Source organism: Borostomias antarcticus, assembly GCF_949987555.1.
Source record: "Borostomias antarcticus genome assembly, chromosome: 15".
NCBI lineage: Eukaryota > Metazoa > Chordata > Actinopteri > Stomiiformes > Stomiidae > Borostomias > Borostomias antarcticus.
In genome coordinates this window covers 16,236,590-16,374,089 of record NC_140248.1, presented here as the reverse complement: position 1 = coordinate 16,374,089, position 137,500 = coordinate 16,236,590, and the positions used below count along the sequence as shown (strand labels likewise).

Sequence of the window (137,500 nt, the reverse complement as noted above, 5' to 3'; positions counted from 1 at the left end):
TGGCTTTCAAATAAAATCCTGAGGGAGGGTAATTCACAATGGAATACAAACAAAACAGCAACCCTTCTTTTTCAGTGTGTCCTCAATGTAAACTATTTGTCACTAGAACAAAGACAACAGTTTTGTCTGAGAGGAGCAAAGTGACATCAGCTCCTGGACCGTGACCTCCGTCGTCACTGAGCCAGATCTGACAAGCAGGCAGGGCGCATCCAGGGGCCCTGTCTCCACCGCCCGGCCCCTGTCTCCTCCACCCGGGACCCTGTCTCCACCGTCCGGGACCCTGTCTCCTCCGCCCGGGCCCTGTCTCCTCCGCCCGGGCCCTGTCTCCACCGTCCGGGACCCTGTCTCCTCCATCTGGGGCCCTGTCTCCTCCACCCGGGACCCTGTCTCCACCGTCTGGGGCCCTGTCTCCACTGTCCGGTCCCTGTCTCCACGTAAGAATGTACATACAGAATGTACTGTATCTATCTATTACCATATCATTTTGGTCCGGAGGTGATTAGACGACTGATGAGGACCCGAGATACCCCCCCCACCCCCACCCCCGAGTCTCCACATCCCTGTCTGGATGCCATTCCCGCCATTCCCGCCGTTGCCCCCGGCAACCCCGTTAACGAGCCTCCACGTGCGACTGAGGCGGCTGATGTGGTCAGGGGGCGGAGCCGACGCTCGTCCGGGGGCCGCGGCGAGGGGCGGTGCTTATCTCTGGACACTGGAGACTGGAGGCGGAGCGTTAATGAGCAGCCGGTACACATCGATGAACCAATGACTGTCCCCGACCGCGGTGACTAATGGCATGTCTGATCTCCGCTACAGGAAGCAGCTTCGGGCACAGATGTTCAGACAGCGTCGCTCGCCGCGCCTCCAGCAGACTGTCCACCAGGGGGCGTCTTCTAGAGGGAACACACTGCGGCGCTGAGGGCCATCTGAGGTGTTTCATCTTAAGACAGGTGAGGCCGGTCAGTAACGGACTGTGACTGTGTGGCGTGGAGGCGGCGGTAGCTGTGCATGTGCCTGAGGGGCAGTGGGTAATCCAGTAAGCCTTCCCACCACTGCTGGTGGTCTCCAGGAGGGCGGGCGACCGAGGGGCGAGCCAGAGAGGCTGCCAGGCAGCCATGCTTAATCATCTCCACAGCTTCCTCTCAGAGCAGTTTAACAACATCTCACATTCACTCCATCTCCCGCCTCTGCGCACAGGGGGCTACGACATCCTGGAGTGAAACAAACACTGTGTCAGATAATGCCCCAAAACTGAACACGGGCAAAACACATTGCAGTGATTTTAGCTGCGGCAGGCTTTCTTCAGCTATGGGGGTGGAGAAAGAGAGAGGGGGGAGGGGGAGGGGGGGGGTGTTTATTGACGTTCATGAGATTGTATTGCCATATGCAACATGTACTACAGATGTCTTTATTGTCCGCAAGGGAAATTCATTTTGCTTCAGACAAAAAAAAAACATCACAGTACATCACATCACAATAAAAATCACAATAAAAAGGCAACAGTCTCTAAAAATAATTTTGTGCAGATGTGCTTGTGCATTGTGTGCATGTGTGTGTCCGCATAGGGGGGGGGGGGGGGTGTAGGGAAGGGAGGATTATGTTTGATCAGGAGCCTTACAGGTACAATGCATTTACAGGTAATATCCATTTTTTGTTTACAATCCTTGGTCCTGCTCCTCTCCACAGTTGAATCCCTGACTAAACAATGTCATATGAATGTACTGTAAGTACAGTACAGTATATAACAAAATATTTTGCCTTGCTTAAAATATCCTCCCTAGACACTGCGAGGCAGCATTTCCCCCATCGTGAAGCAGCCTGAGAGGAAGGAGAATGGAGAGAGCGCTGCGGACCGAACAGAGCTCCCCTTGGGCTGCTGCCTCCCAGGCCACGCCCTCCCGCACTGCCTCGCCAGCGTGATGGATAGCGCCGGCTCAGAGGCCTGCGCCAACCAGGCCGGTTTGATCTCTACAGAAGCACAGCCGTTCTCCCAGCATTGCCTGGTGCCGACTTGACCGAGCACCGTGCTTCTCTCGCTGGTTGACTCTGCTGAAGGTAATCCTCTCCGGCTTAGGGTGTTCAGTAAATGTTCAGCAGGATGTGGATGTCTACCTATCTCACCCACCTACTGCACATCAAAATGGGCTTCCAAGCCATAGCTTTGTTTCAGGTGCTTTCATTGAGGGGAAGGATTTGTAAAAAGTGTTGGTCTTTTTTTTGCCAGGGATGATTGCTGGGATATCTGAGTTGCATTAATGAAGGTGAGAAGTGTTCCTGTAACCAACCACGTCTGTGACAGAGAGCCACCACCAGGGGGCCAGGACTGTGAACTGACCAGGGTGGCTTCAATCTTCACTAAAGGAACACAGAGACATGTATTAAAGGAGTAGTAAAGGCAAAATGCATGTTTAGCCCTGTTTTAAGGTTACTTATGATCATATACAATGGTTCAGATCAAAACGTTGACAAAACTAGCACTTTACCTCCTCGGTGAGCTTCTTGTCTTTGAAATCGAGAGTTTAGCATGTTTTTGAAAGATTTTTCAAGGTGCCCACCCACATCCATTGTATGACCAAAACAGTGGTAGAGCAATTATCAGAGTTTCTCAAAAGTGCTAGTTTTTTGTCAACGTTTTGATTGGAACCATTGTATATGATCATAAGTAACCTTAAAACAGGGCTAAACATGCATTTTCCCTTTACTACTCCTTTAACCTATTTATACAGGTAAGCCAATTAAGACAGCATTGAGACGGAAGTGATGGTCAACCTGCCAATTATTCTCTCTTTGTGATACATCTACCTTTGTATGGTCACCCAACAGGTTTTGACACTAGGGTTGATCCCTTCAGACACTGGCAGCCAGTCAACCTCTCCAGGGCTGGTGTCAGTGTGTCTGCTCTGCTGAGTTCAAAGGTTCCTAAATATTCTGTAGACCTACAGAAGCAGCTTTCCATTGATTCCATGTGCAATCTATATTGACACAGTGTATATTGAACAGTAGACAATGGAAAAAGACATGGTGGAGGGACTGGCTGCCAAACAGGCCAGTAATACTGTCTGCACCAAGTGGCTTTGAAGCATGTGTTTGAATGTCACAGCCTAATCCAGACCCCGCATTGAAAAAGAGATTACTCCACATTAGGGTACATCAGCATTCCCGGAAACTGAAGCCCATTCAGCTCTCTGGCAGTTAAAAGAGCGTTTCACTCCAGAGTTTGGGAAAGAATCACAGTCTGAAATGGAGCAACCTGAAGCAGTTTTTTTCCCCAGAAGACACTGAAATTCTCTGTCTCCCTTCACTTTTCCAATACTTAATGTATCATATTGCCTTGTATCAAAATGCCAGGATGTATTTTCTCCTTGAACAATGGTACAAAACCTAGTACCTCTACAGAGAACTGAGAATCATAATCTCTGGTTCGGGAGTCTGGTGTCAGAGCCAGCACCTGTATTAAGGATGAGCGCCCTTATCTGCCCCCACCAGCCCTCCGTGTGATTCTGTGAGGGAGCTGGAGAAGGCCTGTGATATTTTGGGGAGACGGGCGTTTCGAAGAGAGAGAAACGGCTGTGAAGAGCCTTGTTTGCTGGGCTTAGGGATAAGACATGCCCATGGAAAGGGAGGATTAACAGGATTTAAATCCAACATGGTGGGTGTGTGTTCATACATAATTTACAGCTTCTATACAGTTTCTATCTGAGTCACTGCTCTGAAAACTTAACCTGAAAGTGCTTCAAAGCTGAGACCACGATGACACAGAGAATTCTCCACAGAGACTGTGAGGCCATTCACAGCAAGCAGGGTTACCTTGGGGTCAGAGGTTAACAGATACTCTAGTTTGAACACAAGGCATTGTCTCAAGTTCAGCAGAATATGTTCTTTTGAAGTTTTTGTGATAAGGATGAAACTGTTGTGTCAAAGGTCTTCCTCTTGTCAGTGAATGCAAACTAATGTTGAGGTCCGGGTCTGGTAAACGTCCATGTTGACATGGGCATTGTCACTGTTCTGTACTGTCTGGGAAGTGATCTGAAGGGCTCGGTTCTGACATCCATATCAGCTGCTAGAACAATGAAACGGCTCAAACGAGAAGATAACCCTGACAACATGGATTCTGTGTCTGTGTGTCAACTTTAGGATCAGAGACGACCAGAATATGGGATCAGAGACATGAGTCAGCTCCATTCAGCATACTGTCACTAAGCTCATCAGCACATTCAGATGCGTGCTACGTAGTCGGACACACTCGTGGGGTAACCGTGGTAACAGTATCTGCTTTCAGTGGGTCACATGATCCTGCTCTGTGGTGTTCCTAACAGGCAAGGTAATTAATTACTGCAACATCACTCACATTAACAAAGGGTCACACACACACACACACACACACACACACACACACACACACACACACACACACACACACAGTAATCACTGTTGAGGAAGCATAGAGGAGGACATAGTACCCTCTGCCTTTGTTATGGATGCTCTACCGCTGGTGATCTGATATAGTCCACTGAGGGAGTGTATAACTGGTGAGCTACTGTACAATGAACAGAGGGATGATGTCCTTTTCCACCCACATGGCATTTTCAGAGCCAGTCTGGAGCTGGTGCCTAATATCCAACCGTGTTTTTCTGTGTGTTCGTGTTTCAACAGCAAAAGATGTCGGTAACAGCCTCATCCTGGATATCGGCCCTGAAAACTGGTTCCAACTGTGGCCCTAGCTGCTTTGCTAGCCTATCAGGGGCCCAGAGATTATCGTGAGCTGTGTCCTCAACTGTTGAAATTTTGTAATAATTTGATATAATAAGTTATAATAACAGTTATAACCAGGGGTTAAAATGGGCCAGGGCTATCTGGGGCTCAGCCCCGGCACATAGGTTCCCAAACGTCATCAGCCGGAGCTCAACCCCGGCACATATATCATCAACATTTCATTTATTTTTCTTGGTCTTTATCATTAAAATAATGCAACCATTTGGTGTCCACCATTAAAATAAATCACAATTCATTGTAGTTACTGTTTTTTCAAGTTAAAAAATGATCTTGCGTCATTACTTTCACTGGCCTGGGTACTTTTCACTTTCGATCCACTTGTCAGTCAGTCAGTTGTCAGTAAGTGCTGTGAACTCATGGCATGGGATAGGGAGCCCGATCATTTTATGAGTGAGTATACCTTGGATTTCGTCTGATATATTCCGATAAAACAATGTTTTCTCTAACAACACTGAGATTATATTCTGCCAGGAATTGCTGGCAAGCTATCAAGTTAGCTAACGGTAGCTAGCTACATTATCTAGATAGGCATATAGTTTACCGTTAGCATGATGGCTAAATTATTCAATGTTTTGCTCCTACTCGGGCAATGCGGAATTTAATTATTTCCTTTTATTTCTTAAGTTACATTATTTTAGCTATAACAGAAATTAAACAGGGTAGCGTTAAAATTAGAAAACTTACAGATGCTTAAGGAATGTAGAAGTTATTGTTTTAGCTAATTAAATTAGACAGGTTAGAACCACAGACAGCATGAAGCCAGGTTAGAACCACAGACAGCATGGAGCCAGGTTAGAACCACAGACAGCATGAAGCCAGGCTAGAACCACAGACAGCATGAAGCCAGGCTAGAACCACAGACAGCATGAAGCCAGGTCAGAACCACAGACAGCATGAAGCCAGGCTAGAACCACAGACAGCATGAAGCCAGGCTAGAACCACAGACAGCATGAAGCCAGGTCAGAACCACAGACAGCATGAAGCCAGGTCAGAACCACAGACAGCATGAAGCCAGGCTAGAACCACAGACAGCATGAAGCCAGGCTAGAACCACAGACAGCATGAAGCCAGGCTAGAACCACAGACAGAATGCAGAGCCTCCACCGCCGTCCTTCTCTGGGAGCTCTGGTTCAGTAAATGAGGTCCTGAACGTCAGACTGGGCCTGCCACAGCCTATTTGGGTTGAGGTTGTTAACATAACATCCTAACCCCCGCCTGACTGTACTCCCCCGAGTATGAGGACATACAGTATAGCCTAGCTAGCAGATCTAGTTAGCAGCTTCATCAAATTTGCCCTCAAATCAAGGAAATCCCTCACAGCGTCCAAACTAAATCATAGCCTTAAAAATGGTTTATCAGGTCATGTGTATTTTTTTTCTCTCCTAAATTGAATAATTGTCCTTCATTTCACATTCCGCATTTCTGATCTAATTATCTATCAATCGGAAGATGTCTGGAGGAAAGACAGCACTCTCTCAAGACAATACAACTTCACTGTCTCGACCAGAGAACTGAAGTGTCATGCTCGATTACCCGTCATCTCTCTCTCCCTCTCGCTCTCGCTCTCTCTCCCTCCCTCTCTCCCTCCCTCTCTCTCTCCCTCTCTCTCTCCCTCCCTCTCGCTCTCTCTCTCCCTCTCTCCCTCCCTCTCTCCCTCCCTCTCTCCCTCTCTCTCTCCCCCTCTCTCTCTCTCCCTCCCTCCCTCTCTCTCTCTCCCTCTCTCTCTCGTCCTACTCATGTCAGTCCCACGCTGCTTGAGGTGTGTCTAGGGCAGCGTCTGGGTCCAGATGAGTCAGGCATCACGGAGGCCAGCTTGAGTCTGATGTCCCCCCCGCCCCCGGGACCCTGGTCTGTCTATAATGGGCTCCGAATGCTCCGCAGCCTCCCACAGGCTAACGCTGCTGGCCGTCTCCATGGAAACAGGCCGGCGGTATGGCTGCTGTGTCCCTGGCGCTGTTAGATGCAGCTCATCTCTCCAGGTTGCGGTCACATGTTGATGTGGCGCAGATACGGGGCTGGGCGGCAGGAAGCAGCAGACGCCCGCTGAAATGTCTGGGCAGGCTGCTGCATCATGGGAGCCACGCCCTGCTGTTTGTTCATCCACGTCTCTCTCTCTCTCTCTCTCTCTCTCCTCCTCTCATTTCCTGTACTAGTAAGATGCCATTAAATGTGTGTGTGAGTGTATGTGTGTGTGTGTGTGTGTGTGTGTGTGTGTGTGTGTGTGTGTGTGTGTGTGTGAGAGAGAGACAGTGTGTGCGTGTACTGTATGTATGTGAGTGTGTGTGGGTTTGTGTGGTGTCTTTGTGTGCATGCATGTGTGTGTCGTAGTGCTGTTCTAGTGCTGTGTGTGTGTGTATGTGTGTTTGCGTGTGTGTGTGTGTGAGAGTGTGTGTGTGGGTTTGTGTGTGGTGTTTTTGTGTGCATGTGTGTGTCATAGTGCTGTTATAGTGCTGTGTGTGTGTGTGTGTGTGGTTGCATGTGTGTGTGGGTTTGTGTATGGTGATTTTGTGTGCATGCGTGTGTGGGTATGTCTGCAGTGGGGCTGTGTGCGCGTGTGTGTGTGCGCACTGTGTGTGTTCCTGCCTGTGTGTGTGTGTGTGTGTGTGTGTGCAGTGGGGCTGTGTCTGGGGGAGTGGAGCCAGCGGGGGTCCAGAGTGTAAAGAGCGTGCTCAGCGTATTACACATGGCTATCGTCACGGATGCCGAGTCCATCACTGCAGAGGAAATCACCATGACAACCGCCTCCACCGCATACCTTGCAAAACGTCCCCTTGCCAGAGGAGTAGGCAGTCGGAGAGAACACTGGTACCATCGCAGAGAACACTGGTACCATGGCAGAGAACACTGGTACTACCACAGAGAACACTGGTACCATCGCAGAGAACACTGGTACCATGGCAGATAACACTGGTACCATCGCAGAGAACACTGGTACCATCACAGAGAATACTGGCACCACCACAGAGAAAACACTGGTACCACCACAGAGAATAAGGTTTCCATGCCTTGTAGTGGCTATTTTCTACTAATATGCAGGCTTGAATTGTTCTACTGCCGTGTGTATCTTCCATCAACTGCCATTCCCTTTCCAAACCGGATGTGTCCCTATGCAAGAAAGGACAATACGAGTATGACCGTTTGCTAGAAGGCCGACTACTGTACATAGATTTAATTGAGTGCTAATTTGCATGTTTATTGTCTCTTTGTTCGATAATTGGTTTAAAAGACATATGACAAACCTCAGCCCAGGACCTTGACTCAATAATGAGCTCTCTAAATCCATTTAGGGATACAATGCAGTGCACTCATCACATCTTTGAAAGATTAGACTATTCAAAGACAAGAAGGAAGAGATACTGTATTCCCCATAGAGCTGGATAACAAAACTATTCTGCCATAAGTCACGAATAAGACCCATAGTATGCCAGGATAAGGGTCATCTTAATCAAGGTCATACCCAAAAAAGCCCACTTCCAGCGGGCGGACAGACAACCAGAGAGCCACTCTACCACACAAGACGCAGTAACTGAGAGGATCGGGCACAAAATGGCAGCCGGTAAAAGCCTCTCTCCTCTCTAAAGGTTCCCCGCGGAGATGCCGAGAGGATGAAGAAATCTACTCCTGCTTTTAAACGTGGGGGATAATTATTCCCCCCCATGCTCTGAATATTAATCAGACCCCAATTTGCTGTCTTTTGAGGAACCCCGTTGGTGGTCCGTTAACCTGCCCCTTTTCTCTGTGGGTCTGGAAGCCCAGGCAGCTGATGGGAAAATGGGGGACTATTAGCGCACGCTGACAGCAAAGATACAGGCTGTCTTCACAAAGAGACGGGCTGTCTTCACAGACAGACGAGCTGTCTTCACAAAGGGACGGGCTGTCTTCACAAAGCAAAACGGAAGTGTCGCAGTCTGCGCCTAACAACAAACAGAGCTTAACAGGATTAATTAATACAACGATCTCCTCTCAAACTCTGACTCTCGTCTGTCCTCTGGCTCACCGTGTCCATGTGTCCATGGATCCGGTTTCTCATAGCTACGGACCTGGGAGTGATGAACATACTTACAGATGTTGAATCACACACTCAAATACTGTACACTCTCTATAACACACCCCACACACACACGCACGCACACACGCACACACACACACACAGACGCATGCACCCGCACACATGCACGAGTACACGCACGCACGCACGCACACACACAGGATGTGGTGACTGACAGACCAGTCCACACCAGCTGGGCTCTCTTTGTGCCTGGGATGTGGTTTCCTAGCAACCGGTCGCACCAGCTGTCGGGAGAGGAGTGGGAAGAGGAGGTGTAGAATCAGGGAGGGGCTGGCGCTGCATCAAGACTCCTCCGCCGTGTCACCACATCCTGGTCTGCAGGCTCCCCGCCCGGCCGCACAAAGAGCCAGGAGCACGCCGACCTGAGCCGGCGCTTCGGCGAGGTGACGACTCACATCACAATGAAGCTCACAATGATCGCCACGCCTCCAGAGACACGCTGACACCGATGGCAAAAAAATGACTGCACATCGGAGGTTTGTGTACGTGCGTGCCTGTGTGTGTGTGTGTGTGTACGTGCGTGCCTGTGTGTGTGTGTGTGCGTGCCTGTGTGTGTGCACATGCCTATGTGTGCATGCGTGCAAATGTGTGTGTGTGCATGCATGCATGTGTGTGTGAGTGTGTGTGTGTGAGTGCGTGCATGTGTGTATATGTGTGTGCATGTGCGTGTGTGTGTGTGTGTGCGTGCGTGTTTGTGTGTGTATGTGTGGGCGCGTGTGTGTGAGTGCGTACGTGCTTGCGTGTGTGTGTGTGCGTGTGCATGCGTATGTGTGTGTGTGTGCGTGCGCTCCATGGTACAGTGTGTGGAATCTGAAAGGCATGTGGGCCTCAAAGCGCCCAGGGTGATCCTGAGATCAAAGGCAGGAGTGTGGGGTCGACAGGGAAACCGCACATCGAATACCACACACAATACCGCTCGCAGTGGCACGGCCATGTCGACATCATTAACATCTCTGTGTTCTATCCTCATTAAAAAGGTATCGCTTGGCTGGAACAGCCAACATTTCCTAGACAGAGAAGCCATCAGGCCAACAGCCTTCCAGCAGCTGGTGAACTTTTGACGTCTCGTTTGGGGAATCTCCTCCAGCGTGTGGGAGCGCTTGGTTCGTCTCTAAGGTTGGGCAGAGGAGATTTTAACTGTAGGGTGTTTCCAACGCGGGTTTGGTGAGGGGCTCCAGTGGACCTGGGGTGGAGCAGCTTGGGCTAGGTCAGTGGAGGGGTCAAACTAAGATTGCGGATCTCCTACATGCACACACACACACACACACACGCACATACACAAACATGCACATACACAAACACGCACATACACAAACGCGCACACACACACACACACACATACACACACAAAGACATACCGTACCGGAGGTCAAAAGACAGTGGTGAGGGCCTATGGTTACCCTCTACTGTTGGGCGTGGGGCTCTCCTGGTCTAATGATCAGCTACTGGTTTATTGGTGTCTCAAGCTCCCATTGTTAGTGCTACACTACACTGCACTCCTGAACATGAGAGAAACATCTGCCTGGGCCAAAAAAATCATAAATCATAAAATGGCATTTCGGTGGGGGGGGGAGGTTGTACCGTACAGAACTTAATCTAGGTACTCTTGGGCTACAGCCCCAGATACAGCAGGAGGGGGGCGGGGTATTTAGTTCATCCAGCCCCCCCGTCTCCAGAGATCAGCAGCTCTCCACGGACCCTCAGGGACTGTGAGGTGAGTGTTCTGAGAATATTCATGGGGAAATAGAGAGAGAGAGAGAGAGAGAGAGTGCTCAAAAGTGCCTTTCCCCTTCAGTCGACTCCGTTCCCTTCCTCCTCTTTCAAATCCCACAGAGCCGTGGGGGTCTGCGCGGCCCACGCGGGCGGCCAGGGGGATTTCCTGTGTGAGTGTGGTGCGCCGCGGCCCCCAGGGGCGCGCGTGATGACTGGTGCCCCAGAGGCGCGCGTGATGACTGGTGCAATCAGACCGGTCCAGACGCACAGGATTAGAGGGCCTTTCACCGTATCAAAGAGGCCCTGAGGACCAGCTGCAGTCTGTCAGCCTGGCATGGCCTGCCCCTCCCCTTCACTGTCAGAAGACTGGAGCACAGGAAGTACCTCAGTGGGCGGGGCTGAGCTGGGCGGGGTGGGGCGGGGCTGAGCTGGGCGGGGCAGGGCGGGGCCGGCAGAGGTGGGGAGAGGAGGACTATAGGGTGAGAGGGACTATGAAGCTTATCGATTAAACATCTAACGCATCCATTTTCCCCCTGGTCTGGGGGTTGACTGGACCTCCTAAAGTGTCTCCATGAGGCCAGAGGGACCAGAGGTGAGGCGCTAAACTCTCAGACGGTCCCCTCAGAGCCACAACCTCCGCCATCCGCCCCCCCTGCACTGAGGCCCATAAAGCTGCTCTAACCGCCCTCGACCACAGCTGGCTCTTTGTCTCCACAGCAGCTAATTGGCTGCTTTCCATCCTGCCAGAATGCACATTACTGCTCCTCGCTGACCCGAACCCAACAGGGAGCGAGGCCTACAAGCCATCAAAATGTTGTGGTAATAATTGAGTACACAGATAATATGGCGGTGAAGTACCTAACGGTTGTAAATTGTCTATTTCTTCATGAATAGCACTGACAGGCTCTCTGACGTACGCTGTTGCTCCATAGTAATTTGGCATACGAGTATCCTTGTTCGTCAAGGTCCAGCCGTTTACTGTCTCAAGTGGAATGGGGAGGTGAAGACGGGAGCGAGGTTTGGAGAGTCCAGAACCGTAGAACCATTGCTCTCCTTTAATCCCACTTAACAGGCAGTGTTCTGCTGGACCGTGTAGGGGTGGTCGAGGTCCAGTCTATTTTCTGAGACAGAGCAGAAGGGGAAACTCTGAAAGAACCTTAGTGTAACTGGTGAACGTGGCCGTGTCTAGTGACCAGACGCACACCTGTGAGTCAAAGCACCAAAAGGACTAAATCTTCTGACTGACTGACTGATTGGCTGACTGACTGACTGACTGACTGACCGACTGACCGACTGACCGACTGACTGGTTGACTGACTGACTGACTGACTGACTGACTGACTGACTGACCGACTGACTGACTGACTGGTTGACTGACTGACTGACTGGTTGACTGACTGACTGACTGACTGACTGACTGACTGACTGGTTGACTGACTGACTGACTGACTGACTGGTTGACTGACTGACTGACTGACTGACTGACTGACTGACTGGTTGACTGACTGACTGACTGACTGACTGGTTGACTGGTTGACTGGTTGATTGGCTGACTGACTGACTGACTGACTGACTGACTGACTGACTGACTGGCTGGCTGGCTGGCTGACTGCCTGACTGACTGACTGACTGACTGACTGGCTGGCTGACTGGGTGACTGTCTGACTGTCTGACTGTCTGACTGACTGACTGACTGACTGGCTGGCTGGCTGGCTGTCTGCCTGATCCATTGATCCATGTGAGAATTCCAGATGTTTGTGATGTGGGTCCAGGTCCGCTAGCTTCATCTGAACCTCCTGCACCATTTCTGAAAGATTTCTCCCCACTTCAGCCAGCAGCCAGGAGGGAGCTTGTGTGTGTCTGTGTGTGTGTCTGTGTGTGTCTCTGTGTGTGTCTGTGTGTGTGTCTGTGTGTGTGTCTGTGTGTGTGTCTCTGTGTGTGTCTGTGTGTCTGTGTGTGTGTCTCTGTGTGTGTCTGTGTGTGTGTCTTTGTGTCTGTGTGTGTCTGTGTGTGTGTGTCTGTGTGTGTCTCTGTGTCTGTGTGTGTGTCTGTGTGTCTGTGTGTCTGTGTGTGTCTGTGTGTGTCTGTGTGTGTCTGTGTGTGTGTCTCTGTGTGTGTCTGTGTCTGTGTGTCTGTGTGTGTGTGTCTGTGTGTGTGTGTGTGTGTGTGTGTGTGTGTGTGTCTCTGTGTGTGTCTCTGTGTGTCTGTGTGTGTGTGTCTGTGTGTGTGTCTGTGTCTCTTTGTGTGTCTCTGTGTGTGTGTCTGTGTGTGTGTCTCTGTGTGTGTCTGTGTGTGTATCTCTGTGTGTGTCTCTGTGTGTGTCTGTGTGTGTATCTCTGTGTGTGTCTCTGTGTGTGGCCACCAGCTGATGACTGGCTCGCTGCCCTAAGATTGGTGGTGGTTGTTGTTGTTGCTATTGTTGTTAATGTTATGTTCTCATATTACCCAAAATGCATCAGCAAAGCACTACAATGAAATGGACAGGCTTAAAATGCTGCTTGACCATTAGCCATATAATAGAGACAGAAACGCCTGTGGGGACAGAGACGTTTTAAAGGGGTCGAGGGGCGTGGAGTTCATCCCTTGTACAGTACATTTAGAGGACCGTCAGCGATAATGACGTCTACAAAACTCCCCGGTTTTGCCCGAGGGAATCGTTCCATGACAAAGGTAACAACTGAGGAGGAGAATGGGTAGTAGCCTGAGAGAGTGAAACCCAACAGTAATGACCTCACAGAATGAGAGACGTGGTGTTCCAGAGATCTGAGAGTTAGCAGTACATCTGAGCCACAGGGACCACACTGTGTCATCCACCTAGGGTAAGGGAACAACAAACAATTGACTATTTTCTCATGTACAGTATGTCTATTCTGAGCCACTGTTGGCTAGCCTCCATTCTCTTTCCAGCGAATGCTTTACATGATCATTTCCATGGGTGTCAGAGTAGATAATGTTCTTCCTCTTGGCCCTGTGAACAACGGTCTCTGTGGGTGGATGTGTAGCCGGGCGCTTTTTTCCTGACTCCTGACCACAGTGGCTGCCTGTTATCTCGATTTGCTTTGATCTGCCTCTTGTTCTGAGAAGGGAAGCTGGAACAGCTATGGCTCGCATGCTTTTAAAGGGCTTGTACTGACTGAGGGGATAGTCATGTGTACGACCCCGGTCTGACCTGGGCCTGACGTGCGGTCGGCGTCTGGCAGGTGTGCTGGTAGAGTTGAAGTGTGTCACGGTGTTATGCCTGACGAAGGTCAAAGGATTGAACCTTTGCCACATTAGAAACGGTTTATTCGCAAGCTCAGTCAGCGTGCGGTCACCTTCATTTTGTGACTTCTCACCTACGCAGCCTGGCTACCAGCCCACTGGGGCGGGTAGGCCAAAGACCCGTTGGCTCTGGGGCGCCACCTACCTGCTTGCCGTCCAGCGTGTAGATCTTCTTGACCACACCGCTCTCCAGCTTGATGGCGTCCGTGATGTCGGTGAGCACCTGCTCGAAGGAGTGCGCCGTCTTCTTGTTGAGCAGGACACGCACGGCCTTGCGGGGCTTCACGCCGCTGCGCATCACCGTCACCAGCTTGGGCCGCACGAACTCCTTGCCCTCCCGGGTCTCGCCGGTCGCCTTGCTGGCCAGGGACTGCATGTTCTTCTGGCTGGCCGAGGCCTTCACGTTCACCGACCAGTTGGGGTTGACGTTCTTCGTGTAGTCGACCTTCTTGTAGTAGTTCTCCGACGCGCAGACGTAGCTCTCCCCTGGGAGGACAGAGACAGAGGAGGTGAGAATGCTGTCAGGAACATGAGCTCTCCCAACTTTGTTTGGCATCCGAGGACCACAATAGTCCTGGGCTGCTTTCCAACTCCCTGGGGAGAGATTTACATCAACAGGAACCCGCGCTATCTGAGACATCAGGGCTGCAGGGAGAAATAACCTCTGGAACTCAACACATCCAGCTCAAATGCCAGATCGTATTCAAAACATCACTGAGGAGAAAAATATGTCACATATGTAAACAATGCAATCTGATACTAGAGGCATGATTACATACAGATCTGTCGTTTATCTCGACCAGATCAGACTCCATTACAACTCTACCAGATCTGATATTGTGTTGACGAACTAGCAGTCCCTAGGTTTGCAGCTTAAATTGGACAGTGAATGCTTTAGTCATACTTCAGTCAGTAATTGCTTTAGAATCTCCATTAATGTAATACTCCCCTATCAACAAGCAGCAGGAGGAGACTGCACCTTTACAGATATGACTCAGAGCCACGGAATGTAGCAATCAGATACTGAAAGTGGATGGATGGCTCTGTCTCTGTCTCTCTCTCTCTCTCTCTCTCTCTCTCTAACACACTCACAGAGACACAAACACCCATACTACTGTAATGTCACCAGTACTGCACCATGGGAGTTCAATACTGTACAGCAAGGGTAAGAGCATCATTCCCCCTCAACTAGCTGTTCTTTGGGGTCACCTAAACCAGTGTTTTTCCTGGCTCAGAATGGGTCTATGGGCGGTGATGCGCACACTATTTTTTTCTTTCATCTTTTTTATGCCGAGTAGCCTACCAGCATATATAGACCTATATTCTTTGCTGTCGTTCTGACTGAGCTCACTTTTAACAATCGCGGGAAATCTCCGGACATGACACAAAATGGATATGAAGACAAAATGTTTAAGATAACTAGGGATGCACCAATCACAAAATTCTGGGCCGATGCTGATGTTTAAAATAACAATCCGGCCGATGGCCGATGTTTATTTTATTTTTATTCCCCCTTTTGTGCCAGGGAAACAAATAAATTAAGTGTTTGGTTCCAAAGCGCCAATTTTTATTTCACTTTAATTTGAAAGCAAACTACACGTGCGTTTGCGGCGTTACGTCACAGATCTTCTCCGAATCTGCAGCTGGGTAGGCTACGTTTTGCAACAACAAAAGCCCTAATTGTTGCGACATAACATCGGCCACTTCCATTGGTGAATGTCATTTTATTTGCCGATGGGCCGATGGCAGTCAACAAGGCCAACATCGGCCGATGCCGATGTTCGGCCGATGCATCGGTGCATCCCTACTGATAACCTGTCTATTAATGATCTTGATTACTAGTGGTCCAAACCATGGACAATGCAAGAAAGAGGGATGGGCTGCACTTGAAACAAGCTACAGTATCAAACACATTTGTAGAGGATTTGAATTGCTATTTGTATTCTCAATTTTTAGCATCTTGGCACTGGTGATTTTCCTTTGGCTCTGGCTAAACTCTCTTCGGGGGGCACCAAAAATTCCTCTATGCAGGAAAAACCCTGACCTAAACCAGTGTCAGGTAACTAAGAGCAGCTGGGCTATCATGTGTCTCTGGGTCACTAATCACCTGTGTAGGTGGAGCCAGTGTAACAACCTGCAGACCTGAGGCTATACGGTCACCTACACAGACCCTAACACTAACCCTACACTGTCACCTACAGAGACCCTACTGTCACCTACAGAGACCCTAACACTAACCCTACACTGTCACCTACAGAGACCCTACTGTCACCTACAGAGACCCTAACGCTAACCCTACACTGTCACCTACAGAGACCCTACTGTCACCTACAGAGACCCTACTGTCACCTACAGAGACCCTACTGTCACCTACAGAGACCCTACAGAGACCCAACCCAACCCAACGCTGTCAGGACCTACAGGACCGCTCAGGACCTCGAAACTGTCGAGCGTGTCGCTGGACGGAGCATAAACCGGGCTTTTAGTTAACCCACAGATAAGGAACAGGCAGGGAGGCTGCTGGGAGAGGTCTAACTAGAGCACATGACCTCATATGGAGGCTGAGGAGAGCTGGGAGACAGAGGGAGGAGAGGAGACTGATGAAGCCTGTCTGGGGGCGAGGGCGCGCCTGAGGGAAAGACAGATCGACTGGGCCCACAGGAGACAAGGTCCATCATCTGTAATATCTAATATATCTATATGGTAATATCTGATGATGAGATCTAGGGGGAGAGAGCAATGACACAGACACTCCACAGAGGACACACACGCGCACGCCACATGCACAGTCGCACACACACGCGCACACACACACACTCCACAGAGTAGCGATACTGCATCTCCATATAGTTGATGTTAAGTGTCAGGAGGGCTACTCATCATAATCTCTGCATGCTGTATTCTTCCAGACTGTCCACATTTAAGACGTTGTTACCGACAATTGTGACAGCTGGGTGAGAGGTAATGTTTCTGTCCGTCTGTCTATCCGTCCGCCTGTCTGTCCACCCATAGGTCCACATGTCCGTATGTCCCTACACCTGTCAGCAGGATTACGCAAAAACTATTGCACCGATTTTCACGAAACTCGGTGGAGCGGTGTAGCATGGACCACCTTAGAACCCACAAAAATTTGGAGTGGATCAGAATTACAGGGCAGGTCCACAAGCAGCCTGGGGTTAGGGTTAGTGGTCAGAGATAGATGGGGTTAGGGTTAGGGTTAGGGTTAGTGATGAGTGTCTAAGCCTAGGGTTAGGGTTAGTGATGAGTGTCTAAGCCTAGGGTTAGGGTTAGTGGTCAGAGATACAGTAGATGGGGTTAGGGTTAGTGGTCAGAGATACAGTAGATGGGGTTAGGTTAGGGTTGGTCAGCTCCCCTGGATAGCCAGGGGTCCTAAGGCTTGCCGGCCTGAAGCGGTGCTGTGGCAGCTGGCTCCGGATGATGTCATCTAAGCCTTCCTTCTGCAGTCTGGGCCTCCCCCATATGCCCTGCCCCGTGTGTCAGAAAAAGGTGCCGCCATGTCCCTCAAATCCTCTCCTTCACTGTCATCTGTTTATTTTAGAATGCCCCTCCATCTCCCCTCTAATTCTCTCTTCTTGTCTTTCCCACTCCCTCCCCATTTCCACCTGTCTCTCCTCCCTCCTCCATAGCTCTCCCCAGACTCTCCTGCTCTTGCCCAGGGGGGGAGGGAGAGGAGGAGGCAGGGAGGCAGGGAGGACGAGGGGAGGCAGGGAGACCCAGAGGACATCCATCAACCCAACCAACCCGGCCAGCAGAGTTCCAGAGAAGACAGAGGACAGTTGGGGAGGATAATACCGAACAGAGTGGAGTTAATTATCATAAGAGCATCAGAATGAGCCAACACACACACACACACACACACACACACACACACACACACACACACACACACACACACAGTCTCTCTCTCTTTGTATCTCTCTCTCTCACACAAACACACGAACATGCAATCTTTCTCTCTCTCTCTCTCTCTCTCTCTCTCTCTCTCTCTTTCCCACACACACACACAGTCTCTATCACACTCACACACAGTCTCTTATCACACACACACACACACACACACACACACACACACACACACACACACACAGTCTCGTATCACACACACACACACACACACACACACACACACACACACACACACACACACACACACTCCTTCTACCATCCTGCCACAGCCCCCCTCTCTTTCCTAACCAGCTCACATGGAAAAGATGATCAAGCTCATCCTGATCAGTTTCATTTGCATTATCCCCGCCCACTTTTCCCCAACGGCCCCCTCCCCCCCAGAGGGCCCAGACATCTAACATGCCCCCCTTCCCCACCCACAAAAGCTGCCACACACAGATGAATTAGCATGATGTTGTTCTTTCAGATTACAGGAGAAAAGACATGAGCAGGGAAGTGTTAAAACTAGGAGGCAGAGGGAGGGAGGGAGAGAGGGAGGGAGAGGGAGGGAGGGAGACGGGGGAGGGAGGGAGAGGGGGGGGGGAGGAAGGGAGGGACGGAGAGAGGGAGTGGGAAGGGAGGGAGGGAAGAAGGGAGAGGGAGGGAAGGAGGGAGAGCTTCCGGAGTCATCAATGCCAATTAGCCAGGGGCGTTGAGTGTAATTGAAAAACCCCTCCGCCTCCGGGACAGATGGCGTTGAGGGGGAGAGTTAACGCTGTCGTGGCGGGGCGTGGCTGAATTCCCAGGTTACACCAGCCCAGATGAAGAGTTAAGTAATTGCATCAGGGTGGAGGGTAAGGTTACCACGGCTCTCTCGGTCTCTCACTCACTGCGGTCTCTTAACGACAGCGAGGCTGGCGAGAGAATGCAAAGGTAAGACAGTTGGAGCAGAAAACGGAATGTACATTCAACTGCCCAAAGAACGACCCCCAACGACCCCTGCTCCCCCCCCCCCACATGGCTTTACCCCCCCTCACTGCTCACCCGCCCCCCCCCCCCCCCCCCCTCCTTCAGGAAGTAGCAGCAGCAGCAGGTGATCGGCCAGCTGGGGAGCGCTCGGCTGACCACATACAGTAGACACATGAGAAAGCTTCCATACAATCCGGCGATGCGGTCCACACCTCCTAATGATAGCCACCACTCAGGTCCATTTACTACACTTGGCAGTTGGACAAGGCGGAGCTGGGGGCAGTCTCCGTCGCTCTCTGTCTCTCTCTCTCTCTCTCTCTCTCTCTCTCCCTCTCCTTCTCTCTCTCTCTCTCTCTCCCTCTCCTTCTCTCTCTCTGAGGAGATGGTTGTCTGGAGGCTGTGACGGGGGTGGGTGTGAAGTGTCTGCCCGGGTCACAGTGATGACTGAAGCCATCAAAGCCAGGTGGGAGGGGGGGGGGGGGGGGTTCTCTAATGAGTGGCCGAGACCACACGAGGTAATCGGCCCACCACCTGTCTGCTCATCAAACATGGCCGAGCTCCAGGCCGCCTGATCGGCCCTCAGGGACCACGTGTTCCGTTCCGGCCCCGTTTCCTGCTTCCTGGCTGCAGACGCGGTGCCTGTGGCTCTGGGATCCCTGCATGCTGCCGGCCCAGCACTCACCGGCGCAACGCTCTCTACTTCTTTGGGAGAGTTGGGCGTCCCAGAGAGTGTCTGGCATGGGAGGGACTCGGAGAGAGCTCCTAACGGCGCTGACCAATCAGAGTGGGGAGAACGCATTTGATGTTGAAAACACCGTGAGAGTCCACCCTGTCAGTGAAGATGATGCTGAATACACGATGACAACAGCGATCATCATCATCAACAACAACAACAACAACATTATCATCAACAGCAGCAGCAGGCTAGCACCAGAGATGGGCAGCAGCTCAGTGCCGTCTGGGGGTGCAGGGTGAACGTGGCGGGCGTGAGTTATTGAGGCGAAGCAGCATGACTTGTGCTCGCGAACAGGAGTCCATCTCTGTACATGCAGAGATTACAGACGGCTAGACGAAACTGCGCCTTCCAGGTTCTGACAACTGAAGGAGGCCAAGCGCAAACATGTCATGCTGCTTCGTCACTCATGTATGTCTGTTGGTTTGTTAGTTAATTAGTTAGTTAGTAAACTAGTCAGTCAGTTAGTTAGTTAGTTTAGTTAGCCTGTTAGTCTCAGTGTTGTTTTGTTTTGGTCTGTTCTTGTTGTCTGTCTGTCTCTTTCTCTGACTATGTAAAGTGTCCTTGGGTCTTGTGAAAGGCGCTATATAAATGTAATTTATTATCATATTAATTATAATTATAATTATAATTACAATAATAATAAGTATTATTATTATTATTATTATTACTATTGTTGCTGTAAAATTTTTGTTGTTGATATTATTATTACATTATTATTATTATTATTATTATTATTAATAATAATACTACTACTACTACTACTACTACTACTACTACTACTACTAATAATAATAATAATAATAATAATAATAATAATAATAATAATGTAATAATAATGATAATAATAATGATAATAACAATAATGAACCCTGGCTGGCCAGGAGTTTGGCCCCCCGCTGTGAGCTCACCTTCCTCCAGCTCGTCCATGGAGGTGAGCTTGCGCACGCCGTCGATGGAGAAGATGAAGCGCACGCCTTGCGGCAGGTTGATGTGGTCGGACAGCGAGCGCGTGAGGTCGGCCAGCAGGGCGTCGAAGGTGCGGAAGCGCTCCACCGCCACGGCGTACACGATGCCCTTGAAGTAGCGGTCGCCGTTGCGGTAGAAGCGCACCTTCTTGGCCTTCTTCTCGTTGCTGAGCGCCTGCAGCGTGCGCGTCCGGTAGAAGCTGCAGTGGGCGCTGTGCGTGGGGCTGGGCAGCCCGTTCGGGCGGCCTCCCCGCGGGGTGCGGGACGCCTTGTCGCGCTCATCAAAGTGGCCGAAGTCCAGCTCCATGGTGACGTGAGGTCAGGGGGGGGAGGGGTCCTTAGTAGAATGTGTGCTGGCCGAGGTCTGCCGTCGGGAGAAAACCACACAGTTAGACAATGATAATGATTAGCTACTGTATGGAAACGTTATATACAGTATTCTAGGTGTACAACAGATAAGAATTCCTGCCTTTCATCAAGCAGATATCATTATTATAATACGGTGTTCATAACGGTCCACACCGTCTTGGTACTGAGTAGGGATGCACGATATATCGACAATCATATTGGTATCGGCCGATGCTAGTCATTTTTTTATATGTGCAAAACTATTCTAACTAACTTCTATTTATATTTCTGTCTCGCTGCTGTTGTGTGTGTTGTTTTTGAGAGGAAAGAATGCAGTTAATCTATGATTTATCAGCTTCTCCAAATGTTTTGGAAATAGTGTTTTTCAGTACATATAACATTTAATTATCATAGAAAATTCTTTTTAACAGATCAGATCGACATCGGTGAATATCGGTTATCGGCCATAATAGCAATGTTAATATCTGTTATCGGTATCGGCAAAAATGGTCATATCGGATCACTGGTACGGAGCAAGAGCTCAACATCTCATTCCCCTCCTCTGCAGTTCACTATGATCCAAGAATGGGCCTGGGATCTCAGCCAGTAATCTGCCCCCCCATGCCACCCCAGGCCTGGTCTCTCCAGAGGGTGTTGTGTTTCTGCTCAGGCCCGGCCAATCAATTACAGACCCCCGGTATTGATCTGCACAGCCTCTCATACAGCAGAACCCAGACCCGGAGGTGTTTGTGTGTGTGTGTGTGTGTGTGTGTGTGTGTGTGTGTGTGTGTGTGTGTGTGTGTGTGTGTGTGTGTGTGTGTGTGTGCGTGCGCATGCATGCATGCGTGTGGTCAAGGCTTCTCTGTGTCGGTTATCTGTGTGTGAGAGCAACTGGAGAGCGTCGGCCATGACAGAAACTCAAGCCTCATTGGGAAAGTACCTGAGTGAAGCAGGGATCAATATTTCATGGCGACTGAACCCTGTGAACCATGTGGTGCGTGACCTATGTAGCCTCCACAACCTTGAAATAACCAAACTGTATACAGTAACTGTATAACTGGGTCCAATCTGAACATACATATTAAATGGCTACCGCATGTGGAGTGCGTTGTCCTACATGTGTGGAGCCTGTGGCGGCTCTGCCCTACATTCTGCCACCCGTGCCCTTGAGAGAGGGGACACGTGGCCACTGATGGACCGTCATGAAGAAAGCCCAGTGGATGTGTGATCATTTGGAGGAACACGTCTCTTCAGAGTGAATGCTGCTGCTGTTTAGTCTTCAGACCGGTGGTGGGGGGGGGGGGGGGGGGGGGGGGGGGGGGGGGCTCACAGGCTGTTAAAGTAGACGCTTGTCCTGAGCTGAGGAGAGGGGATTTGTGGGTAGATGAAGCGTGATACTGCATAGCTTCCCACTATCTTTTAGCCATGGAAATATATTACTGTTTGGAATTTGCATTCAAAGCCTCTATTCAAATCTGTTCTGACTAACAGTCTCTCAAAGGAACAATGAGATTCGCTGTAAAATTACATCTCTGCTAGCTTAGGATTCCAAATACAGTCATATTGAGCCAATTGGCCCTGTAAGGTTTGAAGACACCTTCACATATAGGTAAGCTGCATGGTGATCCTCTGAATAGGATCCCAGACAGCGCTGAGCTGAATCAGGAATGATTCCTCACTGTTTTTGAGGGCCTGGTACTCCTCTCTGGTTCTGAGGGCCTGGTACCCCTCTCTAGTTCTGAGGGCCTGGTACCCTTCTCTAGTTCTGAGGGCCTGGTACCCCTCTCTGGTTCTGAGGGCCTGGTACCCCTCTCTAGTTCTGAGGGCCTGGTACCCCTCACTGGTTCTGAGGGCCTGGTACCTCTCTCTGGTTCTGAGGGCCTGGTACCCCTTTCTGGTTCCGAGGGCCTGGTACCCCTCTCTGGTTCTGAGGGCCTGGTACCCCTCTCTAGTTCTGAGGGCCTGGTACCCCCTCACTGGTTCTGAGGGCCTGGTTCCCCCTCACTGGTTCTGTGGGCCTCTCCGTGTGTGGGAGTGCAGTTACTCTCACAGGTCATTCTACCAATGCCAGTTGTGCATCATGGGGGGTCAGTAAACGCCAGGGATCCAAGCCGGGTAGAGAGGCCTCGTTCCCCCATGGTGCTTAGCTGGACTCCACCAGAGCTAGAGAGAGCACAGGACCACCAACGCCAAACTATCCGCTAACATCTGTTCCTTTTGGCTGTAACCCTTTTTCATCCCCTCAAATAGACCTTTTTGTCCCGTCCGCTGAAGGACGGGAGAGCGGAGGGGAGGGTGGGAGGGGGGCGGCCCGGCCAGAGAGAGGTCTCGTCCTGCCCTGTGTGCCAACTGGAACTTTGAAAAAGGCAGTTTGAATAATGAAGGGATTAGCCGCTAAATGGGCAGGGAGCTGCCATTAGCGTGACACTGCGATTGGCCCGCCAGCAACCTCTCAGATCCCAGGTGGGGCTGTGAGGGTGTCTGCAGGGGGATGGGGGGGGGGGGGGGCTGTGTGGGGGGGCTGCAGGGGGACAGGGGGGGCTGTCTGGAGGTCTGCAGAGGGACTTAGGGCACAGTGAAGCCCACAGGGGCCATGCGCCAAGCCCTGTGGCCCGCCAAGGTCCCTCTTCCTGGTGAGACCGGAAGCCTGGTCATCACTGCGAACGCTCGCTCCGGCCGCGTGCGTTCCAAACTCGAGCGTGGGATGATGACGCAAGGCCGCCCGCCCGCCGAGTGGACGAAGAAACCCACGGGAGCGTCTTGCGGTCCAGCTACAGCTAACGCCCCACTTCTAATGAGTCTCATCAGCCCCCTGGGTGTGATCTCGTCAGAGGGAGCAGAGTGAGCTCTTCTGAGGGATGGAGGGGTGTGAGGAAGGAAGGATGGAGGGGTGTGAGGAAGGAAGGATGGAGGGGTGTGAGGAAGGGAGGATGGAGGGGTGTGAGGAGGGTGGGATGGAGGGGTGTGAGGAGGGAGGGATGGAGGGGTGTGAGGAAGCGAGCAGCGGTGATGATGACATCAGTCTGGCTGCTGCCTGGCAGAACAAAGAGCAGCTCTACGGCAACGGTAGAACCGGGCGCTACGGCAACGGTAGAGCCGGGCGCTCCAACCACACGCTCAGCCACAGCCACACTCTATTGTGATCTACTCGACTCTACTGTGCTCTTCTCTACTCTACTACGCTCTGCTCTACTCTACTGCGCTCTGCTCTACTGTGCTCTGCTCTACTGTGCTCTGCTCTACTCTACTGTGCTCTGCTCGACTCTACTGTGCTCTTCTCTACTCTACTGTGCTCTGCTCTACTGTGCTCTGCTCTACTGTGCTCTTCTGTACTCTACTGTGCTCTGCGCTACTGTGCTCTGCTCTACTGTGCTCTGCTCTACTGTGCTCTACTGCACTCTGCTCGATTCTACTGCGCTCTGCTAGACTCTACTGTGCTCTGCTAGACTCTACTGTGCTCTGCTAGACTCTACTGTGCTCTGCTCTGCTCTACTGTGCTCTGCTCTGCTCTACTGTGCTCTGCTCTACTGTGCTCTGCTCTACTCTACTGTGCTCTGCTCTACTGTGCTCTGCTCTACTGTGCTCTGCTCTACTCTACTGCGCTCTGCTCTACTCTACTGTGCTCTGCTCTGCTCTACTCTACTGTGCTCTGCTCTACTGTGCTCTGCTCTGCTCTACTCTACTGTGCTCTGCTCTGCTCTACTGTGCTTTGCTCTACTGCGCTCTGCTGTACTGTGCTGTCATACTCTGCTATGTTACTGTGAACGTGAAAGGTTCCTCTCCTACAGTACATCTGTCTCACAGCGCCGACACCCTGGTCTGGTAGACCCTGCCTGCTAGGAGACCCTGCCTCGTAGGAGATCCTGCCTGCTAGGAGACCCTGCCTGCTAGAATACCCTGTCTGGTAGACACTCCCTGGTAGACCCTGCCTGCTAGGAGACCCTGCCTGGTAGACCCTATCTGGTAGACCCTGCCTGGTAGACCCTATCTGGTAGACCCTGTCTGCTAGGAGACCCTATCTGGTAGACCCTATCTGGTAGACCCTATCTGGTAGACCCTGCCTGGTAGACCCTATCTGGTAGACCCTATCTGGTAGACCCTGTCTGCTAGGAGACCCTATCTGGTAGACCCTGTCTGCTAGGAGACCCTACCTGGTAGACCCTACCTGGTAGACCCTATCTGGTAGACCCTATCTGGTAGACCCTGTCTGGTAGACCGTATCTGCTGCAATTTACATACTGTCCCCTGAGACCGCCCAATATCAGCTGTAGGCATGGCCCCGCTCTGCTCCCTCTGCTGATGGTCTCTTCAATTTCCTCCCAACCCCCCCCCCCCCCCTCACTCAGCTGCCCAAAATGTCCTCCCTTAAACCGTTCTGGGCTGAGTTTCCCAGAGGCATCGTAGCGCTACGTTCAACGTAAGCTATGGCGTTCATCATAGCGCTACGATGAACGTAGCGCTACGATGAACGTAGCGCTACGATGCCTCTGGGAAACTCAGCCCTGGTCAATAAACACTCGTCAATAACCCAATCCTTTATCAGACCTATTGTTCAATAACAAAGCATTTTCCAGTGCCCCACCCCCAGTCAATGCACGAATGCACAAGCATACCATACACACACACACACACACACACACACACACTATGATTAGATATAGGACGGTCGTGTGCTGTTAAACCGTCGCTATGGCCACTGCAGCATACTCTGCAGCATACAGCATACTCTGCTATGTTACTGTGAACGTGAAAGGTTAGCAGCAACAGAGGAGGAGCCTCTCCTACAGTTCATCTGTCTCACAGCGCCGACACCCTGGTCTGATAGACCCTGCCTGCTAGGAGACCCTGCCTGGTAGGAGACCCTGCCTGTAGACCGTATCTGCTGCAATTTACATACTGTCCCCTGAGACCGCCCAATATCAGCTGTAGGCATGGCCCCGCTCTGCTCCCTCTGCTGATGGTCGCTTCAATTTCCCCCCAACCCCCCCCCCCCTCACTCAGCTGCCCAAAATGTCCTCCCTTAAACCGTTCTGGTCAATAAACACTCGTCAATAACCCAATCCTTTATCAGACCTATTGTTCAATAACAAAGCATTTTCCAGTGCCCCACCCCCAGTCAATGCACGAATGCACAAGCATACCATACACGCACACACACACACACACACACACACACACACACACACACACACACAACACACTATGATTAGATATAGGACGGTCTTGTGCTGTTAAACCGTCGCTATGGCCACTGCAGGGGCCAGATGACATGTGATAGATCAGGCTCTCCTCCAACCGACAGCGGGACCTCAGACCCCCCCCCCCCCCCGTGGCCCCAGCCCCCCCACTGACAACACATCTCACGCCTGGAGCGTACAGAGCAGACAGATGCCAAAAGGAAACAAAACACATAACAGCGCCCCCCGCCCCTAGCCTCATCACCCCCCAGCTGAGAGAACACACCCTGTCCCTCTGCTCGCCATCCAGGACGGCCTCTGATATCCTGTCCAGGACCACGTCTGTCCTCTTCATTCTTAATGTGCTATTTGTATGATAAGGAGGGTGGAGGCGCTCACTGGGGAGATGTAGCGGAAGTAGGTCTGCGTGTAAGAATAGGATCAGGCCTGGCGCTGGGGGATCGGAGCGCGACGGACAGGCTGGCATTGTTAAAAAGCCCTCACACCATTGACAGGTTAGCATTGACAGCTAAATATGAAGTCCGTGCATACATTTCTACATTTGACATGACAGGCTATTCTATTCGATCTATTGCTTCAAAGACTCTTCCAATGTGAAAAGTGTATGACTGTGTCACACTAGCATGGCATCTAGTTATGCAGACTATTGGCCCTGGTGGTTGAAACAACTTTTAAATAGCACATCAGATATGTTATCTTTTTTGGCCCTATATTTCGCTGATATTGGATTTCTCTTATCTGATTATCTGTTCCAGAGAGCAGCATGGAGCAGCCCGCGGTCCCAACCCCCGGCAAAAACAAAGACCATCATGTGAGAAAATGACATGAGGTTTCAACTGACTGCTGTAGCACTAATGGGCCCACGAAGCCACACCATGGATAACAGATGAGAGGCTTGTATAAATAAGATAGCACAGGCTGTTATGAAGATATCCAGTTCGTTATGGTCCCTAGTGCAGAGACGTCGCCTGAGACGTCTACATCTCTGATCTGAGCCAGAGGAGGTCCAGGCTCGGGACTGAGGAGGACTGAAGCAGCCTATCTCTGATCTGAGCCAGAGGAGGTCCAGGCTCGGGACTGAGGAGGACTGAAGCAGCCTATCTCTGATCTGAGCCAGAGGAGGTCCAGGCTCGGGACTGAGGAGGACTGAAGCAGCCTGTACACTCGCTACCAGATCCTCACCTCGTGGCTGAGACCGCACCTCGACGGTCCCAAACAAAGACATCCAGCAGCCTAGACCCTGCACCCCTCCACACCCCAACAAGCCCTCCGCTACACACACACACACACACACACACACTGCCCACACATGGGCCAGCTGCTATACGAACCAAAATAAATGTGACTCATCACTATGGGTTTGTCAACCGAGCTGGTTAAACAGGGATGCAGTGTGAGAGTGTCACCGCCCCCTGATTTGAGAGCTGGCCAATGAGATGCGCGGCTCCTAATGGGCCTGAAACGTTGCTGATTTATATTGCTTCTCTAATCCTCCTACAGCACAATCACACACATATGTGTCCCCCCATTAAGACGGAATAGACCAGGCCACAGAGTCACCACCCCAAGGATGCCCCCCCCCCCCACCCCTGCTGAACCTAGGGTCTGAATGGAGTCTGATGACAGCCAGTGAGGGGGGGTGGGACGGGCCATGGGGGTGGGACCCGGGGTGGGATGGGCTCTTCTCAGCTGACAGGCTCCAGGCCCATCTGCTCCTCTAACGGGCAGAGGTTCAGCTGCTGTCCCAACCCTTCCCCGGTAAACTACGCCATCCCCAGCCCTTCCCAGGTACCACATTGTCCCCAAACCCTTCCCCGGGAGGCTACAACGCCATCCCCAGCCCTTCCCAGGTGCGTTAGCCAGGACAGCCCATTGTCTCAGAGATGCTGCCACTGCCATCACCACACTACTGCTACAAACTATTACTACTAGTACTATTACTACTACTACTACTACTACTAATTCATCCTCTACTACCTCATCATACCATAGAGAAGTGTAAAACAACTTTACAAGCATTAAGACTATCAATAATATATGAGAGTAGTGATTATTGGTCTATTATGGGCGTGCCCCATAGATAAGCTATAATAATAATAATAATAATAATAATAATAAACTTTATTTATAAAGCGCTTTTCAAAACAAAGTTACAAAATGCTTTACAATGTCAGGATAAAAATGCAATCAGGTAGATAAGTAACAACAATCAATAACAAACAAATTACAAAAGCAACGAAAGAAAAAAAAAACATGGCTAATTAAGTATCAACAATTATTGATTATTCTACCAACAGGCAGCCTATCACAGTTAATAATTTAACTCAAGACAAGAGACATAGTCTATTCTTCCAATAGCCTGTAATATACTTAAAAACCCATTCTCTTGCTCAGACAGGCAGGCACATTCAGGGACGTCCCCATTGCCTGCATACAGAAGTGGTGTAGCCTACATCAGGATAGAAAGGCATGTCCAACTGCAACCACAGATCTGAGGCTGGGTCTGCGTCACTGCTTCAGACGCCCATAGAAGAGCCCCTTGACTATCCAGCCTGCGTAGCAGTGGCCGGCATCAAATAATGTCTATTCTGCCCTGCCGCCCCGATTAGCGCTGGTCTCTGTAATCTGATGTCACACTTAGTCTGAGCTGCTTTTAAGTCATATTCAAGAGGAAAAAAGTTTCTGATAACTGCTTTTACCGTTTTCGTGTAACAGAGGGCGCTAAGAGCAGGTCGTCAGGTCCACTGTACAACATTTTTGACAATTATAACGGGTACGCCCCCTATTACACCACCTGCTTATTTAACTGACATAAATACTCCTAAAGACATTTTCAACACTCTTCAAAACGCCAACAACGGCAACAAATCATCAATAACGGATTTCAAATACTGATGTGATACATTTTTACTAGTTAAATTCTTATTCCATAACGTGGAGTCTTGTGAAGATGACCTACTCACCCGTGCGGGAGCGTGGAGTGGAGCGGGTGGGTGTGGATGCTGCAGGATAGCGGCACGAGCTCTCTGCCTTTGTCTGCTTCCCTCAGTCCACGAGCCGTGCCTACCTGACCGGCAGCACTGCTGGGTCCTAAAGCCGACATCAATTTTTGAATCCGCCCTTCAGCATGGCAATGGCATGGACCGGTATTTGGGGATTTTTTTTTCTCAGAAAGGATGACGTAAACCCTGCCCTGCTATTCACAAAAGGGTTTGTCTTGGAAGCATACAAAATAGGTAGATTGAATTTCGATATTAGATTTATGTCATTTTCACTTTTCTTTGTGACATTGTTATTACGCTACCTTATTTGCATTAGGGATTAAATTAACATTTATGTGTGTGCGTGTGTGCACGTGTGTGCGTGTGTGTGTGAGAGAGAGAGAGAGAGAGAGAGAGAGAGAGAGAGACTGCGTGTCTGTGCAGAAGTTGGCAGCAGCGGATAAAATCCCTTCATCAGATAAACGTCCAGACTGAGGGGGAGGGTTAGGGGCCAGACTGAGAGGGGGGAGAGCTAGGGGCCAGACTGAGAGGGGGGAGAGCTAGGGGCCAGACTGAGAGGGGGGAGAGCTAGGGGCCAGACTGAGAGGGGGGAGGGTTAGGGGCCAGACTGAGAGGGGGGAGGACTAGGGGCCGATGTCCTTCCAGATAGGAGGAGGAATGGAAGCACGGCTCATCTCTTCTCCCCTAACTGCTGGCTATGCACCAGTGTGTGGAGGTGTGGATAATACACACGCACTACTTACCCCCGTTTTAGTGTGTGTGTGTGTGTTTGAGTTTGAGTTTTATTAGGACAACTTGCATCATGTTCACACAGGATGAATTATATGTCCTATTACAATTTTAAAATACAATACAGATAAACAGTAGAAAATACAGTACAGTAATCAACAATTAAGCTAAACATAACTTAAAAGGAGGGGTATCAAGTTATACATTTTCATTAAGCATGGTCAAATAGGGGATGGTAGAGTTCCTGTAGTGCTCAGTTCTTGTTATGCTGGTGTGTGTGTGTGTGTGTGTGTGTGTGTGTGTGTGTGTGTGTGTGTGTGTGTGTGTGTGTGTGTGTGTGCGCACGCCCATGTGTGTGTGTTATCATTGATTATTAAATCAACTGAGACAATGCAACTCCTTGAGTCTAATCACACATGACACTTTGATCCTGCCACTCTTTGGGGAGTGCAAACAAGAGCCTGAGACCCTCAGTGCCGGCATCTGGCTTACCTGGTTTGCCTTTGTGAAGGGTGGGGGGTTTAGGGTTTAGAGTTAGGGTTTGTGAAGACCTCTGGCTTATCAACATAAGCTACCTCATCCTGCGCTCAATGGGAGGAGTAATGTGATATCAAACCAACACAAACCTCACAAGGCCACCATCAGCTTCAATAACACCGCTACACCAACAGATCACTTCCACAGGACGCTGTCCAGCTGAGTTATACAATTTGATATTGTTGATGTCATACTGCATATTTGTTTACTATGGACTATCGCAAAATGAAAGTCTGCTTCCGTCATAGTGGCGCGGTGTTGATTTCACTCGCACCTCTTGTCAGGACGGCGCAGGAGGGGTGGTGTCATACGAGGTTCAGGTGAGCCGGAGGATGAAACCGGACACCCGGAGTACCTCCTTACCAGCTGAGCCGCACGGCTCCCATGACTCACTAAGTGTGTCAGAAGGGAAGCGTCATGTCGGAGTACAATGACTGAAACCACACAGACTCCCCGAACTCTAATGTGGCAATGGAACAGTGACTTTTGGGGTGGGTATAGAGCAGCTCCGTTTGTCAAACGGTCAAAGTTGGTGATAGACTACCAACATATTTTACAAAGAGCTGCCCTCTACGACCTTCTCTGGAGATCCGTTCTAATGTGAGCCGTGTTTTACATGGGGATGGATAGTGATGGCCTGTGGCCTTGGCCTCCTCTCTCCACAGAAACCACCCATCTGCCCGTGTGACACTGTGGCACTGCAGTGTAATACAGTATGTCATCCTCTTGGTTCTGCTGTTGCACAGGGGTGTGTGTGTGGGGGGGGGGGGGCGGTAGACTGCTTCCAATACACTCTTTATTCTGGCTCTTAGAGTGCGGAGTGTGTGCCCCACTTCTCAGTTGTGTGTGAGCGGTTTTACTTTAGGGACTTGAAAAACACAGGTGGAGGAGCTAGGGTGTCCCATCCTCTGGTTAGTCACCAAACCTCCAATGTTAGTTTAACTACTCTGAAAAGCTGCAATAGGAGGTCACTCTCATTTTGAACGGTCCCCTCCCTTCGGGGCTTAAAAGCCCCACTTCTGGACTCAGCTGTTGCTGCATTCTGGAGCCTCTCCTGTGCATGACACACATAACTCTAATTCAGTCTGACCGCTGCCTCCCCACCACCCTCTCAGCTGTCAGGGCAGAGCTACTGCCCACTGCTGCCCACTGCTCAGAGGAGGGGGCCGGGTGGGCAGGGCAGGGGCACATTTGGTGCCAGGAAGGGGCATATGAAGTGGGGGGGTACATTTGGACATCAGCCACTCAGTAGGGCGTTACGTCACACAATGCTGCTGCCAAATCGAACACACCCTGAGCCTTTTTTTTCAAAAGCTGTTGTGTGGTTCAGCTCGTTCGTATGTCTCTGATGCCCTGCGTATTATACCCAAAGTATTTCTATAAAAGTCAACCCAACCGACTGCTTTTCATAAAATGTATCCTAATTTCACATTACTGACTGAAGGTGACCAGCAGTGAGGTGTATATCTTGTACAGAGGAATAGTAACGACCACACAAGACAGGAGGGAGGCAACGCCAGAGTGGTTGTGTTCATCTGGCGGAGAGAGAGAGAGAGAGAGAGAGAGAGAGAGAGAGAGAGAGCGAGAGAGAGAGAGATGGGAAGAGTGACATAAGGAACACAGAGAAGCTCACAGCTGGTGTTTTAGAGAAACATGAAGCGAGGGCGCGGAGCTTTCAAGAGGGGGAGGGGCTTGGTGGTGGGCGGGGGGCTGCCATGATGATGGGTGGACGAGGACGCAAACGGATGAGCTGTCACAGGCAGACGTCCCCGGCAGAGACAGCGACGGTCCAGGTTGCCGGACCTCAGGGGGCGGGGCCACAGCTTAGACCACCTGGTGAGGAGAGAGGAAGGAGGAGTTGAATTTCATCAAGCTGGTGTGGTGGATCCCCCAGAACCGGTCCCACTAACCGCTCTCCTCTCTCATCCGGGATTCATCCCTAGTAGGGAAAGCAAAGGATCGATTTCCTTACCGGACACTTCTCTTTTGTTCAATGTTACGTGATGTAAATCTCCTGCCCTATTTGAATGTTGGTGAAACCGCTGCGTTTCGATGTATCACAGATGCTGATCTCCCAGTGGACAGATGTCCAGACCATGGACATGCAGGCTCTCTGCCCACAGGGAAATCAGTGGTGAGACTAACAGTTAATAGCGGCAAATTCAGCCTACGAACCGCACGCACGTTCAACACCACTACACAGCACAGACCAGTCCCCAGTCTATAAGTATTGATAATGACTCTCTGTCGTCAGCTGCAGGGCTCAGATGTGACTTATTGATTGACTTTTTAGTGACTGTGTTAGTCAACTCACCGAGGACTGACCAGATGAGCTGATGGCGGCTGATTGGCGCCGTGAGAGAACCTCTCCCTCTGCTGCGCCACGGTTTAACAGGGCCATCCGTCTCCCTCCTCTCGCTCAGCTCAGCACTCCTGCAGAGCGATCGATGATATCACGCCGCCGAGGGTCTGACCTGCAGGCTCCGTGACACGCCGCCGCCGTCCTTTCAACCTACAGCCTGGACAGGATGTGATGTAAGCTGGGGAGAGGGAGCGTTTCCTGTTGATGATGATCCTCTGAGTAGCTATGAATTAGTCATGACGGATCCATTCATGGCGGCGGCGGCGGCGCAGACCCGGGGCTGGAGATGAGCTCAGTCTCGTCGCCCGGAAACCAGGAGGAACACTAGCGCTCAGGATGATGAGTCACCATGCGTCTATAGTGGGGTGTTGTTTTCTTTCCCTTACAAATACTCACTGTATCTCATCTTAACACATGTTTGTTTGTGTGTGTGTGTGTGTGTGTCTGTCTGTTGTATGGGGTGTGTGCGTGTATGTGTGTGTGTGTGTGTGTGTGTGTGTGTGTGAGTGTTTATGTGTGTTGTATGTGGTGTATTGAGTGTGTGTGTGTGTGTTTGTGTGTCTGAGTGTTTGTGTGGTGTGTGTGTGTGTGTGTGTGTGTATGTGTCTGTGTCTGTATTTGTGTGTGGTATGTGCTGTGTGTATGTGTGTGTTTGTGTGTGTTTTCGCATGCACTCACTCATACAGTATGTGTGAGTGTGCGATATTGAAGCCTTGCCAGGTGATAGACATATTCATTGTCAGGGTCCTGCCTGTCAGTGCCTGAGCGGCCATCTTGGACACTGGAGGAGGTCCAACAGATGTGAGACCCCAGAATAGAGCCTCTCTCTCTCTCTGGTCCAGCAACTGAGGACAGCGAGATCACAGCAGGTTCAGTCTGCTTCTCTGCCTTGGCAAAGCGCTCTCCTCCTCCTCCTCCTCCTCCTCCTCCCACTCCTCCTTCTTACTGGAGAAAACAACAGTTCGATGAAAGACATGCATTCAGGACATACTGTACCAGACAGCTCTTCTTATTGTTGGTTAATTTCCCTAAACAGAGCGGTTCAGGCATTCCTTTGTGCCAGCGCCCATCTGAAGATAACAGTGCCTGAGTGTTCCTGCGCGCCTCTGCGCTGTGCATGTGTGCATGTATTTATGTATATATGTATAGTAGTATAAAATCTATACAGATTGTATGTACTGTATATATTCTACAGGATTATTAAAGCTCAGCTTCTGTTATAAATCATCAATAAATATGATCTTATTTGATCTTACTTGATCTTATTTGATCTTATTTTATTTTATCTTATCTTATCTTATCTTATCTTATCTTATCTTATCTACTGAGAGATGGCTGAAGCAGGCTGTTTGACAGTCACCCTATGTGGAGACCGGAGACTGTGGCATGGGATCTGAAGACCACGATGTCTATTATTTAAAATGTCTCAGATGAAAGGAGACAGGAGGGTGGTTTGGTGGGTCGGTCCGGAGGCAGGGGCAGGAGGGTGGTTTGGTGGGTCGGTCCGGAGGCAGGGGCAGGAGGGTGGTTTGGTGGGTCGGTCCGGAGGCAGGGGCAGGAGGGTGGTTTGGTGGGTCGGTCCGGAGGCAGGGGCAGGAGGGTGGTTTGGTGGGTCGGTCCGGAGGCAGGGGCAGGAGGGTGGTTTGGTGGGTCGGTCCGGAGGCAGGGGCAGGAGGGTGGTTTGGTGGGTCGGTCCGGAGGCAGGGGCAGGAGGGTGGTTTGGTGGGTCGGTCCGGAGGCAGGGGCAGGAGGGTGGTTTGGTGGGTCGGTCCGGAGGCAGGGGCAGAACGCGGAACGCTCAGAAGAGTAAGACATGACCTGCATGTCCGCTCAGATCACTATGGTTACCACAGCCAGCTACCTTTTGTGCAGAGTAACAAGTAGCCCGGTCTCCTTAGTGGGTTCTGTAATGAGGGGGTTTTTATAGAGAGGGATGACAGCACACAGCTCCATGCTCTCGGGGGAGGAGGGGTTTCAAACGGGAGTGGAACTCAGAGAGTCTGTGGGGGGGCCTGAGACGGGAGCCCCCAGCCCTGCTGTCCAGCTCACATCCTGGCACTGACATTAAGACAGAGCTGGGTGGGTGGCACTAGTCGGCAACACTCATTTAACAAACTGAATGTCAGGCCCAGTGAAAGCCTCTAATTTAGACACAGAGAACAGGTTTGGAGGGTAGAATTAAACTAAATCAGGATCTGGAGGAAGACTAAACTCTTCAGCTTCCAGTTTCTAATGAATGTACTGTCTAATATACTGATATTCAAACCTGCCCCTTGTCTACGTCATTTATTTGTTTATTTAGAAGGATCCCCTAGGTCATAAGTAGAGGCAGCACTGAGGCTCTTGTCGTTCATTACCTGATTGAGGTCAAATTTTTTCTCTAGATGACATGAAGTTCTGAACACATGCCAGCTCACATACTTCAATTCAGAATAGCTGGACAAGATACAGCACTGCATCGCTCAGGCTCTCAAATGCACATGCTCAGTCAATCGAAAAGAACATTCTACATGTTGTGTGCCAGCGTGGGCCTTGCTCCATAAATATTACTGGAAAAAAATCTGAAGCCCTGGCATTTGGACCCAACAAAGCCAAATGTCTCCTCCACTTCAGATGCCAAACAACAGTCCACAGCGTACCCTGTTATTACTGTGGAACAGAGTTGGTGCCCCATTGTTATCTGTGCCTCTGCCCGCTAATCTCAACCATCCATGAAGAAGCGTTAGGAAGAGGATTCACCACAGCAGGCTGCCAGCTGTATGAGGACCACTAATATCATATTTACTCCAAATTATGACATATAATGATAACACATGAATATATTAAATTCTGTTGTAGGGCCAGTAGGTGGGGGGATTATACAGCACACAAAACCTCCCTTCACCCAGCAGACTAGCTTAACTGGAAGAGAATGTCTATTCATCCTGTGTTTCACAAAGAGGAGCTGAGTACAAAGGTTTTGGTCAAATAGGTATCTACATTGTGTGGACACAGTGTAGATAGCAATGTAGATAGCAGTCAATGCGTGGATACACAATGCCATTGCTCTTTGAACAGCAGTCGTGCCCTCAAAATATCAGTGAAGACCCTGTTGGACAGGAAACCGTAGACAACAGTGGACACTGAACCAGTAGCCGTGTGACCTGGTGAATCAAACAGGTCAGTCCAGCCACAACTGGGTTGGGAACGGTAAACCCTCTCCATGTTTCACAGGAGGGAAACACAAAGGCTGAATGAGGTGTCCTGAAAAACTCAGGGCACGACTAACTGTGAGAGAGGGTCAAATAGGGAGGACAGCCATTGTTGTTCAATGTAGACATCTGAACTAAAATTGTCATTGAAACTCCAAAGGAAGAACCTATCGACCTGGTCTGTTTCATATTGACATCCATAGAAGAACGGGAATTAGGCCTACTCTGTATTTTCAGGTTCCTTATTATTTTCCTGTCAAAGCATTTTGCTTTGGATTTTGCACAAAAATAGCTAAATATAAAATGTGATTAAATTTAATTTAGATGATCCGAGTTGTTTTTAAAACTGGTGAAAGGTTGTGAACTCCAGATGATATTCAGACGGACAAAGCATCACCAGTGAACTTTGATGCTGAGATACCATCTGGTGGCGAGTTTGAGAGCTTGTATGCAACTTGCCTCTTTCTCCCATTGTTAGGGAGAGGCAATCCATGACTGTGTCACCTTCATGATCTGCTCCATGGTTATGTTTGGACCAAAATGTTAGTCACTTTTCTCAGGTGAATATACTCACATAGGGCCATGGTCAACAGCAAACCAGTCGTAATAAAAGAGTGAATCATTTTCATCATCAACTTGTTGCTCATGATCACATCATGTGGATGAGTATTTATTCTGGACTAGTAGTAGTTTCATTTGACAATTGATTAATAAAAAATACAATATACCTTGTACGTGCAGCATGCAAAAAATCTATATTGGAGCCTTCTATCGCTGCACTGGTGCCCCCTGGTGGAGGCTCTGAATAACATCTCTCTGTCTACCAGACGGGCACACTAAAAAGCTAAGAATAAGAGAGATGAACTCCGGAGTGCATAATCCCATTCATCCACCCAACCATCCATCAATCTACACCTTGAATGAAGAGAAGGGTTGGTGGAATTTTCACTTTCTTTCTTTCTATCTATCTATCTATCTATCTATCTATCTATCTATCTATCTATCTATCTATCTATCTATCTATCTATCTATCTATCTATCTATCTATCTATCTATCTATCTATCTATCTATCTATATCTGCATTTTTGATGGCATGGACCCTTTTAGAGAGTTGAGAATCCTGCCGTGTGGAACTACTTTTTACCGTACTGCACCTGTTGAGAACCACTGATCCGAAGAACTTCACAGGCGACACTGCACATTCTTGGTACCTGATACACCTGCTGAATGTCATCTTTACGCATTGGCCAGTTGTCGAGATAATCGTGGATGCTATACATACATAGACGCCAAATGTGTCACTATACAGAGAAGATGAGATGACAGAGATATTTTTTTCATGGTCTTACTTTCCCTTGTAATAACGTGAAGGGAAACATTCCTACACACAGGAGCTGACAGCAGCAATCAGTTACTTTGACTGAGTGTCATTACAGCTGATGGAGTGGCTGAGGATGGAGTCACTTACAACATGCTGCGTGTGTTCATCCCCTTTAACTCATAGAATGTTGAGGGTGTTCATCCCCTTTAACTCATAGAATGTTGAGGGTGTTCATCCCGCATAGAATGCTGAGTGTTCATCCCCTTTAACTCATAGAATGCTGAGTGTTCATCCCCTTTAACTAATAGAATGCTGAGTGTCCATCCCCTTTAACTCATAGAATGCTGAGAGTGTTCATCCCCTTTAACTCATAGAATGTTGAGGGTGTTCATCCCCTTTAACTCATAGAATGTTGAGGGTGTTCATCCCCTTTAACTCAGAATGCTGAGGGTGTTCATCCCCTTTAACTCATAGAATGCTGAGGGTGTTCCCTTTAACTCATAGAATGTTGAGGGTGTTCATCCCCTTTAACGCATAGAATGCTGAGTGTCCATCCCCTTTAACTCATAGAATGTTGAGGGTGTTCATCCCCTTTAACTCATAGAATGTTGAGGGTGTTCATCCCCTTTAACTCATAGAATGCTGAGGGTGTTCATCCCCTTTAACTCATTGAATGCTGAGGGTGTTCATCCCCTTTAACTCATTGAATGCTGAGTGTTCATCCCCTTTAACTCATTGAATGCTGAGGGTGTTCATCCCATTTAACTCATAGAATGTTGAATGCTGAGGGTGTTCATCCCCTTTAACTCATCAAATGTTGAGGGCGTTCATCCCCTTTAACTCATCGAATGTTGAGGGTGTTCATCCCCTTTAACTCATAGATGTAAGGATCTGTGATGTCCTACTAATGACAGGACTTCACACCCCCATCATGAGTGATGATGCCAGGGTCTCTGCAGGGCCAAAGAGAAGGAGCAGTAATCACTGACAGAGCTGGGGAGTACAGAGGCAAACAGCCTCCTCAGTAAACAGAGCTGAGGTGGGGTGGCTGGGTAGAGCAGAACCCTAAACTCTGACTTTCCATGCTGCTGCAGACTGAGAGGCTGTCCCACTGCAAGGCTCAGCTGGACCTCAGCTAGGTCAGATGGAATAGATTCAAAATAGACAATTTTCCAGGTTACATTTACACAATAAATTATTTAATTTAGAAAGAGATGAAGAGAATTGAGTCAGTTCAGTCATGAAAAGAACTGAGTAGCATCTGACATAATTTTACTATTTACAATGACACATTTAGGTGATAAAAAGCCAGCAAGGTTACGAAACAGCATCAACATTTCTGACTATGGTGGACTAATTACGGATAGACAATGCATACATATGCAGGGGCAAGGAATCTAGATGTTTCTGAAAAAGAAGATTCACCAGTGTTGGTCAACACAACAGAGGTATACTCATCAGAATAGCTGGAACCACACAGATGACATGAGTACAGGTAGTAAGTGTAGTGCATCCAAGAAGGCACATTCCATGTGTCTGAAGTGTCTTAGAGAAACCAGGCTAAACTGTTAGACAGAATCTCAGCCAAACCGGATCTTAATATCCATTTATACCTTATCTCCAGCTGTGTAGTGACCCAGATGAGGTAGCTCCCTCCCTCTCTCCAATCTTCTTCCCACTGGTTACATACGGTATGGTAGGCCTGCTGAATCACCCCTGTGTTGCACAAGCACTGCTGTTTATGCAGATAATATGGGAGAAAGTGCTTTCATCTCAAGAAGGTCACAGGCACTCTGTCCCAATCAGCTCCAAGGTACTCCTGAGCACAGAGCTTGGGTCCATTGGCCCACACTCATCTCCTCAGACACATCTGTGCTACAGGAATAATTTAGCATTAATCCCCTGACATAGCTTTAATTAAGCATTTAATTAAAACATGAAGAAAGAAACTGCACTTCAATAAGATGCAGCCAACGCCTGCCTTAATTCATGATGTCAGAACCACCAGTCATTTTCAATAATGTTATTGATCATAATGAATATTCATAGCTACATGTTCATGTTTTTTCTATTTCTAAATGTTTGGGTTCATTATTTGAAACAAAAACAGCAAATATGTATTTAGTTATGAATTTGGTGCGCTTCACTGACTATATCATGTTAACTTGGCACTTGACAGTGTATATATGTGGGACTTGATTTATTCATATTGTAGGCTTAGGCTACCACTACCTACCACTAGTCTACCACTGTAAAAAACAAAAAACAAACACAAAAAACAAATAAATAAACAAATAAATAACTAAAATAAAAAGAGTCTTAAATGCTAAGACGTTGGATATGAGCAGGGTGGAACATTATTTATGGCATTTATAATCTCATCATGACATCGCGTCTGTGTCATAACAGACTGGTGCAGGTGCACACATCAGGAACATCTGGATCATCACCTGGGTTATGAGATTAAGAACCGTCACGATGAACAGCAGGATTCCAGATGACGTTCTTCTTTATCACTAGCCTATTCAACGTCCCTTAGCCTAAACCTGAGTGGGTTCCGTTAGTTCGACCACTGGGAACATCTCCGTGTGACCCGCGCTCTCAATGTCCGATGGCAACGGCGCAATGGTGTGTTTCATTCGGTAAAGCATCACGATAATCAAGGCGAGCAAGAACAACAGCAAACATACAAAAAGTCCCAGATATGTAGATAAACTTGGTAGCTTTGGGTCTTGGCGTCCTACTTGTGCGACAGTAGTCGTCCAGATGTGCTGGTAGCTGGAATTGAATCCGGGCTTCGAATGGGTTTCGGGGAATGGGGTGAGAAAGTTCCTCCAGATTATCTGCTCGTCCAACATGGTTATCCCTGTAGCGCCGTTATTGAAATGTTGCTGTCAGTATTGAATGAAACGAATTAGATTCAATCCATGCATTGCATAGTCTAATATCCGCACAACTTCCCCCGTTGTGTCTGATGGCCAGCCCGAGATTTCAAAGATCCACGGTTATTTTGCGACGCGCGCTAGATCTCCCCGTCACGCTTGAAGAGCGCGACGCGCTTTCTTGATTTAGGACAACCACGCAGCTGCTGTGGGCACTGACGAAATACTCTCAACATTAGAAAGTAGATCCAAAGATTGGTGGCAGGCAAATTTAAGAATGGCCGCTGCTACTCTTATTTTATGTAATAAGGAAAAAGGATTGGCCATAAAAAATAAATTTTAAAAATCTGAGTTTAGGCTATTTTGCGCGCTGCCGTGACCGCGTTTCTACCAGTCGACGACGGCTTTTAACAATTTATGAAAGAAGCAGTGACCTTGCATCCTCCTCCTATAATCCATCTCCGGACACATGCTCTCTCTTCCACATCCAGAGCGTATGGCTGGTGGTGTTGGTCGAAGATTCGATGCATGTTCTTGTTCAGCCTATTTCTTTTTACAATAGCCTAATAGTCTACAATTGATTCACCATCAATCAGCCAGCACAGAGTCCTGACAAACATCATCGCCTACTACTTGAGAGTCGATGTGAAAAATAAAATGGTTTTAATCACAGACAACCAAGAACATCTAATGAAAGTGTTTCCATTAAATTATAGACTCAATGAGGCAGATGTACTGTAGGCCTAGCTACTGAAAATGGTTCATTGCCCCATCAGGACTATTGGCATTTAGTTAAGTGAAAATACCCTCTTTATTTGCCTAGTTGGTCAGTAATCAACATAATTGCTAATGGTTTTAATGTTCATTTGACCAGTGTTAAAAACAACAACATCCATTTGGATTTACAGTAGCATATTCCACTTTTTGTTATATTGTTGTTTTTTTGTGCGTGGCTGTAAGTCAGCGCACCATAGATAGCGTTTGTCTGGTTATCAATCCCTCCCTCCCTCCCTTACTCCGTTCACCTGTTGACCTGCATTTCTCTGTTGGCACCACAAGAGGCAGTAGTCCCAGTAGACCAAAAATAAATACACTATGACATCCCACACATTCAAATTCCTCTGTAGTGTAGTGGATTTAGCGTCCGACTCCCATGTGGGAGATCAGGGGTTCAATCTCTGGTTGAGGACGAACCTGTTTAATTCCTAACTTTAGCCACAACCTTTTTTCCTCTCCTCTCTGTCCCCTTTTTTCTGACGGATGGGAGAGATCCCATGGGAACAAAAACATTTTTAAGGAAATGTACAGTCTGTTTTGCAGTTGAATTAACTGACCAATTACAAGTCCCATTGATATGCTTACTGTTATGCTTCTCTGTGTATGCAACTCTGTGTTTTGTTTTCTGCTCCTCCTGTTCTCGGTCCCACTCCCAGATTCCTGAGTGGATCCAGTTATAATTAATATAATTAAAAGCATTTTAATAAATATGATCATTGTGATTTGTCATTTGTGTTTGTCACTGGATGTTATAGAAATTATGTAAAAATGTGGTTACCTGGTGGTGCTATGTTAGTAATTTAATTTATGTGCAGTAATTGAACATTTGAAATACTCCTGTTTTGAAATTATACCTACAGTAGAGGTGTTTCAGTAATTACCCATTATATATTAGGCTATAATTTGCATGTATTTACCAGGTAAATGTTTAGTAATTGGGGGACTATGAAAGGAAGGGTTACCCAAAAATGTTCAGAGTAAGTTAATTTATCAATAGAAATCGATAAGCGTAGGGCCAATGGGCCTAGCATATAGACAATAAACTACCGGTGGAATGGTGGTGGAGCAATAGCGGGAGCATTTCGGATTACTAGCGGACCGCTGTCCCTGATGCTAATAATCCGCCAGAGGATTATTCAATGTGCAAATGGCCAAGAACCCGCCAGCGGATTTGGCCCGGAGGTCCGCCCGTGGATTTGGCTGGAGGTCCGCCGGCTCGTCCATCGTGGACCCGCTGTAGGTCCGTTAGCCTTGTGTTATATTCTGCCGGAGGTCCGCCAACTCGTCCATCGGGGACCCGCTGTAGGTCTGCTAGCCTTGTGTTATCTGGGTTTATCCCTTACCTTTGTCCAAAAACAGAAGTTGAACCAATTGCAGCAAAATAGCTAATGATACAGAAATCATCAGTGTAACTGCCTTAGCCACTGACCGCTACCATTAATGTTATGGAAGCTGCTGCTAGTTGTTGTGAGCTCATGATATAATTGGCTTTCCCGCTCTTATTGTGCTGGATTAGCATTGGAAGCATTGGAACTGATGTGTCCAGGCGACAAGACCTATCTTAATTTATCAGACATTCTTTCATGTCATTTCAATTCACAGCTATTGCAGTGGCATGACTAGCTTCCGTCCTACCATCCTGAACAGAAACAAGCCAGCCACGCACATAGGCCAGGCTGGACCTGGCCTGGTTTAATGAGTTTGGCTCCTTGCACTAATAATACAGAGGGTTTCAATCATGGTTACAACGGGATGCTCCGACTATCTGACCAGACGGGGGCGCACGGGCGCCCCTCAGACGCGGGGTGTGTGTTGGTTCACTCCATCCATCCCCATAGCTGACCAACTAGCTGCAGCCTAGACGATTCAGAACTTTCAGACCTAGTGGAAGGAACGCATCGGCTAGCCAACTCTCGCTGGATTTCGTTGGTGAACTGATTATGAAAATATGTCTGTGAATGAAGTGTACGTTTTCCGACCGTTCAAGTTAATCGCTTTACTTTGCGTGTTCCTAGCATTGTGTTTGGACATCGTTGCGTTATTGAGCCCCGCTTGGGTAACTGCAGATCGGTTTTCTTTGTCGCTATGGGAGGCATGCACAGAATCAGAGGCGACAATCTCAGACTCTCACTGGAGTTGCTCATCCACCCTCACATCTGGTAAGCTGAAATGTGTCTCGAAACGAGTGTTTTCAAATAATTGACTCTTCTCGACTTCGCAGTAATTGCTCTTTGCCATAGCCTATTGATTAGTTCTATTGATCAGTTCTATTCTGGAGCCATAGACCTACGTCTGGATGAATCTCACCAACTTTTTAGAGCATAATGTTGAAGGCCTATAAATATAGGTCTGCATTTGAGCCTATAGCTATTGCTGAATAAAAGGCGTAATTAGAAAGAAGAAATTAAGACTATCCAATTCTCTCTCTCTCTCTCCCTCTCTGTTTGTGTGTGTTTGTGTGTGTGCGTGCTATGATGCCAACTCAATGGGATAAGGGAATGCTGACTTATAAGGGGCTTCTCATCAGCCCTACCCGGTCAATCAGACAATCAAAACAGACACTGCAAAAGATTCACCCGGAGTAGCCCACGTGTGTGGAGATATTTTTGCGCACATCGTCACGGTTTGTAGTGTGGGGTTTTCAGAGCGCTGTAGGCCTATTTCTGAGCGACTGACACGGTGTGCCATCTGGGTGCTCCACACTGACCCCAGTGCGCATTGTGAAAGCAGGTGGGTGTGAATGAACCATCTATTGTGGGGATTCTGTGGTGGGGAGGGACCTTTGGGGCTTTGTTATCTCTTTACAGAGTCCCGGGCTCTGCCTTTGAATGGGGGGGATGGGGCTGGGAGAAGCCGGCGACTGGGAGTGACAAAGCATGATTGGATACAGCTTTCACGGCCTCTTCTCGCACACATAATAAATTAAGACCCAAAGTAGCTGAGCTAAATCTGAAGGGGATGATCCCCCCCCCCCCAAATGGTATAGCCTAAATAAAACATGCTGTGTTTTTAGTGCGGCCATCCCATCTGTAGCAGGTTACCTATTGTTCCGCTCTCTGAAGTCCCCGTGCCGCCCTTCCCGCCCTACTGTTTGCCAGCATGCAACAGAAGGAGATAACAATCTCGCCGCAGCCAGGACAACCAGAAGTGTCACACGGCGCTACAGTGAACCTGCAGGGAGAGCCACTCCTGCAGCTGGCTTCATCAGTCCCTCCCACCCACACAGCAGGCCAGAGTCACCTGACAGGGAGACTAACTACCGACAGACAGGGAGGCTGGGGGAGACAGACAGGGAGACTGGGAGAGACAGACAGGGAAGTTGGGGGAGACAGACAGGGAGACTGGGAGAGACAGACAGGGAGACTTTGGGAGACAGACAGGGAGACTGGGAGAGACAGACAGGGAGGTTGGGGGAGACAGACAGGGAGACTGGGAGAGACAGACAGGGAGGTTGGGGGAGACAGACAGGGAGACTAACTACCGACAGACAGGGAGGTTGGGGAGACAGACAGGGAGACTGGGGGAGACAGACAGGGAGTCTGGGGGAAACAGACAGGGAGACTGGGGGAGACAGACAGGGAGACCGGGGGAGACAGACAGGGAGACTGGGGGAGACAGACAGGGAGACCGGGGGAAACAGACAGGGAGTCTGGGGGAAACAGACAGGAAGACTGGGGGAGACAGACAGGGAGACTGGGGGAGACAGACAGGGAGGTTGGGGGAGACAGACAGGGAGACTGGGAGAGACAAGACGCCAGATGGATGGCGGGCTGGGGCGGTGAACTGTCCCAGCATGAGGCTTCATCCCTGCGTGGAGAAACACCTGCTCATCTCCACCCCCCTGCTCTCTCCGTCTCTGGTCTCTCCGTCTCTGGTCTCTCCGTCTCTGGTCTCTTCCGGCAGTAGTATTTATTGTCGCATGCATGCATACATGAATAAATGCAACAACACACACATAATTACACACACGCGCGCACACAGACACACACACACACGTTCAACATGCCACACACCACAGTAGCCTTGAGCTACATATTTCGCTTAACCTGGCTGGCTCCAGCAGCCACAAAATAGCTCAGATAACCAGGGGCAGAGAGAGAGAGAAGGACAGACAGAGACAGAGAGAGAGAGAGAGGGAGGTACAAGGTAGGCTGAGCTTATTTGCTACCTTCACCGGAGCCTCTCCCAAACCTTTGAGGCCAGAGGCCAGAGGCCAGACAAGTGAGAGAACAGGCTGTTAGTCTGTACAGCCCTGCACCCTGGTCTACCCACCCACACCCTGGTCTACCCACCCACACCCTGGTCTATCCACCCACACCCTGGTCTATCCACCCACACCCTGGTCTACCCACCCACACCCTGGTCTATCCACCCATACCCTGGTCTACCCAGCCAGCCAAACCCTGGTCGACCCACCCACACCCTGGTCTACCCAGCCAGCCAAACCCTGGTCTACCCAGCCAGCCAAACCCTGGTCTACCCAGCCAGCCAAACCCTGGTCTACCCACCCACACCCTGGTCTACCCAACCAACCAGCCAAACCCTGGTCTACCCAGCCAGCCAAACCTGGTCTAACCAGCCAAACCCTGGTCTAACCAGCCACACCCTGGTCAGGGGAGAGGCAGATAGGATGGGGGTGGATTGTTTCCCAGGACTGGAGGCCTTGTTCCAGAGCGTATGTGGTGGAAATGGAACAAAGGCATGAGTGCGGTCAAGAGAGCTCTTAAAAATCAGCTCTGCAGGTTCAGTTCCAACTCGCCGTTGGTAAACACAGTCAGCCGTGCATCCCTATGAACCAAGATTATTATAGTTTAGCATTTTTCATTAGTTTTTATTTTTATTTAATTTTAACTTTTTGTTTTCAATTTAATTTAAGTTTTAATTCATTTTTAAAGCAGGTTTGCTAGTTAAGTTTTAATTTTTTGAAAATGCTTAGTTTTGTTAAGTTTTTATTAGTTTCAATATTCGTTTTCTTTTTTTTCTTTCTTTTTTTTTCTTCTGCGCTAGCCTCGTGAGACCATCCTGATCTCGCAAGCTCACATTGTTTCACTCTGTGTGAAACAAATCATCTGGCGCATGTCAGGTTACTTCTACACAGGGGCACAGCTAAAAACTAAAAGGAGGATAGTTTTCATATCCACCCAAAAATCGCGAGATCATCTTGTCCCGGGCCTGGGCTAAAATGGTAAATGGACTGCACTAATATAGCGCTTTTCTCACCCCTAAGGGACAAAGCGCTTTACAATGGCCTCTCATTCACCCATTCACACACACACACACACACACTCAGACACTCACACACCAGTGGCGCCAGCAGGCCATACAAGGCGCTAGTCTGCTCACTGGGAGCAATTGGGGGTTCAGTGTCTTGCTCAGGGACACTTCGACATGTAGACTGGACCCAGATAGCAAGCGGATCTGGGCCATATACAGGCCCTTGTGGCTTAGTTCCGGCCCATATATGGCCCAGAATTATTACACATCCGCTTGCTATCTGGGGAGGAGGCGGGATTCGAACCGCCGACCCTACGATCATTGGACGACCCGCTCTACTCTCTAGCTCTACTACTCTAGCTCTGAGCCACAGCTGCCCTGGGCTTATGTATGAAATGAAAAAGACTAAAACTAAGGACATTTTCTCTCTAATTTTATTTTAGTTACTTTTGTAAACACACAATACACACAATTTTTGTTAGTTATCGTTTTTTTGTAAAGGTTGTAAAGGTTTTTATTTTTATTTCAGTTAACAAAAATGTTATTTCACACCTTGTTTTCGTTTTTTTGTTAGTTTTCATTAACTATAATAACCTTGCTATGAACTTACGTTCTCAAGCGCAGAGCGACAGTTCTCGGGACCCAGCTGATGAGTGCTGACGGTGTGTGACTTTAACGTGTGTGTGTGTGTGTGTCCTGCAGACTGGCAGATAGCCACCCTGGTTCTGCTGCTGGTTGGGGCGGCGTTGACCCTGGTGGCCTTCCTGATCTCCCTGGTCAGCCTGTGCCGGGGAACACAGAGGCAACACTACCGCTCCGTGGCCGTGCTCCTGTTCACCTCAGGTAAGTCAGTCACGCCTCAGTCCACCACAAACACACGCACATACACCCACGCACTAGGGGTGGAAAAATATATCGTGCCACAATATATCGCGATACAGAAACGTCACAATATGTATTGTCAAGGTGAAAACAATATTGTGATATGTTTATTGTATATCAGTGAACACTGGCTACACAACGCTGGTAACAAACATGTCTTTTGTCTCTAGGCCTATCCATGATATTACAACAGTTAAGCTCTATATTCACAAAGTGTATTGGAGTAGAAACTGCAACGCTTCACACCTGCCCTTAGTGTATCGTATTGTTATTGTCAACCCAATATCGTGTATCGCATTGTATCGTGAGATTAGTGTATCGTTACACCCCTACCACACACACACACACATGCACGCATACAGGCACATGCACGCACACACTCACGCACGCGCACACGCACACACACACACACACACACACACACACACACATACACACATACACACATACACACACAGTACAGTCACCCGCCTCACTAGCCAGGATGATGGAGGTTTATACTGATTTCCATATAGACAGGCCTCTCTGTTGGACAACATGGTCTAGTGTTCAAGTGAGACAGAGCGAGAGCGTGAGTTTGGAGAAGGACGGGGTGGACTGGACTGTAGCAAGGGCTGGGGAGGAGAGAGAGGGGCTTCTGATTGAGCTCACCCTCTCTCTCTCACTCTCACCCTCTCTCTCTCTCTCTCTCTCTCTCTCTCACCCTCCCTCTCTCTCGCTCTCTCTCTCACCCTCCCTCTCTCTCTCTCTCTCGCTCTCACTCTCACCCTCTCTCTCGCTCTCTCTCTCACCCTCCCTCTCTCTCTCACCCTCTCTCTCTCTCTCACCCTCTCTCTCTCTCTCTCTCTCTCTCTCACCCCCCCTCTCTCTCACCCTCTCTCTCTCTCTCTCACTCTCTCTCGCCCTCTCCCTCACCCTCTCTCTCTCACCCTCTCTCTCTCCCTCACCTTCTCTCTCTAACCCTCTCTCTCTTTCTCTCTCACCCCCTCTCTCTCTCTCCCCCTCTTTCTGTCTCTCACCCTCTCTCTCTCACTCTCTCTCTCACTCTCTCTCACCCTCTCTCTCTCACCATCTCTCTCACCCTCTCTCTCTCTCCCTCTCTCTCATCCTCTCTCTCTCACCCTCTCTCTCTCTCACCCTCTCTCTCACCCTCTCTCACACCCTCTCTCTCTCTCTCTGTGGTGAGGAATCTACTGTGAAGACCAGAACGCGGGCTGCTCTGTGCCAACAAAAAGCAGCCACAAAATATGTCCTGTTACCAATGAAGACAGGAATGCAGTCCCTCATGGATAACATTGCAGGGAAAAAAACACATACTCCCACAGCTCTCTCTCTCTCTCTTTCTCTCTCTCGCCCTCTCTGTGTATGAGAGAAAGAGAGAGAAGGAAAGAGAGAGTAACAGACTGACGTACAGCCAGACTCGCATCATGTGGTTTGAAAACAATGCTGGTGAAGAAACCACAGCCTTATTTGCCCTGCGCCCAATCCCTCATCCCCAGTTTAAAACTTGATTATATAACCAACATCCTGTTATGTCATTTATGTACAAGGAAAACAAATCCTTTCTAGTCCACTCCCTTGAGTTTAACATGTCAAAACAAATGGTGTAGAACGTTCGACTAGAGTACCCCTCCTGTTCAACACTATAGACATGTCTGCCAGTCATTCCAGGATCAGGTGTCAGGCTCACCCTCCCATCTTTAGATAGAAGCGATTCTTGTCAAATGTGCGTCAGGGTGCGAGTGGCTGTTACTGTTTCTTATTTGCTGAGGGACCTAAGAGATTTGATGTTTTCATTCTCTGTCTTGGTAGTGTTGAGGAACCTATTATAGGAGATTTGATGTTTTCATTCTCTGTCTTGGTAGTGTTGAGGAACCTATTATAGCAGATTTGATGTTTTCATTCTCTGTCTTGGTAGTGTTGGGGAACCTATTATAGGAGATGTGATGTTTTCATTCCCCGGGTGTTATTGCTGTCTGGCCGGGCGAGAATAAAGGTGTCCTTATATCGGGCTGGTGTGTGTTAGAGCCCATGGGGGCTGGTGTGTGTTAGAGACGACAGGGGCTGGTGTGTGTTAGTGTGTTAGTGCGCCTGAGCGCTGGGGAATGTTCAGCAGGCTGTCTGCTGGCCTCCGCCTGGGCTCCGTCAACACGGTCACGTTCCTGGGCTGATGTCTCGATCTCCGCCCCCCCTCCTCCTTCTCCTCCTCCTCCCTCCTCCTCCTCCTCCTCCTCCTCCTCCAGACCACACCGCTGTGTCCTACAGAAAGGAAATAGGTGGAGTCAGTACGTTGCACAATGCCCGCTCTCTTTCAGTGAGGCCAGTGGCTACTCGCTCGCAGTCACGCGTGCCCATTTTAACAGTGAAAAAATAAAAGCACTGTGTGGATTCCAACTCTTCTTCTACATTTTGCCCACTTTGTTCCATAGGTGCCAAAGAAATGTGGAGTTTTTTTTTTTTTGATGAACACGTACAGTTCCAGCACCTGCAGGAGACACCTGGATGTGTGTTCTTTGTTTTTTGTATTGTCAGTCTTAAAGCAGGCTTTGAAAAGCATGCACGCACACACATGTACGCACACACACACACACGCATGCACACACACATAAACACACACACACACACACACTCACACACACAAATCACAGCCTGTCTTAAAGCAGGCTTTAAAGAGCACACACACACACACACAAATACCAGACTGAACCACACTCACAATAACTCACTGACCACACCCTCTTTTTGAATAGCCGCTGTTAGTACTGTTTAAGGAATGCGTTGACTAATAGGAAACTAGATTCTTTGTGATGAAAGTGAGTCAGAAAGTGTCATGAGCCTGTGCTATTTGACCAAGATGGAAATGTTGGTGGCTGTTACACAGGATATGAGAGTCTACTGAGGGTGGGGGGGGGATGGGGCATGTTGCCATTCATAAAATAAAAACTGGAGCTTTTATTTTCCACCCACCAGGAACCACATATAGAGCACTGTCTTTATGGAGGGGTCTGTCCTTATAGAGGGGTATGTCCTTATAGAGGTGTCTGTGCTTATAGAGAGGGTCAGTGCTTATAGAGGGGTATGTCCTTATAGAGGGGTCTGTGCTTATAGAGGAGTCTGTGCTTATAGAGGGGGTCTGTGCTTATAGAGGGGTATGTCCTGATAGAGAGGGTCAGTGCTTATAGAGGGGGTCTGTGCTTATAGAGGGGTATGTCCTTATAGAGGGGTCTGTGCTTATAGAGGGGTCTGTCCTTATAGAGGGGTCTGTGCTTATAGAGGAGTCTGTGCTTATAGAGGGGTCTGTCCTTATAGAGGGGTCTGTGCTTATAGAGGAGTCTGTGCTTATAGAGGGGGTCTGTGCTTATAGAGGGGTCTGTCCTTATAGAGGGGTCTGTCCTTATAGAGGGGTCTGTCCTTATAAAGGGGTATGTCCTTATAGAGGGGTCTGTGCTTATAGAGGGGTATGTCCTTATAGAGGGGTCTGTCCTTATAGAGGGGTCTGTGCTTATAGAGGGCTCTGTCCTTATAGAGGGGTCTGTCCTTATAGAGGGGTCTGTCCTTATGGAGGGGTCTGTGCTTATAGGGGGTCTGTCCTTATAGAGGGGTATGTCCTTATAGGGGGGTCTGCCCTTATAGAGGGTTATGTCCTTATAGAGGGGTCTGTCCTTATGGAGGGGTATGTCCTTATAGAGGGGTGTCCTTATAGAGGGCTCTGTCCTTATAGAGGGGTCTGTGCTTATAGAGGGGTCTGTCCTTATAGAGGGGTGTCCTTATAGAGGGCTCTGTCCTTATAGAGGGGTCTGTGCTTATAGAGGGGTCTGTGCTTATAGAGGGGTCTGTCATATACGGTAGAGGGGTCTGTCTTTAAAGAGGGATCTGTCCAAAGGGCCCTGTCTTTATAGAGCACCCTGTCTTTAAAGAGGGGACTATCTTTATAAGAAGGTCTGTCTTTATACAGAGCTCTGTTTTTATATAGAGGGTCTGTCTTTATAGAGGTATTTGTCTTCATAGAGCAGGATACTTCCTGCATAGAGGAATTTTTGGCGCCCTCCAATGAGATTTTAGCCAGAGCCATATGAAAATCACCTGTGCCAAAATGCAAAAGAAATTAGAATAAAAATAACAAATCAAATCCTCTACAAATGTGTTTGATAGCTTGTTTCATATGCAGCCCATCCCTCTTTCTTGCATTGCCCATGGTTTGGACCACTAGTAATCGAGATAATTAATAGACAGGTTATCAGTATCTTAAACATTTTGGCTTCATATCCATTTTGTGTCATGTCGGGAGATTTCCCACAATTTTGAAAAGTGAGCTCAGTCAGAACGACAGTGAAGAATATAGGCCTATATATGCTGGTAGGCTACTCGGCATAAAACAGAGGTTTCCCCCCAAAAATGTGTGCGCATCACCGCCCAAAGATCCATTCTGAGCCAGGAAAAACCCTGATAGAGTGCTCTATTTTATAGAGAGGGTCTGTCTTTATAGATGCACTGCACCTCAATGTGTTAGTCATTAGCGTCTCTGGTAGAGTTCCTACCACAGCACAGCTGAACACAGCTGAACACAGCGTCACCAGAGAGAAAGGGCCACTATGAAAGATTTATGTACAGCATGTCTCTGGGAATTCAGGATTGGACACTTTGGCCCGTATTTGTATGCATGCGGCCTCTGAGCTAGAATTCTATTAGACCCCAAAAGTATCTGATAAATGAATCACAGCTCTCAAATGAAAAATGGCTGTCTTTGTGGTGAATTGTGTTTTACAACTACAAGGGCAATACAGTTCTGAGAGAGAAAAAGCTCTCTGTAAGTATCAAACCTAAGCTGTGTTCAGAATCGCTCCCTCGTTCCCTCACTCCCTATTCCCTATATGGGGTTCATCGTGTAGTGAACTACCTAGGGAACGGAGAAAATGTAGGGTACATGCACTGTTCCCTGGAAATCAAGGTGAATTGTGGGTAATAAATAGTGGACTATATAGGGAACGAAAATTCCGTGGAGAATTGGGACACTACAAACAGAATGGCTGACGCCCCATATAGTGCACTAGTGAATAGGGAGCGATTCCGCACACAGCCCTAGTGTGGATTTAGCAGAGCTTATACCCGGAGGACTGTGGAACAGTAGAAATTCTCAACTTTTACAGTGTAGCCTACATGAAAGGTACAGTTGTAGGTGCTTGTGTGGGCAGGGGTGTGGGTGTTTATGGATCATGGATATGCTGCTGGCTGAACAGCTGGTGGTTCTCTGTGGGAGAGACAGGCAGAGAGAGAACCCCATGAGAAGGAGGGGGGGGTGAGAGAGAGTGAAGGTGAAGGACATTGAGAAGCAGGGGGGGGGGGGGTGAGAGAGCGGTCAGACCTGGGTGTGGTCCCTTCCCTAACCCACACTCAACACGCAGGACACTGCAGCAGACACACTTTCTCTGGCCCTACTGGGCTCCATGTAGCCGATCACCATCACTGCATCAAGAGAAAATCCCTTTAATAACAGTGACGATTCACACGTTGTTTGTTTAGTAGACCACGTTGTTTGATAGTAGATCGACTAAATTTCACGTGCTCGAGCAAATCCTTAACGACCAATGAATCGCTTATCCATTAATTGTTTGCATCCCTAATGGTAATAGAGTTTAATTCTGAGTGATCTCATGCCGGCTTCCTTCTGTCTCTCACAGTTGTCCTCCAGGCCTGCGCGCTGGTCCTCTACCCCATTAAGTTCATAGATGGAGCCATGCTGCAGACCTACCACGAGTTCAACTGGGGCTACGGCTTGGGCTGGGGAGCCACCATCTTCATGCTGGGAGGGGGCATCCTCTTCTGCCTGCGCACAGACATGTACGAGGACACTATGTACTAAATGCTCTCTCAAATGATTCTTCCCGTCTCTCTCTGCCTCTCTCTCTCTCTCTCTCTCTCACACACACACACACATACACACACACACACACACACATACAAAATCACATACACTTTCCCCCCATGGCTCACACACACACACGCACACACACACAGACACACACACACACAGCATTTAAGACACATCCACAGGCCTAGTGTGTTATTAATAGGGGACAGGGGGCTGTTCTAGCTGGGCAGCAGAGATGAAGTAAGGGTAGCAGCTGTGGACACTCTAGGCGCGAGTTCTTCCATAGCTCATCCCACAGACCTCCATCGCTCGAGGAACCAGGAGTTCGATTCTCTGAGCCGACGCGCTCAGGGATGATGTGTTAAAAGGATTTGGTATATATTCCTTATTTCTCATTTGTGTATTTCATGATGACAAATCATGTTTTTAATGTATTGATGGTATCATTTAACTTGCTGTCCTATTTTCCCATATGAAGAGATATATTTTATGTATTGCTGTTGATAATTGCAGTTTCTGAACACTGAAATAATTTGGGATCAGAGGTATTCCCTCCCGATGTCTTTATAGCTGAAACCTATCTGTTTCACATTTGAAGTGTAAAATAAACAGTTCTCATATGTATGCAATACTGACTATTTGTTTCTTGTCTGTTTCAATTATCACATCAGTCAAACTGAAGGAAAGGTTTTAGGCTCTTAAAATTAGGCTGATTGAAATGTCAGTCAGGTGCCCAAAAGCACTGATCAAGGAAAAACAGAAGAAAAAAGCCCACACACTGACAAAACAGAGAGGAGGCGCACATGCATGTATATCCTGAGTACATACATGTATATCCTGAGTACATACATGTATATTCTGAGTACATACTGTACATGTATATCCTGAGTACATACTGTACATGTATATCCTGAGTACATACTGTACATGTATATCCTGAGTACATACATGTATCCTGAGTGCATCCTCTCTCTTTTGTCTAGTGTGTGAGCTTTTTCTTCTATTTTTCAATGATCACATCTACAGTAAGTTTAAACAGCTTTGCAAACTGTCCTCTCTCAATTTGTCTCTGTCCAATGTTCAAAATCACCCTAAATTACAAACCTCTGGGCTACAGAGGGGAAGCATTTACTGGACAAAGCAGCAAACGTTCCTTGGATAGTTTTACACATTTAGCTCCCGCCCGGTCTGTATTGAGTTGGGCCAGTCCAGCATACCATATCTGGGTCTTGAGCTCAAATCACTGAGCAATGTCAGGAATGTACCACGGAGCCGGGGGGGGGGGGGGTTTGAATGGTAGGTGCTCTGCCGCTGAGGAAATTGTGGAGGCAGGGAGCCAGGGAGCCAGGGCCACGGACTCTCTCCTGATCCACAGCACATGGGCCTCCACGTCCGGGCCTCCGCAGCCCTCATCACATTTACAGCAGCCTTTACCAGCACGGCTGCAGGAGGGTTTGAGGCTCGGGGGTTAGAGGCTCGGGGGTTTGAGGCTCGGGGGTTAGAGGATCAGGGGTTAGAGGCTCGGGGTTAGAGGCTCGGGGGTTTGAGGCTCGGGGGTTTGAGGCTGGGGGGTTAGAGGCTCGGGGGTTTGAGGCTCGGGGGTTAGAGGCTCGGGGGTTTGAGGCTGGGGGGTTAGAGGCTGAGGGGTTAGATGCTCGGGGGTTAGAGGCTCGGGGGTTAGAGGCTGAGGGGTTAGAGGCTCGGGGGTTTGAGGCTCGGGGGTTAGAGGCTGGGGGGTTTGAGGTTGGGGGGTTAGAGGCTGGGGGGTTAGAGGCTCGGGAGTTAGAGGCTGGGGGGTTAGAGGCTCAGGGGTTTGAGGCTCGGGGGTTAGAGGCTGAGGGGTAAGAGGCTCGGGGGTTAGAGGATCGGCGGGACAGAGGAATGAGACTCCGGGGATGGAGCGGGATGAGGCTCTCAGCTATTGGCTGGCAGATCTCTCAGGGCTTCACACACACACACACACACACACACACATACACACACACACACACACACACACACTAATACCTGTTCTCAAGATGAAAGTCGGGTCAAATACCCCTGTCAGTCAGTACAGAATCCCTCACTCACTGTAATAACACGAACCCAAACCCTGTAAGATAGTCCATGGTCCCTTGTATTCTCTGCACAATGAAATTTAATCTCTTTCAATAAAACTGGTGGCACTTGGTTTGAACTTCAATAGAGTATCACAGTGTTGGTCACAGTGTTGTGAGTCCATTTTTTATTCTCGTCAAATGGAGCCCATACCCGCCCATCTGATCAGTACTATCAGCACAATTAAGCTGCAAATGAACCACTGCTTCACTGACACAAAGGGGTGATACTGTACATTTCTGGTGGGGGACAACATGTTTACTGTGCCCTTGTTCATCATAATAACCCTAAACCTGCCTGTCCAGAACTCCTCATTAACCGTAACCATGTCAGACCCATGTGAGACTCCAGAAATATGTGGTTGTAGATACATAAATATTCCTACAATGTGAGACAAGAGTGAGTTGGACTTGGACAGTGTTATATGAGAGGAAGAAAAATGTAAAGTCATCCAGTTCAACACCCTGTCCCTCCCCTGCATTCCCTAACATTCACCTCAGCTTCCACAAGTCTCCCTTCGCCCAGGGTAGGCTACACCACAGTAGGGTACTTATGTAAGCAAGCTGGCGTTTCAGTGGGTGTATTTCGGAGTTGTTTTTATTAATTCTCAACATACCACGGTCATTGCTACCCCCTTCTGTGACTCAGCCGAGACCCTTCCGGGCTGTCGGTGGTGGTGGTGGTGGAAGGGGGGGGCTGGATTTCTCTGCTGCGGCTGCTGTTTCTCATCTGGTTTCAATTCCTCGGGTACTGGGAGGGAGGGTGTGTGGGGGTGTGACCAAATTAGCCTCTCTCCCCCCCCCCTCCTCTGTAAAGATAAACAGCGACGGCACAGTCAGCCAGGCCAGGGAGGTCCAGAGCCCGTCTCTAACACAGACAGACACGCAGTGCCGAGAGTCGCATTGTGTCTGGGAGGTGTATGCTCAGCAGGTTGGTAAACTGAGCAGCTGTCCCCAGAGGAGGTGCCTTGCTCTGCTCTGGCTCAGCTGTGCCCTCCTCTCCCATCCTCTCCGTGGCGTCAGGTAGCGAGCATGCCAGCCTGATGCCAATCGTTCCCTGTGCCCGCTCTCCTCCCTGCTCAGCAGAGCGCTAAACTGCGCCAGCTGGGTCCCCGTGTCTGGAATGAGGTCGTCTTCAACGCAGGCTTCACTTCAAACCTGTTTCTATTTTAGCTACACCGTGCTCTACCGTGCACGCGGGCGCTTCTGGTAGAGCCCTTCTGCTACGGTGTCAGTCGCTGTGTGCAAGCTGGTAACGGCTCCTCAAAGGGCCTGTCCTGAAAAATCCACGTAGCCTATGGTGTTATTGCTTTACCGTTGTGATCAGTTCTGATGTCGGCGTGAGCAGAGGAACAGTCAACACAGTAGTTTTCTTATTATAGAGACGACCTCTCAGGAATGTGGGACTGCAGCTAATCTGTTATGGGGTCACGATCACATGGTGGGGATGCCTGGGAGATGAACACGTCCCCTATAGCAACAGCGTCTATAGCATGACGGGTTACATAAACACGTTACTTTAAGTGCCTCAAGAAAGGAAAGACTGCCTGAGAGCATGAGAGCCGCGCGGTGCGATGCGAAGCCGGGCATAGTTTGTTGTTGTTTTTTTCTTTAAGGTTCCATTTGGGTATAAAGAATCACCACACCTGCTCTGAGTGTTCAGAACAAAAGAAGGTGGTAGATTCGAATGTGTATGAAGGGTATCAATTGTTGGTAGTTTGTAGCCTACAGTTTTTAGATTTTTTTAAAACATGGAACTTACATATGGGCTACAATCTTTTGGTTGGATGATATAATGTGTCAGGTCTAGAGTAGCCTATAGCGTTTACTGTCAGAATCATTTAGTTGACTCTACAAACCCCTCATTGTGGTTCAGCATCCCACAGTACTGAGGTCATAGCATATTCCATTGTTTTATATACTGGCTTGGCCACACCTGCACTGGTAGCATGGCTCACTCGCTCCACCTAGTGGACAGACCGTGAGGAGACATAATTCCAGGTAAATGTGAAGTCCGTCAGGAAGGGTGGGTAAACCATTGTTTTGATGTCGGCATGACATCGTGAGTTGTAATGGTCTCTATAGAGGCCACTTCCTCCACTTCGCCCTGCTCTCATCAACAGGATGTTTCTCCGGACGCAGGCGCTGCTGTCCTCTGGAGGTGTTGGAGCTGACGCCAGGGTTGTTGAACCCTCTGGCCGGCCCTGACACCCTCACACCTGGCTAGGAACCACACAGCGCCCCCCGCCATCCCCCCTCCTCACACCATCAACCTCCTACATCAACATTCACACGCTGCTAAAACTGAGAAAGTACAGCAGGGCCCAACAACAACGGACTGATTTGAGATTTTTATTCTTAAAAAAAAAAGAAAAAGTTCAGGTATCATCGTCATCCGTCACCTCACCTATGAAGTGTCTTCCCTCCGAAGTGCTGGAGCGTGTGGATGGAGTGTGGCGTGGAGGGCAGCCTGACCCCGGGGCCCAGTAACCAGTCCGGCCCTGCTCTCTGTGGCTCTGCAGGGTCAGATTCCAGTTACTGAGCCCGGGGGACAGAGGTCTGTCGGGCCTGAGCTGGGGCTGGGGCTGGGGCTGTCTCCGCCCGTGCTGGGGACGAGAGAGCCATGGTCAGCAAGAGCAACGCCAAAGTTGTTAGTGATCTCTTTTTAAAAAAAATAAAAATAATAATAAAATAATAAAATATGATGGTTTCGCTGATCTATAACAGTAAAACAGAAAATTCAAAACGGCCATTTCAATACAGTAAGTACTGACCTGAGGATGAGGCGTGGCTCCTGCGCAGAGGGACCCCTGGCAGGCCCGACCCGCAGCACGGGGGAGGGGACACGGCGGCGGGTGCGCAGGGCGCTACAGACCGGAGAGAGCCAGGGCTCCGTCTCACTCGCCACCTCACCTCGGAGAGAGCTGAGACGAGGGATGTAGCTCAGCACCTGCTGTGGACAGGAGCCTCTCTGCTGACCCTGGCACTTCAACATGGCCACACCTAAAATCAAACATTAACTTGGGAGGCAGGAGTAGACCCCTTCCCCCCCCCCCCCCCCCCCCCCCCCAGACCATGGTCTGATCTCTACTCATTCCACCTCCATAGAAAGTGGGTTCTCTCAAATCTATTGTCCTGTTGAATGTGTTTTGTCAGTGAATGTGTTTGAGTCACAGCACCACCAGTAAATTGGAACACGTCAGGAATGATTCATTCATTTGAAATGCCTGATGAATAGTCTGACTTTGTTCTACCCACTCAGCACCTTCTGGCTCAGTAGTTAATTATGCAGTTTGTGTGTCGATGTGCGAGTGTGTGTGTGTGTGCGCGCGCGTGTGTAATAGTTTAACACTGACACATCCCTGAGGTGTTGTCTTTGCTTTTCTCAGCAGTCTCTCTTGTCACATCAATGCCTCTGTTCCACAGCCACGTGTGTATGTGTGTGTGTGTGTGTGTGTGTATGCCTCTTCAGCAATACTCTGTCTCTCTCTCTCAAGTGATTTTTAAATTAATTACTTGTTAATTGTTTTGGAATGATGAACAGCAGAACTGTATAGTGTAACTGTTCCACTTAACTTCAGTATAATTGTTTTTAAATTGCTGTATATCACACACAGACACACACACACTATGTGAGATAGAACATGTTTCACCCTTTAAGCTATCTTTTGTCTTATTAGGCTTATGACTTTTACTCTTTGCGATGCTGAATTGCTATGTGGTGTATTATGTGCTTTGATGTTGTTTTATGCTCTGTTTAAAATTGCATTGCTGCTGTGTTGTACTATGTACAACATATGTACTATGTTTTGTGCTGCAATGTGGCTTTAATGCTGCTTAATATGTTGCTTGAAATTGTTTTCCCATTGTTGTTTGACGTTGTTATAAGTGGCTGTCTGGCCAGGGCTCCTTCAAAAAAGAGATTGTAATCTCAACAGTATTCCCCTTGTTAAATAAAGGTTAATTGTTAATTTATTGGGTCTCCAGGACTGGGAGCCTTGCTGTGAGAAGTGTTCAGCTGCTGCTTGTACCTGCAGCTGACCTTCACAATGTCCACCAACGATACAGCAGTCAGCCAGACAAGGACAAACACACACCAGATGGCCATTCTCCCAACCCAGACATGCCTCTACTAGGGCCACAGCCTGTATAAACCTCCTGAAATCTACTATTTATGTGGTGCATTCATCAGTAAGATAAGTATACACAAAGCAGTCATGTAGTTGTGTGATCTATCTACCAATAGATCTAAGTAATCTATTGGTAGCCCACTAAAAAGGATTTCATGTTGACATGAGGAGACCAAATTATAATGCCACCTAGTGGCAGCATGGGGTAGATGCTCAAATGTGAGGCAACTAAGCATTATACAAGAATTATCTTGTTCTATCTGATCTGTGTCTATGATTCTATGATAAGACCCGGGTCTGAATATTGATTTTAGAGATGGCAGTCATGATATGGGGGAGCACTAGATTATGCTCTTAGTCACTTGTTTAGAAATGAGATGCACTTGTGTGTTGTGGTGAGTAGTCGTACACTGACTTCCTATGTAAATGCAATTATTGTACAGAAAGTAGCTTTGGAAAAAAGCGTCAGCTAAATCACTGTAATGTACTGTAATGTGATGTACTGCAATGTGATGTAATGTGATGTGTCTGTTCAGCCAGAATCCGAGTCATTATGACGCTCTCAGTGCAACGCAGGTGCTGTCACGCCCTGACCTGCAGTGACTTTGTTTGTCTAGTTATTGCTCCTGCTGCCTCCTATTGTTACAGTTAACCCTGTTTCAATTCACTCCCTGCCCTTGTGTGTGTGTGTTTGTCTATGCCTGTCCCTCGTGTTTAGTAGCTTACCGCCTGCACCTCCTTTCCCTCGTTAGTCTGTCTTTAAATTCTGCTAGTTCCTTTGTCCTTTGTCCCGGTTCATTGTTTTGTCTTGTGTGTGTTGCTGTGCTCGGTGCTCCTGGGTTTCCTTGCATAGGCTTTTCATTGAGCCTTCCTCGGCTGCGTGCTGCGTCCCCACCTACCCAGGACACTGTCCCCACAAACACAAGGACAGGGAGGGAAGGGTTAACTGAGACAAGGGGGAGCAACGGGAACACAGAATCACATCAGAATCAGAATGGTTTATTGTCATATGTAGGATTTTGTTTTGCAACACTGCGGTGCTTTACAACAACACAACAATGACAGGACAGGACAGTGCAAGATACAAACAAGATACAAACTAGCAGTGCGATTGGACTACAAAAGAGACAGTGCAGTAGTCAGTTATGTGCAAAATTGCAGGGGGCGGGGGAGAGAGTCAGAGGGGAGCCTTGCTGATAAGGCTGATGGCCGAGGGGAAAAAGCTGTTCATGTGTCGGGCAGTTTGGGTTTTTGACGGCCGCAGCCTCCTGTCAGTGGGGGGCGGTGTGAAGAGGCCATAGCCCGGGTGGGAGGGGTCGGCCATGATCTTCATGGCCCGCTTCAGCGCCCTGGAGTCGTGCAGGGCCTGGAGGGAGGGCGGGGCCTGGAGGGAGGGGGGGCCTGGAGTGGGGCGGGGCCTGGAGGGAGGGCAGGGCCTGGAGGGGACGGGGGGGCCGGGCCTGGAGGGGGGGGGGGCTGGAGGGATGGCGGGGCCTGGAGGGAGGGCAGGGCCCAGCCGATCACCCTCTCCGCAGAACATATCACCCGCCGCAAATTAGTCTTGTCCTTGACTGAAGTGGCGGGGAACCAGGTGGTGATGGAGAAGGTGAGGATGGAACCAGGTGGTGATGGAGAAGGTGAGGATGGACTCGATGATGGAGGTGTAGAATTGAACCATCATGGTCCGTGGCAGGTTGAATGTCTTCAGATGACACAGAAAGTACATCCTCTGCTGTGCCTTCTTAATTAAGGTGCTGACTTTCAATTCCCACTTGAGGTCCTGGGAAATGACAGAACCCAGGAAGCAGAAGGAGTCTCACGGTGGGGACCAGGGAGTCATGCAGGGTGATGGGGGGAGAGGGGGGGGGGGGCTGTGTTTTTCCTGTAGTCGACCACCATTTCCACCGTCTTTAGAGCGTTCCAGAGAAGATCCAGATTGTTCTGGCCGCACCAGGCCAGCAACTGTTCAATCTCCCACCTGTAGGCAGACTCATCTCCCATGGACTGATGGCTGGAGATGCAGCTGTTCGTGTTCAGTGAGAATAGTAGGGGGGAAAGAACACAGCCTTGTGGGGAGCCAGTACTGGTGGACTTGGGGTTGGAGATGTTCTTCCCCAGCTTCACGCGCTGTCCTGTTGGACAGGAAGTCCGTGATCCACCTGTGGGTGGAGTCAGGCACTCATAGCAGGAAGAGCCCGTGCTCCCGTGTGGCCGGGAGGATGGTGTTGAAGGCCGAGCTGAAGTCCACAAACAGAATCCTGGCATAAGTGCTTGCAGTGTCCAGGTAGTGAAGGTACATGTTCGCCGCGTCGTCCACGGACCTGTTGGCTCTGTAAGCAAACAGGGGGTCCAGGAGTGGGTCAGTGATGGTCTTGATATGGGCCAGGATGAGGCGCTCACAGGCCTTCATGACTACAGAGGTCAGGGTGATGGGTCTGTAGTCGTTCAGGCCTGTGATCTTCGCCTTCTTGGGAACCGGGATGATGGTGGAGGTCATGAAGCAGGCTGGAACATGGCATGACTCCAGTCAGGCATTAAAGATGTCAGTGAACACCGGGGACAACTGGTCAGCGCAGTGCTTCAAGATGGAGGGTGAGAAGTCTAGGCACGTTAGTGCTATCGGCCTGTACACAGAGAGACAGAGAGACCAGCAGGCAGGGAACCAGCAAAGTCACTGGGAGGAAGGTGGGATGTGACAGGTGTGGGACAGCCAGCTGGCCAAGTAGGCCACCATCTGTGTTTTCATAGGCAGTTCTAAGGGAGGTGCGAGCGAGCCGATAGTTACCAAAGTTTGCCTGTAGAGAACAGAGAACTCAGAGGAGATGTCTGGGAGCGGAGGGCGCGTGCTGATCAGCTATGTGGTGTATTCCAGAACCTTCTCAACATGAGCCTACACCTCAAGAGTCCCTGTGCTATGGAAAACATCATGCCAGAGCCAAAAAAGAGGCGCCCCACAGACCTGAGCGACTACACCCCGTACATAGCATGTCAACCAAACTAAAGAGCACCTTTAGCAAAACACTCATTCAAACCCGGTGTGTGAAGCAGCGAAACCGGAGGTCGTTCCTGCCGCTGGGTGCTATTAGACTTTACAACTCATCTGCTTTTGACAGACCTGTTCATAGACTAAGCTGCCATGTATTTAACTGCCATTGTGTCTATATAAAGTATATGTCGAGTGTTTGAATATTTGTGTTGTATTTATATAGGCCTTTGTGTTTTAATGCATTGCTGCTATGACGATTGAATTTCCCTTCGGGAAAGTCAACTATCTATCTATATTGATATTGTAGGAGCGTTTAGGCGTCCATTTGGCTTAGCATTCATCAATCTTCACCTCTTCACCAGCTGTGTGAGGCTAGCATCTTGTGGTGTGTAGGCTATGTGAATCATTGTGAGAAGTCTGTCGTTTTATTTGATTCTATTGTTTTGCAGTCTGAATGCAATGTACTGTACGCCTGCTCTCAAAGCCAGTCGTAATATATTTTACTGCAGGTTTGATTATGGCCTGATCATGTTTTTCCGCTGTGATTGTAGGCCTACATACACGTAGGCTATTGTGTGTGGCGTTGCAGCGCTTACAAGGAGCGCTGTCCACTGTCACTGGTGCTGAATCGCGCAGCGCATTCCGGACTCCGTCTCCGGTAACAACACCTGACCATTGTTCACGAGAAACCGCTGGCCGTTCACGACCAGGTACTGCTACACATTGCTGAAGTGACCAGCTCAATAGGCCCTTTATTACCTCTGAGGACATTGTGTTCTCCTCTCCACTCCTCCGTCCACCGGTGAGGAGTGCAGAATGTCACAGGTCAAGTGATATCTAAGTGGATACACCAAGGACTGCATGGCAGGGAGGAACGAGGAGGGATGTAAGCCTAGCAGCGGACCCGGGCGGGCTTGGACCCGGGCCGGCTCTGACCCGGACGGGCTCTTGGACATCCCACTGTCAGGATGCAAGCAGCATCTCTCCAGTTCCTTGGCGCATTTGAATGCAAGAAGACTGGCAATGTCCCTCGACATTACTCGCACAGCGCAGAGCAGGGGACAGTATTGGTTAGGCTACTCCGTCTACTGGAAATCGTGGTCAGTTGGTAATGGTTTATTAAAACGTTACAAGCGACTATGCCGAATAAACACCACAGTAATAACTTGTAATCCCTATACAGTAAACATATTAAAGAAGTCGGCATTCGCAGGGTCATAGCATCATTATTCTAAATGATTTGTAGCAACATTTATTATTTCTTATACAGTAGGAGTCAGACAGTCTGCATATTGACAACAAGTAGGCTACAACTGATTGTCCATGTCTAAATCATCCAACCAAATTATCAGGATGTTCTGGAGTACAAGGCATCACTCTCATCCACTGATTCATACTCCCCTTCCTAATCCCACTCATCCACCTCTTCATCCTCCCAATCTGGGTCGCTGACCCACAGCTTGGAGGGAGGGCGGGGAGAGAACAGAGGACTTGTTGCTCCGGGCACAGACACCGCCAGGGGGTCAGATACCGCCTGGGGGTCAGACACCGCCTGGGGGTCCAACACCGTCTGGGAGTCCGACACCGCCTGGGGGTCAGACACCGCCTGGGGGTCCGACATCGCCTGGGGGTCCGACACCGCCTGCGGGTCCGGCACTGTCTGGATAACTCTGCTAACGTCCTCAGCAGGCTCACGGAGGGGAGTGGCCAGTGCAGGTAGTGGGACCGAGGTAGGGGCTGTTAGGGCGGTAAGGGACCCAGACCCCTCTAAGGGTGGGGCCCGACCCAGCAGCATGCCCACCAGCTGCGTGGCGTGGCTCTGGTCAGTCTTGATCGTCAGGGTGAACTTGGGCTGGCTGTCCTTCCCTGGTCCTTCCGCGTATCTAATCTCCATCTCTGTCAGTTGCGAACTGTCGCAAACATGGAGATATATTTCAATGTGCTCCTGTATTTAGAGTGTATGAATCTGCATCATTGTGACCAAATGGCACAGATAATAATAAGCTATATTCCTCTCTTACTCTGCTATGGTGCTGTGAGACCCGTGGCGCCTGATGGTCCAGCACACCGCAGCCAGAACCAAGAGAAGGAGCAGCAGAACCACCACAAAAACAATGAAAATATCTGAGCCCAGCCACTGGGACATGGTCCCATACCTGTCCTCCCTGCCACTCATACCTAGAGGGTAGAGAAAAAAAGGGCTTAATGGTGTGCGTGCGCGCGCGCGTGTGTGTGTGCGCGTGCGTGAGTACTTGTATGCCCGTGTGCATGCGTCTGAGCGCGTAATTTGATGGATCACCGACCTTTCTTGTCTTGTGGACAACGTGCCTCCTTGAACAGCGGTTGTAGGCGAGCGGAGGAAACCAAGAGAGACGTTTGGTCCCCATCTGTCTCTGCCTCGGTCACCATGTGTTAACGTTAGGGGAGAGCCATATCCAAACCGCTAAACTTAAATTCCATTAGGTGGGAATTACATTATTGGAGCCGTCTGTGTATCAGCATGCAGTCGTCAATTTTATACCGGAATGACGATTTCTTAATTGAATTAAAAATATAGCCTATACGTTTACTTTGTCTCTTACCGTAGCGGTTGTACTAGGCGCCAGAATGCAATCTGACGTCACAATCTGACAATGGTCATAATTCTCAATCAACACATTTTTCCATCTTTGCATGCACAATGCCCCTGTGCAATTAGGCAAATAGGCCCATTGCATATCTTGTGTCTATTACATTACATAGGCTACATAGGCAAGATAAATACAAAATAAATATCTTACATAGGCTAGGTAAGATAAATCGCCAGGTTTTTACTTTTTGGCTAATATTAGTTAATGTTAGTTATCTATTTTAACTGTGTAATGTTGCAATCGCTATCTCTGTGTTGTAAGCTAACTTAGCTGTCTAATGGCCAGATGTCGTCTAAAGCCTAAAGTCCTACCAACTCCCAACACCCAACAAACGGGAGACGTGATGAGGGGTAGACAGGTCAAGGGATTAGTGAGTGAATTAATTAAATATTTAATGAATTAAAGGATGGCTGCATGAAGGAATAAATGACTGATCCAATATAATGTTTCTGATATTGATTTCATATGCGATAGATAGATAGATAGATAGATAGATAGATAGATAGATAGATAGATAGATAGATAGATAGATAGATAGATAGATAGATAGATATCTTTATTGCAGACACTATGGTCCATAAGAAATACAACAACACAAACAAAAATATACATTCCACATAAAAGACAGAGGACCTATGTCCAATAAAAGAAACATTAAAATTAGTTCAGATACAGGCTTTTATGCCAGTGTGCCCGGAGACAAGATGTGTAGCGAATACTGCTCTTCCTAGGATTGGTTATAGCGACGATGATGCTGTTTTCAGAAACATCGAGTGTACACATACATTTGTAGATTAGATTCCTAAGCACTGCCTGAAAAGTATTGACTCTAGCAGCCACGAACATTTCACTCGCACTGCACCATCTAGGTATTTTAAGAAGAATTCTCATGGCATCATTATATGCCACTTGAAGTTTCTGCAGGCTTGCTTTTCTGTACCTGGACCACAAGGGGGCAGTATATAGTGGCGTGCAATAAGCTCTAAATACTTATATCTATACTGTACTGTACCAGTCAGTCCTCGTAAACTCATGCATACAGTTTTCATTCAAGGCTAAGACATCATGCTAAGACTATCTTAGGCCTATATATTATCTTAGAGACACCTTCAATACAGGTAGACCTACAAACATTTCAACATTCATATTGAAGAAAAATCAGTCCAATACAGTTTTTATGTTTTTTACTGTAAAAAAAAAAGATAACTCTTCTGCATGGCTACCCACGTATAACAGCACATAATAATAATAATAATAATAATAATAATAATTATTATTATTATTATTATTATTATTATTTTTATTATTATTATTATTATTATCATAGAAATGATCACAAATGCATTTGTTAAATTAAATAGCTGCCAAACTTCTGTACAAACTTACTGAGTATTATTATTATTTGAGTTTGGTGATGGGACGAGGCTTTGGGCAAATAGAGGATGGATGGAATGTATAATACAATCACTACAAAGTGATTCAATTAAAGTGATTGTATACTCCTGAGATCACACTACTAGGCGTCCCTGAACAGGATCAGAGCTGAGAGTCCCAGCAGCGTGGCCATATTCCTAGGCTATCCTTCTTCTATCCTAAGCGATTATGTGCAAACATTGACAGAGGTCATCCACCTCTGTCTGGAAAGCTCCTCTCTTCAGGAACAAACACACCTGCCAGAGAGAGAGAGACGGTGAGAGAGAGCGGGTGCGAGAAAGAGAGGTAGATAGGTACTTTATTGATCTTTGAGAAGAAAAAAATGTGTTACAGCAAGAAAAAGGCACAATCAGGGATTACTACAAATTCACAGTAAGAACATAGAGAGAGAGAGAGAGAGAGAGAGAGAGAGGGGGATGAACATGTGAAAGACAAGGATTCCAAGAATTATTGCTCGAAAACAGTGTGAATGAAAGACCCTGTAATAAGCAAATATGAATGGATGAGTGTACATTTTTCAACACAATTGCTTATCCAGACCAGCTTGACAATATAACTATATATAACTATATATATAACTATATAATATAAATATTCTATAACTCAGCTATCAAATTTATTTGAAGACTTAGCTACAACAACAACTCCAGCTTCCTTGTGGCGCGTTGTATGGGCCTTGGCATCTTACCCTATGTGACCCAGGTATGTGACCCAGGTATGTGACCCAGGTGTGTGACCCAGGTATGTGACCCAGGTATGTGACCCAGGTATGTGACCCAGGTGTGTGACCCAGGTATGTGGCCCAGGTGTGTGACCCAGGTGGGTGACCCAGGTGTGTGACCCAGGTATGTGACCCAGGTGTGTGGCCCAGGTGTGTGACCCAGGTATGTGACCCAGGTATGTGACCCAGGTGTGTGACCCAGGTGTGTGACCCAGGTGTGTGGCGTCATGTAGGGGGCACCGGCCCTCATGTCTCTGGTTGACGTCAGCTCTGTTCTGCAGTAGGAACTCACAGGCTAGCATAGAACCCTGAGAGAGCGAGGGGGATAGAGAGAGGGAAAGAGAGAGAGAGAGGAAGAAAGCAAGAGAGAGGGCGAGAGGATGAGAGATGAACAGAGATAGAAAGGGGAAGAGAGAGAGGGAGGGAGGGAAGTGGAGGAGGACGGATCAAATATCTGATCACAGCTTTCTTGTGTAATCCACAAAGTGATGTGTGAGTAGCCTGATAGCCTGGCTTATGTGCATGGCTGGCTTGTTTCTGTTCAGGACTGGTAGGATGGAAAGCTAGTCATGCCACTGAAATAGCTGTGAATTGAAATGACATGAAATAATGTCTGATAAATTAAGATAGGTCTTGTCGCCTGGACACATCAGTTCCAATGCTTCCAATGCTAATCCAGGGTTGGTTTTGGTGTCCTTCTTCCAGTCCCTAGTGTGGGTTGGGGTAAGAATAAGGGTTGGGGTTGGGACAGGATCTGACCTGTAAGGCAAGGGGTAAAGGTTAGAGTGAAAGGATGAACATGTGGAGGTTTGGGGTATAGTCCCATAAAGTCATCCCCACCGGGTCCTGAACCCCATTGTCCCTGGTGGGAGTCCAATGCTCTGACTACTACTCTACTTGTGCAGTGGAGATTGGTGGATAGATTTTGGTATCCTTCTTGATTTTGGTGTGCTGGGACTACTGCCTCTTGTGGTGCCAACAGAGAGATGCAGGCCAACATTGTCGGGAGTAAGGGAGGGAGTGATAACCCGACAAACGCTATACTAGCTGCGCTGCTGGCCAACCATGCAAAAAAACATGACTTTGACCGTCATGAATGATTAATTGATTACCTGGACCCACCCATAATTGATGTTAGTGGACCTCTTGTCTAATAAAGTTTGTATATAGCCTAACTCGACCCTCAACCTTTCTACACTTGCTTCCACTGCTTCATAAAGGGGCGATATGTCATTGGTGGGTACAACTTCTTTACTGTGTGACACTTGAATCTTACACACCTGAATCTTACACACCGTATGTTTGCACAATTTAGGCATGCTAAGATCTACCTAGACTACCGTATACACTTGTTGACTTGCACTCTTGTATATTTGGATTTCTGTATATTTTGTAGGCTATCTATTGTAAATTTGTGTGTATGTCATCGCAGTCTGGAGTTTCCAATAATTTCGAGAACTCTTATGTGTCTGTGATAGAGTGATTGGAGCACATACTTTGTCACAAAAAAGAAGTTTAGTTCTTTTATGAATTTATTATGGGTCTTCTTAAAATGTGACCAATGCAACATACATGTTCTTTACAAGTGTAGGCTATGTAAACTTTGAACACAACTGTACCTACTAAGGCAGCATAATCTTGCCTTATTTGGTCTTACTGTCATATAGCCTAACTCGTGTCTCAATTCAAAGGCTGCATTTTATATTACCTCGTAAGGTGGCTTATTTTGGCCGATGGTTTGATCTGTGTGAGAAACGTTTATGTGAGCTCGCGAGACCAGGATGATCTCACGAGGCTAGCAGTTTCCCTCCTCGTTGTCGTTGTGCTTCTTCGGGATAGCGACGTTTACGATAGGATACAAGATAACTACGAGTTCCCTCGCTGTCTTGTCGTATACTTGTGGGTAGCTAGCTATCAAGATTACGATCGTATCAAACAATCACAAGTCGATTTATACGACGACAAAACGTTAACGGTGAGTTTAAACCTAGCTATCAAGTTTAGTTTGTTAAATACTTGGCTAACGTGAACTTAGCTTGCTAGCAATTCTAGCTAGTGCTAGCACCAGCCGTTTCGTAGCCAGCTGGATAGGCCCCTTATTTGAGTTGTCAATACCATGGTAAGGCCTCGTTAGCGTAGCAGACAGCTAACTAGCAACGTTAGCCAGCGAGCTATGAACCGAATGTAAAAAAGAAAATGATAACGGACGTTAATTGTATTATTGTTCTAGTTAGTACCCTAGCTTGCTTTTTATGGGCTTCATCCGTAATGTACAAGTGACGTTAGCTTGCTAACTGTTTAACTAGTTACGCTAGCACAGTTAGCAATGCTGTAAGTTACACTGTTGCGTGTTCGCTATGCCTAGCTAGCTAACGTTAGCGATGCTAGCTAGCACTAGTTAATTTGTAAACACAGAACGTTCCGATCACAACGACGTTTGCCAGGTTGCCATTTAGATCCGTTCTTCTGGCTGGCTTGCTAACGTTACTAATGTTAAATCACTAGGATAGGATTTAGAGAATGTTGTTGGTTTTAGCTAGCTAAAGCTAGCGTAACGTTAGCTAATTAATCGAAGAGGCACGCTAGCTTAAGCTAACGAACGAATTAGCTAGCTATCCTGCTTGCCAGCTAACATTGGGCAAACGTGTCACTTTAACACGTTTTAGCTGGCCTCATCCTGGTTCACGACATGTTTATTAGCTAATATTAGTGGGGACTTAGCGAACATCATCTAGTTAAAGCCAATGTAGAGAACTAAGTTAGGCAGAGACTGAGAATCACTTGAGGCGCCCGGTAAAGCTAACTACATGTAGCTAATAGTAGCTTGGACGGCAGCTAGCTAAACAAGCGGCATTGCAGGAATGATGATAGCTAACCTTAACTGAATATGAGTTAATGTTTCTCACACTTGCTAACGTTAATCAAGTTTGGAAGCTCCTTGTTTGCTTTACTAATCAATCTTGGGTAGACTAACTTAATTTAAGTACTGTGTACGCTTTCTAGTGCTATAAAACCCTTCCATGTTTTGGAATGTCAACGTCATTCTCACCACGAAGTAAACAAGTACCCTCCTCTTTTGAGACCAGACAGCAGTCTAGCGCTTGAATGTGTCTAGCTGATTTGTCTCTTGTTCATTTTGCCATTTAAACACTTTACATCTCCAGGGAATTAAATTCTATTTTAAAACTGTAAACATTCGGCCCTTAATGGGGTGCATTCAAGCCTTTTACCCATTTGTCATGTGAGAAGATTATAAGTGTGTCATTCTCACTATGCCACCCTGAGCAGACATATGCAGTCCTGCTAGCAGCAGAAGATGTTCAACAAGTCGTTTGGTGCTCCCTTTGGGGGAGGGACCGGGGGATTTGGGAGTTCATCCACCTTTGGGCAGCCAAGTAAGTTAAAACAAGGTTCACATGTCTATTTCAAATGCTATATTTTTGAGAATATCTTTGTCTCATTTTTGTCACACTGTCTAAGCCTCTATCAGTGTACCATGGTCAAGTCTTGTTAAACTCATGTTTAAACCTGTTTGCTGCTAGATAAATAAGCTAGATCCCACATCTTGTATATAGATTCTCAGAGGAATTGTATTGAACCTGTTTTTGCAGACACTGGTTTTGGGGCGACTAGTGGCTTCGGGGCCTCAACGTTTGGGGCAACTAACAACACTGGAGGACTCTTTGGGGCGACACAGAATAAGCCAGGTTTGCTAACCCTCTCTGATGCACACTACATCCCCTGTTGTTGTTCTCTACTCATTGGATTGGATTGATTTGATTTATATTTAATATCTGAATGCGTACATTACAGCCACAGCTCTCTTTTGAACCTAGAAGTGATAACTGTGGATCCCTTTTGTCAAGTATTCCTTCAGAGGTTTTCAAGTATTCCTTCAGATGTTTTATAATATAGGGATTAGAGCTGTCCCTGACTAAGAATTTACTTAGTCGGATCTGATTGCGCAAGTCTTGCCTATTGTCGAATCATGTTTTTCTATTTAAATAGGCCTACCGGTATAAAAAAATACTATAACAAAAATATACGTCTATAGGTTTAAATAACAAATGCATACGCCTTGGATTTAAATCAAATTTAATTGGCTAAAATTGCCTTTGTCAATTGGAAGTGTAGAGCAATGTGCAAAATAGCCTGTGATAATCGGCGGGTTTGTTATATTGAAGTCTGAATAAATACACAGTAGACTTTCATGGATGCCAGCCAATTGGCAATCAACTAGCTAATGCACACTTTGCACACATCATAAACAAAGAACTTGAACTTGTCAAGGGCAATATTGTTAACAATAAGGCTACAACCACAACTAGGCCTGCAACCACACAGTAATATTCCTGAATCCAAATAGTGAACTTGCCCGACACACACTGACACCACACATCATGTAGGGATCACAATTCAGTCACAGCAAACATGATAGAATATTCTCTTACTTTAAAAAAAAAAAAAAAAAAACTTATTCGAAGAAGTTATTCCAAAGTTTGCAAGTAGGCCTAAATCAATTTTGGATTTGTTCCATATTTTTGGGCCGTTGGCAAGACGCTGGCAGCCCTTACACTAGGAATTGCAGCTTGGTAGCTCCGTAGCTTTGTGTGTTGCTGGCTGGCAGCTCTCTGTTGGCACCACAAGAGGCAGTAGTCCCTCCACCCAAATGTAATGTTATGACATTATCACTCGCCTAGACCAGACAAACACTGTTAGAGAAAGCAACAAACGCAAGCTAGGCCTCTTGTCTTTCCACCGATGCAAGTTGAGTAAAAACCAGGCCAGGTCCACCCTGGCTTATAACTATAACATTAATGAGGCAATCTATAAACTAGAGCCATTTCTCCCTCTCCTTACTCTTGTGTCATAGTGAAATATGACACTGTTGCTCTCTACTGAGGCTGATGAGACCCACTCTGTAGCACGTGCACAGCGAGTGACAGTAGAGCAGAGCAGACAGGGGGTCTCATCCCAAGCTTATATTTTACAAATCAGCTCTTTTTATTTGATGAAAAATGGTGCTGATGCGCGATAATTAATATGTAGTAGGATTCAAGGATTATTTCATTGTTAGGCCTACATCCAATATACAAGTAGCCATATGTTGGGTAAAATTGATGAGTAAAGTTATTGTTTTGGCTCCTGAACAACAATATATCCTAATAATAAAAACGGTTGAATGCAGTACAGTAGCAATACAGTAAGAATATGGTCTGTGCAAAGTGTGTTAAGTGTATGTTGATGATGATGAATTAATAAAATTAAAGATGCATAATTATTCAAGAAAAAAGACCGCTGGTATCGGATCGGTATCGGCAGATATCCAAATTCAGGTATCGGACATTGATAATGTCGTGCCCACATTTTTAACTTTACATTTTTTTCAACAAGAGCCTTGGACGTGCTCTCTGTGAATGCTGCTTTCTGTGGTCAACTCAAAAGATGTCCAGCGCGTCAAGGGATGATTTCTTCAGCGAGCGAGCTATTACAAAATAATGTAGGCTAGTGTTTAACCCGTGTTTGAATTGGACCAAAATGTGCCGGTACCTACTCCTCAGTAGACTGTAGGCTACATAGCCGTTTAAAATAAATCAATGTTGGTAATCAATTAGTATACTCGTATAGAGCTAGATAGCTCCTGCCCATCTACTGCTTATTTGGTCTTATCATTCGCTGATAACAACGGGCAGATCCTATAGCCTGAAGCCTACATTTTCCAGATGGACATCCAACAATATTTGAAGAGGAACAGAAAGTAGACTGATGTTCAGAGCAGTCAGGTAGGCTTTTGCTTCACCTGGACCAGTAAACTCTGTTCAGGCAAGTGCCTCATGCAGTTGTCTGATCGGACAAGTAAAAATGTATTTAGATGTGATAAATATGTAAAGTTATCTAAAAATACAGTTAAGAATTAGAAACACAACGAAGGCTACTGGGTGCATGTGTAGCTCCATGTTTGAGTCGAAACAGAGCCTCCATTTTGAGCTACGTAGCAATGCACTGCTGTCAGTCAGCCAGCGTCAAGGAGACGGCCTACACCACAAGTGTGAGTTGGCTACAACATGCGAGTCAGAGGCGCTGCCCTGACTGACTGACTGACTGGTTGAGTCTTTTTGGCTGGCTGAACCAAAAGTTTGCGTTAATGCTCCTCCTGCCACCTAAAATGTGCCAGTCAAAATGACAGAAAAAGCAACAAAATGTCAGTTATGCATAGCCTAATCTATTATTTAGGCATGTAAAAAAGGCACTGATTGTAGTAGGAGAGGACAGGGCTGTGGCACAGAGTGGAGAGAGGGGAGGAGAGGAGAAGGAAGGGGACAGTAGAGAGTGAAGATGAGAGATTAGAAGGACAGTCTGATTATTTAGACGGTCTGAGCATGGGCATCAAGCATAATATTTTATTAATTAAAAACATTCTATTTATTGTTGTCACCCCATAACAATAAAAAGTATTTTATTAAAAACTGATGTTGCAGTATACCTATTTTCTTATTTTATTTTACTTATTTTATTAACTTTATTTTCATTCTTTAAAAGTCACCAAAATGCAGGAAACAGTCTCTAGGACGATTTTTTTTTCTGGGGGAGGACCACAAGAAAACCCCCCTCCCTATTTTGGCGGTCTCGAGGGTGGCACCGCCACACCAAGAGATCAATTCCACAGGACACGCTGTGTACCCAAAACTGACTTGTATTTTTCTATTTTATATGATGATAAATCACATACATTGTATTTTATCAGATGGGGATTAAAATGGTGATATCAGCCTTATATATATGCCAACTGAAACCCATAATCGCTTGACCTCTACTGTTGATACCATGTGTCCGTGACATGCCCGCCCCATGACAACACTAGTAGTTTCGGGGGGCCTTCCACCCCCCCTGAAAAAAATCCTAGGGGAAACACTGCTGGTATGTCACGACTGACTGACGTTATCACTCACCTGGACTAAATGAACCCGCCTAGACCAAACAAACCCTGTCACATCACATCCCGCAAGTCAACTTAGAATGATTGTACTGCAACAAATGTTACAATGCTTCCTGTAACGTCAAAATAGCTAACCAGTTACAGGAATCATCATTGTAACGTTAGCTAACTGCTTTAGCCACCGGCAGCTTAATGTTATGGAAGCTACTGCTAGTTGTGAGCTAACTGACTATCACAGTCTTATTGTGCTGGATTAGCATTGGAAGCATTGGAATAAATGTGTCAAGACCTATCTTAATTTAGCAGACGTTAGATTTTATGTCATTTTAGTTCACAGCTATTTCGATGGCAGGGCTAGCTGGTTCCTAGTAACCAGTCCTGAAGAGAAACAAGCCAGCACCAGCCCATAAGCCAGGCTAGACCTGGTCTAGTTTACAGAGACTAGTGATCTGTCCTGATGTCTTTATTTTTATGCTAATTCCTGCATGGCTAATTTACATATCATAACAGACATCTGCGTGTGTTTAGCCTATAGGGCTGGCCCTGCACACTAAAGATATCTATTGGAAGCACATGAGTCATTTTAAATTTGTATGTACTAGGGCTGCACCCCGAAAGTCGACGAGTCAAATCATGAGTCGGAGACCCTTAAGTCGACAGATTCTTGAATTCCAGCAGTTGTTTTTTTCTCTCAAAATTGCTTTGCTGGATCAATGTTCTTTTCTATGTAAAAGCAGATATTCAGCCCCCCCATAGAGCCCTAATGGAATGATCCTGTGTTTTATAACCATATTTTTCTGCAACTGCAATGATTTTACATTTACTATCACCTGTAGCGCCTCTTGGAAATTGATGTCTCTGTTAAAAAGGTGTGCAGCATTTGACTAGCCACACAAAGTGGCTTTTAAGAACAGCTTCTATTAGTGAAACCTTTGTCTTCCTGTGTGTTTTCATAAGCTACAACCACTGAATCCAAGTTATAGCCATCTTTAGATATTGCGTTTAAAGTACCAAGGTAGGCATGTTAAGCATAGCTCGCTTTTGCATTGTGGTGTCTGCCTAAACAGTGAATCTGCATGATCACACTGCTTACTGTAGAGCTGATGGCGCTCTGAAGATATTTAATCAGGTTGATGGTGAGTGTCACCATAATTTGTGGTGGTTGAATATATGTGTCTAACTCCACCCTGTAATGCTTTACTCTCTCAAAAGTGATGACAGCCAATCCTCAGCAAATCCACACTGGTGCAGGTAGAGGAGGTAAGCATGGGCTGCCGCGCACACACACAAAACTGAATGGCGGCTTGAGTGTGCTTGTACAGTCCCCGTTTTGCTATTGCAAGAGGTGCACAAGGGCTGCACTAGTAAGTGACTCCGTATGTGATTCCCTGTCCGATTGTAGCTTCCATCCGCGCACTATGCTCTTAAAGGGAGTGTGATCATGTGGACAGATAACACTGTGTATGGGCCCTCTCTAGTTGTACGTGAAAGTGGAATTGTGCAGAGAGAAATAGAGAAATAAAGCAATGTGTTTTGTGTGATTGATTGGGTTACACATCAACACATTGTCCCAGGTGAGGCGATAGAGGCGTGTTCAGGTTCAGTCAGACCTGTAGAGATTGGTTAAGGGAGTAGGGCTGCCGTTGTGAGCTGGTTTGATTTAGTGTGTCTCTCTCCCCAGGTGGGCTGTTTGGGTCCAGCACATTCAGCCAGCCGGTGACTTCGTCCGCCAGTACCGGGTTTGGGTTTGGAGCAGCCAGCGGTGCCGCCACCAGTCTGTTTGGCAGCACCAACACGGGTGGAGGCGGCGGACTCTTCTCTCAGCAAAGCAATGCCTTCGGCGCCAGCAAACCAGCCTCCTTTGGCAGTCAGTGGTCACTCTTATTTTATTGCCTTAGTTTTATGTTTTGTACATGTTGCCGGTTCCAAATAGAAACTGTGGATACCAAGTATCCGTACGAAATGATCTTGCCTCTAAAGTACTGTATCCATGACACAGTGAAACAATTTTCACGAAAGAAATGTAAATAATTGAGAAACCTATTGAATTCATTGCTTTGGATGATCAACCTCTTTTTTAAGTTGTTGACAGTGTGGGTTTTCAAATACTTGATTGACCATGTAGAGCTACATTACAGCTAGCAGGGGTTGTATACTGTCTAGTGATTTGAGCAGGAAATGTCTGCTCTGTATTGGCAAATAGGCCTGTTTCAAATTCAGTGCTCTGAATTGTTGTTATATATGTTGTATAGTGAAAAATGGCATCGGTGCATCCCTTATTCAAATGGTGACCAAATTTCTTTCTTTTTTTTTTATTTTATTTTTTTAACAATTGTTTGGAATTCTGGTACTCTCTTAGAATTCTATGGATGCAACAATGGCAAATTCTGTTGGAATTGTAGTGTTATTTTTATGCTTCTTTGAAGCCCCTTGCAGAGCCCTCTTTGATCACAGTAGGCTAAGTAGAGGCCACTGATCCATAATACTAATACTAATTGTATACAGATTGACAATGAGATGCAGTACGTGTATAGTACATTATCTTGTTTTGATATAACTTTTGTGTACCAAACAAATTGTGACATTTTAAACATGGTCTATTCTCTAGCTTTTGGCACAAGTACCAGCAGTGGCGGGTTGTTCGGGACCACCAACACCAACTCCAACCCGTTTGGAGCAGCGACAGGCTCCCTGTTTGGCAACACGGGGTTCACCCCCACCCAGCCAGGCACCACCGTCAAGTTCAATGTGAGTTTGCTTCTTCAAAATGTCATCAAATCAGGACAGGAGAATAAAGTGTTGCACACTCACTACTAAAAGGAATTGATGCATGTTTGTTTTGTTGGTCCACTTTTGTTTGACCAATCATTCGTTCATATTCCCATACTCACAGCGCTCAATGAATGCTCTCTTCTGTCTCACCCAGCCTCCAACAGGAAGTGACACCATGGTGAAAGGGGGCGTGACCACAAGCATCAACACGAAGCATCAGTGCATCACAGCCATGAAGGAATACGAGAACAAATCTCTGGAGGTGAGGTCCAGAGTGGTAGACATGCTGGTTCATAGGTCTGACTGACATGAGGTCAAATCTCTGTTGGGAACGGACTCTTGTACCAGAATATTTGGCCTTTCATTTTAATTTTGACCGCATGGCGGATGGCTGGTATCTTGACTCATTTTCCAGGATGTTCCAGAACATCTACTTACTGTCTCCCTCCTTCATTTTCTGCATCTCTCTCCTTCGTGTGTGTCTGTGTGTCTCTGTCTCTGTGTTTCTGTCTCTGTCTCTCTGTCTGTCTGTGTCTCTGTGTAGGAGCTGAGGCTGGAGGACTACCAGGCTGGAAGGAAGGGCCCCACCACCCCCATGGCCCCCGGGCAGGGGGGTCTCTTTGGGGCGGCGGCTGCAGCCAGCCCCAGTACTGCCGCAGGGCTCTTTGGCTCCACAGCCACCAACACAGGCTTCTCCTTTGGCCAGGCCAAGACCTCCACCTTTGGCGCAAGTGAGTCAGCAAAGGAGAACTAGTCCAAATAAGAATGTTGTGCACTTGCCTTAATTATTAATATGATACACTAACCTATGGGAATATTGACATGTAGGCTAAATGGACATGAGGTTGAACAGTCCCCCTCTCTCCTCCAAGGTGCGGGTGCGTTCGCAGCGACCAGTAGTCTGTTTGGTCAACCTCAGCAGCCGCAGCAGCCTCAGCAAGCAGCCAGCCTGTTCAAGCCCTTCGGCCAGCCCACCGCCACCCCCAACACTGGCTTCTCTTTCGGAAACACCAGCGCCATAGGCCAGCCCAATACCAGTAGCATGGTGAGCAACTATGGACACACACACACGCACACACACACAATACACACAACTACATCAGCACACAAACACAAGGACTGTTTTTTTTTTCATTTCATTTTCATTTCATATACTTTTTTCTTGTCCCCGTGGTGAAATGTGTTTATATTTATTGTATGTGTTACGGTATTATGTGCGTGGTCTCTCTCAGGGTCTGTTTGGAAACACGGCTGCCTCTCAGGCTGGAGGCCTGTTTGGGAACACGGCTCAGACCAGTACGGCCTCGGGTTTTGGGACGACCGCCGGCCTCTTCGGTCAAACCAATACTGGCTTTGGCAGCGTCGGCACCCAGGTGTGTTTCAGTACTGGGAGGAGAAAAAGAGAGCAATGAACTTTATTTTGTAAAAAGAGGAAACGCAACAGATCAATGTAATATGTGTGTTTGTCCCTTTTAGCAGAACCTGTTTGGGAACAAGACAGCTGGGTTTGCCACCACCACCAGTGCACCTTCTTTTGGCACGGGCACCGGCCTGTTTGGAAACAAACCACCCCTCACCCTCGGAACAGGGACCAACACATCCACCTTCGGTGAGTCATCCCCTGGCCACCCAATCCCACGCTGTCCTTCCTACTGTGTCAGCTTTCTAACAACATACCAAAACTCGTCAGATCGTTTCTAATCAGAATTCAAACTAATTCTGATTATAAAGAAGCCGCCATGAGACCTTAAATCAGAAAAATATATGAATGGTAGTGAACGGAGTGAGAAAAATAATTTCTCGATCCTGTTTGAATTGTGCCATGACCATCACAAATGATGTTTGTCCATTTAAAACAGAATTTTGCAAGTCAAGAAAGTCAGTTTGTCGTAATACTGTAAAGCAGTCTTTCCAGAACGAGTTTAAAATTATTAAGAGGTGAAAATCACTATTTGTCTGTTTGTTGAGATTTTGGTGAGTGTTAAATGAGTGTAATGTCAGCTAGCTAATAGTTAATAACTTGCGAGTTAACCGAGTTTATTAAAATTAGTAAACATCTTGGTTAACTCACAAGTTGGCTATAGCTGTGATGGTCATAGCACAATTCAAGCGGGTTCAAGAAATTCCCATTTACATATTTTTTCCTAATTAAGGTCCCATGGGACAGCTGTTCCTGCTTCTGCTTAGGCACTATAGAAACTAAAATCAGATTCCTCTAGACTCTACTCTGTGCTGTGTGCGCATGCGAAGGCAAGAAGAGTTGTAGCCACAGAAGCTAGCTAGCTGGCTACGCTAGATATTGCTAGGTCAACTAGTTAGCTAACTTGCTTGTAGAAGCTATCGTACACAACAGTCACTGTCTGGAACTGCAACCATTATGAAACGCTACACTGCTCTAAATGTTTAGTGCTGTATGAGATGAGTGCAAACAAACATCTTTCAGTATAATGTTTGTTTTCGTGCGTTTGTTTTCACAACAAACGTTTGCAAACATAAGCGAACGGTCTGGAAAGGTAGGCTAGTTTGAACTAGACACTGGCCTGAGGGAAACGTGAATTGTAGCCTATGATTGAATGAATGAGCCTTACTTCATTTGGATCGGTATGTGGATCGGTGACGTCAGGTCGATACCCAATCCGTGAACCACATCTGGATCGGAGCCCGATTCCAGTACTGGATCGGATCAGCCCCGTCTCTGTTGGTATTCAGAGCTCAATTCAGTATTCTGAGCTTTGTGTTTAACAAAACATTGCACAAGTAGCTCAAACTACAATAGTATCGGTATCGGGGGCGATACTGCGCCCATGTACTCATAAGAATTGAGCACTTCTTGAGCACTTGCACTTTAGCTTCTTGCATCTTAGCTTGCACTGTGTATTTATTTATTGCATTTTTTATTGTAATATGTCCCCAGTGGGGACAATAAAGGTTTTCAATCAATCAAGAATGTCCTGATACTCTTAACTGATACCGTCGTCATAACGTTACACCGAGTGATTTGCGAAAGCGCAACTGAACAGAAGCAGATTTCAACAAATGTTTTCAAAAATATTGCGATGCATTGATTTATCGATTTTATTGAACCAGGGCTGTCAAATAAATACTCAAACTTAATTTAGAGGGAAAATCACGTTTTAGAGTACTTTGTGTTCATTAGTGACAAAACCCTAAATTAAATCCATTTGGATTTCATGTTGTAACAATGAAATGTGAAAAAGTCCAAGGGGGTGAATACTTTTCATAGGCACTGTAGATTAGGGCCCTGCATAGCCTAGAGGCAGCACTGTGTTGGCTGTTTTTAACATTGTTGTTCTCTGGTGTGTAGGTTTTGGTGCCAACCCTGCTGCAGGAAGCCTCTTTGGGAACAAGACTGCTCCAGGAGGTTTGGGGACGGGGCTGGGGACGGCCTTTGGAGCAGGTGTGTGCAGAGCAGACAGCCCGGGCCGGTATTCAACACTCATCACATGGAGTCAAATTTGACTGCCGGTTAAAGCTGCATTCATTGATTTTATTCACATTGTCAAAACTAATTAAAACCACCTGATCGATTGTTTCATTGAGTCATAGAATTCTAATAGCGTCCAACTTCAATGACTCAATCCTACTGGTGGCCTGTCTGTTGTTATTCAGACATTTCTGCCTGTGTTAGCCGGCCTGTGTCTGTGCTCCACCTTGTACCTTATATGGCCCTGGCCATTTTAGCCATTCATTTGTAAACAAGTTTGCGCGAGTCCCTTACTGCCATCTAGTTGTAAAATAAATCACTGAATGCCGCTTTAAATTTATCAATCCCACTAGCCACTTTTAACTTTCTTTTAATTTGTGATGAATATCAGCAGGCAGTTTTGATGGGGATACTTGCGTTTAGTCTTGCGTTGCCAGACTTTTGAGATTTTTTCGACAGTGAAAATCTGGGGACTAGGGATTTCACTGTGTGGATTTTTCCCACTGACTAATAAACTTATGACAACACTGGTGTTACCGGTAACACCGTCTAGCCTACAATAAGAGAGCGCTTACTTTCATCTTAACGTTAGACCTTTGCTTTACATTGAACCGCACTGTTGTGTAGCCTATTTGAATTTGGTGTTGTATGCCTCCACGGCTTGCCTGCAAATGTGCAGAGTAAGGTCAGATATAAACGTTACATTCAGTCCTGTGCTTCTTTATAATCACATTTTGTTTATTGCCATGCCAACATAGCCTACTAGGAATATGCACCATGCCCGAAGCAAATTCCTAGTATGCTGAAAAACTACATGGAAATACATTTTGATTCTGATTATAAAGAAGTTCAACCAACAGCATCAAAATAGCTACAGGAATTAGCGTTGTAACATTAGCTAACTGCTTTAGCCACCGACAGCTACCGTTAATGTTATGGAAGCTGCTGCTGGTCGTGAGCTTGTGGATCGTCGATAGCTAATGGGCTATCAGTCTTATTGTGCAACTTTTCAGCTTGCTATTATCAGACAGCACCATAGTTGACAAAACCACACTTGCACATCATTAGAATTTCAACAATTTATTTGGGATTTAACATTCAAAACTGAACATGGAAACTGAATACTACCTGACATTTCAACCTGCTGCCATCAGTGCTCAGTTTGTTTGCATGATACTGGGCGCATACTGCTTGCTTGCGACCATGAATATCCAACGCTGTGACGTTGTGTAGTGTCCGAAAACCGTCTAATTGCTCCCTATATGAAACTCAGCATTCACGCTAATAACATAATTAAACTCTGTGGGGAAGATGTAAACCAATGATGATGCTGATGCCTCTTTCTGTTGTCATCAGTGGGGACAGGGCAGACCTCCCTGTTTGGTAATACCCAGAACAAGCTGGGGACCACTCTGGGTGCAGTCGGGGGATTTGGCGCAACAGCGTTCAACACCGGCGCCAGCACACTGGGCTTCGGAGCACCACAGCAACCTGTTGGTCAGAATCCCTTTTCTCTCAATACATGTATCACCATATTGAATGGGGGAATAAAGGTGGGTGTGTGGGTGTGTGTGTGTAAAAATCAAGGTGTGTGTGTTATGTCCCCAGCCCTGACGGACCCTAACGCAGCAGCAGCGCAGCAGGCCGTGTTGCAGCAGCAGATCAACGCTCTGGCCTACTCCCCCTTCGGGGACTCGCCCCTCTTCAGAAACCCCCTCTCCGACCCCAAGAAGAAGGAGGAGGTGAGCTTCACCACACACAGGGGGCCGCCCTCAGAGACATGACGACAAGATACAGTCACGTGATCCGTCCATCTCTCCCATCTATTGAGCGTTCTTTAACTGCACGCTCTGCTCCGACAGCGTCTGAAACCAACCAATCCGGCGGCCCAGAAGGCTCTGACCACTCCCACTCACTACAAGCTCACCCCTCGGCCCGCCACGCGTGTCCGTCCCAAAGCGCTGACGTCGTCCGGGTCCGCCAAGTCGCAGCTGTTTGATGGGCTAGACGACGACGAGCCCTCGCTCACCAACGGAGCCTTCATGCCAAGGTAGGAGCTTTCATCATCATCATCATCATCATCAGTCTTAAATAGTGGTGTCTCATCCTCAAAGAGCGTGTCCACGCCTGTCCCAGTATTTAATTGTAGACGCAGCGTGTATCTGCCGCAGGTGGGTGTGTATGCGTTAACTGAGGGGTTTTTGTGTGTGTGTGTGTGTGGTGTGTGTGAAACCAGGAAGAGCATCAAGAAGCTGGTCCTGAAGAACCTGAATGGCAGCAGCCTGTACAACAGCCCTGTCAACAGAGACACCGACGACCTGGCCTCACCTCCAGAGTACCCACACAATGGACTCAGGTCAGATGCACACACACACACACACACGGTGTGTCTCAGCCACTTGTTCCGTGGGTTGGTAACTGACCTGTGTGCGTGTGTGTCTAATGTCTGTCCTGTGCAGTATGGAGGAGGATGACGATGTGAGGGAGGTGGTCGAAGAAGAAAGGGCCGATGATGACCCAGAGGTCACTAAATTCTACACCAATCCCATCGCGAAGCCCATCCCCTACGCCCAGGGCAACCAATCCCTGCAAGACACCATCTCAGAGCTCAATGTCCACAAGTCGGCCACCGGGGGCAGGAATGGGCTGGAGGTAGGTTTCTTGGTTGATAGGAAGGATTAGACTGTCAACATGTCACTTTAAACACCGCAAAGTATATATAGGAATGCAGATGCACTTCCTGAAGGATCTGTAGATCCTATGACATCACTCACCGATCCCGCCCTGCCCCCCCCCCCCCCCCCCCCCCTGTCAGATGAGCAGCGAGGACGTTTCCCTGGGAGACGACTCCGTGCAGGAGGAGCAGCAGGAGGAGCAGCAGGAGGGGCAGCAGCCCCCCCACCCCGCTGGTCAGTCTCACCTTTGACCTTCAGCCTTTAACCCTGGTATATCTACTCTGGCTTATGTGTCTGGGTATGAAAAGATTGCCAGGTGAAAGCTGTAGAGAGAAGATTTATTATATTGTCAATATTGTACAGAGAAATGCCTTAAAGTGTGCATGTCCTGACCTGGTTTCCCCTGGTGTCCCTCTCAGGTGTGGTTCTGGGGCGGGTGGGGTACTACACCATCCCCTCTATGGACGAGCTTGGCAATATGGCGGATGAAAACGGAGAGTGTGTGGTGGAGAACTTCACCGTTGGCAGGAAAGGTAGAGTATCCAGTGTTGTTCCGGCTTGTTCACCAACAGCGATGTACAGAGAGGGCCGAGGTGCTGGAGACCATCCCTGTCTGACAGGTTTCCTGCTTGGTTCTGCGTTGTTGACATGTAGGTTATGGCTCCGTGTTCTTCCCTGGTGAGGTGAACGTGACCGGGCTGAACCTGGATGAGATCGTTCACTTCAGACGCAAAGAGGTCATCGTCTACCCCGACGACAAGAACAAGCCTCCAGAAGGGGAGGGGCTCAACAGGTGAGTGACTCTGGGAACAGTTAGTCTTTGTCTCCAGAAAAAAAAGCCATGCTTCTGAGCGAGTTCTGGTATAACTGCTGTACAGTCTTACGACAAACCGCTACTTCCTTGACTTGCAAAATGATGTATTTAATTGACAAACATCATATGTGTATGGTCATGGCACAAATGATTTATCGATTGCCGACTACTACTGTACTTCCCCCCCCCCTCAAAATAAGGTCCCATGGGACAGCTCTTCCTGCTTCCGCCTAGGCTCTCTGTATCCCCACCCCCTAACATGTTCTGGTTGATGTACCTGACGCAGACCTTTTAGGTCGAGACGTTGTAGCCTATTAAATCACTGTGGGGGTGCAGATTCTCTCTCTTTCTACAAGCTTGTAAAATATGCATCAGACACGTGGCCCTCTCTTGCACCCTTTGTTTTGTCTCTCCTTTTTACTCTCTAATCTAATCTCTCCCCTCCGTCCCCCGCAGACGAGCAGAGGTGACGCTAGACGGGGTCTGGCCCAACGACAAGACCACCTGTACCCAGATCAAGAGTCCAGAGAGACTGACTGACATGAACTACGAGGGTCGTCTGGAGAACGCCTCACGCAAGCAGGGCGCTCGCTTCCTGGAGTACCGCCCCGAGACTGGGTCCTGGGTGTTCGAGGTGAGCAAGCCTGGATGCACGTACACACTTAGACGCTAACTCACAACATTGCTCCTCTCTCATTGGTAGGGCTGGGTTTAAAAAATTGATTCATCGATTCATGATTCAGAATCGATTCATGAATCCCAAAATCAATCTTTTATTTAATGAATGAATTAATAAATGGTTAATAAATAGTTCATTCATTCAATGATTCATTCATAAGGTTACAGCTAAAAAAAAACAGGTTTTAGTAACACTAACCGAATCGATATTGAATTGAATCGAATTGAATCACAATAATCGATTCTAAACCTTGTGAATCGGAATCGAATCAGTTCTTGAAATTCGAATCGATTCCCAGCCCTACTCATTGGTATGATATAATCACCATCCATCTTTTTTTAATATTTCTTAACCCTCCTCTTCTCCACCTCCACAGGTCTCCCACTTCTCCAAGTACGGCCTGCAGGACTCTGATGAGGAGGAGGCCGCCCCCATCAAGGTGGACCCCAAGAAGCTGAAGACGGCCGCGGCCCCTCCTCCGGGGCTGCAGCAGCTTCCTCCCTCCCTGCAGCAGGTGGCGCCACAGGCTCAGGTAGACTGAGCAGCGCGTGCCCACCAACCACACTAAACCTGCACCGAGCCACTGCTCTCTGCGTCTCTCGCATGGCCTTTAGAGTAGAACGTAGAACCAAAACTAGGTCGGACAAATTCATGTCTGTACATCAGTGGAGGTCACATTTTCAATCCCGTGCTCTATTTTTCTATCTGCATAGAATAGACATAACTGCTCGTTTTGGAGATCCCTTACTATGGACTGGTTTTCCTATCAGGAAAAGTCTCTCTGCTGCTTATATCTGATCTGTGATCGTCCTGCCAGTCTGCTGCTAGCTGGTCTGTGATCGTTCTGCCAGTCTGTCTCCTGACTCAACCATCCCAGTCAGATAGGGCCAGACCTGAGGCAGAAGTAGTGTTGTCATGACTATGAAAGCTGATCTGTTTGAGGAAATGTTTGAATATAAGATTTATATGACATAACAGCATTTAAAGTGTAGCTGTGGAAATTGGAGGAATTATTTTCCTAGTCAGACAAATTGATTCACTTATATTTTGTACTACCCCGGTGGCGAAATGGGCAGTGTCAAATGTATTATCAGATCATTTACAGTTCATTATTTATTTTCTGTCTGCAAATACAGATATGAGTGTTTCACTGCGCCACCTACTGGGCTTATTTTCCACATTTGAAATTGTCTTCTTGACGTCAGGAAGTGATGTCATTTTTGTGTAGCCTATCACAGCGAGTTCCTGCTTATGATTGGCATTGAGCGTTACGCTGCATGTCACCGTCAAGTCTGGCAAACATGGTAGTACCTTGCAAGAGCCACTGTTGTGTTGAAGGATGCACAAATGCTGACTCGCCTCACGCAGTCCCGAATGACACACGTAAAAACGAAAAAAAGTGGGTGGAGCCTACTTGAAAATTCTGACATTTTCAGCGCTAGCTATTAAGCTGCTGGCTCTGATGTCTCTGTAGTGGTTATTTGTTCTGGGTACATCTAATGATCTTTGGTCTCAGGGCAAAGGAAAACCACAAATGTAATTTTTCTTCGCTAATAAAGATTTTAAAATTACGATAACCATTGTGTTATCTTGTCATTTCAATATATTATAAACCTTTTCTTCATAATAAGCATTTAACAAATCGCTAGTATGCCAATGTCTCTAGCTAGCTATGGTTCAACATTGTTTTAAGGCTGCATGATAGTACCACATTTTGTCATCCATGTCACATTTCCCCCGTCCGATGGCGTGACGCCTGAAAAGCAGCTGCACTCGTTTCTGCTCCTCTAATATCAGTGCAGATTGTCATGTTAGGAGGTTCTTTTGATGACTTGTTTGAGCGATTGATAGCTTGAAACTTCTGAACAAATCGCGAGCGTCCATGCTTTCATATTAGCCTGTTGATGACGTATCGGAGTCTTGAAGGGTTGTCCCATTTCAGGGAAAGATTTCAACCACTTCCTTTTTAAACTCTGTTCCTGAGGGGGAAGTCGAAAAGCGAGGGGCACTAGAAAACCAGCTGCAGGGCTCTCGGTGCGACCGGCCAGCTGACTCGCATGCTCAATGATGGGCATACAAGCAGAGATGCCAAAGCCTATTCACAGACCACTGACTTGCGTCTTGCCCCATCTGTATTTGTCCAGGTAGAGCATCATCCAATCCCATGGCTTGCGGCTGCTGTAGCTTATACATATAGGGATGGATTGCTTCAGTCGCGTTTGTGTTCAACATATGTACCTCGTTCGTATATACTAATTTATTATAAAACTGGTAACTCAAGTCAAGCAATCTGATTGGCTCATAGCTGTGATATATTTACCACAGTTAGTTTCGCGAAAATCGGTCCAGTAGTTTTTTTTAATTAATCCTGTTAACAAATGCACGCCACCGAAAACATTAACTCTCGGTGGTAGCAATGAAATCAGTGTAATGCTAGCCTGTATTGAATGAATAAATATATGCTGGTGAGAAATAAACTCATATACAACGACAGCCAAGGCTGCTCTGTCAGGCTGGTGGTGTGTGTTCACCACAACGTGTGAGTTTGACAGAAAGCATGTTAATTGAGAGGGAGTTCCAACATGTATGGTTTGTCTCTCTGGCTCATACAAAAACATGTGTTCTGTCTGTCAGCTCACTTCAGACCAGTGACCTAGAACTGTGTGTGTGTCTGCTGTGTGTCTGCTGTGTGTCTGCTGTGTGCCTGCTGTGTGTGCCTGCTGTGTGTGCCTGCTGTGTGTGTCTGCTGCGTGTGTGTCTCTGCTGTGTGTGTCTGCTGTGTGTGTGTCTGCTGTGTGTGTCTGCTGTGTGTCTGCTGTGTGTGTGCTGTGTGTCTCTGCTGTGTGTTCAGTCCACTGCGGTCCTGGAGCTGCTGAGTCGTGTGTCAGAGGTGGACAGTGACATGGCGGATATTACCCAGGATGCCCCTGTGGAGAGCTTGCTGGGGGAGGAGGAGGGCGAGAGCGGCATGGGAGAGGACGCTGGGGGTCGTCTGGGGCGCTTGACCCCGGCTGAACATGACCCCGTCTCAGCGTCCAGTCAGATCGCTGCCTCGCTGGGGATGAACCCTCACACCCTGCAGGTAATGAACACTGCCCAACACCAGTCTAACCACAACCCCTAACCCTCTACACCCAAGACTACTGCCCAACACCAGTCTAACCACAACCCCTAACCCTCTACACCCAAGACTACTGCCCAACACCAGTCTGACCCCTAACCCCAACCCTCTACACCCAAGACTACTGCCCAACACCAGTCTGACCCCTAACCCCAACCCTCTACACCCAAGACTACTGCCCAACACCAGTCTGACCCCTAACCCCAACCCTCTACACCCAAGACTACATTTCAACAAGGCAATTCAAAGTGCTTTACATGAGACATTAAAAGCATCAATACAAAGTGCAAGAAACACATAAAAGGTCATATGAAACTAAATGTAAAAAAGGACATTTAAAACAAAATCCAGGGAAAAAAAATACAACACAGGAATAAAAGTTATAGTGCAGTGTATGAATAAATAATTATTTGATTTAATAAAAAGCTGCGGCAAAAATAAAAGTCTTCTGTCTTGATTTAAAAGAACTGCGAGTTGCAGCAGACTTGCAGTTTTCTGGAAGTTTGTTCCAGATATGTGGAGCATAAAAACTGAACGCTGCTTCTCCATGTTTTGTTTGAACTCTGGGGACAGAAAGCAGGCCTGTGCCAATCACCCACCATTGGCATGTTTTGGGCCCTGGTAGACTAGCCTGGTTCGACCATCCCGTTCTCGCGAGCTCACATTCTGTTTCACTAACGCAGAACGGTCTGGCCTTCGCCTCCTCCAGAGCGATTATCCCAAAATCCAGACCATACCGGGCCAATCAGGGACTGCGTTTTAACTGCTGTTCCGTACCGTACTTGTTGACGTAAAATACAGGCTGCCGCCGGCTGCCGCTCGCTAAACAAACATGGCGGCTCCCGAAGCAACGAGTGGTAACGTTAACGTTAGAAGAATAAACACAGCTATAAGTGCAGAAATAGACTTAATCACAACACTTAAAGAAGAATGAGTATGCAATAGCGGAGTTTCTCAGTGGAAAATACATTTTTGCCGTTCTTCTGACTGGATTTGTTAAAAGTTTGCTGAACGCTGATTGACTGAAGGTGTTTGTCTGTCAAGGCAAGTACCCCCGCCCACGTAATCGCTCTCTATGGGGCGAAGTCCAGAGCGATATTGCAGAGTGAAGCAGTGAGCTCGCTAGATCGGGACGGTCACACCAGGCTACTGGGAGACAGCTGGTGACGTGTGTGTGCTTGTTTCTGTCCTCTCAGATCATGAAGGCTTCTCTGTTTGCTGAGGATGATGACGGCGACATGTTCCAGGAGCAGGGAGTGATGAAGAGCTCAGTCGACATGTCTTCCCCTCGTATCCAGCTGCTTGGCACGCAGGGGAGACCCTCCAGTACGTGCTTCACCAAAGAGTGGTTTTAATTTTTAATTTTTATAGTATTTAAATTAATCTCATTTTTTTTGATCTTCCATACAGTAACATTGTGTGAGAATGTCTAAATAACATCGGTACAGTAACAGTCTGTAGTGATGTGACTCTGCTGATTCCTCCGCCCCGCCCCGCCCCTCACAGTTGGCGGTCTCCTCCAGACACGGTTCAGCTCAGGCCTCTTCTCCCAGCTCCCCGACACGCCCTTCGGAGCGGGTGCTCCTCAGAAGCCGTGTTTGGCCAGGGAGTCGTCGCGGCTCTCCCCTTGGCCCTCGCTCGGGCCCACCTTCCTGCTGCCGGCCCCGGCTCCGGAGCCCGTGGTCCGTACGGTCGGGGCCAGGCGCCTGGGGGGCCCGGTGCCCTCCGGGGACTCGGTGATGCTCGGCAAGGTTAGCTTTCTCTCGCGTCCTGTCGTCTGTCATTAGCCTGTGTGAGCCCAATCGATACTTTAACACTGGTGTTTATCCAACCGTGTAATAGGCGAGTAGAGGCACTTGTGTGTAACAGCTCACTTTTAGCCATTAAAGGAGAATACACACACGTTTAAAAACGTGAAATAGACCCATTGTTTAAACTCAGTACTGGACACAGGGGTCAGGCTGATTTACGAAACTGGACCCAGGAGTGGAGCTACTCGGTGGGCGCGCTCTGCATACCATGTATCAGTGATCCGCTGCCCTCCACTGAGCCCCTTCACACCAGGGTCTCTCCTCGTCTATCACACGTTTAGCCGTGATACACGGCTGGTCTATCCTCCATCATATTGTTACTTTTCTTCATGAAGATGGGACAACGCTGTCTCTGCGAACGATCAGACAAATCCTAATAGAAACTCCCGTTAACCATGTCCACCCCAGGGTCGTCTTCTGATGGACGCAGCTCTGTTTGCGGGCCGGTCGTTCCGGGTGGGCTGGGGGCCGGGCTGGACTCTGGCTCACTGCGGGGACCGGCTGAGCTGCCTAGGAGCCAAGGAGGGGGAACCCCAGGGAGACGGGGGGTTCGGATTCCTGCCCAAACCTGCCAAGAGCAAGAAGTAAGCACCGAATACTCAGGAGAAAGCATGTCAACACACACACACACTCTTTCTCTCTCTCTTACTTACTCATGTGGGATGTGTGAGATGCAGGCTGCTGAGTACATCAGAAAGCACTGGTCCATGTCCAGGAATTGAGTGGAGGAAGTGTCCAGTCTGCAAAATTGGACCAAAGTCTTAATCTCTCTTTCCCTTGACCCCAACTGCTCCCTCTCTCTCCTCCCTCCTTCTCCTCCCCTCCCTCCCTTCCTCCCAGGCTCTCAGACGGCCCGTTCAAGGTGGTGATGGAGCAGGTGGTGGGCCTGGAGCCGCGGGGCAGCGAGGAGGAGAGCCAGGCGGTGTACCAGCGTCCCCTGGAGATCGGGCTGAAGCACAGCAGCATCAGCACAGAGGGAGCCTGTCCTCTCATCCAGCCACAGAGTGGGGTGGCCGCCCTGCACGAGTACGCCGAGTGGATCACAGAGCTCAACCAGGAGGCCGGGGCTGGAGACAGTAAGAGAGACATGTCTCAACCAGGGGGCTGGGGACTCAACCAGGGGGCTGGGGACAGTAAGGGAGACATGTCTCAACCAGGGGGCTGGGGACAGTAAGAGAGACATGGCTCAACCAGGGTGCTGGGGCCAGTAAGAGAGACATGGCTCAACCAGGGTGCTGGAGACTCAACCAGGGGGCTGGAGACTCAACCAGGGGACGGAGACAGTAAGGGAGACATGGGCGCATTGTTGCTGTGTGTGTGCTGTGTGTCTCTGCTGTGTGTTCAGTCCACTGCGGTCCTGGAGCTGCTGAGTCGTGTGTCAGAGGTGGACAGTGACATGGCGGAGACAGTGACGGAGCCCGTGGTCCGCACGGTCGGGGCCAGTTTTTGTTTGTTTAGGCGTATAGGCATATAGTTACTGTCACACTATATCGGTTGCAGGTGGACCTAGCTCTAACTGTACCCCAACTCCCTGCCCTCCCCCTCCCCCGCCTCTGCTCAGCTATCCTCGGCCACTGGGCGCAGGTGTGGACCCTGTGTGAGGCCCTGTGGGGCAGGCTGGGCCCGGCGGACCCCGAGCCTGAGGGCAGCCAGTACCAGCAGCAGCTGGATAGGAGGCGGAGCTTCTCAGCCTGGCTGTCTCACAGCGCATCCCAGAGGATCGAGGAGGAGGTGCGGCTGACGCAGAAGGGGGGCCACGTGGAGGCCGTCTTCAGTTACCTGACCGGGAACCGCATCAGCGAGGCCTGCAGGCTGGCTCAGAAGAGTGGTGAGATACTGAACCCAAACATTCTGAACCCTAACATACTGCACCTAACATACTGCACCCTAACATACTGCACCCTAACATACTGCACCCTAACATACTGCACCCTAACATACTGCACCCTAACATACTGCACCCTAACATACTGCACCCTAACATACTGCACCCTAACATACTGCACCTAACATACTGAACCATAACATACTGCACCCTAACATACTGCACCCTAACATACTGAACCATAACATACTGAACCATAACATACTGAACCATAACATACTGAACCATAACATACTGAACCATAACATACTGAACCATAACATACTGCACCCTAACATACTGCACCCTAACATACTGCACCTAACATACTGCACCTAACATACTGCACCCTAACATACTGAACCCAACATGGGGGGTAGGGAGGGGGGTGAGACACTGAACCTAACATACTGAACCTAACATGGGGGGTAGGAGGGGGAGGGAGGGGGAGATACTGAACCTAACATGGGGAGGGAGGGGGGTGAGGTACTGAACCTAACATAGGCGGTAGCAGGGGGAGGGAGGGGGGGATGGGGGAACAGACAAGGACGAGCCCGGTGTACTGACGTGCGTGTGTGTGTGTGTGTGTGTGTGTGCGTGTGTGCGTGTGTGTGTGTGTGTGCTCATGCAGGAGACCACCGCCTCGCCCTGCTGCTGTCCCAGGCCGTGGGCTCTCAGTCCTGCCGGGAGCTGCTGGCGCTGCAGCTTGGCGACTGGAACAGGATGCAGACTGACTCCTTCCTGCAGGAGGAGAGGCTGCGCATCTTCGCTCTCCTGGCAGGAAAACCTGTACGTATTCACAATGATGTGTGTTTATTTACAATGTGTTATTAATAAGAAGAATAAATATTTAATTAATATAATTCCTAATTATTATTATTATATTACATAATTATTTATTATGTGTTTAAATCAGTGGGGGTTTCATGTACATCGAGACCTCACTGTTTCCATCTACTGTGCGTGCGTGTGTGTGTGCGCAGGTGTGGCAGTCGACCGACTGCGTGGTGAACGTGTGTTCAGAGCTGGACTGGAAGCGCTGCGTTGCCGTCCACCTGTGGTACATGCTGCCCCCCACGGCCTCCATCGCCGACGCCCTCGCCAAATACGAGGCGGCTTTCCAGGTGGGCAGACATAACCTGGTCAGACATAACCCGGTCAGAGATAACCCGGTCCTACATAACCCGGTCAGACATAACCCGGTCAGAGATAACCCGGTCCTACATAACCCGGTCAGACATAACCCGGTCAGAGATAACCCGGTCCTACATAACCCGGTCAGAGACAACCCAGTCAGAGATAACCCGGTCTGAAGGGTCAGTGGATAGACGGTCTTGTCTTCTCTCGTCTCCCCCAGGGCTACGCTGAGGGTCAGAAGTACGCCTGTGCTCCTCTGCCCCCCTACATCGACCAATCAGAACAGCTGGACATGGAGGAGGAGGAGGAGGTGGAGTCTAAAAGGCCAATCTATGACATCTGCTTCCACCTGCTCAAACTCTACAGTGACAGGTACAACTCTACTACTGTAGCTGTACAGCTGTTTTGTAGGGCTGCCCCCTGAGAGTCGACGAGTCAAATCATCAGGCGGAGACCTTTAAAGGAGTAGTAAAGGGAAAATGCATGTTTAGCCCTGTTTAAGGTTACTTATGATCATATACAATGGTTCAGATCAAAACGTTGACAAAACTAGCACTTTTGAGAAACTGATAATTGCTCTACCACCGTTTTGGTCATACAATGGATGTGGGTGGGCACCTTGAAAAATCATTCAAAAACATGTTAAACTCTCGATTTCAAGACAAGTTGATGTGTGTCTCTGTGTAAACTCGTCATTACTGTAAATGAGGGAAACCTCAGTATAAATAAAGGTTTGTAATGGAAATTCAATCATCTCTCTCTCTCTTCTACCCTTCTTCTCTCTTACCCCCCCCCCCTCAGGCACCACAGTCTACAGCACCTGCTGGACCCCCTGACGGTCACCTGGGAGCGCCTGGACTACCGTCTTAGCTGGCACCTGTGGTGTGTGCTGCAGGCACTGCACTACACCCACCTGAGCCCCGCCCGCCAGGGCCTCATCCACACCAGCTACGCCGCCCAGCTGGAGAGCACGGGACTCTGGGACATGGCCATCTACGTGCTGCTGCACTTACCTGACCACACGTATGTACTACACTTACCTGACCACACGTATGTACTACACTTACCTGACCACACGTATGTACTGCACTTACCTGACCACACGTATGTACTGCACTTACCTGACCACACCTATGTACTACACTTACCTGACCAGTATACCAGACCACACGCGTGTAAGCAGCCATTATACTGTCATCATGTTATAAGCGCCCAACATGTCAGATCTGGGGTTACATTCGTGCCGGTTGAATGGACCTTGGATTGGGATTAACAACAGTAATGTGAAATGTTCCCGGACACCGAATTGTTTCTAGCGGAAACCCTGCTTTTAAAGGTATCCAATGTAGTTTTTGACCACTAGTATGCGCTCTAGAGCAAATTTGAGAAGGTGGTCCCCGAAAATCGCGTTCTCATTGCGTCAATATGCAGAGCACATAATAGTGACGTTTCACACATCTTTGTTGTTTTCAAAACATTAGCTAAATATCATTTTGCGAATAAATTACAAGGTAGGAAAGACATTCAAGTGATTCAACATGTTTATTAGACTACAAGGAACCATAGAATCAAGGAATTTAGAAAATAAACGAAGAGCGGTTTGTTTTGATTCACGTTTCGTTGGATACCTTTAATATCTGATAGTGCTGTCTATGTGGTCTCCAGTGATCATCCTGCTCACTGAATGTTCGCTCTCCTCCTCTAGGCTTCGCGAGCGCGCAGTGAGAGAGATGCTGCAGCTGCACTGCCCCCTGCTGGAGACGGAGGAGTCTGCTCAGAAGGAGCGCTTCCTCACGGAGAGGCTGCTGATCCCAGAGCAGTGGATCCACGAGGCCAAAGCCACACGCGCGCGCAGAGACGCCGACCCCCACCGAGAGGCCCTGCACCTCTACCGGGCCGGTCACTGGAACCACTGTCACAGACTGGTCATCCAGCACCTGGCCTCAGGTGTATACCACACACACACACACACTCTTTCCGGGTGAAACTGTTTTGTTTTTTTGCTTCCCTGTGGAATATGTAGGGGTGGGACCTTGCTCTATGTAAAGCGCATTGTGTTGCCTCCGTGTACGCCATACAAATAAAGTTTGATTTGGTTTGACTTTCTTTTGGCTATCAGTGTTGTTACCACTCTCTCTCTAACCCCGTCCCTTGCTCTCTGGCAGACTGTATCATTAATGACAACCACGAGTACCTGCTAGAGTTCCTGGAGGGCTTAGCTGTCCCAGAACGAAGTGCTGTGATCCAGGACTGGGACACGGCCGGGAGGGTGTACCTGGACTACATCAGAGTCATCCAGACCCTACACACCATCCAACAGGTACGTGTGTGTGTGTGCGTGCGTGTGTGCGCGCGCTAAAGAGAGAGTGCGAGTGTGAGAGAGGGGGTAGGAGTGATGGAAAGACTAATCTTGGATAGAAATAACTTCATTTGGCAGCCACACACCTGCAGTCCCCCTAGGTCAGCATTTCTGAAGGTGGGTGGCATATAGCCAGGGGTATTGCGCGATCATTTAACAACAAATTCTCTGAAGGAGGCACATACTGACAAAAGCGGAAATGAGTGATCTGATTTTGACTCTGAAGGGGTTCCCTGGAGAAAATGTTTGAGAACTACTGGCCAGAGTAATTATCATCTTGAGACCATCCTGATCTAGTGAGCTCACTTTCAGTTTCTCTCCATCAATCAAGGGGCCTTCCCCCTGCCTCGAATGATTTCAGTGAGCGGGAGTACTTGCCTTGACAGACTAACTCCTTCAACCAATCAGCGTGACAAAATCTCTGCCAAATCCAGTCGGAAGAGCGGTGAAAATGTATTTTCCTCCAAGAAGCTCCGCTAGTGCTAGGGGGGGGGGGGGGGGGCTGTGACTCACTCTAATCACTCTGGAAGCCCCTGAACTGTTGGGGAATGAGAGTTGTTTTCCCGCAGACTGCTCAGTGAGGCAGGCCCTCTGGTCTTTGCTCTGTTAAGAACATTTCATTAAATGGTAATCCCCTGATGGTGTTTGCTGCCATGACCTGAGCATTGGCGCTGTGTGTGTGTCTTGCATGCCTACCTGCCTGCCAACTCGCATCGCCAGTTTTGATTGAAAGGTGGAAGTGTCACAAATTTAATCCTGCGTGTGTGTGCGCGCGCATCCTTCCCTAGATGGACAGTGCTGGTTATGAGCTGGAGCGCCTCCACACTGACGTGACATCACTCTGCAGCAGGATAGAGCTCCTCCCCTGCTCCAGCGCCAAGGACCGCCTGGCCCAGTCAGGTAGAGAGCACTGCACACTAGACTCGGACATAGCCAAATCAGGTAGAGAGCACTCCACACTAGACTCGGACATGACCCGGAGATGTACAGCCCTATAAATCCCAGTCTTTGTCTCAGGCGTTGACCATTCTATCTGGGTGAGAAACAACGGTCCTGCACGTGACAAACTATGATAAGGCCTCAGGCCGTAACCCAAGGCTCAGCTCCTATTATACTCTCTCTAATCTTTATTTTACCAGGGGAGACCATTGAGATAGGGAATGGAGAGTTGTAGGGGATTTTCCCCTGTGGGAAAAGTACAGGCCTTCTGGTGGGAAAGCGCCTACAGACCCCAAACAAATGTATATTCAATTCAACTTGCAATGAATGTTTGCAAGGAACAAGGATTCCTGTAACGCTAGCTGCATTAAAATAGCTAACGTTAAAGGAATCATCATCGTAACATTGGCTAACTGCTTTAGCCACCGACAGCTACCGTTAATGTTATGGAAGCTGCTGCTAGTTGTGAGCTAACTGGCTATCATGGTCTTATTGTGCTGGATTAGCATTGGAACTGATGTGTCCAGGTGACAAGACCCATCTTAATTTAGCAGACGTTAGTCATTTCAGGTAAGTAAGTAACATTTTATTTATATAGCACCCTTCGTAGCACGAGTGCACAGAGTGCTTTACAGTAGGAACAGTTAAAAACAGAGTACAATCAGATACATACAAGTGCACTGAATACATTAAAGAGAGAGTACACATAAACATAGTGACATAAAAGAGGTCAGTGCCAGGGGAAAACAGGCAAGCTGAAAGGAGAGAGTTTGGCAGATAGAGACGGATAGTTGGTTAGTTAGTTACGCAGATAGTTAACAGCTATTTCGATGGCAGGGCTAGCTGGTACCATCCATAGTAACCAGTCCTGAAGAGAAACAAGCCAGCACCAGCCCATAAGCCAGGCTTGAGACCTGGTCTAGTCGATAGAACGCGTCACATGATTGAACGAAGCACATAACATACTGGAGGTCACCAGTTGTGTGTGTGTGTGCGTGTGCGCGTGCGCTTGCGTGCGCGCGCGTGTGTGTGTGTGTGAGAGAAGTAGCGTTACCTACCATGACCCTGTCTGCTGTCCTTCCAGAGATGGCCAAGCGTATGGCCAACATCCTGCGGGTGGTGTTGAGTCTGCAGCCAGGTGGAGAAGGCGGAGCCGACCCCGTCCACATCCCCCTCTCCCAGATGGCGCCCCACATAGAACGCCTGCCCATGCCTGAGGACTACGCCCTCGAGGAGCTCCGAGGCCTCACCCAATCTTACCTGCGACAGCTCATCGTCAGCCAATGAGCAAATTCTGTCCCGATATGAACTGAAAGGATGGTGAGAAGCCAGTCAGAACTGAGGACTGCGGGGGTTGAGATGGTGTTCGACTGCCAGTGTGAACCCGTCCTCCTTTGAAACTCTGAAGAAAATGGCACAAGCTCGGATAAAAAAAAAAAATCATTCCTCAGTATATGTACGTGTGTGAGGTGTATGTTGCTCGAGGGTTTTTGTTGAATATTATGCTTTTGTATAGCTTTTTTGTACTTAGACAAGGCCGTGTGTGTACAGTGTGTGTGTGTGCGTGCGTGCGCGTCTAAATATTATTCTATGTTCCGCTGGACCCACTTTCTAAGACCTGACCTTTTACCCTTTTTTAAGGGACAGTTCGAAACATTACACTTATATTATCTGTTTTAAAGTACTACAGAAGTCTGCTCTCACCCCGCCCCCCCCCCCCCCAACTCTGTACGTTTTACTCTCACTTGAAGGAAGGTCAATAGCTCATGGTCATATTTCCACTTTACACATCTTTAGAAAGCAGAAGGGCTCACCACCTCTTGAACTGTCGATATGTATAAGGAAATTATGAACGTAGGACTCAACATGCTATCTTGTACAAAGGATTGAAATGAACAGCTCGTTTTGGATACACAAAGAGATCTAGAGAAAATGTAAAATGAGAATGGATATCTCTATTTTTGTAGTTCTTTTTCTATTTTGTTTGGCTTCAAATCAGGTGTGAATGCGGAGGTTGAGAGAGAGGAATAGGTGCTTAACTAGCACTTCATTACGTTTGGATATAAGGACAGAAGATTTCTATTAGCGCCTGAGAGCAAATGTTTGATGGATGACCCCCCCCTCCCCATCCCTGTTTACAGTTGCTTATGTATTCTGATTGTGTCGGTCCCACCGCGTTTCATCTCCGTTTCATCTGAGTAATTTGATTTCCAGTTTTGTTTTACTTTTGTGTGAGAAACGGATGTAGTTTGTGTGCGCGCGCACCTCCTGCAGTATGTGCTTGGTGGGATACCGACGCTCCCCTCGCGCACAGTGCCTTTCCCCGAGGAGAGTATCCGCGCTTTGTGCATGTTTGGTGATGAAGATTATAGCGATGATTACGTTTTTAATAATAAAGTCTGATGCGGTCTGTTCATTTTTGTGTCCTCGTTATTTTACTAATGTACTAGTGCAAAGTGCCCATTCAAAATCCTCTATCCATGATTCCACTTTCCTTGCGTCCCCCCTTCCATTATAGTATGATGCAGGATTTCCCAACCTGGGGACGGACCCCCCTTAGGTGTACGCCAACGATCGCAGGGGCGAGATGCCAGGCCTCGGATAAATTGAGGGCTTAATATCCTATTTAGCTAGACAAATATTTGTTAAAGAATCATGTCATTGACATGTCACACAGAAATTATAACAAAATACTTGATTGTCTGATAGGGCCAAAAGCCTAAGCCTAAAAATTCTAAGTATATAAATTCAACAAATTAATCTGAGACTCAGAATCGCGTCAACATTGACGTTACTGCCGAGTTGTCGAAGAACTTTATTGTACCCTAATTTACCCCTGATGGAATCCCCCTCCCCCCAAGTCGCCCCCAAGTCGTGAACGTCCAGTGTGTGTTACGTAGACTGGACATCCAATATTGAACTAGGACGTAGACTATAGCATGGGCCAACTTGGAACCCGTCACATTTTGGAGCGAATCCAAATCACTGGATGGATACCCGAATGAAAATGAGAACCGAACTCGACCATACTGGGACCATTTCATTCACTTAATCTTTCCATCTCCTGCCAGGACTACTGTACTGTCTGGTACGGAAGAGCATTAGGGCCAACAACGGAGGTTTTTTTTAAGCTTTTGTGTGTTTTTAAGCTTTTCTCTTCATTAGAATGAAGGGTCAATTCATCTTAAGATAGATAACTTTATTTATTTCCTGTTTTCCCAAACAATACTATCCTATCTTTCTATACATGTAAAACAAAATATCAGATTCACGAGAAACAAATCAACACTGACTGTATTAGGACAAGAATGACATTTTCTTAGCCTGGATCCTGTGGAAGGCTATTACATATAAATCATATCCTACCCGAATCACTGGGCGGATAGGTTACATAAATTAAAACTTAAAACAAAACTTGCATTTCTTGGGCCATTTCTCTTCACTTCATATGTCCATCTTCTGGCAGGGTTACCACACTGCCCGGTGGGTGAAGTGGATGAGGCACTAGTCTGTCAGGAGTCCCGGATTATCGCAGAATCTAATCCTGTTTTTTTTCATTTTCTATCACGGGATCTAATCGCTGCATTTTTCCCCGTATTATTACAATGAGGAGTCAAATAAACCTTACATACTGAAGATAGATATCAACTTTATTTATTTTCTGTTTAACAAACAATAGTAGGCCTATAGGTCTATAATCTTTCTGTGCATGTAAAACAATATCTGATTCATTAGAAGCAAATCAGTCTGGATCCTGTGGTATATTACATATAAACAGGCGTGACTTCAACCCTCAGTTACACCAACAAAATGCATTAATGCGCGGAGGCCTGTGCTCTCTGAGCACCCTTTATAGTTTAAAATATACTGTGCTGTCCAATGGATTTGGACTAGGCCATTTTAGTCCTCACCTATAAGCAATGCAGTCAGTGTGGGAATGAACGCTGCCCCACGAGGTGTCCACTATACAAGCAGCTTTGGGGTACGGTTTCGGACAGGTAGTCTTTTTTAATTATTTAGCCTTCCTCGCCAATGCATTTTTAAAACCCTTGTAGGCAGCTCTACGCAAGGTTTCGCACCAACACGTTCATTAGGCCTGCCAAATAGTTTGTTTAGCCACTTGTAGCGAGATGGTGCGTGTCTTGATCGGAAATCAAGACCTGCCAGTCACTAGGCTACAGTGGCCTTTAACATGTAGATGCTGTTCTCAGTGATTGATGTTAAAAGGATTTTGTGTTTGTTCGCACATCAAATGCGTAAAATAGAACAAGTGCGCGGCGAGGCGCACTGTGCGCACCGCTCTGGTGCTCCGCGCCTCATCCCTGCGCTGCTGTGTAACCCATAGTCTGTTGACCAGCACTGCATGCGCAGCTCTCAGCGCGGTACGTTCCATTCCCCGATGCGGTAAATTCCATCCCGATCGCTTTGGGACGCAATCTCCGGTGTATTGTCGGTTCGGCACGATGAAGCTATGGAACATCGTTGGTACATCGCTATTCCTCCTCGGGATAAGTTTTCTTCAGGGTAAGTCCGTTTTAGTATGCTGCTATATAATGCTAAATCGACAATTTAGGGAGCTTTGATTTGGTGGGGGCTGTTGTATGTTCTTCCCCACCGACTGATCGTTTTGATATACAACTTTTCCCACCCAAGTAATATTTATCACAAATATTTCTTGGCCTCAGTATGGGGCACATCGTCCATCTAGATTTGTGTTTTAACTTGGAGGGGGACAGTGTGCCCACTGCATTCTTCGCATTGGAACAGATCTCTTTTTATGAACCACCAGATGAGCCTCATAACATCAAAGCCATTTCCTCTTATTTCACTCTAAGTAAAGCTGTGGAGATGCCGTGTTTGTAAATGAATGTTTCTAAATGACCTGATTGCTGTGTAAATGACTGCTCCACCATCTCTGCCTCTGTCCTCTCCATATCATCCCTCTTAATCCCGACCATCTGGGGCTCCATCCCACAGTGAGAGTGTGTTCGGACTTGACCGCTGGGCTGGGAGGGAAGGAACACACACACACACACACACATGCAGACAGAGGGGGAGAAACGGCTTTGTTGCCCTTATGCGTGACATTATTTAGCGTTAGTGAAGTAGTTATCCGTGTAGCCGCTGACCCTGTCATCTGATGCTGCCTCTGTACCTCCCTGGTCCTGGCCAACAGACTCATCCCTTATCCCAGAATGTGTTCGTGGGTTCTCTTGTCACCTCAAGCTGCTGTCCTCTTTGCCAGATGTTCCTACATCTTGTTTACGTTGTGGCATAAAAGGTCCCACTTCTTTTTGTGTCTCTTTGTTTTCCTACATATGCTGTATTCTCAATACACTCATTCATCCATGTACGTGAGCATTAAATTCCTCACGCTACAAGTCTTCTTCAGGGTCAGAAATCATCCGTACAGGCCGTTATCCCGTCCTAGTCCTGGCCATACCAACGATCCCTGTCACCTACGGCCCTGGCTCTACCGTACCGGAGAGAGGGGCTATGGAGGGAGAAGAGGTAGAAACAGAGGAAAGAGAAGGAGAAAGGAGAGAGAGAGGGAGCCATATAGAGAGTACCAACTGCTGTTGGTACAGGTTAACGTCGCCTGCAAACGCGTACGCCTTAACCCTAGTCAAATTCCTAGTACTGTGTGTGTGTGAATCATGGCTAATAAACAGATCTTGAGTCTTGAAACACAGTTTGGTACGGTTGTGTTACACAAAGCCTGTGACCTGTGTGTGAATAATAGTTCACTCATAGTTCACAGGACAGAGTTCCTGCACTGCTGCTCTACCAGCTCTTTAATGTTTAAAGAGGGGGATATCCCTTGGACTCACTGTGTGTGTGTATGTGCGCGCGTGTGTGTGTGTGAGAGAGATAGGGAATGTTCTGTGTGTGTTGTGAGATTGATGCCGTGGTGGGATTATCTTTGCCATCATGCCCTGAGAGTGAGGGGGAGGAGTTAGAGTCATACACGGCACTGTGGGATTGACTGTTGTAATCCCAACAACCGTCACAATATACACCACCCCTCCTTGTATAAGAACACACACACGCAGACCTGACTTTTGTGTATTTGTGCCTTTTAGGCATTAATGTAAGTGTTACTTTGTTCAAATGAATGCACAGTACATGTGTGTTTCCCTCTGCTGTTCCAGTCCTGTGTGCTGTGCTGCATTAGGTAGGGAGGCCAGTTTGTGCCAGCTGGCAGTTGTAGGGCCGTTAGCAGCAGGCTTTTGTCTTCTCTCCTCTAGATGAATTCTGAGGAGAAACCGCTGACCACACACCCCCAGGAACCCTCAGAGATATTGAACAACAAACAAGTTAACCAGCTGCTGCTGTACGAGAGAGAGAGAGGGAGGGAGAGAGAGAGAGAGAGAGGGAGGGAGGGAGAGAGAGAGAGGGAGGGAGGGAGAGAGGTGGCGGCATTGAAGAAGAGTGGCTAAGCTCTGGCCAAATTACACTGCGTTTATACACACACACACACACACACAAACTCAATGCTCGTTTGTCACCTTTATACGTGCTGCTGATCTGATATAAATCTTTCATTCTTGTGGCTGGTTCTTATAGCACAGCGCAACACAACACAGTACAGTATAACACAGCCTAGTACAGTACAACAGCACAATACTGTACAACACAGTACAGTATAACACAGCCTTGTACAGTACAACAGCACAATACTATACAACACAGCACAGTGTAAGCAAAGGGATGACGAGGCAATAACAGCCCTCCTGTACTTCTGAGATGGATGTTTGGTAGTTAACCTGACTGAATACTGCAAGACTACTTTTTTTTCTCTCTTTGCCGTTGATGGATCATACTGTGGTTGAGGTCAGCGGGGTTCAGGAACTGGGAACGGAAAGGAAAGAAGAGGTGCTATTGATTGCTCTTTTAATGAAAAAAATAAAATAGTGAGTGGTTAAACATTTTAGGTCCAGTTACTGTAAACCACTGAACATCAAAAGCCAAACATTTGATGAATTGTTTGGGGGATTGAAAGTGAGTCACACTTCACATACAAAGAGGAAAACAAACGAACAGAACCTGACCCCCCTCCACCTTTTCCCTGCATGTTAAACACAACGCTGAGGTAACCTAATTAGTTAAACGTCGAGTCAACGTAACTCGACCCTGGTCCAACACTTGACCCCAACACACGTTTCTCCCCCCACGAGCGCATAATCAAACCTGGCTTACATAACTAACACAGCATATCAACATTGGTGAACCGCACTGTGACCAATTACTTACCTGATCGACAATGGAGCGGAGTAGCGGAGTAGAGATGTTTACATAGGATTTTCTGTACTTGTGTCTCATATTGGCCTACTGGAACTAGCGACAGATGTTGAGGCCGTGTGTTGAGGCCTGTAGTGGGGGGTGGGTTTGAGGCCGTGTGTTGAGGCCTGTAGTGGGGGGTGGGTTTGAGGCCCTGTGTTGAGGCCTGTAGTGGGGGGTGGTTTTAAGGCCGTGTGTTGAGGCCTGTAGTTGAGGATGGGTTTGAGGCCGTGTGTTGAGGCCTGTAGTGGGGGGTGGGTTTGAGGCTGTGTGTTGAGGCCTGTAGTGGGGGGTGGGTTTGAGGCCGTGTGTTGAGGCCTGTAGTGAGGGGTGGGTTTGAGGCTGTGTGTTGAGGCCTGTAGTGGGGGGGTGGAGTTTACCAATGGGTATTTTTACACTTAAACTTAAGTACTACAGACAGATGATCATGCCTGCAGCGATCCAGTCCACCTGTCCTAATGACACCCGGCCATCTGTCTTTCACTCTAATTCCACTCATTCTCACACTCTCCCCTCTCTCTCTCTCTCTCTCTCTCTCTCTCACGCATGCATACACACTGTGAGGACTTGTAGTTTCATTATTCTTTGTCTAGCATTATTGGGTTCCTCTGTGCTTTATGCAGAGGTAGGAGGAGAATGGATAGACGTTACCCTCCCCCGACAGGCTCACTATCTCCTTTACTATTTGTAATTAGGCTAATTACCTCTCCGCTTATCACTCTCTTTCTCTACCTACCCTCTCTCACCTCTCCTCCCCTCCTCCTCCTCCCTGTGTTCCCTTGTCTCTCTGCAGTACTTTTGATAATTACCTCCATCCCCTTTTATCTGACTAGCTGTAGCTCAGGAGGTTGAGCGGGTTGTCCAATGATTGTGGGGTCGGCGGTTCGAATCCCGCCTCCTCCTGACAATAGGTCGAAGTGTCCTTGGGCAAGACACTGTACCCCAAATTGCTCTCAATGAGCAGGCTAGCACCTTGCATGGCAGCTGCCGCCATTGGTGTGTGTGGGTGAATCTTCTTCCCTTTCTAAAGCGCTTTGGATAAAAGTGCAGTCCATTTACCATTTCTCATACTGCTGCTCACTACAGTCACTCCTAAATCGCGTTGGCCTTCCAGCCCTTCTCTCTCTTCCACTTCTCTCACTCCGTCTTGTCCATCTTGTCTTCACCTCTGCCTGCCACAGTGCACCTCTACAGTGCTATGGGGCAGCTGCGGCTCAGTAAAGCGGGTCGTCCACTGATCGTAGGGTCGGTGGTTCGAATCCCGCCTCCTCCCATCCACACGTCGAAGTGTCCTTGGGCAAGACACTGAACCCCAAATTGCTCCCATTGAGCAGGCTAGCACCTTGCATGGAAGCTGCCACCATTGGTGTGTGAATGTGTGTGTGAATGGGTATATGAAAGGCCTTCATTGTAAAGCGCTTTGGATAAAAGTGCTATATAGCCTTAGTCCATTTACCTCCCCTTGAGCCTCTCTCGATTAGAAATTCAAATTAAATACATTTTATTTGAAGGAAATAGGTAATACAATAAAATGTAGCCAAAGCACTGAATATTTGAGTTAATTTGAAGAATAATGAGTCTGGGGCATATAAAGGGAGTTGGACATCTGATTAGTTTGCAGAGTTCAAGGTGAATATGAGGTTAAATATTAAAGGGGTGTGCTATTCTGGACATTTAGCCCTATATGTGGTCTGTCTACCATGAACCTGAAACATAGAGTTCCAGTATTGAGCTAGCTGGCGTTTTTCTGCAGGCTCTCACTGGGCTACAGTGGAAGTCAATGGGGCATATCTACATGTATTGAAAAACTATGATAAATGTGCTTTTCTGAGACAGGAAGCACAGGGTGTAATCGTACTGGTCTCAATACGCTGTCCTGTGAAATGTATTGCAATCCGAATATTTGTACATGTTTGGCATGGATTGGACATAAGCATTCCCCTAGCAATTATTTTCACTGCTCCCATGTAGGACTATTTGCAAGTCATGCCAAACACCTAACAATATTCGGATTGCGATACATTTCACAGGAGAGCATACTGAGAATGGTAAGATTACATCCAGTGCTTCCCATCTCAGAAGGCACATTTATCATAATTTTTCAACGCATTTACATATGCCCAGTGAGAGCCTGCAGAAAAACTGCAGCTAGCTCAATACTGGAACAATCAGTGAAATTCTGGTCTCTATGTTTCAGGTTCATGATAGCCAGGAAGATGTGTTCATCTTCTGTTTTCCTTCAGGGAATTGAGTGTCCAGATGGAAGACATAATGTATTAGGGAGTTGAAATGAACAAGCAAACAGGCAGGAGAAGGAACCAGAGAGAAAAGATTTAGAGAATGATATTCGTGTTTGTGAATGTGATGGGTTTTAAGGTCCCCAACGTTTTGGATATTTGGCAGGATTTTGATGAATGTGTTTTCAATTTTCTTTATCCCTGTCTCTGCTGCTATCTCTGTCTCTATTTTTCTCTCACACTTTATATTATTCTCTCTACACCTCTCTCTCTCTCTCTCTACACCTCCCCACCCCTCTCTCTCTCTCTGCTTGTGTTTCTCTGGCAGTGTGCTTGGGTGCTCATGGCAGATATGCTCAGAAGCTCCTGACAGATTTGTTCTCCAACTACACCAATGCTCTCCGGCCCGTGGAGGACACTGACCACATCATCAACGTTACCCTGCAGATAACCCTCTCACAGATCATCGACATGGTAACAACACACACACACACACACACACACACAGTATACACACACACAAACCTAACATACACACGCAGGCCTACCCGTACCTTTCTGTAGCTCTGTGTTTCTCCTCGTAGGACGAGAGGAACCAGATCTTGACCACCTACCTGTGGATCCGGCAGGTGTGGACCGATGCCTACCTCAACTGGAAGAAGGAGGACTATGATGGGCTTGATACTATCCGGATACCTAGTAGTTATGTATGGAGACCAGATATTGTCCTATATAACAGGTAGGTCTGGCTGCTACGGGGGATTCATAGGTTCTTCCTGCACAGGCTTGATAGATATGAACTTTAATGTTCCCCGTAGGAGGAAATTTGATGTTTCAGCGGTAGAAAAACTACAGAAAAAGGTTGGAAATGCAAAATAGAGAATACAGAATATACATAGAAACAATAAGCATAAATAGAACAAGAATATAACCATGTGGGGCGGTCTCAGTGGTGAAGTAGCTGAAGTGGTGGATTACCACTCATCATGGAGTAAAGCACAGTTGTTTACAGAAAATCTATAGACCACGGCTGCGATATCGTCACGGTTCGCGCTGAAAAACCTACTGTTTCCTGGTGCCGGTTCGCAAACCTAATTTTGAACAGTTCCGAGCATTTCGACCAAAAATAAATGAGTTTGGGAACCCAAAAGTTGGTTCCGAACCGGCACCAAGAAACAGTAGGTTTTTCAGTGCGAACTGTGACAATATCGCGGGCATGCTCTATAGATTTGCTGTAAACACATGTGCTTTACTCCATAATAAGAGTGCTAATCCACCACTTCAGCTACTGTACAGTATGTGTAAATGGACACCGGGAAGGCCCCCAAGTGTGAATGATCGCATTCTCTTTAAGTGCCAACAATCTAAATCGCCAGTCAGCCATCGAACTAACTTTATACAAATTATAATTGACATTCCCCAGAACAATAGTGTGATGGCAACCTACTAATTATATAATGAAGTACACTACGCAAGCCACTTTTGTGACGCACCACCTAAACAACTTTACACATCTCCAAGCACAACCTAAACAGCTTTACACATGCCTATACTGTATCTCCAAGCTGCTGACGTACAACGGCTCCGCTCAAAACTGGTCGAAACGCGGGCCCAAGAATTCTGAACCGAACTGGTTCTCGAACCAGAGTTACTTTGGTGGAAAAGGGCTATCAGAGGACGTTATCCAGTCAACCAGGCCTCTGTCTGTGTGTGTGTGTGTGTGTGTGTGTGTGTGTGTGTTTGTGTGTGTGTGTGTGTGTGTGTGTGTGTGTGTGTGTGTGTGTGTGTGTGTGTGCGTGTGTGTGTGCGTGCATGCGTGTGTGCGTGCGTGGGTGTGCAAGGGGTTGCTGTGTTGTAGAACTTGTGCAGGGGCAGGTGTGTGTGTGTCTGTGTGTGTGAGTGTGTGTGTGTGTGTATGCACATGCGTGCGTGTGTTTGTGTGAGCGTGTGAAGGGTTGCTGGATTAATCCTGTAGAGTGCCTGACATGAGTAATGCTTCAGACAAGCCATGAAGCGGCAGCATATGATCCAGTAGTTGCGTTCATACAGTACACGTTCGTGTAGTAGGCGGTCAATTACGTGGTAGTGTTGTGAATGCATTATGTGAAGGTTGTGTTATGGCATGGTGGTGTTGTGAAGGCGTTGTGTTCTGTCTGTGTGGTAAACTACAGTAGCATGATTTTGAGAGAGCTACAGAGGAGGAGTGCACTCTGACAGGTGGGGTCCACTCCTCCTCTCCTGCTCCCCCTCTTCCCTGGCTCTATAACTGCTCTCATCCATCCATCCATTCATCCATCCATCCATCCATCCATCCATCCATCCATCCATCCATCCATCCATCCATCCATCCATCCATTCATCCATTCATCCATTCATCCATTCATCCATCCATCCATCTTCATGATCATCTGCAGAGATGGGCAGTATTTCTATTACTGGTATTTGAAATAGGAATTTCAATTACTTTTGAGTATTTTGTCATTTGTATTTGACATATTTTGATGGCTGAAAAAATAAATGTAATTTCTAACAAGATACTTTAGAGTATTTTTTAATTTTCAAAATATTCAAAATACTTTCTCCTTGATTCATAAAACAAAAAGAACAAGACACTTAGACACTCACACAGTGATTTTTAGTGGCGACCAGCAGCTCTGCTCGCGTGTTTGTGGAGACTAGTGGGGGAAGTGAATGCACACACTGTAGCTCAGTTGGGGTGGCTGTAGCTCAGTTGGTAGAGTGGGTCGTTCAATGATCGACGGGTCAGCGGTTCAAATCCCAGCTCCGACTGTCCACATGTTGAAGTGTCCTTGAGCAAGACACCTAACCCCAAATTGCTCCCAATGAGCAGGTTAGCACCTTGCATGGCAGCTGCCGTGAATGAGAGGCCATTGTAAAGCGCTTTGAGTGCCGCTAAGGTAGAAAAGCTCTATATAAGTGTAGTCCATTTACCATTTACACACTCGTTTTTAAACTCATGTAACCACAATCAAGTTCACACTACTCACATAATCAAGTTCATCTTCAAGTTCAACTTGGAACTGTCCATCAAGGTAAATATTTTATCTGAACTGCCATAGCTATATAAAATATATAAATCATCCTTACCTTTTAGAATGTACTGTACACATGAACACCATAGAATGCCATAGATGAAGGTTAAAGATAAAAACAATCAATACATGTGGCAGTTGGCTAAAGAAGTGAGTGAGCCAGTAAGCTAGCTACACTGGTGCCGTGACCCGAATGCCCTGTGGATGTGGAGTGAGTTGAGGGGGGCGAGTGAAACAGAATCCTCGTGTGCCGCAGCGAGATCTTCTGGGTACTCAGATTAGTTTTAACCATCTATGCCACCAAAAAGCTTAATCGGAGTGGGTGGATGGTATTTATAATAGGGGAGTGAATTTAACCAATCGCTACCTACTCAGGACTCACAAGGATTCTGTTTCACTCGCCCCCACCCCTAAACTCACTCCACATCCGATATGACCGATTACAAGCTGTCCAATGTATTCAACGTGCCATGCAATCAAATTGAATTGCGACAATAGCCTGGCACGGCTCCGGAACGGTGCAGCTTTGGGGGAAGACACACACACACACACACACCGCTTCACGTCGTGCCTAACAATGCCCCTAGCTGTTCTAAAATCACTGTAAACCTCTCATCTCTTGGTTTATTGCTTAATTTTCCACGTCCTACCATTCTACCAAAATAATAATATTAAACTTTTAATATTGAGGACAGGACAAAAAAAGAAGAAAAAAATGTATTTTACTGTACTTTTGAAAATACAAAATACATGCATTTTATACATGTACAGTACATTTTCTGGCACCAGTATCTTCTATTTTATTTTGATACATTTATTTGAGGGGTATTTTGTATTTAGTAACAAGACATATTTGGATGTATTCTTGCCCATCTCTGATGATCTGTCTCTGTCACCCCTATCCTCCTGTAGTCCTACAGTACCATCCATGATCATTAGTTTCTCCACCTTCTTTCATAGTCCCACTGTAGTTGACCATTCTTCAGTAAGTATCTTTTTTATCTCCACTAGTTTGATTTTTTCCCCCTCTCTCTACTTATCTCCACCACCCCCCAATCCTCAGTGCGGACGACCAGTTCTCCAGTTCCATGGAGACCAACGTGGTGATCCGCAGCGATGGCCAGATCATGTGGGACCAGCCCGCCATCTCCAAGAGCTCCTGCTCCGTGGACGTGTCCTACTTCCCCTTCGACGCCCAGCAGTGCCGCCTCACCTTCGGCTCCTGGACTCACAACGGGAACCAGATGGACCTGGTCAACGCCCTGGACAGCGCTGACCTGGCCGACTTCATCACCAACGTGGAGTGGGAGGTTAGATGTAGAATTTGGACTGTTGGTCGTATAAACCTCATATAAACAAGTCCTCGTACTGTACTGATGTTTTCTCAAACTAGAACAGCCTCCAGGGTTAGGGTTAGGGTTGTAGGAGGAGCCGGTTGGCTAAGAGAGGGGACATCATTATGAGAACACCCAGACATCTCAGTCACTCATCCCTGGATGTGCTGGCTGTATCACCCCCCTCCTTTTGAGCAGGTTCTGGGCATGCCGGCTAAGAAGAACGTGATCCTGTACGGCTGCTGCTCTGACCCTTACCCCGACATCACGTACACGCTGCACCTGAAGAGACGAGCGTCCTTCTACATCTTCAACCTGCTCATCCCCTGCATGATGATCTCCTTCCTGGCCCCCCTGGGCTTCTACCTGCCGGCCGACTCCGGCGAGAAGGTGTCCCTGGGGGTGACCGTGCTGCTGGCCCTCACCGTCTTCCAGCTGCTGGTGGCGGAGAGCATGCCGCCTTCCGAAAGCGTGCCGCTCATAGGTGAGAGGCAGGGTGGGGTGTGTGTGTGTGTGTTGCAATGCCTTCCCTGATAAGATCCAGTCGTTGGGGGGGACCTCTGCCAGTCCAGAGGAGTCAGAGGAGCAGTGTGAGGGTGGTGGTAGTAGTGGTGGTGGTGGGGGGTGGACTCATTAAATGGAGTCATTAATCCCTAATCGACCCCTATCATCCTCCTTCTTTTACAGCCTTGTGGAGATCACGCAGGATGTGCTTAGTAAAATCCACAGGGGCGGAGCCTCTGGGGATAATTTAGGATGGGGAAGGGGGGAGGGGGGCGGGGGGCAGAGACTGAGAGACTGAATGCGTTTTCTGCTGCTGCGTTTAAAAAAAAAAAACTTCCTCTCCAACAGTGAGACTAACTAGCGCCCCGCTGGGATGCCCGTCAATTACTCTCCGCTTCCACGCCACAGTTTTGTAAATATTTGATTAGCCTTACTCAGCACAGCATCCCTCCTTATCCTCCCTCTGCAGCGCTGAGAAGACCCGAGAGGCCTTATAAATAACATTGAATACGTATTTAAAAAGGGTGTTTTGCAGGCACGCGTATAGGAGTGTATCTCATATTGAAGCGTTAGTGTTCCTGGCTATGAGGCTGCTAGTAAATCTTGGGCGTGTTGAGGGATAATGAGGATGTGATAGTGAGGAGGCCAGGTGGTCGATAACTGCTGTCCGGGTGTTTTAACGTGCTGCAATCACAGGTCGATAGCCAATATCCTGCCATCCTTCGCTTTGAGGAGCGGTTAGGGCTTTTCTATCTGTTTGGACTCTTCTCCAAGTCTCTCAGTGGGTTAAAAGACAATGTCTCTGCTTCTCCTTCCTCAGGGAAGTATTACATCGCCACCATGACGATGATCACGGCGTCCACGGCGCTGACCATCTTCATCATGAACATCCACCACTGTGGCCCCGAGGCCCGGCCCGTGCCGGAGTGGGCCCGGCGCTTCATCTTGCACCACCTGGCGCGCATCTGCTTCGTCTACGAGGTGGGCGAGAGCTGCCTCGGCGGCACGCCCAAAAAACGGGCCCCGCCTGACCCTGAGACCGCGCCCGACCCCGCCGCCCGCAGGGGGGCCAGCTGGGACGTCAACGGGCGGGCTGGGGCGGGCCAGGGGGGGAAGCGGGGAGGGGAGGGTGGAGGGGAGGGTCCGAAGACACAGGAGGAGAGGAGAGAGGGGGGGAGAAAATCCACGCTTCCCAATTCCGGATACAGCGACTGGAGGGAGGACCTGTTTGTCAGCATAGATCACGGGGAGGAGGAGGGAGCTACAGGAGGAGACCGGGGAGACGTAGGAGGAGGAGTAGAAGGAGAGGGCGCGGGAGGAGAGAGGGGGTGTTTTGGAGACGACGTCAGGAGTACAGGGAGAAATCTAGGAGACAGGGGGTCTGGGGTGTGGGAGAGGAGGAGGGAGGTGGTGGTGAGGGCCCAGTGTGTGTGTCAGCACCCAACCTTGCGCAGGCACATTGAGTACATTTCCAACTGCTACCACGACCAGCGCGCCACCCAGAGACGCATCGGAGAGTGGAGGAAGGTGGCCAAGGTCATGGATCGTCTCTTCATGTGGCTCTTCTTCATCATGGTCTTCCTCATGAGTCTCCTCATCATGGGCAAGGCCATCTGAGAGGAAGCAGGCCCAGGTTAAGTTGCTCCTAACCGCTGATGCGTCACTGAGTCAATTGTTTCATCCCTCTACCAGTGAAGGAGGGACGAGTACTGGCGATGATGTGATCTCAGATCTGTGGATAAGGTCAACTTCTGCCTAGAAGGTCAACTCAGCAGGTGTGACGTCATACCTGGAAAATTGTTCTCAAGAGATGCTGCCCTCCTCTCAGTGCTTACAGGCATATTGTGCATATCCACATTTCACAAAAAGCCTGCAGGCCTTGACGGGAGGTTGAGTAGCTTAGTTATTTGATTTGATCGCCTCCGCGTTCTTTCTGGGAGTGTGTTTGTAGGGGAGGAGAGTGGCCAACCGAACCAGAGTTTACCAAACAATATACTTTGCAGATGTTTTTGTACTTTGTTAACTAGTTGTTCATGGTCAAAGAAAGACTTACTGTAATTGCTTTTGTACATCTTTCCCATCTGAATCTGGTGACCTATGAAACGAAGTTCTAGAACTTGGTGACATGTAAAACGAAGTTCTAGAACTTGGTGACATGTGAAAGGAGGTTCTAGAACTTGGTGACATGTGAAAGGAGGTTCTAGAACTTGGTGACCTATGAAATGGAGCCAAAGTAATCCTTTTGCCACACAGCATGCACATGTACACGTGTACAGTACATACACAAACATACGGTTGTGGTCAAAAGTTTACATACTTGTAAAGAACATGTATGTCATGGCAAAATTTAGTTTCTACTAATTTCTACAACTTATATTTTTGTGATAGAGTTATTGGAGCACATACGTCTTTGTTACAAAAAACGTTCATGAAGTTTGGTTCTTTTATGAATTTATTATGGGTCTACTGAAAATGTGATCAAATCTACTGGGCCCAAAATATACATACGGCAACATGAATGATCAATTTTGGTGATGTAGAAAGTAGTGTCAATCAAATTAGCTTTGTGGCATGGCCTCTTAACTGCTTGTGAGTGATTATGATTGACTACAGCTGGGGACTTCTCTGAGGCCATTTAAATAGGGCTCATTTGATCGAATCATTAGACTCAGACAACTCTACAATGGGAAAGCCAAAGGAGCTCAGCACGGATTTGAAAAAGCGGATCACTGACTTGAACAAGTCAGGAAAGTCACTTGGAGCCATTTCAAAGCAGCTACAGGTCTGTAGCTGCAGTCCATATCAGAAAGCCAACAAATTTAGCTGAACTGCCCCGATTCTGAGGAGTGGTCAAAGATTCAACCAAAAGCTTGTAGACAGCTACCAAAAGCTTCTAATTGAGGTGAAAATGGCCAAGGGACATGTAACCAAATGTTAGCATTGCTGTATGTATATTTTTGACCCATCAAATTATCATTTTCAGAAGACCATAATACATTCATAAAAGCCAAACTTAATGATTTTTTTTGTTGTAGAAATTATTGGAAACTCAGACTGCCATGACATACTGTACATGTCCTTTACAAGTATATGTAAACATTTGACCACAACTGTACATACACACGCAAAACACACAGGCATCACACAATCTACTTTACAGTGTAACCTGAGAGCCGTTTTATTTTTTGTCATATTTTATATTTTTACTGCTATTACAAATATGTAATCACGCTATATGGATTTTGTGTCATTGGACAAGGGTACTTCAAAGGAGTAACATGATGGTTGAATGTGACACTTAGATGCCAGTTGTCTTTAGGCCCAGTTCACCCAGCCTGTCTGGGCATGGTAATGAGAACTGTGACATGCCCTCACCGTCCATACACAGCCTCCATGATTTATTTATTTATTTAATAGTTTAAAATTCAGAGACAGTGCACATTAAGGAACATTTCTGTAAACATGCTGGTTTAGCCAAATTGGCTAATTTCCAACCATAGTCTCTGGGGCAGATGGCATGAGCACTACAATGATTAAAATACATGAAAATACATTAAATACATAACAAATAATACATAATTACATAAAAAACAATGTTAGCTAAGGACCTGACGGGCACGTACGCTCTCCCACACACACACACACACACACACACACGCGCACGCACACAGATGCACGCTCACTTGCTAGCTACTAGTATTCAATAATATTTTTTGATAAAAAAAAAGTGAAACCTAGGCACTATTGCTATAGAAAAATAGAACAAGTTAAAAAGCCTTTATTAAATGGCTAATGCATAGCAATAATTTAATTTACGACAGCACAGGCCTTCATCAGAGTGTCTGACATCAAGACAAATATTTCACACTTATATAGAACAAAGAGAGAAAATAACCTCATGTACGTAGTCAGCTGAGTAGCCTACTGGACAAGATATATACAAATGCACCATATACCACAAAGGAAATACATACAATACAGATTACATACTCCTAACAGAATAGAACAAAAGAAAAGAAAAATAAGTAAATAGTATGGCCATTGTGCACAACAAAACACAAAATACAAGTTAAGACTGGGGAGAACCATGGCATTGAGTTTGAGAGGAGCCCTCATAGACCTCAGGACCCCTTCTATCACCATGGCTTTGAGAGAACTGGGGCTGCTATGGCTGGCCTTTTGGAAATGCTTGGCTGTGGTATACTTGTCGTTTGCAGTTCTAATAGCATAAATATGTTCTGCTAACCTGTCTCTCAGTCTGTGCTTGGTGCGACCCACATTAAAGCAACCACATTCACACTCCAACCGGTAAATAACATATGTAGTGTAGTCTTTTTTTTTTTTATTGAGGCCTACATTTCAGTTTTTTATTTTTATTTTTTTAAATCAATCTCTTCACCTCTTCCCAAAGAGCACCTGTCCTTGTTATTGGAATTCACCTATATCCAGACAGACGTGCTCCTCTCCTCTGTTTTCTACAATAGCTAGTTAGTCAAGTTAAAGCTCCAGTCTGCGATTGAAATGTAAAGACATTTCTTTTGTTTTCATTTTGGTCAGTCAGTGTTTGTGCTCAAGGAAAAATAGTTCCTATTGGAACTCAAGGAAATGCGGGAAGAAATAAATTACAGATTGATAAAAAATATCTATATCCATCCATCCATCCATCCATCCATCCATCCATCCATCCATCCATCCATCCATCCATCCATCCATCCATCCATCCATCCTTCCTTCCTCTTGGACTACAGAATCTACCTAGCCAGTTTGGAGGCAATTAGTGTCATTATGGAGATAAGCGGCCATTGGGGAAGTGAAGCGTGAAGCGTGGGGGGGGGGGGGGGGGCTAAATAAATAAACGGCTGAACTCTAGGGGGCGCTGTTGTATTGTAAATAACCATGCACAATTGTATTTACTTTTCAATCGCGGACTGGGGCTTAAATATAAAAGCACAACTATAACGTCCTCATGAAAGAAAACTAGCTAGCTAAGGTTATCAATCATGTCACCTTATGAAAGCAAACTAGCTTGCTAAATAAAACTATAGGGGAGTGGTTATTCCCATGTACTATGTGGCTCGCTAGAGGAGAGCATTCTCAACTGGTTGAAAATAAGATGGTAAATTTAACACGCCTAATTCTCCAAAACTAAAGAATGGAAATATTTAATACTTTCACTGTGTTTCACTGTTTTTTCTCTTGTGCAAATAGTATAAAAACCTAGAAAGTGTGACTAGCCACCATGTTACTCCTTTAAGTGTCCCTCTTGTCAACCCTGCCAGCCTCTGCATGAGAACCCCCCATAGAGAAGTTCACACTTGTAAGTGCTCACGTGCTCAAGAAGTTTGTACAGTATAATATGGTGTAGTACTGACAATGCAAAAATATTAAGGCCATGAATATTTCTGGTGTTCAAATGAAAGTCTTGTACCACTGCGTAGTATCCACATGGATGTTGCATATGTACAGAGCCAATAAATGTATTGAATATTTCATACTTTCAAAACAACAAACATGGTATTTTTTTTATTGTTAAACCTGTGACAGAGGAACAAAGGAAGAAATTGAAATAAAAGGTTTCAGCCCTGCAGCGTCTGAGGACATGCAGCTCTCCAGTAACCTCCACACATCATTAGGTGTGTTTGTGTGTGTGTGTGTGTGTGTGTGTGTGTGTGTGTGTGTGTGTGTGTGTGTGTGTGTGTGTGTGTGTGTGTGTGTGTGTGTGCGTGCGTGTGTAATTGCTCATTATGTGAGCTGATAGCCCCATGGGCTCCAGAGAACAGTCTCAGATGTGGCGGGCTAATAGGACAGTTACAACATAAATACCACCGCCTAATTAAAAACCTACATCACATGCTCTCATGACCCACAACCCCCCCGTAAATACACACACACACACACACACACACACACACTCATATAAAGATACAGTACACTAAAGCGCCCTCAAAGGCTATGACTAAAGTTACGCAATGAGGAAACAACTAGTCAAATGTTTGCACTTTATTCAGCCAGACTGAGCCCCACAGTTGTTTACAGCATATTATAAGACGTTTGACTCACCGAGATAACTTTGGTGTAATTCGGAGGCCTGTAGAAGAAATTTAAAATCCAGTGTGAGCCATGTATATCCATGTAATGGCGGCGGACGGGGCATTGAGAATGCAACTTCTAAAAAATCTATTTTCTGCTGCAAAACAGTTGTTATCAACAATCTGTCTTTATGAATCGCTAGTTGTGCTTACATAGAGCGAGGGCTTGTTGTGGTTATTCACATGCCTCTGTAATATGATCTTAAGAAACGTCTTTAGAAACTAAATAGCTTCCCCACTTGCTCCAGTACGCATGCGCACAGCACGCAGTATTATAGTCCTGCAGGTCCTTAAAATAAAAGGTATTACAGTCCTGCAGGTCTTTTATGTAAAAGTCCTGCAGTTCTTAATCAAATATCATAGCTCTTTTACAGTTCACTGCCACCTCTGTGAGTGTCTGTACTGTACTTTTCATGAATCATACAGTACATTGGTGGCTTAGAGAGGTCAGTGCTCATATCAGTTCTCTTCCTCCTTGCTCCTGCATTGAATGAGCTTTTTAAATCATCCTGCCACGGTCTGAGGGAGGGACTTGACCTTGAGGTTTCCTTGGTGATCCTGCTTCCACTGTGACTGCTGGATGGACAGAACCAGACCAGGAGAAACAGGTGCTCTGATAGGACCAGATTTTTAATTGACCTCCCTTTCTTTCTCCCTCTCTACTTGTCCCAAGCTTGTGTGTGATTCTAACTTCCAGAGGGCCGGGTGATACTATGAACAGCACCCAGTCAGAGCCGGTCAGTCTGGGGGATTAGAGGAGGGTTCTGTTTGTTGTCTTTGTTATAACCCTGGGGGGCAACAGCATGGTCATCTTTCTAGCATGCAAGATATTAGAGTATATTATAACACAGGTATTACTGATAAGTTTTTGTCCAGACAACTGTTTTTCCTGGCTCAGAATGGGTCTTTGGGGGGTGATGCGCACACATTTTTTTATATTCTTCGCTGTCTGACTGAGCTCACTTTTCACACTTTGTGGGAAATCTCCCGACATGACACAAAATGGATATGAAGCCAAATGTTTAAGATACTGATAACCTGTCTATTAATGATCTATTAATTTTTTAATTACTAGTGTCCAAACCATGGACAGTGCAAGAAAGAGGGATGGGCTGCATATGAAACAAGCTATCAAACACATTTGTAGAGAATTTGAATTGCTATTTTTATTCTAAATTTTTAGCATTTTGGCACAGGTGATTTTCCTTGGGTTCTGGCTAAAATCTCATTGGGAGACGCCAAAAAATCCTCTATGCAGGAAAAACCCTGCATAACTATTTTTCTCCATTTAAATCCTTCTCCTATTTGAATGCTACAGTGTTTTTATTCTATTCTTCAAGATAGAGAGAAAGGAATAATTCAAGGTACAGTATCATGTATAATGAAATGCTCAGGAATACAGTGAGGAAAGCAGAATGCACAGTGGCGTGGCGTCAGTCTAGAGCACTGGAGAGCCATGTGTGTTGCTGTTTTGGTACACATCTGTGTAATCTGTGCTGCCTCTTTGTAAGGCAAGGCAAGGCACATTTATTTGTAGCACATTTCAGCAACAAGGCAATTCAAAGTGCTTTACATGAGACATTAAAAGCATCAAGACAAAGTGCAAGAAACACATAAAAGGTTATTTAAAACAAAATGCAGGTAAAATAAAATACAGGAATAAATGTTACAGTGCAGTTTATGAATGAATAATTATTTGAGGTGCAGGCTGAGCTGAATGTCAGCACCCCCATGTACTACTTCTCTCACAGCCTGTCCTTGGTGGACATGGGCTACACCACAGTCACCATCCCCAGCATGCAGTCTGGCTTCCGCTGTGATGACCCATCCTGTCTGTGTGCTCCTCATTTGTGGGCGTTTGGTGCCTTCTGCGCTCTGATCCCCACAGTGATGGCCTCCCAGCGGAGGAAGCCTACTGTGCTCCAGAAGTAGTGTTTCACGGCTGGTGTGACCCGTCTTCTGTGAGGTGACTGGGGTGTGGTGACAGCCTGTCACTGTCGTGGTGGCTCTGCTCACTATAGGAGTATTCAATCACTTCCTATATTGTAATTGGCATGTCAATTGTACGTTTTTTTTTTTTATTAAACCTTTATTTTACCAGGGAAGTCCTATTGAGACAGAGGTCTCTTTTACAAAGAAGCCCTGGCCAAGACAGCCATAAAGCCACAAAACGTACAGCGGCCGATCAGCAATGGAGGGCTTTCACCCTTCACCACATGCGCCGCCCACCTGACGGTAGTGTCCATCTCCTATAGCTCTGCCTCCTTCATCTACATCTCTTACCGTGTAGGAAACTTCTCACCAAAGAAGGATCCCTTCTTCTCTCTGTCCTCTTCTTCCTTCATTTTCTCATGTCTCCTCCTCCTCTAGTATCTATCTGGAACGCTCTACTTCCTGTGTGAGCAGCTCCTGACCTGTAGATGTCAGTGTTGCATCAATATAGAGAACGAAAGTGTGATGTCCGAGGAAGCGAAAAACCGCAAGGTATTGTGGGTAACCCAGGTATTTTCTAAATCGAGGCTCCGCACCATAAACATTGCTCCGCGCTTTGCAACGTTCGTTACTCTACGTTTTAAATCAAATTTAAAATGGTAAAGGATTGCTGCGTTATAGGCTGCCACAGCCGATCTCATGATCGGGATAAGAAACTGATTCCTGGATTGAAATTCTTCGCATTTCCAACTTGGAAAGAAAACGAGGAACCTCTGATCTCTAAGCGTAGAATGGCATGGGTAGCAGCGGTGAGACGACCCAATATCACCTTTAACAACATTTCCCGATACATGTTGGTCTGTTCCCGGCATTTTCACTCAGGTAATTTTTTATCCAAACATATGCTATGAGGTTACCCCTCGGTCTGCTTATGGTAGTACTGTACTAGCTAGCGTTAGCCAAGCTAGTACCAGCCAACTAGCACAGCTAGCGTTAGCTGGGTGCTGTCTTTTTAAATGTCTGATCTGACCTGCCCTACAACCCCCCACCCTTAGTTAGTTGTATGTTTTCCTTGTGCTCCAGGAAAAGTAGGCGAACAGATGTTTTGTTCCGTGCAACTAATGAAGGAGATCCTAATAAAACCCCAAATTCTGCATAGCTACATAACTAATCAAATACATTTTGTGTTTTTCAGGGAAACCAGCCGATGAAATGTATGAAACCCATCCAGACTGGGCACCTTCTTTACACCTCGGCCACACAGAGGTCAAAGCAACACACACCGAGCGTTTTGACCGGAGCACGGAGAGACAGCAAACAGTAGTTAACAGTGCACCTGCCACACCTGCTCATCCAAGGTTAGATAATGTGTATATATATGTGGTGTGTTTGTGTCTGTCTGTCTGTCTGTCTGTTTTTGTTTTTTTTCTGCTATACCTGCTCATATACCTATACCTGCTATCCCTGCTCCTCCCAGGTTAGAGCTTGATGGAGCTGCAGCTCCAGAACTAGCTCCAGAGAGGGCAGAGGTGCACAGGAAGATACCCTACCAGTTGAGTCTGCTCAGATGGCAGAGGTGGCAGAGGTGGATGAAGCTCCACGACAAGACAACATAGGAGAAGAGGAATGCAGTGAGTGCAGCCGTATGCGTGGCGAAATGAAGTCCATGAATGATGAAATGAACCCCTTGTTTGAGGAGAACATGACACTGAGGAAAGAGATTTCCCGGATGAAGATGGATGAGGGATTCCTGAAAGATGATGACGTGAAGGTCCGATACTCCATTCCAGATGCTCCTCCTAAATCTGATGTGGCTGAATCTGATGTGGCTGAGGGATCCATCTCCTTCATTTCTAAAGGCTGGGGAGGCCGTGTAAGTTACCATCGGCCATCTGACCGAGAACAGTGGCCTTCTCAATAAACTCTTGCCTGGAGATATAGTTATAGCAGACCGTGGATTTGACATCGCGGACCATGTTGCACAAATGTGTGCAGAGGTGAAAATCCCAGGATTCACAAGAGGACGCGCCCAGATGGATCCAAAATCGGTAGACGAGACACGGCAGATAGCACACCTCAGGGTCCATGTTGAAAGTGATTGGCGTGGGACGCAATAAGTATAGCATGCTACATCATACCATACCAGTGATCCTGCTTCTTCCATTTGAAGGCGAGGACTGCGCTTTCATTGACAAGATAGTGACTGTGTGCTGTGCCTTAACAAATATGTGCCCCAGTGTAGTTATGAAACCAACAGGCCATGTGTTACCAGATAGTGAGGGGGAGATGGAGTGAGTGAGTGAGGTAGTGAGGGTCATAAATCTTACACTAAAGCTAAATGAAAAATCAAAGTCTTACAATGCAAAACGGAAAGTGCCTCTTTACTCTTTCATATTATGTGGGTATTTATGTGGATTATTTAATTTGTTTATGAAAGAAAATGAGATGACCAGAAATGAGTAGGCAATTTATGCCATGTAGCAGAATGATTTTTTTTTTATGCTTTGGCTTGTGTAGCATACCAAATGTGAATAATGATTTCCTGAAAATGTCCCCCACTGAACAATATGGCTGAAGTGAGTTTCCCTGGTATAAACTGACAGCCATGTTGTCAGTAGTATTTGCTACCTGTTAGCCTATGTCATCTCAATCTGTTGTGTAAATACACATTTAATTTGCATTGTTGGGGGGGAGGTTGAAATGCTGTGAAATGCTGCAACTTGTTCACTATAATTAAGTCAATCATTCTCTTTTGTACATTGTAGTAGAATGCACCTGAGTCACCCCCTTGATGCTGAGCATATTAAATCCAATTTCAAATTCTTAATATCTTTACTGTTGTAGCATAAGAGATCAGTGCACTTAGCATAAATCAGGATAAAGAGGTAAAGTGCCATTGGAACATTCAAACAATGCATATTTAAAGAGATACAACTTTCAATTAAAAAACATAGCTGGTTATCGGTAAAAGTGTGTCTGGAGGTGAGGTAACACAAATAAATAGAAATTAAGACCACTATAACTGAGATGTAACACAGTTACAAGTTGTAAACAAGTTTAACTTGTTCACTCGAATAAGTTTCAAACTGGCATTGTGATCTCATAGTGCAATTGAGATAATAATAGCAAAATATAACTAAAAGGGCACTTAAAGTGCATTATACCTACCTTTGCAAAGGCCAACCATTAGATGCTTGTTTAGAAAGAGATGCAGTTCTGAGTACAAGTACACTTGACTACCTAATGCACTTCTTGTTATTCACATTGGATAAAAGTGTCTGCTAAATGACTGTAATTTACTACCAGAACCCAGCTAATCTGGTATCTGTTAAAATTCCCTACATCTACAAATTTAGTTAGGAATAATCGACTCATGCTTTAAGTCCAAAAAATGAATAGGGGTGAATGGCTGGCCATGTTTGGGTGGGATGTGGACCCACCCTGTGATTCTGATCTGCTCCAAGATTGAATGGGTTCTAAGTTGGCCCAAGCTACACCTCTACATCACGTTTCATGAAAATCAGTCTGGTAGTTATTGCGTAATCCTGCTAATAAACAAACAAACCAAGAAACGGCTTGTGGACCCACCCCGTGATTCGGATCCACTCCAAGATTTAATGGGTTCTAGGTTGTCCCATTCTACACCCTTCCACCGAGTTTCATGGTGGAAGGGTGTAGCCTAGTTAAAATCCTGTGGATAAGATATTACATGGCTACAATAACTTGGTAATACACTGCCGGCTAGTGGTGGCATATGGTGGTGCATTTAGATAAATAAGTGGTGTCATTTTCAATAGCCTCCTCTCTGGAAGTCCACAATCATGTCCTTTGTGAGTCACTGAAAATAGTAAAATCGCAATTTTAAATTTATAGTTAAAATAATTATTATTACAGAGTCGTTATGTGTGGGTGCACATTCTCATTTGGCATTTACTTTACATTGGCAAGATGGTTTCACTTTATTATTATGCTACATTTCTGCTATTTTAGTGATTCGTTAGTAAAGGCACAACGTGTAAATCACGTTTTATTTTAGCCTCTATGACAATTGGCTTGCAAAAATTACAGATCATATTGATATTAATATGACTAGGTTACTATTTTATGCATATCCATCCCCGTCTCGAGATGAGGTCTTGCGCGCGCCTCGCTGAAGCTATGTGCAGGCAGCCGTTTCTCCGCTTAACCGTCTCTATTTGTCTACCCGACTAGGCGGCACAGCGGGCTGCCTCAAGAATCCTATACGGTTGTCGAAATACATTTGAATGAATCTGCTGTGCCTAAAAGCGTACGTGACCGAAAGGTATAAATAAATAAATAAACAAAAAAACACCCCTTTCCAAGAAATTGTGACGGGTTGGTGGGGCGTGGATAAATGAACGTGAACTTGAACACGTAGGGGTAGGCTACTGGCCTATACACGGAGCGAGTGGGCTGGTATCTGATACTGGTGATCTGTGATACCAGCCTACGCAACATCAAGAACATGACAATCCTCGGGATTCGTGCGCTGGTATTTCTGTCACTGGCCTTTCTAGCAGAAGGAGCCCACGATAAAGATTCATGGCACTGTGCTGGCGAGACCGGCCGCCACTGTGATGTGAAACCTGCGCCATTTGGAGATGAACTTCGGACCCACAGCGACGCTCCTGCTCGGACCACAGGTAGGTCTATGCACGTGGTAGTTTCTCTCTCTCTCTCTCTCTCTCTCTCTCTCTCTCTGTATGGGGTGTGAAATCTGTTTTCAACATGTCTACACTGATAATACCTGCATGATTTAGTGCTGACTATTCAGTCCAGTCGGATCATGTGAGACAGGCTGAATAAAGATATCAAGCGCTCCGGACTAAGAGTCTTATACTGTCTGACCTCTCTGCTCCAACTCTTAAATTGTGTTTTCTCACAGAAACTCTGTAATTAATGTATTGTTTCCCGATTCAGATGTGTCTTATATGCAGCTAAAGACTATTTTGTCCAGCGGCAGTGTCCAACTGTTTGATGTCCGCAATCTAGATGAATTTCAGGCTGGACAGATTCCAGGCTCCACCAACATCCCACGTGAGTATCTCACTCACTCATTCACTCGCTCACGCACACGCACGCACACACACACACACACACACACACACACACACTGTATTTTGTATTTTCTAATTCCTTGTCTGTATAGTGGGGGAGCTCCAGGAGGCTCTGCGAATGTCTCCAGGTCAGTTCCAGCAGAGGTTTGGGGTCCCGGCTCCTCTTCAGGACGACTCCGATATTGTGCTCTACTGCCAGAGGGGGCACCGGAGCGCCACTGCGCTAGACATGATGAGGGCTCTAGGCTTCAACAGGTAGGCTATATCACTGGGATATCTCTTTCCTACTTGTATTGCTGCATATTTCTCTAATTATTAGAGTCTAACTGCAAGAGTAATATATTATCAAAAATATTAGCCTATATAATTGAATACTCATATATGAGATCATATGAGACCTGAGTCTTGACAATCACACAATAAACTTGTGACTTACAATGTGCTTCGCTTTCAGAGATTGAAGTTTATTTCAAGCCAACATTCATTATGCATATTTACATCAGCGAATTTTCATTAACTACTGATGCCTTTCTGCCCTGTCCTGACAGAGCTCGTCACTATGCTGGGGGATACAGCGACTGGGCTCACAATGAAAACATCTAGCGAGGAATTGCTTAGAAAAAAAACTGCTCTTATTCCATGTAGCTACTTGAGGCACAAAGGTAACAGGTATTCAGTTCAAGAGAACACAAGATAGTCAGTTGAAATGATTTTGTGACGATGGTCTGCTTTAGAATCTTTATCTCAGAGATTAGAAAACACTAAACATTGGAAACAATGCATGCAGCACTTCCACTGAAAGTTAATTTACGCTTCTTATTCTACAATACTGTCATGTATGTAATGCTTATGATCATTCCTCCCCTAACTAATAAAGTATTGTGAATTTGTGACCATATAAGTGAGTTCATGTGGCCTATCTGTTGCTTGAAGAAGAGGGGCCAGCAGGAGAAATCATTGGGAGGCGGAGGACTGTGACATTCAGATAATCCTCCTGTCCGTCGTCGTTGTCCTGTTTTTGGGGGAGAGTGGAGCGGTTGTTTTGTGGTAGGCCTCCTGGGTGAACAGTCACCTGCACAGAGTCCTCCACGGGTCTTCTACACATCTAAGGATGGAAGGACGTGATGAGAGATATGGAATTGCACATCAAGCCAGCATTACAAACTGAGCCCTAATGTACAGTAGCCGCTAAACTGCAGTTCACATATTCAGTCATCCAAGGGCATCATCATTTGTTTTTGTTCCCATGGACTATTTGGGGGTTATCAAATCAGCCAGTAGCATGTTTAGAGATAAGTCTCACCTTACAGAGCACCAATGCCGCCACCGCCACAGCTGCCAACCCCAGAACCCCACTCACAATGGACACCATCTTTACAGAGGAGAATTCACTGGCTGTCAAGACAGACAAAGAAAACTTGAGAGAGGCACATCCTTTTATGACATCAATTAGATTGTCAAACTGTGTAATCTCTGTTTCCAAGAGCCTAAAAACTGGCTGTGTTTTTAACTTGATGAATATGAACAGTACCTTTGTCTTCAAAGTTTGTAGTGAGGGGAAGGAAGGTTGTACCTGTGTCTTCAGTCAGATGCAAATGAACGCGTCCTTCTAGATTTCCATGGGGGAACGTAACAAGTATGCAGCAGTATTCGCCGTTGTCATTGGTTTGTGTCTCCATAAAAGTGAATTTACTAATCGTCACAGCAGAAACACGCTGGACATAGTTCACTTCCACGTGTTCCTTGTTTTCATGGTGAAAAACAAGTATCTTCTCGCCATTACATCTTGTCCACTGTACCTGGGTCACCTGCCCCTCCACGGACAGCTCACAGGTCAGCGTCACGGCGTGGCCGATGGTAGCTGTGATGTTGTCAGATGTTTTTACTTCTTTTGACGCCCAAGCACCTGAGGGAGAGGAGAAGATCTGGTTAACTTCAGCAGTACATACTCCCAATAATCTGATTTGACTCTACAGAGATCTTAGAACACTGTTTATCAACCACATGAAACTTTTCAGGGAAAAAATATATAGATGCATGAAAAATTAAAGGAAAAAACAACAGAAAGTGTTGGAACACCACAAGCCACCAGAACAACTTCAATGCACCGTGGCATAGATTCAACAAGTCTCTGGAACACGACTGGGATGGCACACTATTCTACCAAAAGACATTCACTCATTTGGTATTTTGATGATGGTGGCGGAGAGCTCTCTCATAGGTGTTCAATTGGGTTGAGATCTGGTGACAGCGAAGGCCATAGCATATGATTCACATCATTTTCATACTCATCAAGCCATTCAGTGACCCCTCCTTGTGCCCTGTGGATGGGGGAGGAGTCACCTTGGAAGAGACCACTCCCATCAGGAGAGAAATGTTTCATCATAGGATCATAAAGGTGATCTCTCAGAATAACTTTGCATTTATTTGCAGTGACCCTTCCGTCTAAGGGGACACGTGGACCCAAAGCATGCTAGAAATTTGAATGTGCACTTTCGACCACTATTTCCTATTTACTGATGTTTTCCCCATAGATCTAAATGCATATGTCTCTTTAGGCACTGTTCCTATTCAGCAGTCAATCACTAACCTGCTATCGTGATTTTCCGCTTCCCAGAGGTTTTGGGAGCAGAACTGCTCAAAGCACAACGTGTCGTCTGATCTTTAACGCAGTCCCCCACAGATCCCACACTGTGTTTCTGGTTTAACTATCGTCCATTTTGAGAGAATGCTTGACTACTGTTTTACTACTTGAGTATGTGTTGTGACGCAGTTGGGACACACACACAGACAGACACACACACACACACACACACACACACACACACACACACAGGGCCGCTGTAGGTAGGGTGCTGAGGGTACTGCCCCTACAGACACACACACACACACACACACACAGGGGCGCTGGAGGTGGGGTGCTGAGGGTGCTGCCCCTACAAACACACACACACACACACACACACACACACACACACACACACAGGGGCGCTGCCCCTGCTGCCCCCAGGGCTGTTTAGCCCTGTTTTAAGGTTAACTATGATCATATACAATGGTTCAGATCAAAAAGTTGACAAAACTAGCACTTTTGAGAAAGTTGATAATTGCTCTACCACCGTTTAGGTTATACAATGGATGTGGGTGGGCACTGTGAAAAATCATTCAAAAACATGTTAAACTCTTGATTTCAAAGACAAGAAGCTGTGTGTGTGTGTGTGCATGTGTGTGAGCGTGTGTGTGAGCGTGTGTGAGCGAGCGACAGAGACTGAGATAGTGATGGGTGAAAATGAACAAACTAATCTTTTTGAACGACTCTTTTTTAGTGTCCGAAACGTCCCGAACAGTCAGTCTGTCGAACGTCCGAGTACTACTGCCCACCCTCTCCCTCCCTTGACATGCAGGTCATGCACACACCAGCTCCAGCTTTGACAGAATTGACACAAACAATAGTGTAGGTTGCTCTGGGATCAGCTACTATGTAGTGTGTGGTGTGCGTGTGTGTGTAGTGTGTTTCAGTAAACGGTTGAACTATCCCCTCTGTCAAACTGGATTGGTGCTAGCTTTATAAACATAATAGCACACACAGCAGAACGATTAACATTTTATCTTTCTTAATATAAATACAGATGTTGATTGGTAATGCATGCACTCTTTGCACCGGAAAGAAGTTTTGTGGAGTCAGCTGTCAAATGTGCATGTAGGCTACTGGGCTAGTGCTTGCACAAAAAAAGTATAAAAACTCAAAAGGTTTGGTACAATTAGATGTATCAATCAAAGGAACCGAATCTTTGAAAAGAGTCGGACTGCCCATCACTGGACTGAGAGAGAGGGAGGGATATTCCCTGGCAAATATTAACCTAGATTAGACAGCACCTCTCTCTCTCTCACACACACACACACACACACGCACACACACACACACACACACACACACACACACACACACACACACACACACACACACACACACACACCAATACCAATGTACAGCACAACTATGTGCACGGTTTACTAAACTGTGAGTCCAGATCACTATGTCCATATCTCCATCATGACCCATGGGCTCCATATGATACAGACGTTTACATCACGACAAAAATAATTTCAAATTAACTTGACGTATCGCCCAGCCCTAAGAAAAGGCTGTTTTTATTTCTCCTCCCCCCCCCAAGTGAAGTACATTAAACAACTGTACTTTTAGAAATTGCAGGGGAGAATTTACAGTAATTTGCTGACAAAAAAATTGCCATGCAAGAAGAAACTGGTAAATGGTGGGAATTGACTGTAGAAAGAGATTACAACAGTTATTACAGTAGGTTTAACTTAATGTAGTAAAACAGTATTTTCCTGGCTGTAAATGCTGTAAAGAAAATGAAAATCCAATAATAACTTTTTCAACTGAAGTACTAGTTACCACCACTAGTTAAGTACTAGTTACCACCTCTAGTTAAGTATTAGTTACCACCACTAGTTAAGTACTAGTTACCACCACTAGGGAGTGAAAGGAGAGTTAGGGGTTAAATTGAGATTTCAGAAGTGGAGGAGCCCTACTTTCAGTTTCTATATTTATATATTTTATAGCAATGAAATAATTATTATTATTATTATGATTATTGTTATTATTATTATTATTATGCATACATATATAATAAAAAAAAAAACTCTCCTTCCAATCACTCCTTCGGATCACTAAGCTTTAAAGCCACTGAAGCTGGAAACACCTGTTACACCAAACAGTTTAAGGACACAAAGACTATGGGAGTACAATCCCACAAAACCTTTGAGAAATACAGGGATTTACTGTAATTCTCTATTCTGTGTTCTTCTATTCTGTGCTTTTGCCATGTTCATGCTGTTTATTTTACATGCAAGTTATTGTTAATTATTAAAGTGGATTTATTGTATTTTACTCTCCTTGCGTTGTATATAGAGACAGTGCAGACGCTTCTGCTGCTTGCTCTCGCCTTTGTTTGCATTTTCTGCATTTTTCAGCTGGTATTGTTGCTTTTCTTCCATAAGAAACTGTGAGCAGTGGCTCCTGGATACTTTAAAGACTCTAATATATATATTATTTTTTTTTGAAGATTTAGTTGCCATATTTCAACGTCTTTATCATCTCCTCACGATAATGTGAGCACGGCAGTAAGATGCCCCCTTTCACTGCAGATGACTTCCACAAACTTCTGCAGAAGATTACAGTGCTGGAAACAAAAATGAACCGGTTAGAGATGAGTGTGGATGTCAATGGACTAACTGGGAACGACATCACCTTACCATGGATTCAAAACAGTACCAGGCAAGAGCATGCTAACACACCGCTAATTAGCACCAAGGAGACTACCAAGAAACAGGAGAGTCATGTACTGGGCACTAAACCTACAAACCCTCCCTGGAACTCTCTTGGTGCAAAGCCTAAGAGAAATTCACCTCCCAGGGAAAAGGGAGAACAAGGCAGAGACCCGTCCCTGGAGAACTATGAGACTGACTGGCCTGCATTATCATCCAGGCAGAGTGCCTCTTCAACCCCTGTCCCTAGAAGGACACCGCCGTGGACAACCGCAAAAGGGAGAACCAGAAACAGATCTCGCCGACAATCAACCATACAACTGGAGAACAAATTTGCCCCACTGTCTGATGACCTGGATCACATCTCTTCTTCACACAGCAGGGTAAGGACTGAGAGTAAACCAGAAAGTAAAAGGCTACTGACTGGCCCTCAAACTCTGATTGTGGGTGACTTTACTGTAAAAGATGTGAGAAGCATGTGCAGTGAAAGCACCAAAATACTCTGCTTTCCCAAGGATACGGTTGCTGACATGACAAAAAAAATCTTGCATATCGGGGTTACACATCCAACTGTGGAAAACATCATTGTGCACGTGGGGACAAATGACGTTGCGCAACAGCAGTCGGAAGTTCTTAAACAAGACTTTATTGATCTGCTGAACACAGTCAGTTCTCTGAAAGCGGAGGTGTTTATCAGCGGCCCTCTACCACCAGTCAGAAGAGGGGTTGAGAAATTCAGCAGACTGTTGGCACTGAACACATGGCTCTCAACTGCCTGTACCACTCACTCAGTGCGCTACATTGACAATTTTCCATTTTTTTGGGAACGATACCATCTTTTTCAGAGAAATGGACTCTGCCTTAACAGGTCAGGAGTAAAACTGTTTATCTCCAATCTGTTCTATTCTCTGCGTCATCCATCTGCTCCCTCTGCCATGGTCAAGGACAAGAGACAAGAAATACCAAAACAGAAGGAAGACATATCACAACATGGCAGAAACCTTGAAGAGCTGTTGCTTCAACAAAGCTCTGATTATGGGAGACACCCGCGCCAGGAAGAAGAATCTTCACACCACACCCCATCGACAACAACCCAACGATGCCCCTCCCCTCCTCCACCACGCTCACCAATCAAGGGCCTCATCAAAGCTGCCACACTGAAGCTCAGCCAAATTGATGAGCTACTGCAAGAGGGGAAGTCTCTCACTCCCCCCCTCCCACCAGCACTCACCAGCGAGGATCCACCCCCCCAAGAGCGGGAGTCTCTCACTCCCCCCCTCCCACTAGCACTAACCAGTGAGGATCCACCCCCTCCACCCCCCCAAGAGGGGGAGTCTCTCACTCCCCCCCTCCCACTAGCACTCACCAGCGAGGATCCACCCCCCCAAGAGGGGGAGTCTCTCACTTGCTTCCTCTCACCGGCATCCACCAGCAAGCACCTTCACGCGCTGTATTACGCGCTCCCAACCGCCCTTACCCCCTGCAATACCTCCATTTTCTCTTCCCCCAACTCCCATGAGAAACGCCGGGCCCAGCCTGATAAAGGCACAGCACATTCAGTTACTTATTTACAAAATACAGCAAGCTCTAACTGATATGTACTGGGTCCAGGCTACAAGGCTAATGGCACTCATGACCCCTTCCAGGACAAGCCAGGACCCAACGTGATGGTATCTTCCTCAATTCCTGTCTTGATAGGTAATAGAAAAACAATGGTGAATCTGCTAAGTAACAGGAAACACTCAACCGGCTCTACAAATGTATCAAATTTAGTATCCATTCCTCGTCAGCCACAAACTATCACAGAGAAATGTGCAGATAATACCCTCAGCACACTAAACTTAGCTTTATTAAATGTCCGATCTTTAACAGGAAAGACATTTTTAATCAATGATTTTATCACCAACCACAATCTTGATTTTATGTTTTTAACTGAAACTTGGCTAGACCAAGGTAACAGTGCAGCTGTTCTTATTGAGTCAACTCCTCCCAACTTCAGCTTTATGAGCGAGGCTAGAGTGCATAAGAAAGGAGGTGGAGTAGCCATCTTGTTTAATGACTCCCTCCAATGTAAGCAGATGTGTTATGGAAATTTTGGTTCCTTTGAATATGTGGCTCTTCAGTTGAATTCCTCTTCTCGAGCCATATTTCTAAACATCTACAGGCCACCCAAATACTGTCCAAACTTCTTTGATGACTTTGCTGAACTGTTGTCTACTGTCTGCATTGACTTTGACTGTGTGGTTATTGTTGGTGATTTTAACATCCATGTTGACAACCCTCAGGGCAGAGGGACTAAAGAGCTAGGTTGTGTCCTAGATAACTATGGACTGACTCAGCATGTGACGGAGCCCACACACAACAAGGGGCACACTCTGGACTTAATCATCACCAAAGGTCTGAATATTTCTAAGGTTCAGGTGTCTGATGTTGCGCTCTCTGATCATTCCTGTGTTTTCTTTGAGAGTACTATCTCCATGCACACAAATTCTCAATCAAAGGTTATCTCAAAACGGCACATCACTGAAAACACCAGTGAGATATTTACTCAGGCCTTCTCGTCCACACCTGCCCTCTCTATGGCCTCAGTCAACGAACTTGTAGATAATTTCAATGTTAAAATTACAAACATTATTGACGCCGTTGCACCCACTAAGGTGAAGGTGGTCTCTGGTAAGAGAAGATCTCCATGGAGAAACGCCATGCTGGTCAGAATAGAAAAGAGAGAGTGTCGAAAATCTGAACGCAGATGGCGAAAAACAAATCTCCATGTTCATTATGACATCTATAAAGAGAGACTTCGCATTTATAATATGGAGCTGAGAAATGCACGGCAGACCTTCTTTTCTGACATCATCACCAAAAACCATAACAATGCGCGTGCTTTGTTTGCCACTGTTGATAGGCTGACAAACCCTCCTGTGTCAGTAGCCTCTGAACTTCTATCCACCAGGGCCTGCAATGAATTTGCCTCATTCTTCACTGACAAAATTCAGAAAATTAGACAAGCAGTTAGTGCCTCCATTCCAGGTACAGGACATGTGTCGTCACAGTGTCCACTTAAAATCAATACCATGACACAATTTAATCCGATCAACCATAAAACCCTGGGGGACACTATACAATATCTGAAATCCTCCACCTGTTGCCTTGATGTTCTACCTACAGACTTCTTCAAAACTGTATCCAACTGCATGGCCTCTGATTTACTACAAATTGTAAACACATCTCTTCTTTCAGGTGTGTTCCCACATACCCTGAAAACTGCAGTCATCAAGCCACTCTTAAAAAAGAATAATCTAGACAGCTCACAAATGAACAATTATAGGCCCATATCAAACCTCCCATTTCTAAGCTAAATAATTGAAAAGGTTGTTTTCCAACAACTGAATAACTTCCTGGCACTAAGTAATGGCTTTGATGTCTTCCAGTCAGGATTTCGACCACACCACAGCACCGAGACTGCTCTAATTAAGGTATTTAATGACATCCATTTAAACACAGATAATGGCAAAATCTCAGTCTTAGTATTACTGGATCTCAGCGCTGCGTTCGACACGGTAGACCACAACATACTACTAGGCCGACTGGAAAATTGGTTGGGAATTTCTGGAACAGTGTTAGATTGGTTTGAATCCTACTTAAAGGACAGGGATTATTTTGTGTCTATAGGCAATTACAAATCTGAGCTGACAAAAATGACCTGTGGAGTTCCCCAAGGCTCCATCCTGGGGCCTCTTCTGTTCAACATTTACATGCTCCCACTAACTCAAATTATGGAAAACAACAAAATATGTTACCATAGCTATGCAGATGACACACAAATTTATATCACTATATCACCAGGAGACTATAATCCCATACAAGCGCTGAGTAAGTGCATTCAACAAATCAATGATTGGATGTGCCAGAACTTTCTCCAACTAAACAAAAATAAACTGAAGTAATTGTCTTTGGAGCCAAAGAAGAACGATTAAAAGTCAGTGCTCAACTTCAATCAGTAATGCTAAAAACCACAAATTAAGCCAGAAATCTTGGTGTAGTCATGGACTCAGACCTGAATTTCAACAGCCACATTAAGTCAATTACAAAGTCAGCCTACTATCACCTGAAGAATATATCAAGGATCAAAGGATTTATGTCCCAGAAGGATTTGGAAAAACTTGTCCATGCGTTTATCTTCAGTAGACTCGACTACTGTAACGGCATGTATACAGGTCTCTCTAAAAAATCGATCAGACAGCTGCAGCTGATTCAGAACGCTGCTGCTCGAGTCCTCACTAAGACTAAGAAAGTGGAGCATATCACACCAGTACTAAGGTCTTTACACTGGCTTCCTGTCTGTCAAAGAATTGACTTTAAAATACTGCTGTTGGTTTATAAAGCACTGAATGGTCTAGGGCCAAAATATATCTCTGATCTGCTCATATGCTATGAACCATCCAGACCCCTCAGGTCGTCTGGCACAGGTCTGCTTTCTGTCCCCAGAGTTAAAACAAAACATGGAGAAGCAGCATTCAGTTTTTATGCTCCACATATCTGGAACAAACTTCCAGAAAACTGCAGGTCTGCTGCAACTCTTGGTTCTTTTAAAACAAGCCTGAAGACTTTTCTTTTTGCCACTGCTTTCTAAGAGGAGCTATGTTTATCAGTATACTGCACTGTAACTTTTATTCCTATATTCTATTTGTCCTGCTTTTTGTTTAAATGTCTATAATGACTTGCTTTTTGTTTTAATGCTTTTAATTTGTCCTGCCTTTTGTTTTAAATGTCTATAATGTCTTGCTTTTTGTTTTAATGCTTTTAATGTCTCATGTAAAGCACCTTGAATTGCCTGTGGCTGAAATGTGCTATATAAATAAACTTGCCTTGCCTTGCCTTGCCTTAGAAATTACATACATTCGTTACAGTTTGGGTCACTGGACAGACATACTCAAAACACTGAGAGGCAGTTTCCTACTCTTGAACTAATGTATTTCAGTGCAGAAGCTCATGTGTCTCCAGTGTGTGTCTTACCAGCGCCCAGGAGCAGAAGAAGCAGCGGTGCTGAGCAGCAGAGACGGACCAGCAGAGACAGACCAGCAGAGACGGACCAGCAGAGACGGACCAGCAGAGATCCGCCAACACGTCCGTCACTCATGATGCTGAAGTCAGTAATGTGAGGAGGTGAAGAGATCTTCACAGTGTGAGAGCGAGATGTGATTCACCCCACAGACACACCAGGAAGTGGGGGGTAGACAGTTTTGAAATATTGATATCTGTCTCACAGATCACACACCAACAGGTTTACATGAACAGTCAAAGGTCGTTCTCATTTACAAAAGCCAAAATACAAGAAGGTGGCCTAAAAATTAATTTATTTTTTGACATATTATGCAAATTAAAAGAACCCCCACAATATGAATATAGTGCATTATTTCACCTTTATAAATTTGTTAAAATGTCTAGAATGATCATTATGAATATGAATACCCTGGCATAAGAAAATATCTACCTGATGCCTGGACCTGATGCCTGGACATGAAAGAAACACAATGTCACTTAATTTTTTTGCAATCTTCCATTTGCATCACTTCCTTTGGAATTACCCATGTACAGTAGGCTATACTGTGTGTGTGATGCATATACAATATATGTATTCATATGATACGAATGTGTCTGGGTGTTTGTCTCCGCACAGCATAAACTTAGTCTCTCATGCTTGACATACATAAAGGCGGACGTTACCTTCCGTTCGTTTGTGGTGAAATCTTAAAGATGTCCAACCACTTCCTGTAGAGAGCACCCTGCAGATGCTTTATCTACCGGGTGTCACAATGTGATGATTCAAATTATGTGATCTTATAGCATTGTGGTTTGAGTGTTTGTGTACTACAACAATCCTCCCTCCTAAGCACTTATTGTATTTTATTGTATTGTATTGTATTGCACTGTACTTTAGATTGCTATTCTTGCGCTTTGCCTTCAGCACTAGATTATGCTCTTAGTCACTTGCTTTAGAAAGAAGATGCACTTGTGAGTTCTGGAAAGTAGTAGTACATTGGCTTTTCCTACGTTAAATGCAATTATTGTTAGTCGCTTTGGATAAAAACGTCTGCTAAATGACTGTAATGTAATGTAATGCAATGTAATGGGGGGTGGTGGGCAAGGATGCTTGTCATGTGCAGAGTGTTTGTGTGGGGGGTGGTGGGTGGTGGTGGGTGGTGGTGGGTGGTGCTGGTGGTGGGTGGTGGTGGGTGGTGGTGGGCGAGGATGTGTTTCACATTCACTCAGATTTCCACTCCTCAAGTCATACTGTACTGTATGCTTATTTGAATGGACAGGTGCAATTCACATATTATACACATGTATTATCTAAAGTAGCATTACACATGGAAAATATATTCCTACTTCCTTGCCTTCTTTGTTAATCATAGTTATGAATTGTTCCATCAATCGAAATGGACTGGAATACAGCAGCCCTCGAGTGTGTGCTTTCCAGAAGGGTCTGAGCGATCATGGGACACGTTGAGTACTGATGGATACTCATAGCAGTATTCTCTAAAAATAAAAAACACCCCAAAAAACTATGTTGAAACATTTTCACTGTTAGGGAACCCTGTGAAAAACATTCCAGAAAGAACACTTCTTCCGGAACCAAAGAGGGTTCTCTGACCTTTTTTCAGAAAGTTTCCCTACAAGGACAAATAGTTCCTACTGTAACACGACCCCCAGAGTTTAGAGTTCTCAGTCCCCTCTTCTGCTCAGCGCTGTCCAGACACGGCTCTGCCTGGTGATAGAGGGCGCTACTACGACCAAGCCCGGGCTAAACCACATCAGAGAGCGCAGGGGGGGGGTCTGGCCTGGGCTAAACCACATCAGAGAGCGCAGGGGGGGAGGGTTTGGCCTGAGCTAAACCACATCAGAGAGCGCGGGGGGGGGGTCTGACCCAGGCTAAACCACATCACAAAGCGCAGGGGGGGGGTCTGACCCGGGCTAAACCACATCAGAGAGCACAGGGGGGGGTCTGGCCGTCTCACAAGCCTCTCCCATGGTTAAGAACTCAGTCCAATTCTGCCAAAAGCCCCGTGAGTAGACCCCCGTGTCCACCACCAGGCCACACAGACGTCTGCGGCCGGTCCTGCTCCTCAGGGCGGTCTGTGCCTCCCGCTCCGTCATGTTGTAGCTGACGTTGAGCAGCTGCAGCAGCAGCAGGTGTGTCAGCCCCCCGGTGACGAGGCTGCTGAACCAGGCACAGGTGAAGCACAGGGCTGAGCTGTGGACATGTGACATCACAGCACAGTGGGATTGTTAAAACATTACATGAAGACATAGGAAATACAATGCCACTAATCCATTTGGTATAAGCCTATTGATAATTCCTTGGCACTGTGGGTAGTACACCAGTGTACTTGACTTAGAACATCTCTCTGTGAGTGTGTGGGCAAGAAGACCTCTGGCACACTGCCCAGTGAGCAGTGTGTGTCTTTGTGTGTGTGTGTGTGTGTTTGTGTGTGTGTGCGCGTGTGTCAGAGGTTGTGTTTAATGTTAGCTTTCTAACTTTATTCACGCTAAATGCTTAACGTCAACAAATACATTAATAGCTGTATGTGAGAGTACTGTATGTGTACAGGCTGTGAGAGAGTGCCTGACCTGTACTGGTTGTAGACCCCTGGGCAGTAGAGGGCGCTGTGAGAGAGTGCCTGACCTGTACTGGTTGTAGACCCCTGGGCAGTAGAGCAGCGCGGTAAGGAGGTTCTGACGAGGACATACGCTGCGCAGCACCAGACTGATCCCATAGAGAGACGTCAGCAGGAAGACCAGCAGGGTCAGCAGGAAGCTGCGATGGTTGGCCTGGCCCACACAGCTGTTTATCCTGAACACACACACACACACACACACACACACACACACACACACACAGAGAACACACTGTAGATACAGTCAGACTGAACCCCCCCCCCATCAGAATCCCCACACTCAATGTTGCTGTGCGTGTAGGAGCAGGAGCAAGATTATATTCTCGTGTGTGTGTGTGTGTGTGTGTGTGTGTGTCTAAAGGCCATTAGTAACAGACTAATGTCCTGGTCCATGTCCTGGTTTGAGTCCGTCTCCCCCTGCTGAGGGGCGGAGCCCTGAGGCCTAATCACACTTCTCCTCAGTCTGGTTGGCTTCTGTGACCTTTTCTTTTTGTGTGTTGACGAGCGCAGTATGAGAGAGGACAATGTTGTGAGAAGCGTAAGCATGCAGAGAGGAGTCTGTGGGGTTATGTGTGGTTATGAACGTTGTCGTTACATCCTGTCTGTTAGATTCTGCCCCTGGTTGCAGCAGCAGCCAAACACGTGGGGCATATGTTTCCACTCAGAATGAGTGACTCTTCACTTCAAACCCTCTAAAAGTACTTTCCATGGTCATTCTGTTGTGAAATAATAATAATAATAATATAATACTAATAATTGTAATACAGAAGAATATAATAGTATACATAATACGTAGAATATTATTCTAAAGTTCATAATACATCGCGATACGACACTGTACGTATCACAATACATTGCGTTATGATACGATACAATATATATTGCGATACTCTACATAATTTACTGAACATTTTAAAATACAGCTGAAAATCCAGCTCCATCTCTCGCTCCCTGGAGGTGATACTGAGGGCAGAGGGGATGGAAGGACCTTTTACATCCATTTAAAATATGAATGATCTATCTATAGATTAATTCTATCCTTCATTTTCTATCTATATTCCCTGTCTATTTTTGTATATTTTTCTTGTGCAAAAAACTATCAATACTGTACCACGGAAAATCTTCCCGAGTATTTCGGGGGAAAAAAGCCATGTATTGCTGTATCGATTTTATTGCACAGACCTAATTTATATATGTATATATATATATGTTTATAGTATATATATATATGGTCACTCTCAATCTACCCAGATGACAGCAATCTTTGAAAACATAATAAAAGGAGTTTGATTTGCGCAGGTTGGCATCCTTGGAAACTATTGTCTTTTTCCTCCTGTTGTATAATGCTCCACACATTTCTTTGGGTGAAAGAACCCAATTTGGTGGGAGTATTTGAACTGCTAAAGAATGTTTTTATATTAATTAGCAATAAATTGATTAGGAAACGTGATAGGCAGTGTATTAAGCAGTTGCTTGATGTGGTTTTCAGAATGCAACTCTCCTCTGGGCCGATTGGATCTAGACACAACCTGTATGGGACCCACCAGATACAGTGGTGGTCCAGCCGCTGGACACATGCTCCGCAGATGCGACAATGTCCCGCCCTTGGAGGGCGCATCACTCTGCAAACTGGACACCTTCCTGCCTTGGCTGTCTGGGTCTGCAGCCCTGCGTCTCGAGCACACGCTGCGGACGCCTGGCCCGGTCCGGTTTGGAGGACCGGACTTTTAACGGGCGTCTGGCTGTGATCTGAGATCGGACTGAGTGCGTCG

The 137,500-nt window shown here is 47.0% G+C and overlaps 6 protein-coding genes across 9 annotated transcripts in view; 4 read left to right on the top strand and 2 right to left on the bottom strand.

Moving 5' to 3' along the window:
* Window positions 1–20,699, bottom strand: part of LOC311318663 (neuronal migration protein doublecortin-like) — a gene marked incomplete at both ends in the record, with an annotated part of 41,223 nt that extends 20,524 nt beyond the window's left edge. For both annotated transcript variants that reach the window (XM_084450056.1, XM_084450057.1), the window contains 2 exons: window positions 13,962–14,302; window positions 20,336–20,699. In XM_084450056.1, the coding sequence (XP_084306182.1) occupies window positions 13,962–14,302; window positions 20,336–20,699 (705 nt within the window). The remainder of the gene's footprint in view (window positions 1–13,961; window positions 14,303–20,335) is intronic.
* Window positions 20,700–42,688: 21,989 nt separating this feature from the next.
* Window positions 42,689–52,696, top strand: LOC311318734 (transmembrane protein 47-like; the record flags this gene model as incomplete). The annotated part of the gene is made up of 3 exons (XM_084450159.1): window positions 42,689–42,899; window positions 46,657–46,797; window positions 52,515–52,696. The coding sequence occupies 3 exons, from the start codon at window positions 42,689–42,691 to the stop codon at window positions 52,694–52,696; spliced, it is 534 nt and encodes a 177-aa protein (XP_084306285.1).
* A 15,849-nt stretch (window positions 52,697–68,545) lies between these two features.
* nup98 (nucleoporin 98 and 96 precursor) lies at window positions 68,546–97,657 on the top strand. Of its 2 annotated transcripts, none has more exons than XM_084449314.1 (36): window positions 68,546–68,677; window positions 69,991–70,097; window positions 70,314–70,409; window positions 74,852–74,899; window positions 75,321–75,506; window positions 76,248–76,387; window positions 76,566–76,673; window positions 76,956–77,142; window positions 77,284–77,456; window positions 77,644–77,784; window positions 77,891–78,020; window positions 79,737–79,829; window positions 81,213–81,353; window positions 81,465–81,598; window positions 81,719–81,906; window positions 82,093–82,212; window positions 82,316–82,508; window positions 82,672–82,765; window positions 82,951–83,064; window positions 83,186–83,324; window positions 83,802–83,979; window positions 84,401–84,556; window positions 86,876–87,106; window positions 88,342–88,471; window positions 88,652–88,896; window positions 89,365–89,540; window positions 89,797–90,032; window positions 90,518–90,784; window positions 91,452–91,609; window positions 91,804–91,944; window positions 92,178–92,329; window positions 92,759–92,980; window positions 93,663–93,904; window positions 94,123–94,277; window positions 95,105–95,216; window positions 96,340–97,657. In XM_084449314.1, exons 2-36 carry the CDS (start codon window positions 70,019–70,021, stop codon window positions 96,540–96,542), a joined length of 5,508 nt encoding a protein of 1,835 aa, XP_084305440.1. In that variant the 5' UTR covers window positions 68,546–68,677; window positions 69,991–70,018; the 3' UTR covers window positions 96,543–97,657. The 2 variants fall into 2 exon arrangements, with proteins under 2 accessions (XP_084305440.1, XP_084305439.1); XM_084449313.1 differs by having other exon boundaries at window positions 77,888–78,020.
* Window positions 97,658–105,091: 7,434 nt separating this feature from the next.
* On the top strand, window positions 105,092–111,281 carry LOC311318865 (neuronal acetylcholine receptor subunit alpha-10-like; the record flags this gene model as incomplete). The annotated part of the gene is made up of 6 exons (XM_084450298.1): window positions 105,092–105,247; window positions 105,358–105,512; window positions 108,890–109,136; window positions 109,359–109,644; window positions 110,485–110,752; window positions 111,065–111,281. Coding segments are annotated over 6 exons (1,329 nt in total), but the record flags the coding sequence as incomplete, so codon positions are not given.
* A 10,808-nt stretch (window positions 111,282–122,089) lies between these two features.
* On the top strand, window positions 122,090–123,651 carry LOC311318313 (thiosulfate:glutathione sulfurtransferase-like). Of its 2 annotated transcripts, none has more exons than XM_084449605.1 (4): window positions 122,090–122,349; window positions 122,699–122,743; window positions 122,856–123,018; window positions 123,312–123,651. In XM_084449605.1, the coding sequence occupies exons 1-4, from the start codon at window positions 122,172–122,174 to the stop codon at window positions 123,364–123,366; spliced, it is 441 nt and encodes a 146-aa protein (XP_084305731.1). In that variant the 5' UTR covers window positions 122,090–122,171; the 3' UTR covers window positions 123,367–123,651. The 2 variants fall into 2 exon arrangements, with proteins under 2 accessions (XP_084305731.1, XP_084305730.1); XM_084449604.1 differs by having other exon boundaries at window positions 122,627–122,743.
* An 11,373-nt stretch (window positions 123,652–135,024) lies between these two features.
* Window positions 135,025–137,500, bottom strand: part of zdhhc23a (zDHHC palmitoyltransferase 23a) — a gene marked incomplete at both ends in the record, with an annotated part of 3,615 nt that continues 1,139 nt past the window's right edge. Inside the window, 3 exons of the mRNA XM_084450297.1 lie at window positions 135,025–135,304; window positions 135,737–135,904; window positions 137,273–137,500. The exon at window positions 137,273–137,500 is cut by the window's right edge and continues 438 nt beyond it. Of these exons, the coding sequence (XP_084306423.1) occupies window positions 135,025–135,304; window positions 135,737–135,904; window positions 137,273–137,500 (676 nt within the window). The remainder of the gene's footprint in view (window positions 135,305–135,736; window positions 135,905–137,272) is intronic.

What these genes read in the sequence shown, in the direction of transcription:
- nup98 (XM_084449313.1), top strand. Translation starts at nt 70,019, where the DNA reads ATGTTCAACAAGTCGTTTGGTGCTCCCTTTGGGGGAGGGACCGGGGGA. An exon ending in TACCCACACAATGGACTCAG is followed by an intron (nt 82,213 to 82,315) that starts GTCAGATGCACA and finishes TGTCCTGTGCAG; the next exon opens with TATGGAGGAGGATGACGATG. An exon ending in ACTCGGTGATGCTCGGCAAG is followed by an intron (nt 88,897 to 89,364) that starts GTTAGCTTTCTC and finishes TGTCCACCCCAG; the next exon opens with GGTCGTCTTCTGATGGACGC.
- LOC311318313 (XM_084449604.1), top strand. Translation starts at nt 122,172, where the DNA reads ATGACAATCCTCGGGATTCGTGCGCTGGTATTTCTGTCACTGGCCTTT. An exon ending in CGCTCCTGCTCGGACCACAG is followed by an intron (nt 122,350 to 122,626) that starts GTAGGTCTATGC and finishes TTCCCGATTCAG; the next exon opens with ATGTGTCTTATATGCAGCTA. An exon ending in AGGGCTCTAGGCTTCAACAG is followed by an intron (nt 123,019 to 123,311) that starts GTAGGCTATATC and finishes CTGTCCTGACAG; the next exon opens with AGCTCGTCACTATGCTGGGG.